The sequence below is a fragment of the Delphinus delphis genome, chromosome 1, assembly GCF_949987515.2.
Source record: "Delphinus delphis chromosome 1, mDelDel1.2, whole genome shotgun sequence".
In the NCBI taxonomy this organism is placed as follows: Eukaryota; Metazoa; Chordata; class Mammalia; order Artiodactyla; family Delphinidae; genus Delphinus; species Delphinus delphis.
The window spans coordinates 102754979-102883204 of record NC_082683.1 but is presented as its reverse complement, the minus strand read 5'-3'; the positions used below and the strand labels follow the sequence as shown (position 1 = coordinate 102883204).

The 128226-nt window shown below is 42.3% G+C and overlaps 1 protein-coding gene and 3 long non-coding RNA genes across 4 annotated transcripts; 2 read left to right on the top strand and 2 right to left on the bottom strand.

Annotated features, from left to right (window-relative positions):
• The first annotated feature begins 39168 nt into the window (after window positions 1-39168).
• On the top strand, window positions 39169-100545 carry LOC132422274 (uncharacterized). The gene is made up of 3 exons (XR_009518840.1): window positions 39169-39245; window positions 97430-97494; window positions 100343-100545. It is a non-coding gene; the product is annotated as an uncharacterized lncRNA (long non-coding RNA).
• LOC132422266 (uncharacterized) lies at window positions 55575-56801 on the bottom strand. Its single transcript, XR_009518839.1, has 3 exons — window positions 56687-56801; window positions 55867-56043; window positions 55575-55722 (listed from the first exon to the last, which is right to left on the bottom strand). It is a non-coding gene; the product is annotated as an uncharacterized lncRNA (long non-coding RNA).
• Window positions 95199-106461, bottom strand: LOC132422260 (uncharacterized). The gene is made up of 4 exons (XR_009518838.1): window positions 105241-106461; window positions 96898-97007; window positions 96551-96601; window positions 95199-95484 (listed from the first exon to the last, which is right to left on the bottom strand). It is a non-coding gene; the product is annotated as an uncharacterized lncRNA (long non-coding RNA).
• A 399-nt stretch (window positions 106462-106860) lies between these two features.
• On the top strand, window positions 106861-122052 carry VTCN1 (V-set domain containing T cell activation inhibitor 1). Its single transcript, XM_060009302.2, is given in 8 exon segments — window positions 106861-106945; window positions 108238-108347; window positions 108349-108545; window positions 108547-108581; window positions 111451-111644; window positions 111646-111730; window positions 116765-116931; window positions 121929-122052. Coding segments are annotated over 7 exon segments (828 nt in total). The 3' UTR covers window positions 116887-116931; window positions 121929-122052.
• Window positions 122053-128226: the final 6174 nt, after the last annotated feature.

Below are 128226 nucleotides of genomic sequence, written 5' to 3'. Positions count from 1 at the left end.
CATCTGGTACATAGCTCTGTGCCTTTTCATCTTTCTATTTCTCTGTGAATGTGGTTTTTCTTCCACAGGCTGCAGGATTGTAGTTCTGTTTGCTTCTGCTGTCTGCCCTCTGGTGGATGAGGCTATCTAAGAGGCTTGTGCAAGTTTCCTGACGGGAGGGACTGGTGGTGGGTAGAGCTGGGTGTTGCTCTGTTGGGCAGAGTTCAGTAAAGCTTTAATCCTCTTGTCTGCTGATGGGTGGGGCTGGGTTCCCTCCCTGTTGGTTGTTTGTCCTGAGGCGACCCAACACTGGAGCCTACCCAGCTCTTTGGTGGGGCTAATGGCAGACTCTGGGGGAGCTCACGCCAAGGAGTACTTCCCAGAGCTTCTGCTGCCAGTGTCCTTGTCCTCATGGTGAGACACAGCCACCCCTGCCTCTGCAGGAGACCCTCCAACACTAGCAGGTAGGTTTGGTTCAGTCTCCTTTGGGGTCACTGCTCCTTCCCCTGTGTCCTGATGCGCACACTACTTTGTGTGTGCCCTCCAAGAGTGGAGTCTCTGTTTTCCGCAGTCCTGTCAAAGTCCTGCAATCAAATCCCACTAGCCTTCAGTCTGATTCTCTAGGAATTCCTTCTACCATTGCCGGACCCCCAGGTTGGGAACCTTCACTCCAGTGGGTGGACTTCTGTGGTATAAGTGTCCTCCAGTTTGTGAGTTACCTACCCAGCAGTTATGGGATTTGATTTTATTGTGATTGTGCCCCTCCTACCATCTCATTGTGGCTTCTCCTTTGTCTTTGGATGTGGGGTATCTTTTTTGGTGAGTTCCAATATCTTCCTGTCAATGATTGTTCAGCAGTTAGTTGTGATTCTGGTGCTCTCACAAGAGGGAGTGAGTGCATGTCCTTCTACTCTGCCATCTTGAACCAATCTCTAAATGTAAAATTTTAAACGTAGCTTTAATAAATGTATCATTGCACATGATATCATTTAAAACTGAAAAATAAATATCCAATAATATGGACGCAGTTAAGTAAATTATTGTTTACCTTCTCAATAGAATACTAAATATTATTCCCAAATGAAAATTTAATGTTGTTTGAGTGCCAGAAAAATATTTCTGATGTTATGTAACAAAAAAAGATGTGCATATATGTTATGATTAATTTAGAATAATTATTTATATACATAGCAAAAATGTGAAAAAATTTTAAAAGGCCTAGAATGATGAAATTAGAGGTTAAATTTCAAAATTACCTTTAATACTTTTATGATATTACTTCAGTGAGAATTAAAAATAGAGATTTTCAAATTTGTTGGACATGTAGGGGCAAGGAAGCAGAGATGTGAAAATGAGATACTAACCCACCTGGGGATAAAAATGCATTAATCTTGTAGGTCATTATAAAGATTAAAAGTAGTACAAGCCCAATAACTTTTGGAAACTGCCCTCCTTCTGGCACTGAGAGAGTGTGAGGACAGTAGGAATGTGATGTAGGAAGAGTCCATGGACAAAAAATCATGGGGAAGATGTGGGAGCATGATCATGATAGGAACTTATGCCTTCCCAGTGAAAACCAAACCAACCACCCAAAAAACCTCCTCCTCCCCGCTCCTGGAGGATACAAAACGGCAGCATCACAAGGGTGTGGAAGGTGATGGTGCAAGGCAGAAATGATTGCGGTTCCTGCTGGTGCAGCTTTTGCTGCTGGGAAGCCAGTCAGTTGCTTAGGGACCAGTAAAGAAGTGGCATGCCAGGAGTAGAGGGTGTCCCAGCAGCAGAGGCTCTGATGACTGGCACTCTCCATCCATCATTTGAGTTCCCCTCCACCAACTGTAAATTTATGGAGCTGCACATCCACTCTGAGATGGGGATTCTGGGAGGCTGTTAGCCTTGATGATTTGTAACCTATAGGTTTAATGTTTGCTGTATATTTTCTCTATAACTAAATCTCTTTCTATAAGTTATACCAGTAGAATATGTTATGTGGTTGGGCAAGACATCATTTGCCCCATTTAGCTGCAAGTTGCATCAGTGCTTGCTCTAGGATAGTGATCATCCTTAAACTGGTGACCTTCAGCCCCCTCTTAGAGAGCTGTGACTTTGAACTTGAACAGTGCTATTCTTTATGCTGCTGTATTAATTTCTATCTCTGTTCAGTATGTCTGCAGTATATTTACTCGTGCGTGTAATTGTAATATAACAAACATACAGAACAGTTTTAAAAATAAAAATATGATTTAACAGTTTGTAAAACAAATCCCTGTGTAACCTGTATCAAGATATAGAATATTGCTAACACCCCCAAAACCTTTCCTAATTATAACCCCTTTCTCCCCCTAGAAGTAAATACTTTCTTGATTTTCACAGCGTTTACTTCCTTACATTTTTTTAATAATTTGTCCTAAAATTTATTTAATCTTTTTTTTTTTTTTTTGGCTGCGTTGGGTCTTTGTTGCTGCGCGGGGGCTTTTCTCTAGTTGCAGTGAGCAGGGGCTACTCTTCGTTGCGGTGCATGGGCTTCTCATTGCGCTGACTTCTCTTGTTGCAGAGAACAGGCTCTAGGAACATGGCTTCAGTAGTTGTGGCACTCAGGCTCAGTAGTTGTGGCTCATGGCTCTAGAGCACAGGCTCAATAACTGTGGCGCACAGGCTTAGTTGCTCCACAGCATGTGGGATCTTCCCACACCCGAGCTCAAACCCGTGTCCCCTGCATTGACAGGTGGATTCTTAACCACTGCACCACCAGGGAAGTCCCTAAAATTTATTTAATCTTGCTTTACAAATTTTTAATATAAATTATATCATACAGTATGTGCCCTGTACTGTTGGGCTGTCTTCATTCGATATCATGTCCTTAAGATTCATCTTCTATGCACCATATTGTTGTATTCCCCAACCCAGTTTCTCACTCTATAGCATTTCATAATATGAATATACCATAATTTTTATTTATTCCACTCTCGATAGACATTTAGGTGGTTTCAACTTGGAGCTATTATTCAGTACTGTTATGAACATTCTTAAATATGTATACTAGTGCACATAAGCATATGTTTTATGGGAACATACACCTCAGAGGGGAATTGCTGGGTCATAAATTATGCATATCTTCTGTTTTACTAGATGATGTCAATCTTTTCCATGGTAATATGCCAATTTACAGTTCCACCAGCAGCGTATCAGAGTTCTTTACATTCAATATCTTTGCAACACTTGGCGATGGCTCTTTAGTGAGTGTATATCAGTGTGGTTTTAGTGTGCATTTCCCTGCCAGCTAATGAAGTTGAGCATCTTTCTTGCGCATGTGGTTGATTTGATTTCTCTTTTGTGGAGAGCCTGTTCAAATCTTCTGCTCATTTTTCATTGTGTTGTTTATTTTTGTTTTCTTTTTGATTTATAGATTTGTAGGAATTCTTTATATATTCTGGATATGAACCCCTTGTTGGTTAGACTCATTGCAAAATGTTGTTCCCACTTTAAGGCTTGTCTTTTCCCTCTTTCAGTGGGATGCTTTAATGAACAGATGTTCTTAATTTTAATGTAGTCACCTTTTTCAACTTTCTTTTTTTTTTCCACTGGCGAGTGCTTTGGTGCCTTGTTTAGGAAATTTTTCCTGACACAGAATTCATAAAGATATTCTCCTATATTATCTATTAGAAGCTTTATTGTTTTGCTTTTCCCATTCGATCTGTGATCTACCTGGAAATGATTTCTTTATACAGTGTGATGTAAGGGTTTATTCACTGATTTTAAAGGATTAGGCTCTCTTTTGGTGACATTGAGCATCTGCACGCTTGGTTCTACGTACCCTAAATATAAGGTTAATCAAGGTGGCAAGCCCTCAAGAGTAGTGATCTACCAGGTCTTTAAAACACCCAAAAGAAAGTATATATATAATAGGATTTATACATGCAGTACACCCATACATTCAAGAAATAAGAGTGATAATTATCTATCAAGAATAGGAAGATGTACTCTTTACAAGGAGATGGAAAGATATGATGGTGAAGGTGACAATGTTTGGAGAAGGCAGAAGGACTGGTTATTGACAGAGAAGTTAGGAGTCTTAACAATTGGTAGGTGTGGTGGACACCTATTGTTTTTCCTGGCCAGAGTAACAGGCCTCTTCTGAAGACCTAGCTAGAATGTTTGCCTCATGAGGCCAGGCCTTGAGCGTCTTGAGCTCCACATCTGGCACAGTACCTAGCACAGCAGAAGCAGCCCAGCAAATACTTGTTGAATGAATGGCTGAAATACTCCTAATATCATGGTTCAAATGAGAGCTCTCATCTTTTCATAGACCACCTACACAGCCTTCATGATAACACTAATGATAACTTCTGCTGCATGCTTACTCTGTGCTAGGCCAGATGCCAAACGATCGACATTTATCATCCCATTTATTCCTTGAAACCACCTTACAAGGTAGGAACCATTATTCTCCCTCTTTTTATAGATGAAGAAACCAAAGGCACAAAGTAGTTGAATAACTTGCATAAAGTATAGCTGGTAAGTGGGGGAGTTGGGATTTGAAGCCAAATCATCAGACCACAGAGTTTGCGCTTTTAATCTCTTCATTAAATTGCCACAGTGAGTAATTTAAGCATGGCTTCCTAACCCTGCCAGCTAAACCAGTAATGATAATAGCTAATCATTATCGATTACTTACCCTGTGGCAAGTACTACATAATATTCTTTACTACATGTTTCATCTCCTTTAATCATCACATGAAACTTAATAAAGTAGACACTATTATTAAAACCATTTTACAGATAAGGAAACTGAGGTAAAAGAGCTTAAAGAACTCTCCCAAGATTATATAGCTAGCGGGAAGAGGAGTCAGTATTTGGACCTCTTACCCACCATGCCATCTGCCTCTCCTAAGACCCTATATCCCTTGTCTCAGAAAGAAACACCTCAACAAGTGAAGCCCATCAGAGCCCTTCTCTGTTTTGAAGGACTTTTGAACTTGAGTCCATTCCTTTCTGGTGGGGGACCTGTGAGGCTCTGAGCCAATGACAGCCATAACCCCCACGGGGTGGCTGATTCCATCTACAGAGGAAGTGAGTGACGCTGACTGACAGAGAGAAGCATGTAAGAGAGAAAGAATGAGAATCCCGGTGGCTCTTTCACTCACATCCAGCTCTTCCTTTTGGAATGAGAGCTTTCCAGTAAGTTATTCCCTTCACTCCTTCTTAGTCTGAGTAAGTTAGTTCAATCTGGTTCTTGTCACTAGCAACCAGCATAGTCTTAGCTAATACAGAAGGCTGTGATGCTCTCCCAAATGTATTAACGTTTACGAAAAAGCATCAAAGCACTTTACAGTTTAACATATACAGTTTAACACACACAGTTTAACACACACTATATTTCCTGACTTTCCATTTGATGTATGAATGAGGATGATGACTTTTATAAAAGTGCCCTCTGTGGGTTTATAAATGAATAATAAGTCTGGTCTTGTTTTGCCAAATGCTGCAACATCTTGTGTTCATCTTTCCAGTGAAGGGGATGGCCTGATTTACACTCTTTCGAACTAAGCATTTTTTTTCTACCTGCTGGTCTAGGATTTCAAAACGTGTACTCTTTGCAATGGATAACTCCTCTGGGGAAAATGGTCATGAGTACTGGACTCCCACAGAGACATATTGTGGTTATATTTCTTCATTGGGTTTTGAGACTATAGTTTCTTTACAGCTCTCTGAGTCTGCAGCCTTATTTACAAAATAAAGGTATTAGACTGCAAGAGACATTTAGGACCTTAGGGTCCGTCCCAACTCTGAGCTTGGTGGTTGAAACTGAGCCTAATGTTAACTAGTGAGGTGTTGGTGGCCATTTGTATTATTGGTCCTGGTATTGGCTTGGGTGAGATAATACCTGTCATTTTATAATGTGGAGGGAGATCTCTCTTTCTTAGTACATTTCTTCAATGTCTAGTGTTGCAATGTTAGAGTCATCTGCACGATGGGACACTAGCCCTTGGAGTGGTCCTCAATGAAGGATTCATTATTCAAAAACTGTATGTGTCATCTCCCTTAGGGATTCACAATTTCTAATTTAAAGGCCCTGAGAAATTTTTTAGTACAGAAACCTGTGTAACTTTCTTTACCCTAAGATTTTCCAAACTTATTTGGTCACAGATCATTTCTCTTTTTGAAAAAATGCACATTGCACATCACATTTGGGAACTGCTGATCTCACATCTTCCCTCTAGGTCTACTCAATAGAGTAGATGTCATGACTGCCTAACATGACCGTATTTGAACTGCAATCATGTTGTCTTTAACTATCCCAATTCTTGGGTGTAGCTTTTTGTGAGTTGAAAGTCCAAAGTTTATTAGGAGATTATGATTTGGTTTTATTACTAGTTACCAACAGATTAATCTATTCCCTGAACTATAAATGGCTATTAAGAGTCCTTCCAATTGACCAGAAGAGGGAAGCAGAGGACCTGCGACTTGGGAACAAACCTAAGACAAGGCAGCAACAATCCAGGAGTCCGTCCTCGAGGATCATCTCCTAAACAGAGTGATCCATTCCCATTTCAGCCACGTCATTGGCAGAACATGTGTCCCGCTGTTGGAGGCCATCACCTTGCACCTTGATGCATTTCTCAGAGTTTCCATAGGGAATAGGTTTCCTTAAAGTTGGGGAGCACCAGGAGATCCATCAGGAAGAGACTGATTGAGACAGCAGAAAACAGGGAGGCACCGCCAGGGAAAGAGCAGACCAGGAGGTCACAGCAACGATTCTCGGGCCCTAGGTCCTCCTCACAGCTGTGTGTTTTCTCCCTCTGATCCCTATGAGCAGCCACTGCTCAGCTGGGCTCAGATCAGAGGAGTCACCTGCCAAGGCATCAGCCACGTGGTCTTTCTTGGAATGGCACATCTATCACCACCTGTGCTGCTTGCTTTGGATGACATGGTACGCTTTTGGGGTAGTGCTGGGCTTGGGCCCATGGTTCTGAAAACCAAATCCCTTCTTGCCAGAGCCATGCCCTTTTCCATGGGATCCACAAGGAAGATATCATGCTCAGAGGACAGGGCCAGGCAAGTGCATGCATTTTATTAGGGTATTTAGGCCTCAAACACTACTCTAGGCCATTGAGAAGCCAGGAGTAACCACCAAAAGATTCTTCTTGCCTAATTTAAAGGCAAAATTCAATATTAAAAGTAGGCCAAGTGATCTCCTTGGCACATTTTTCCCCTCAGTTTATACTTCTTTGGTTTATACCTCTTTTTGAGCTTCTATATTTTAACTTTTTTTTTTAACAAGGTCATCCTTTAAGGTCTGAATTCATGTTCACCACAAGGTATTGTACATGGTTATCTGTTGAAACAGATTTCTTTTTAACAGATCTTAGTTTAAAAAACTCATATATACCGTGAGTTCTGTATAAACTGGTGGACAGTAAGTTAGTTCCTTTGTTTTGACTTATAAGTCTCAACTTCACTGCAGAATAAAGAATGTAGGCCGAAGAAAGCATAATTGGTCACTCGTATAGAACAGTACTGTTTCTATATATTTTAGCTTTCTGATGGCAAGAAAAGATGAATCCAAGGAAAAGCATGTCAAGGAAAGGAGATCAAAACAAGTTTCTCCTAAAGTTCTGAAACAGAGATAGCATAAGCCACTTACTACAAGCCTTCCTAGCACAACAGGGGTACCAAAGAAAAATTCCTAAGACGTGTACACTCGAGAGAAGGATGGGGCCAATAAAATACCTATGAACTTGACTCATCCTCATTACCCTTTTTATCACTCTCTTCCTTGGATGTGTGGGTGGGAATTAATGGGGGGGGGGAGTGAGGTAAGGAGAATGGAGTGGGGAACATAAAGGAAACTATTTTCTTACTCCCCCTTCTTTCTCCTCCCACCTGCTTCCTCCTCACCTTCTGTCTACCCTATTCCCAGCTGTCAGAGCCCCTAATTACAAACTTGAGTGTCCTGTGTTGAATGTCAGCACCCATGCTCTGTTCTCTCTTGCACTTTCTGCTTCCTGCCTCTTAGTGGTTCTGTAAGAATGAGAGAGGGGTTTTGGTGTTACTTGATGGTGTTACCTCTCTTCTCCCCCGACCCAGGGAACCCAGGAATACCTGAGCTCTGCCCTTTCAGAGTTCCTTCTTGCCATTAGATTCCCAAGGGAGTTCTCTGCAAAGCAAGGAACAGCAGCAAATGAGAATCAATAGCTGAGCCAGCACCTGATAATTCTCGATGCAGAGTTTTCTGGTAAAAGATGAGCTTGAGTTCGTGGCTTAAGCCTCAAAGTCTATGTGGGGTCTTTTACTTTTCTTCAAATCAAAATCTTAGGCATATTTGTAGATAGAGAGCTCCAGGCCCAGAGAGGAGTGCTAAATTCACTTATCTTCCTAGCACCATGTTGAGGAAGAGGTAAGAGATCTCATGGCTGCATATTAAAGACAGATAGGAAGTAGAAAGTACAAAAGAACAGGGTGTGGGTACTGACGGGTCAAAATAGTGACCCTCCCCCATCAAAACCTTGGATGGAAAATCAGTTTACAGATATTCTTGCCTTGAGTTGGAGGAACTGGGGAGAGCTACAGAGGGTGTGAACAGAGGCAGAATTTTCCTCATGCATAGAGAGGAAATTTCCTGTACAGATTTTAACATCTGAAAAGAAGTCATTGTAGGTTTTTGACTCCTAGGAAAAAGGCCAACATTTACTGAATATCTGTTATGCCCTACCTTGTGCTAGGCAGTTTTCCTCAGGCTATCTGTTGGGCTTCTTTAGTTGCAAGTAACAAAAACAATTCTGATCTATTTTTTGAAGCTGAAGCGGAAATCATTAAGAATTTTTCTGTAATTTTTTTTGTCCTTAGAGTATATACTATGAGAGATACACAGTCAAATTACTGTCTTAAGGCCACACTGGATGATTCATAAAATTGCTAGTCAGAATGGGCAATCAGGCTTAGATATTCTGTAGTCAAAATCAATTTCTAAATCAAATTATCCCATCTTAGTCTAGGAGAAGACTACTCAAGTCAGTTCCTGAGGCCTTTGAAATAACTTTAATAACTTCTCTGCTACCTGGATGACAAGATATTCTATGCCCAGCTTGTACATTTCCCTTCTCAAGCCCGGAATCACACGTTCTCTAAGGAGCTCTGGTTCATTTTAATGGGAAATGGTATTTATAGGCTATAATCTGGGGTACTAGTGGTCTCATTGTTAGTGGATTGGTCTTTGTTTCTATGTCTTTTCAACGGATAGATGTAGTATACATATTTATGTAATATATGTTCTATTGTATATAGTATATATTATATAATTATATTTATATTAATATCAATTATAAATAATTATTCATTAAAATAAATTATGGGCTGATACTGAGAGTTTCATTTGAATTCAGGACTACAGAGTTTTTATTTAGCCTTATTCATCTTACATCCATATTCCCTTTCTCCCATATCAGAAATTTCAGTTCTCAAGGATACCTATTATGGACTGAATTGTGTCCCTCCCAAATTGATATGTTGAAGCCTTAACCCCAATGAGACTGTATTTGGAGATAGGGCCCTTAGGGAGGTAATTAAGGTTAAATGAGGTCATAAGAGTGACACCTGTAAGAAGAGTAAGAGATACAGAGAGCTCTTTCTCTGCCTGTGCTCAGAGGAAAAACCATGGACACAGCAAGATGACAGCTGTCTACAAGTCAGAAAGAGAGACCTCGCCAGAACCCACCCTAAATGGCACCTTGATTTTGGACTACTAGCCTCTAGAACCTTGAGAAAATAACTTTCCGTTAAGCCACCCAGTCGGTGGTATTTGTTATGGCCGTCTTAGGAAACTAATGCAGTACCGTAATTACTCATTTGCTTTATCCCAAAATGCACACACAATAACACCATTGCTGCCGCTAATAATATGATTACTGTAAATAGTTTAAAATTTTTTATGTAATGTTTTGTTCTTAGATTATATATTACTAGAGATAAACAGTTAAATTCCTATGTCTTAAAGTCACTTCGACTAGTTTCTTTCCATGTGGTTATGCCACCATTTAGATACAAGTTAGGATTGTTTCCTTTCACTTTTCATTTTTAGAGATAGCTTTTTAATTTTTTTTTTTTTTTTTGCGGTATGTGGGCCTCTCACTGTTGTGGCCTCTCCTGTTGTGGAGCACAGGCTCCGGACGCACAGGCTTAGCGGCCATGGCTCACAGGCCCAGCCGCTCCGCGGCATGTGGGATCTTCCCGGACTGGGGCATGAACCCATGTCCCCTGCATCGGCAGGCGGACTCTCAACCACTGCGCCACCAGGGAAGTCCCTTTCTTTGACTTATTTAATGCTTTTGGACAGGAATCCTTTTTGTCTGAAATAAGTCACCCCTGCTTTCTTTCTGTTTGTCTGAAGAGAGAATCTGGGAACCTCTGATGGCTCCAGGACCCCCTTTCCTGATGTACAAAAAGAGGTAAGAACAACACCCTGTGGACCAGCTGAATTCCAAGGGAAATTAATGCACTGTATGTTTCAAATGCTTATTGTGCAGGAAAAAAAGAGGATATATTGGTGACTCCTCCAGGAATGCTGAAATTGCAATTTTTCTAGGGCCAGAAATTGCATATCTGTCAGCCAACTTAGAAATCTCCTACAATGTCCAAACATCAAGACTGTTCCCCAAGTGGGTGCACTTGGGATTCACCCTGGACTGTGTAAGTGACCCTCTTGGGAAGCTGTCCCTGGTGCCGACTGTGATATGAGATAACTGGACGGGTTCCTAACATAGCCGAGGGAGCAGGGTGAGGGGTAAGGTGTAGGAAGGCCTGGCTCCTGGGTGTCCAGGCAAGAAGTTCTGTTTCCCTCAGGCCCACTTGCTTCATTTGATTGGCAGAGATTTGTGACATCCTCATCCATTCCCACTTAATCCTAGTCCTGGAACTGAGGTATGGGAGTGCAAGATGCTTGAGACAGGTCATGATGCTCTTAAAATGGGGCAGAGCCTTGAGAAGTCATCATTCCCATGAAACAAAACCCAAAACAACATTCAGGTTTGGCTTCACAGCACCCGGACATGGTGGCAAAATAAGAAGCAAGCAATAATGCAGTAGCAGAACCCTGGCTGAATGGCAGGAGCCCTGTGTGTGATGCCCTGTCAGTGTTACTGGCTTGCCATGTTCACTTTTCTTCATGTGAAAACTGGGCATGGGCAAGGCGGGCAGCCCCTCACTTCTCAAGAGCTTTCTGCAAATGGGTGAGAAAAACGTGCTAGTCTGTGAAGTGCTGAGAGCTCTTTGGAAGAAAAATGTAGTTTTTTTTATAAAAGACAGAAACAGTACAGCTGAGCTGTAGTGGAAACTGGGATTTGCCACCAGGTGCCCCTTCCATTTCAATGCTGTTGGCTGGTGACCTTCAGCTGCTCCCCTGCAGAGAGCCTCCCCACCCAGGTTAGCCCCTGTGTCCAGGTGGCCCACATCCAGTGACTGATCAGTAGTGAGTATAAAGCTCTTGTCACTTGGCTCCAACTCAGGAAACCCTGAAGGTCAGTCTGGGTCTGAAACTCCCGGGGAGTCTTCTGAGGCCTTCCCTGTGATGACTCAGCCAGACGGCTTTTAGGTGAAGCCCACCTACAACATGAGCTATTTAGAGCAGTGGGAATGATTTACTTCTTCTGTGTTCTCTCTCCAGAAATTGAAGCACATCCTCAATACAGGCATACCTCACTTGAAGGAAAAACCATTTTTTAAGATGTGGATTTTTTTTTTTTAAAGAGTTAACTTGGAGGGAAATTTTAACAATAGCTACCATTAATTTAGCACTTAATATGCATCAGATCCTTCTAAGTGCTTTACATCCATTAGCTCATTTGATTTTCGGAACAGTCTTCTGAGGTAGAGACCACTATTAGCTTCATTTTATAGCTGTGGGAAACTAAGCTTGGAAAGTTTCAGTAATTTGCCCAAGTCCACATCTAGGAAGTGGCTGGGTAAGATCTGAAACTCAATTCTGACTGACTCCAAAAAACTGGCAAATGAACAACCACACAATACCACATCTTGGAGCTACGCTACAGCATGCTTCCCTGTAATTCCTGTGAACAATGAATTCTTTTGTAGCACTGAGAGAAGAATTGGATTTGGAAAAAAAGGAGGGTGAATATATTTTCTAGAAAAAAAAAGGGATACTAGGTACTGCATAAATATTAAACCCTTCCTCTTGGTCTATTTTCTTCCATGTCCATGAAAAGAACTGGAAATAGAATAAGAAGCATTTTCCCAATATTCAAATACATCAGGAATTTATAAAATATTCAAGACGGTAGCGTCCACAGAACAGTGCATCTTGAAAATAGACCTTATCTGTTGTCCAAGAGGTAGGGAGCTATTTACAATTTCCGTGACCTCTGTGGTTTCCGCAGACAGTGTTAAGCAAAATAACTTTTAGCTCATTTTTTTAACTTCTTCAAAAGAGAGTTTATCCTATCAAGGCTGTCTTCAGTGTTTCCATCCCTCCTGCCTGAGCCCGGCACGTGTTCCTTCATCCTAAACGTGCCCACCTTGGACTGTGCCCTCGGAAGCCCTGCTTGCTTCAGCAGCTGTTTTATCCCCTGAAGAGATCCAGCTCCCAGCCTTCAGCGAGCAGAGGTGAATTTGCCTGCATTTCCACAAGGGCACTAAGACCCCCCCACTCCCTGATCCCACCCCCACCCACGGCCCCCCATACCAAGCACCACGGGATCAAGTTAGCACCTCGCTCTTTCTTTTTTTCCTTTTTCTTTTTGGTCACACAACGCAGCTTGTGGGATCGACCAGGGATCGAACCCCTCGGCAGTGAAAGTGCGGAATCCTAACCACTGGGCCGCCAGGGAATTCCCAGCATCTCTCTTTATTAATTCCTTTCCATCCTCTCTGGGAATTTAAGTAACACCCAAAGCACTAGTTGGGCAGCATTCCAAAGAGTTTTCAACCACTTTTAAGCCCTCATGCGCCCTGTCAGACACCGCAGGCCAGATCCCGGTCTCAGGCACACATCATTCGCGTCTGCCTGAACAGCACCAAACTCGCTCAGGCCGGAGGCCTCATTCTTAGATCACCCAAGCTGGTCCTGGACCCGAGTTCATCTCCTCGTCCAACACCGCGAGCCCTGTGCCTGAGCCATGCTTTCCTCTGCATAGGCTCACAGCCCCTGGCCACGCCCTGGCGCCCTCCAGGTGCTGCCCGAGTGGTTTGAGCAGCCTGCTTTGTCTGACCTTTCTATTTGTCCAGCCCCGCCGGGAACGACGTGCTGGCTGCTGTGTTATGCTAACAAAGGATGCTCAGCAGGGGTCACGGGGCCACAGGAGACACTGAGCCAGGAACTGGCTGCGGGGGATGATGAGCGCTGGCTTAGCTTTAGAGAGCTTTCTGGGTGAAGCTGTTGACTGGAGACCTTCAGGTCGTCGTGATTCAGTGTTATAACAGTGGCAGTGCTCACTTATGTCAAGGATTGATTGTGTGCCTGGAAGCCTCCTGAGTGTTTCACCTACATGACGGCACTTAATCTTCCCAAGAATACTGTGAAATAGGACCAATAATATCCTAGTTTTATGGATGAGGAAACAAGTCTAGAGAGGTATCTTGCCCAAGGTCACAGAGAGGGGCTGAGCCAGGATTCACACTGGTCTGTCTGGCCGTAGTGTCCATCCTGGACCCACGGCTGTGCTGCGGATGCTGTGTTGGTGGCCCATGGGCTGGGTTGTGTTTAGCCTGCCAGCATTTTGAAAGACATTTAAAATGTGAGCCGATATTTTAAATGCAAGAGATTTCACTTATAAACACATTCAAAATTCTACCATCTTTTTAAAAATGGGTCTGTCTGGCAACATTGGGCCCTCAGTCCAAAGGCTCCCATCTACTGGAGGTGAGTATTAGCTGCCCAGTTAGATGGGGCCTGTGCTCCCAGTTTCCACAGAACCTAGTCCAGCAGGCCAGTTCTGTTCACCTACCTGTGCGACTCCCATGTGCTCCTGAATTGCCCAGTCCTGTTACACAGCCCCTTAGTCCATGGTTTGGGGGCGGTAGGTTTATCCCTGACGCTGTACTGCCTTGGAAACAGAATTTGGGGCTAACACTCCTGTCCTCGATGAGGAGCAGAGAACACAGAGGGAGGCTGGGGGTGGTTCGGAGCAACATGGCGGGTTATTCGTTTAGGGTTAGTTTCAGTCCGTTCATCTCCAAGGCAGGTGGCAGGATGAAGGGGTGGCGTGGAAAATGCTGGAAAGTGACTGTGGACCTGAAATTTACTCCAGGTTGTCCCACAGGCTAGTTGTGTGAGCCAGGTTGAGTCACTTTTCTCTGCACCTATAAAAAGAAGAGATTGAAGTTGATAAGTTGTAAGACAGGTGTCAGCTCTGAAACTCTTCTCTGCTACTGCTTGTAAGTCAGATTTTCACATGAGAGGACAGACTTCGGGAGCATCTGTTTATTTATTTATGGCTGCGTTGGGTCTTCGTTGCCGTGCGCGGGCTTTCTCTAGCTGTGGCGAGTGGGGGCTACTCTTGGTTGCGGTGCGCGGGCTTCTCATCGCAGAGGCTTCTCCTTGTTGTGGAGCATGGGCTCTAGGACCGCGGGCTCAGTAGTTGTGGCTCATGGGCTTAGTTGCTGCGCGGCATGTGGGATCTTCCCAGACCGGGGCTCGAACCCATATCCCTTGCATTGGCAGGCGGATTCTTAACCACTGCGCCACCAGGGAAGCCCCGGGAGCATCTCTTAAGGAGGTGGACACGTCTTTGTAAACTGCCTTCAGTGGGTGCAGATGAACAGGTAAGCAGCAAACGACTCTGGCTGGCTTAGCTTCAGAGCCGCGGAGAGGCCACAGACCCGGCCCAGTGAAAAAAGGTGTGGCCTGAGTCACTGGAACCTTTTGGATATCAGAGCTTTCCTTTATGTTAGTTCAGGGGTCAGGTTGGGGCTTGGTTCTTTATTTAGAACACCATGATAATAATCACTGAAAACAGTCCTTGCCAGAACAAATATCTCACCCCAAACAATATCACTGGGAACTATATTAGATGGAATTGCACAATCTTTCAGTGCATTCAGAGGAACTCACAGGAGCTGTATCGTTTTCTACTCTCTCTCTCTTTGAAAGCACACACCATATCACAACAAAGTAAACCTATTTCTCCAATTAGAGTAGCCATGAAAATAAATAGTTATGTAACAGATTGCACTAAAAGAAAGAAAGATACGTCAAGAGATCAGGCATGGTCCAAGAAAAACCCTCATAATACATTTTTTTTACGTGCTTTTTTGCCCTTCTGGGGTCTTGTAATTCCCTCTGGCCTGTCAGCATCTCTCAGTATGTTTCACTGGCTTCTCAGAGTTAACCCTATTTTCTCTCTGGCAAAGGTGGTATGTACAACCTGAAATTCAGTTGCTTGTCTGAAAACTTGATCTCAGGTATGACTTCCCAGTGTCCCCCAAGCTTCGGCAGGTTTGAGGGTAGACATGGGGGTGGGCGCCTATAAGAAATAAGTGCCCTCTTCTGCGAGCCAGATACCAATTAAGGCTCTGTGAGGCCTCTATGAAGAGGTGAACTTGACTGAGACTGCACCTACTGGCTTGACTTTATAGAAGCTTGCCTCTATATCCAGGGCCCGCTGACTTTCAAGCTTGTGCTAGGGCACATCACTTATTAGAATGGAATTTTAATTCCATAAGTCTAAGGTATGGATGGAGAGAGAGTCTGTGTTTCTAACAGCTTCCCACGTGATGCTGATGCTACTGGTCAATGGACTGCATTTTGAGTCGCAGGGTCCTACACTAGTGGTTCTCAGAGTGTGCTACCAGGGCCAGCAGCATCAGCATCACGTGGGAACTTGTTAGAAATGCACATTGTTAGGCCCCACCCCAGATCTCCTGAATCAGGGACTCTGGATATGTGACCCAGCAATCTGTATTTTAACAAATCCTCTAGGTTATTCTGATGCATGCTAGAGTTTGAAAAACCACTGTCTATACCACTGTTATGGGTTGAATTATATACCAAAGATATATTGAAGTCCTAATCTGTAGTACCTGTGAAGGTGACCTTATTCAGAAATAGGGTCTTGGTAGATTCAATCAAGTTAAGATGAAGTCATTAGCATGAGCCCTGATTCAACATGATAGGTGTCCTAGTAAGAAGATGACCATATGAAGACACAGATGCGCAAGGAGAAGATGGCCACGTGATGAGGGTGGCAGAGATTGGAGTGATGCATCTATAATTCAGAGAATGCCGAGGATGGCCAGAAAAAAACAGAAGCTATAAGAGGCAAAGAAGTATTCTTGCCTACATGTTTTAGAGGGAGCATGGCACTGCCAACACCTTGATCTTGAACTTCTATCCTTCCCAACTGTGAGACAATAAATGTCTGTTATTTTAAGCCACCCAGTTTGCAGTACCTTTTTATGGCAGCCCAAGGAAACTCAAACAACCATGAAAAGCTTTCCCTGCTCTGATAGAATGTCCCTGTGTTGACAGGGCCCAGATGCAAGATTTTGACTGACGGGTAGCAGGATACAGGGAAAGAAGTGGAAGAAGGTAAAAAGGAAACAGGAAGCAGTGATAATGTGTGGTCTGAGGTATGTATGAGTTTAATGGTTTTTTTAAAATACTTGTAAGTTAATTTAACAAACATTATTGAGTCCTTACTAAGTGCCAAGATCAGTTTGAGGCCCTGGGGATACGACAGTGCTCAAGACAAGATCCTTTTCCTCAAGAAGCTTCATTAGAAAACAGGCACTACCCATTCAAGGGTAGTTGCTACTCTGGGGAGAAGTACAGAGGACTATGGGAGTGGGGCAGCCATAGACAGTTTTGCAGGTTGTATACTATGCAACACGTCTCTGACGTCAGTGGTCTTCCTTAGGGTCCTGTGGTGCACAATTGCTCAACTGAACGTGGTTACACCATTGGGAAGATATAAGAAGAACATTTACTTCATTCTTGAGGGGGAAGAAAAGCTTTCCAAGGGAAGTAGGACCTAAACTGAGACCTGAGGAGTGAGCGGAAATTAGTCAGGTGAAGGAGGCTGAGAATGGGGAATTAGAAAGGAAAGTGTTTGGTGAAGGAGGCTGAGAATGGGGAATTAGAAAGGAAAGTGTTTAGAAAAAGAAAAGAGCCTATGCCAGACTGAAGGATGTCCAGAGCCTCTATGAGGTGTGCATCCAGTCAAAGACTCTGTAGAAAAGAAGTTAACTATTAATTAAGAGGATCATCCTTTCATTAGAGCCTAGAGTCCTCCAGTTAAGTTCCATTTTGTAGCAAGACTTTCTTTCTTTGGTTACTCAACTATCCCCCAGAGTAATTAAGGCTTGTAAGTCCTAGTCATAAAACTGATGCAATTTGCTTCAGTGGTGGCGTCTATTGGGATAAAATAGTGTAGGATAGGATAGGATAAGATAGACTAGAATAGGTGTCAGTGCTGTGTTTAAAGTGTTTTTGTGTGATAGACTAAAAAACTGTAATCTCAACTTTCTTCTCTGGCCAGGGGTCCTCTCCTTTTCCTCCCTAATGTGGGTCAGGAACTTGGGAGACCATATTAAAGCTGGCTTGTGTTTTTAATGTATTCTCTTGGAAACCTGAGACTGTGCAAAGTCCATTCACATAGAGAGAAAGAACTTGCTCAAGTTCTACCCTTAGAACTAGAAAACTAGTCTTCCCTTTGGTGCTAAGTGTGAACTTCTAACTGCGTGGCCCAAGCTGAGGGCTTGACACAAGCTTGGACGAGGCAGCCACAGCTCGATGGGGGTGGCCATGAGCCCATGGCCAGCTGGCCAGGCTGCTCCTAGTGACACAGGTTCTCCAGAGTGTGCTCAGTGCTTTTGCAGCAGCACACAATAGTGTTCAGGTGAGAGCAGGCTACACTGAGCATTGGGGCTGCAGACTGGGCATAGGGGTGAAGGGGAGGGTGGGGTACCAGGGGAGGCCCAGAGGTCAGCATACAGGTAGAGAGCAAAGGAGTAGGTCACAGTCCCAGACCTCACCTAGAGGGGTAAGCTAAGTGTTGTTTGCTTATTTCTAAGCTTCAGATTCTTTTAGGACCAACTGATGACATTCCCCCCTAACATCAGAAATGCCAGGGGTGGAAGAAACCTAAGGGTCGTCATGTGCAAGAACCCTCAACTCCTGCCCTCCACCTCCTCCAGAGCTTTCCTGCCCTGAGGCCCACCAACACCTAGGCACATGGGACACAGTTACCCCTTGACTCAACAACACAGCTCTGTCAGCTAGAGCTTTCCCTTTGAACTGAGTGAAAACTGATCTTTCTGTAGCTTTCTTCCATCTGTTGTCCTTTCCTTGAAGAATGTTGGCTTTTGTTTTTTCTTTGCTCCACCACAACCTTGCTAGGTGACCTTGAGCAACTCACCTTGTCTTTCTGGGCCCGTACATTCTCTGCCTGTCTGATGGGATTTCTGGCAAGATCAAATAAAATGATTATATGAAAGCACTTTGAACAAGTAGATTATCCCTAGAACATAACAAGTCCTGGTGGTTATTGGTGTGTTTGGCATTACCATGTTTTGGCTCTCTTTGACCGTGACCTCTCTGGGATCTACCAGCTGACTCTGAGAAGAACAGCTTACATTCAGTGCCCAGCAGTCCCTGAGTGAGTCCCTCATTGGTCTGAGCTCTCCAAAATGAAGGAAATGAAAACAACTTGAGGAATCTGAAGCATTTTGGACCATATCCCAAAACATAGCACTAACAAATAATGTACATCCAAGTTTTCTCAAAGGATGGGATCTTGTCCAGGTATCCCATCAAGCACTATGCCCTGGTGTATCCAAGAGCTCTTTAACAGTGGTGTTTACACATCCCAAACCAGCCATTGAAGCCACTTGAACTTCAGGTGGTACCTGCTTCATTGCGGCAATAGCATCTTCTGAACCATTGGTACTTGTGTCATTTCCCACTCATTGTCCCTGGGCCAATGATGCTGAGACAATGGAATCCATAAGAAAGTCCCACTGGTCCCAGTTAAGAATCCCCTTCCCTCTAACCAAAGGATCAGGGCCCACAACTACCTGCCAAGTTTCTACCCATCTGTAAAGAAATGACTGTAAAGGCAGTAAGTATTTTAATGAGTACAGATTCCTCGGTCTGGAAGTGTGTGATGCCTAGCCATGGACTGACTTCCATCATTCAATATTTGTTGAATGCCTTCTGCACTCCAGGCCCTGTGTGACATGCTAGGAAACAAGGATACATAAGCACAGCCCCTGCCCTCAGGAAGCTTTCACTGGGGAGCGTCTCTGACATCTGAACCATAAGTGCTCTGAAGGGCTGTGGGTGCTGTGACAGACTGAAGTGTAGGATACAATGGGGGACATAGGGAGGAAGGGATCTGTGCTGTCTGAACAGGGTAGTGTGGGGTAGGGTGAATCAGAGAAATTGTTATATAAAAGTGATATTCAAAGTTGACTCTTGAAAGAATGGGTACTCAGTGTGTGGTTAGGGGCCTGAGGCAGTTAACCATTTATCTGAGGCATAATCTCTAGTCACACATCAAGGCTGGCAGTCCCATTGGATGCAATCTGATTTCTCCATTGCTTGGTTGAGGAGTAGAACCAAGACCTCAGCTCTGTGATGTTCAGTGTCAGCTGCCACCTTCTCAGTTGGAGGTTATTTTCTTTGTGCTCTCATGTCACTTTCTGAATTCCACTCTTACAGGACTTGCCCAGTGTAGTAACTGCATATGTGTCTGTATCCCCACTTCTCCAATTAGGCTGTGACTGTCTTGAGAGAAGAGTCTAGGTTTCTCTTGACTTTGTTTCCCCTTCATTAAACAAACATTTATTGGGTCCTACTAGTACCAAGCCCTATGATAGTACTGAAGATACAGTATCGAATAAGACAGACATGGTTTCTGTCCTCATGGAATTCCCATTCTAGCAGGGAAGATGGTCATTGGACAAATAATCAATTACAAGTGTGATCAGAGCTTTGAAAGGAGAAGCCCAGAGTGGTGTCACAGGGTAAAACAAAGGTCCTGATCTAGTCTAGGGATCCCAGGAAGGTGCCCCCAAAGGATGTTTAAGCGGGAAGACACTTGTCATCAACTCTTGCCTGACTGGTTTTACCCCTTGCTGCCATGCTCTCGTGCTACCTGCTAGTTCCAAATTCTACAAAACCCCCATATTTATCTTTCCCTTGTCTGCCTGTCCCCTCCTCCTTCCCCTCCCCTTTCTTCTTCTTCTTCTTCTTCTTTTTATCCTCTTCCTCCTCCTTCTTCCTCTTCTTCTTCTTCATAAAACAGCAAGATTTGTCTGAGCAAATTGTCATCCAGGAAGCAACCACATTTCCCAGCCTCCTTTGCAGCTAGGAGGGACATATAACTACATTCTTGCTACTGGAATGTGAGTGGAAGTGATGTGAACAATGTCAGTACAACATTCTTTATAGAGAAAAGGGCTTGTACTCCACTCTCCATTTCCCACTGTGTGGGGAAGGACAGCCACTGCAATGGCCACCTTAAACCAAAGATGGGAGCCACTGCTGAGGATGGAAGAGCTGCCTCCATGCCTGTATCCCTGGATGACCTTAGGGAACAGTGCTATGTATCTGCTCTAAAACTCTCGCCTATCTGTGGACTTCCCAACAGGGAGAATTAAACTTCTGTCTTGATTAAGCCACTGTATTTTGGGTCTCTTTGCAGGGAACTTAAACCTGTAACCTAACTCACATATCCAGGGTGATGTCTTTAGCTTAGCTCAGGACCACAAAGGCATTTACCCAACTTGTCATTATCTGTGAATAGTTATAGCATGAGGTTTCTCTTGAACGATTTTCCAGTTTAAACATATCATGATCCCCATCTGGATGTCATTTCTTTTAGCTCTTCCTCCCTCTTTGCTCACTTGCTCCTTCTTTCATCGATCAGGTGCTCTAAATATTTGAAGGAGAATGGAAATCATACAGTCATAGGTTTTTGTGCCAGGTCACAATGCCTTGGGGAGAATGGACTAGGAGAGAAAAGGGATGTGAATGAGGTTCTGAGATGAAGATGAAAGCCTTAATTACTTGCAACTTGGCTATTCACAGCTCTCCATTAATGAGAATGTTTCTACCACATCTTCAGGAAGAAGAGAACTGCAACCAAATAAGCTGTTATGAGAGATTCATTCAAAAAATGAATTTCCTAGGCTTTTGCTAGACTTTCAACCCAATCGGCTATTCTCCCACAGTGGCAGCCACAGCCCAGTGGGAGATGGGATGGGCATTTGTCATAATGGCTCTGAGGCTGTCCTTTCAACCCTGCTTTATTCCTGCTTTGTCAAAGTGGACACTTTCATATTATGGGGAAAACGGCTATAACATCCATTTTAAGGAACTTATGCTTAAGAAATAGTCTACAAATATACAAAGCTACATGCATAAGGATGTTCACTTTGGTGTTGTTTTCATTAGTGAAACATTGAAAACAATCTAATGTGCATCAATAGGAAGAAACTTAAATTTAAGAGTATGGTTTATCTTATAAAGAAAACAAAGGCAGCTACTTCAAAGGAGATAGGTCTGTATGGGCTGACCTGCAAAAATGTGCATGATATATTGTTAGCAAAATGATTTTTTTAAATAAAAACAAACAATGTTTATGTATATATTTTCATATGCCTAGAAAAATAGTCTGGAAGGACACACATAAAATTATTAATGATGGTTACCTCTGGGGAGTAGAATCAGGGGAGATGGGGGTAGATTTTCATATTTTACTCTGTATGATTCTATAGTGTTTCAATGTTTTTATAATAGTAGAAATTCACTGTGAGGCAGGGATCAAACTTATCTTGCTTATTGCCCTTTCGTGGACAGAGTATGGAGTGGTCAACAATGACAACAATATTATTATTATGTAGGTTACGTAGCACTTACAATATAGTAGGCACCATCCTTTGAACTTTATATATTTTAATATATCTAATTTTCATAATTATGCTATGAGATAAGTACTGTTATCATCTCCGTTTTACAGATAAGGAGACAGAAGCACAGAGAGGTAAGCAAGCTGTCCAAGGTAACCAAGTGACGGAGCTGGGATTGAATCCAGGCAGCCCGGCTCCAGAGATTGCTCTTAACCACTCTATGTTATGTTGATTAGTTGATGGAATGAATGCGTGAATGTTAAATTTTTTTTTAATGTATTTTGGCTAAGTCTCCAATAAGTAGAAGAATCAATGAACTGGTAAAGTTCATTCCCAGAGCATTATGCTTAATCAAGGTTCTACCATTTATCTTTCATTGCAAGGTAATGGGCTGTTTATACTCAGAGCCTTCCAAAGGCTGAGAAGACACTGATGTTAACAGTGGTTGATGAGTGACCGGGAAAGGCTGAACATTTTGATTTAAAGTAAGTAACAGAATTAATCGCTAGCAAATTAAAGGGCTTCATCTGTCATTTCTCTGCTCCTCAGTCTTCTGCCTTCCACCCAGAACAATAACAAGGGCATTGCGAGCACAAGCACGACTGGCCGGCTTTTCCTTTCTAAGCTACCTGGGTTTGCAGCTTGTGCTTACATCTGGGGACCTGGAAATATAGGAGAGAATTCTGTACTCCAGAAGCATCTCTATGTCCTTAAGGGACCAATAGGACCCCCACCCCCACTCAGGGAAAAAGGCTAAAGCATAGATTGTGAGTTCTTGGGGTGGAGGAACTAGATTTCATCACATTTGTGTCCTCAGCATCTGAGGGCCTGGCACATGGTACGTGCTTTACGCAGGACAGGTTATTGACACTGTTTGGTCAGGAGAAATTTTGATGGTACAGAGGAAGTTCTACGAAAAATAATAAACACTCTTTGATTGAAATAGCGTTTTCTAAATCTGAAAATAACGTTCATTCAGCAAACAGGTACTGAGCACGTAATCTGTGCAAAGCATGTTGGTAGATATAGGTGGATACAAAAGAGTCCCAGTCAAGGAAAGACAGTCTCTCTCTCTCTCTCTCTCTCTCTCTCTCTCTCTCTCTCTCTCTCTCTGCCCCTCTCTCTCTCATCTTAAAGATTACTCAGAAGTAATGTTGTGGACTTATGAAATGTGTAAACAGAATATTTGTAGTACGTGCAGAACAATTAAAATTAGTTCTTCAGGACAGTTGAATGTCGTTTCCTGTCAGAGTGGAGGTTGGTTTATCTGTGCACAGTTGAGTTGAAGGTTTGTTTGCAGATAAGCACTCTTCCATGGAGAGTCAGAAGAAAATCCAACAGAAAGACGTGTCAACCTGTCTGATGGGACTAATGACCTATTAGAGGGAGGGGGGAAGGAAAGGAGAGCTTAAATTAACAATTGTGCCAACTATTGATCTTTAATGGCCTTATAGAAAGGGCATAGAGCCCTATGTAACTGAGACACAGAACTGCGATGGAGTTAGGTACTGGGACAAAATGTGTGCCCCTCCCACTTCTGTCTTCCTCAGAACGGATCTGCGCAAGCGCTGAAATTCTGAGCTGCCGCAAAACAGGACATCACAATTCTCAGATTGTTTCCAGTCAGAATATTAACACCTGATTGACTATTTTTCATGAATCTTTTAATCTTTGGGAAGACAGCATAGTGTAGGGGAGGCCTTGCTGTCAGACTGCCAGTGTTCAAAATTCATCAGCTGTGTAACCCTGGACCAGGAAACCTTATGTAGACAGTAATATATTCAAAGGGCATTACTAAGATTAAATGAGATGATATATGTAAAATATGTGGCACACCATGAATCCTCAATAACTGCTAGCTGTTATCATGTTCCATAGAAACAATAACAAGTAATGTGTGCAGAACCTTAGTTTACAAAGTGTTTCACATAAACGTTCCGGGATGAAGCACTGTCCTTAAACCTCTGGGCTCATACAGATCTGAGTTCAAATTCTGGCTCCCTTCTCACCAACCCTGCAAACATGAGCAAGTCGGTTAACCTCTAAGCCTTACTTTCTCTATCTGTAAAATGGGATAATAACAGTACATCAGATGCGTAAGGTAGTCGTGAAGATTAAATTGACTAATTATGTAAGTTGTTTAGTGCATACTAAGTGCTAGATAAATGTCAGCAATTATTTATCATCCCATTTCTCCTCCTAATAGCTCTGTTATGAGGGACCTATGACCCTGTACGTCAGAGTTTTTCATGTAAGCTGGAAGCACCCAGAGCAGGACTGAGGTCACACTCCGTGCAAGCCCAGCACCTGGCTGAAAACATTGTCCAGTGGTGATGTAACGGAGGTGCTGCAGAAAATGAGTTGGAAGCTTTAAGGAGACACATCTGTACCTGAGGCATGAATGAAGATTCTAGCCCCAGAGGCCTTAAAGCCAGCAAGCGAGGTCTGGAGGGAGGACTCCATTTGAATCTGGAAGGGTGACACAGTAATCCCTTCACCTCCCTAACTGGGGACATTAAAGTAGACCTTCCCTTTCAGTCTTCTCTTTGTTTATCAGGAATAAAGTGTGGGGAGATCAGGATAGGCTCCACATGTGTCCAGAGGACTCTTAGCCATCCTCAGAGCTCCGCTGAGTGTGCCTTAAATTAAAGAGGGTACAGGACGTGAACTCATAGGGGTGGGGTCATCCAGGGCCTCTTGGATAAACCCCTGAGTTGTCACCAGAAGGCTGTGACTCAGCTCTGAGATCTGCTGAATCAGAGACGATTGTCTCCTTGCAGGCACCTGTAGCAATTGCAACAAGAGACAGGAAGGGACTGAATTCTATTTCTGTTGATCCCATCCTTCATGTCCCACCACCCCATCCGCTCGCCCACAATTCACTTTCTCTTTCCCCTTCGAGTTACCTCCCAAATCGTTCTTCCTCCACCTTGTCTTCTCTCTCCCTAGAGATGCCTACTTGCTTAACTCTGTTTTGGAGTTCTGTGTATGCTTCATCCTCCGCTTAGATCTTATGCTGATCTAGAGGAGTGTCCAAGAATGTCTATGCTTAGTGTGTACCTCAGTGTGTGTGTGAATATGTGTATTTGTGTGATTTAGATAAGTAGGTAACCGGGACTTAAACCAAAATCATGACACTAAACATAAACATGCTGCTTTGCTAAACTAAGGCAAACCTGAAAGTTAAACTTTCCTTGAACCAAAATGTTTAGAAAAAAATGGCTTGGTTCAACTTAAGACAAGGCAATAGAATTTTTCAAAAATCACTTAATCTTTTAAGAAGATAATATATTTATAAGATTCAAAATTAAATAAATACGTATCCATAAATATGTATTTTCTATCCCTGTCTTCCATGTGTCCAATTCCTCTTCACCTTCCCAAACTGGTAACCATGTTAACATTTCCTGTGGATTCCTCCAGAGATTTTAAGTACTATACAAGTAAATACAAATTTACAATGCAATCTTTTCCTTTCTATACAAATGAGAGCATGCTATGCATTTTACACTGCATCTAACTTTTTTTTCCCCACTTTATAATCCATCTTGGAAATCTTTTAATTCATAAGAAGGGCCCTCGTTCTCTTTTTACAACTACAGAGTATTCTGTTGAATGGATGTATTATCATAATGGGCTTAACCAACCTCTTACTGGTAGACATTTATTTTTATTTATTTATTTACTTATTTTAGTTCATAGATTTTCTTTCTTTTTTTTAAATTTTTTGGCTGCGTTGGGTCTTCGTTGCTGCGTGCGGGCTTTCTCTACTTGCAGTGAGCGGGGGCTGCTCTTCATTGTGGTGCGCGGGCTTCTCACCGCAGTGGTTTCTCTTGTTGTAGAGCACGAGCTCTAGGCATGCGGGCTTCAGTAGTTGTGGTGTGCAGGCTCAGTAGTTGCAGTGCGTGGGCTCTAGGGCACGTGGGCTTCAGTAGTTGTGGCTCGCGGGCTGTAGAGCACAGGCTCAGTAGTTGTGGTGCACGGGCTTAGTTGATCCACAGCATGTGGATCTTCCCGGACCAACCGTGTCCCGGCTCGAACCCGGGTCCCCTGTATTGGCAGGCAGATTCCCAACCACTGTGCCACCAGGGAAGTCCTGGTAGACATTTAACTTGTTGCCAATTTCTTGCAGTAGCAAACAGCATTCCAATGAATTATGAATTTTTTTTAAATATATTTTATTTTATTTATTTGGTTGTGCCCTGTCAGTTGTGGCAGACGGGCTCCTTAGTTGTGGCATGCATGTGGGATCTAGCTCCCTGACCAGGGATTGAACCCAGGTCCCCTGCATTGAGAGCATGGAGTCTTAACCACTGCGCCACCAGGGAAGTCCCTTTTTTTTTTACATTTTAAAGCACTATTCATTTTATACTTCAAGGTACCATGTCGGTTATTTATTTATTTATTTATTTATTTTTGGAGTAAACTTGCTTTACGATGTTGTGTTAGTTTCTGCTGTACAATGAAGTGAATCAGCTATGTGTATACCTATATCCCCTCCCTCTCGGACCTCCCTCCCACCAATTCTGATGGTTATTACTAAATTGCCCACCTGCAGGTGGCACAGACTGACACTTGCAACAGCAGTGTAGGAGAATGTCCATTTCCCCCTCCCCTGCCAACACCGTACATTAATACATCATAATTTTAATACCTAGGGTGGTTTTTTCCTAGCAACAAAGCTTGGTGTTTGTTTCATGTTGGCTTGTGGGAAGGGATAGGGTGGCCTGGCTCTGGGCTTGACCAGTGGGGGAGGGGAGGATAGCTGGCACTGTCCCCAGGGAGAGAGCCAGGAGCCTTGGTTGGAGACAAAGGCACCTCAAGAATCTCACCTGGTTCTTTGCTTTCTCCCTGGCAAGCCTTGCCAGGGAGACTTTTTTTCTTACTAATTTAATAGTGAAAATGGTATTTCATTGTATTTTGAATTTATGTTGCTCTTAATATAAGAGGTTGCTATTCATGTATTTAAAAGTTGCTTGTATCTCCTTTATCTGTGAACTGTTTCTTAACATTTTTGCCCAGTTTTTTTTCTGGGTAATTGGGTTTTTTCTTATTGACCTATAGGAGCTCTTAAAATATTAAAGACATTAAACTTTGTCTGTGAAATGAATTACAAACAACTTGTTCCCAGTTTGCCATTTGCCTTTTTACTTTGCTCATTGCCAAGCAACGATTTTTATTTTTATGGAATTTAAGTGTTAAATCTTTTACTTTATGCCATCTAGATTTTATATCACAGTTAGAAGGTCTTTTCTACTCTGAATTTATATAGGAGCTTTCTTTATAGGTTTAATTTTTTACCTTTCTTATCTAATTCATTTGGAATGGATCCTAGTGTAAAGCATTTTACAATTTCAGTGAGACTCTGGAAGGTAGGGTAAGGAGGAAGGTCAGAAGGATGTTCCCACGTGGGCTGAAGGCTGGAATCAAACACATTCAGAAGATTCTCATAGCTTTGCCGTGTTCTTCATGTGTCCCTGCCCCTCCAACCACAGTCCTTTGGCTCAGAGGTGAGCATCCGACCCAAGATAGACCAATCAGAGCCCTTCTCCGAAATTTCTGAACTTGGGCCAGAAGAGACTCAATCAAGCAGCCGTAAAAGGTAAACCTTGGGAGTTCCACAGGCCAGACTTCCTTCTACATAAGATAGCCAGGCAGCAGAGAAGGAATAAAACCAACACAGAGAAGAAGGCAGAGACGATGGAATACTACTCAAGAGTACAAAGGAATGAACTACAGATACACACAACAACATGAATCAGCCTGAGTGAAAGAAGCCAGACAAAAATAAGCACCTACCATATGATTCCATTTATACAAAACCCTTGAAAGTGCAAATGAATCTAGAGTGTCGGAAATCAGATCAGTCATGGCTGGGAAGAGGAGGGTGAGGAGAGGTAGAGTGGGGTGGGAGAGAGGAATTACAAAGAGGTGTAGGGAAAATTGGAGGTGATAGATATGGTCCCTGTCTTGAATGTGGGGATGATTCCATAGGTGGGTACATATTCCAAAACTTTTCAAATTGTACATTTTAGATATGTACAGTTCATTTTATGTCAATGATACCTCAACTAAGCTGTTTTAAAATAAAGCAGAGATGAGGTGACAAATTAACCTAGAAATTAGTATAAATGAGGAATGTATGTATAGGAGGGAGGGAAAACAAGAGAAAGAACGAATTTAGATGGTATCTACTTCTGTCATTCTAGATGCCTGGCTGCACCTCCAGTTTGGTGTCTTAACCCAAACGTGGGTTGTCAGGGTAATATATTTATCACTTTGCCCAAGCTGAGTGTCTATTCTTTGCAGACAGAATGATAGAAACATATTAGCCCTATGATTCCATGTTTTTCCCTTTTCTTCCTTACCTTTCATACCCAGTTATCACTAAATACAACCAATGCCACCTGTAAGTGCTTGTTCTTTCCCATCCAGACCTGCTGAGAGTCCAGGCTCTCATCATCCTCCAATTAGACTCTTTTCAGGCCTAGCAACTGGGTTTCCTCCATCTTCTACCCTCCATATTGCTTCCAAAGTTGCATATTTAAGGCATAGATCTGATCTTTTCATGCCTCGTCTTAAAACAATACTGTCAACATCTCGTGGCAACACGTCTCTCACTGCATCTAGCCACAGCATCCCTCTCCGGAGCATTCCCAGCATCCTCCACTACCCTGGCAGGCATCTAACTCCCACTGCACACCAGGCACTCTTGCCCTTGAGTTCTCCTATCCTCTTTGTCCACCTGACAAATTTCTAACATATTCAAAGACCAATTCAAACGTTATCTTTTTATAGCTTTTTTGACTCTCTCGGGCTGAATTAATTGCTCCTTCATTTGTGTACCCATAGCTCTTATCATCTCTGTTGTGATTGATGAGTCTGTCTTTCCCACAATATGATAAACTTCTGAAGAGCAGGAAGTGTGTCTTATTCATCTTTATAAACCCAGAAACCAGCATAATTCACAAAATGTAGCAGATGCTTACTAATGTCTTTTAATTGATGTAAATTGAGGGAGTCAAAATAGACCAATGGTTTTCTCGTCTTTTTGAACACCCCTTAATACCACTCTTTTTAAAAACAAAATGTTGCACAGAATCTCAATACATGTACAGAATTGAGATAAAGGTGGAACTGACATGGCTGAAGGAGGGATTCGTGAGTTTGAACCAGAGGCTATTTTCTCATTCTGGTTTTCAGTAGTTTTCTATCTGCATCCATTTATAATATATTTGCTTTTCTGCCACCTTCCTCTATTTCCTCATCTTCTTCACCACCTAAAGAATACTCCACTCACCCTCTCTGGGAGCACCCATAACTCTCCTGTATCACCAGAGACCCCAGAAGACGACTCCCCTGTATTACCAGGTGCCCCTGCTCATAGCTTTCCAGTGCCGTAAGAAATTCCCAGTTGTCAGGGGGAAAAAAAGAAGGTTTTGGACAAAGAGATCTCCAACCACAAAGACAGATCTTATAAAGAGGCCTCTGGTTATTTGATTAAATTGCTAAGCTAGTTTCCAAAAAGTTAGATGAAAGAATCAGCATATCTCCAAAGTGCCGAGGAGTCTGGCAGTTAAGCCACTGCTGTTGGGTTCTTCTCCTATTAATCCTTCCTGCATGCAGAGTCTTAATTTAAAATTTTGAGTCTGTGGTCTTTTATTTCCAGAATTCCACTTTACAGAACTGATTCTGGTATTATTTTCTGTCTTGTATTATCCAAAGAATCACCATGTATTAATTTTCCCTGCAGTTTTATACAACCCAGTAGGTTATGTTTGGAACCCATAGGAAGCATTCAGAACAGTGTGGCATATAGAATTTATGATAAAGATAAAACAGAAGCAATTTCATTGTGTTTGTAGGCCAAATGAGGGCATTGGACGAGATGATCTCCAAGGCTTCCTCCAACCTTGTGAGTTTATGATTTCTGGGCAGACGAGCACAACAGCATAGGTTTCAGGTGAACTGTGTGAGAAATAAATTGTTCTTTGCACAAATGAATAGAGTATAAGCGCAATAAATCTCAGAAAGAATATTTCAGCAGAAAGAATATTTCAAAAATTATCTTCAGTGTCTCATTGTACGTACAGTTTCATTTTTGTATTTTTTTCTTACTTTCTTAGTAATGCCACTTGCGTGGGGTTTCAAGTGTCATTCAGCAAATGGCATGTCTACTTGTGATATCTTCCATACCTCCAGGACAGAGGTCATTGGTCATTGACCTTAGGTCATGGACCTAAGGACGTTTGGCAAGGTCAACAGGACTAAGTGAGGAAAGGAGAGGACTTTTTCCAGCTGCTAAAAATGCAGAAAGGGGATGTTTCAAAAGTTGGTCTGTTGATAGGAATTCAACATGTATATTAAAGTTTTATGGTTAGGTTACCAGGCTAGATCCCAAGAGCCATTTAACCCAAACTATGAGAGGATCATTAAAAGCTTTATTCTGAAATTTTGCCTCATATATAGCATCATTCTCTTGGAAAAAAATCCATTCTGGGGTCTCTGCTTCTATGCTGTGGACACATCTCCCTAAGCCTAGCAGTAGAACAGACCTGCAGTGGTGGGGACTATTGTGGGCAGTTGGTCTCAGTTACCCACAGTTCATCCAAGTTTTTCATCTGCCTAAGAGAAGGCAAACTTATTCCAAACTGGGGAACAAGGAAAAGTTACCTTGAAGGGTGGAGTTCTGAATGTTGACTCTCCCCATTCTTATGTTTAAATTATTCTACAAATCGAATATTCACAACAGACTGACTGTCTTTGCATTAATTTAGAATTCTGTTTTATGACCATGATTGAGAACTCAGGGTTTTTTTGTTCTTTGTTACAAATAGTAAGTGGTGTTATGTTCCTTGATTATAATAAATTTGTTTTTGAATTTCATTATCATATCTAAATTGATTATTATCCCAAATGGCTGTGAGTACCTGGCTATCAGTGTTTTTCTTGTAGCAGAAAGGAATGATCCAAATTTTTTTTTATTACTATCTTGTGGGTTTCTTTTTTAACAGCTGGAAGAGAAAAAAAGCACAGAATGACAAAGTGTATTTTGAACTAAACAGGAGTTCAGTCATTCATTCAACAAACATTTATTGAGTAGCAACTCTTGGGCTGAGTCCTCTGGAGTAAACAAAGATGAATAATTCACATTTCCTGCACTCATGGAACTTATGAATTATAGGAAATAAAACAGATAACTAAGTAACTCTACTAAAGGTAAAATGAGTAAGTACCGTAAGAAATGACAGAGTTCTTCGGGCAACAAAGAATGAGGAGAAACATTCAGCTGAGAGAAGAGAAGTTTCCTGGAGAAACTGGTGCATAAACCAGTACTTTGTGGAGAAAAAGTATCTAAAAAGTGATGGGAAGGGGGTGAGTAGTAAAAGCTGAGGGCAAAGGAGCAAGCAACAGCCAGGTCACAGAAGAAGACCTTGTAGGATTTTAGAGTTAATTCTAAGGTATGTGGAGAACTCATTGGAGGCTTTGAATAGGAGAGTGTTGTGATCTGACTTGCTTTTTGGAAGGGTCACATTGCCTGCTTCAAACTCTGGAGAACAAGTGTGGCCATGGAAGGACCAGCTGGAGGTACTGAGATGGTCCTAGGAAGAGGTTATGGCGGCTGGGACATGGATAGTAAGAGTAGAGATGGTGAGATCTCCTGACCTGTGTTTTAAAGGTAGAAATGACATAACTTGCTGATGGATTAGCTGTGGGGTATAAGGGAGATTTCTAGTTTGGGGAGTTTTTTGTTTGTCTTTTGGTAGAAGGAATAATTGGACACATGAGATGAAGCTGATATCATATGATGGAAGCTAAAGGAAAGGGGGCTGCAGGGTCTCATGTGTCTCAGTATTGCTAATGCCTCGAACCATGATGGCACGTAGAAAGCTCTTAACAAATATTTCTTCACTGAATTATTGAAAGACTCAAAGCTACAGAATAGCTAAGGACTGGGAAAAGAAAACCTTGGTGGGGTTGGAAGTGTGTAGGGGCACTTTTGGTTGTCACGATGGCTGGGAGATGCTATTGGCACCTGTCACATCAAATCTCTTGAAGTCGCCACCAGGCAATTTTGGAGCCACTTGTATTTGGGCATGCTGTTCCCTCTTCCTGCAATGTTCTTCCCATCCCTGTGTCAATTGTGTGTGTTTTAATTATTATTATTATTGCAGCAGCATGTATATAACAAAATTTACCATTTTAACCATCTTAAAGTATACAATTCAGTGACATTTTGTACATTCACAGTGTTGTGCAACCATTATCACTATCTATTTCCAGAATAGTTTCATCATCCCTAAGGAAACCCTGTACCCATGAAGCAGTTACTTCCCATTTCCACCTGCCCCCTCCCCATCCTCTGGCAACCACTAATCTGCTTTCGGTCTCTATGGATTTGCTTATTCTAGACATTTCGTATACACTGAATCATGCGGTCTGTAGCCTTTGTGCCCGGCTTCATTCACGTAGCATAATGTTTTCCAGGCTCATCCATGTTGTAGCATGTATCAGCACATCATTTCATTTCGTGGACGAATAATATTCCATCGTATGGATATACCATATTTTGTTTATCCATTCAGCCACTGACGGATATTTGGGTTGTTTCCATCTTTCAGCTGTTGTGAACAGTGCTGCTATAAATATTTGTGTACAAGATTTTGTTTGTAGCTGTTTTCAGTTTGGGAGGATAAATACCCAGGAATGGAATTGCTGAGTTATATGGTAATTTTATATTTAACTTATTGAGGAAATGTCAATCAACTGAACATCTTTTAAGACAGACTTTCTGAAGTCTTTCTTGACCTGTCCTTTCCCCTTCCACCTGAGCTATCTCTCCTTCTGTGTATTACGACCGTTTCTGATGTACACATGTCTCCTGGCACCTGAACTTGAATTTAGTTACCTTATATTACCCGTCTCCTGTTAGTGGATTGTAAACTCCTTGAGGGAAGAACCCAAGCCTTATTTTTCTTTGTATTGTTTACTGCAACCCCATTTACCTTTGGTGAATTATAAGCTCTCAGTAAATCTTTGCTGGGAAAATGACAGTTCTCAATGCAGAAAAGAGTTTCAAACAGGGTGACTTTTCATCTGGGGAATGAAGAACTTTGGGTGCTACAAAGTGGTAATTGCTGTTTTTAACTGTAATTGCTGGGGCTGTGCTGGCACACTCAGATTGCTCTTATATTTATTTAGGCATATAAAGAGAGGACGTATGTATGTATATGTGTGGGGAAGAGGAGGCTGTATTATTTATGTTGCAGCTTTTTGACAGTCAGCTACATTTGCAAAATCTCTCTACCAGCCAAGTGACCTCAACCAATGTGGGAGAAACTTCTCAGAACTTCATCTTCAAATAAGCCTGAGTTGCTGGGCTTCTCCACTGCTATGCTATATCTGAAAATGCTGCATTTTATAAGCCATAGTTCTGCCTGGAGAGACTGAATTTTTGGCAGTCTTGCAAAATCCCAGGGTTTTAATTAAATTGCTTTCAAAGTGGCTTTACTTAATGGGTCATAGGATAAAATGTTGAATTGACACAAAGCATTTCCTAATGGAGTGAAAACAAATGGGAGGTGACTTCTCACGTGAGCTTCCTGTAACTGGAACCACCAATCAGAGGTGTTGCATGAGGACTCCCTGATGGAATGCTTTTTGTGTCTGAGTCAGCACACAAAATTAAATGCTGAAAAAGTGTTGACTTTCCAAGTGCAAAAGCGTTGAGGATCAGACAGAGAAGGATAAGGCATGGCTTCTGCTCACTAAGAGCCTGTCGCCTAGCTGGGGAGGTGAAAACTAGACACATAAATGATAAATATCACTTTCAGACATGTAAGAGCTGAAGGGGTAATATAAACAATTGGTAGCATTAGGTGGGGCAGGGGTCGGGGTTGGGGGGTAAGGAGAGAGGCTACTTGAGAGTGTGGAGAAGTACATTAAGATAGGTGGGGAGGTTGTATGTTTCAAGTGAAGAGCATGAGGCATGTCAGGAGCATGCAATGGTTAAGGGCCATGGAGTAAATTAGTCTAAATAGAACAGGATATTCAGGTAAGGGAATATGGGGATACTCGAATGACGAGGGTATTTTGGGAATCAGATTGAAAAGAGCGTGGAAAATAAAAATAAGTTTAGACTTTATCCTGTGGGGAATGAGAAGCCATTTGGGCTTCTGAGAGGGAGAGTGACACATTGACGGTTATGGTTTTACAGACTGGCTTAAAGGGAGAAAATAATGGAAAAGAGAAATAAGTTAAGATGCTATTGAAATAGTCCAGCCGAGCACTGAGAGCTTAAACTTGAGCGGTGGCAATGGGGATATAAAGAAGAGTGGAAGTAGGAGGTGGATTTGTAAATAAAGCTGGGTTTTCTATAGTTTTAGACAGATATTAAAAAGTGTTAGTTTTTATGTTTAATTTTTCTATTTCTACTTCATATTTTCCAGACACTGCTCTGTTGGACATCAGGACTTCCTTAGCTGATGAAGGGGATCAGAATATGCCACCCCAAAATATGCCACTTTGGCTTAAGGATTATTTTGAACTGAAAGCAATTAAGAAATAGCAGACACAAGGGACACTCTCTGCCCTCCCCCTTACTGCCTGAGTGCAGGGCATAAATTTCCCTTTGTAAAGGTAGCATAAATTTCCATTTATAAACTTTTCTCCCTCTCTAGCACCAGAAAGAGAGCAATTTTAATCACCAGAGATGACCCTTATCACTGGAGATAGCACTGACTTGTGTCTGCATAACAAACCTTAATAAATAACCTTTATCTACCATACGTTTCCTAGTCACCTTCCCACAATTTACCATCCTAGAAGCCCAAACCACCCCCCTTTCCTTTGTCTAGTCACTTCTCCACAATTTATCACCCTTTGTTAAAGTGGTATATAAGTCCTTGGGTCTAACTTCCTCCTAGGGTTTTCACTTCTTTTCTGTGAAGCCCCCATGTACATGCAAAAGAAACCTTCCTCCTGTTACTCTGTCTTTTGTCAGTTTAATTTGCAGGCTTCAGGTAGTGAACCTGAGAGGATAGAGGACAAGTTTTTCTGCCTCTACACTGAACATTCAACGAAGCCCTCAAACAACTGATCAGTACTAAATCATGTGACCACTTTCATTTATAGCCTTGATTCTAAACCTAAGGTGGGTCCTAAGTGCTGCCTGGCAACCAGAATACATTTCTCTAGGAAATTCACTGGAGTGTGAGCTCTACTTGGGCAGGGATCTCTGTTCTGTTCACTGGTATATCCCAAGAACCTAGAATAGGGCCTGGCACATAGCATGTGTAGTGAATGTTATGGACAGGTGTTTTACACTTTTTCTTCTTTCCTCAGACCTCAAACCCTCAAATTCTCAGATCTCAGTACTCAGCTATTGGCCTGGCTACTTACTTCACTGAGAAAATGGAATTAGTCTGAGAATAATAGCTATGTACTCCCACAACAAAGTCAACCACCTCCCTTGCAACCTTACCCATATTTGCTCCTTCCCACTTATCACAAAGGACAGCTTGTCCCAGCTCCTATCTAAGTCTGACTATCCCAATTGTGCACTGCATCCCACTCTCTTCTGCCTACTCAAGATTTTGGTCCTGCAGTTGACTCCTCTCTCCTGCATCATCAGTTTTTCCTCTCAACTGGATAATTCCCATCAGGATACAGATTGGTCTAGGAGAAGGCCCTGAGGCAGAAAGTCAAGGGGTTCTCTGGTGTGTGCTTGGGTGCTGGCTACCTACATAGAACTGTCAAACAGAACTGCCTTTAGGTGGCCTTGGGCACCCAAATCATCTGCTGATGGAGTTGACTACAGTTTTCCCAATGCATAATTTTGTGTCTGACAGTAGGTGCTCAATAAATATTCACTGAAGAATGAATAATATTCCTCATCTTATACTGTCCCTCTCTTGACTATGCATCCTTCCAACTACCATGCCATGGTATGGTACCCTTATTCTGCACCCTTTTATAGAAAAATTCACAAGAGCATCGTTTATACGCTTGCTGTTTTCACTTTCTAGCTTCTTAGTCTCTCTTGACCTCACTCCAATTGTGCTTTCATCTCTAGGACTCTACTGAAACTTTGAGATCACCGATGACCTCCATTTTGCCAAATCCAATTCTTAGACCTCATTTACTTGACCATTCAAGCAATCATTTGACCTAGAGCATCACCCCTCCTTTTTTCCTCACTGGCTTCTCTTCCTCAGTCACATTTGCTGGTTCCTACTCAGCCCTCCAACATCTTAATGTTGGAATATTCCAGCTTCTGCCCTTAGACATCTCTTTTCTATCCCATTTATTCCCATATTTTACTTCCTAACCGTATGCTAATGACTCTAAAATTTATATCCAGGTTCTGAATTTAAGACGCATGTATCCAACATCTCCTCTTGGATTTTGAATAAACATCTCTCTCTCTCTCTTTCTTCCGTTAAATTTCAGGTGCATAGAAATGAATTAATTATAACCTTTTGTTGATGTCACACTCATTTCTTGTTTGTTTGTTTTTTGGTTAATGATTGGCCTTCTCAATTTATTTATTTATTGTTTTATTATTTTAAACACTATAATAAATATCTATGAACATACCACCCAATACGGAAAATAGATAATAATGTAAGTTATCCTCTGTGATCTTCCTCAACCCCATCCCTGTACCACTCCCCACCCAGTTAACACCCTCTTACCATCTCCATTACCATAACTGCCCAAACCACTATTGGGCTCTCTCCTGGACTGATGCAATAGTCTTCTAACTGGTTTCCCTGCTTCTTTTTTTTTTTTTTTAGGTACGCGGGCCTCTCACTGTTGTGGCCTCTCCCGTTGCGGAGCACAGGCTTCCAGACGCACAGGCTCAGCGGCCATGGCTCACGGGCCCAGCCGCTCCGCGGCATGTGGGATCTTCCCGGACCGGGGCACGAACCCGTGTCCCCTGCATCGGCAGGCGGACTGTCGACCACTGCGCCACCAGGGAAGCCCCCCCATTCTTTTTTTGCATCACCTCCCCAACCTCTCTCTCTCCCCCCGCCCCTGCCCCAAGCCAATCTATTCTTTTTTTTTTTTGCGGTACGCGGGCCTCTCACTGTTGTGGCCTCTCCCGTTGCGGAGCACAGGCTCCAAACGCGCAGGCTCAGCGGCCATGGCTCACGGGCCCAGCTGCTCCGCGGCATGTGGGATCTTCCCGGACTAGGGCACGAACCCGTGTCCCCTGCATCGGCAGACGGACTGTCAAACACTGCGCCACCAGGGAAGCCCGCCAATCTATTCTTTTCATTGCATCCAGAGTGATTCTTTAAGGTAAGCTCATGTAAATTCTATGTAACTCTATTCATAATTTTCAATGGCTTCTCATCTCATGCAGGATAAAATCCAAAATCCTTATAATGGATTACAAAGCCCTATGTGATCTCACTCTCTGGGTCCTCATCTGCTAGCATCCTTCTCTCTATTGCTTTGACCTAATGTCTTTGAAGTTGCTATTCCAACTGCCTACAATACTCTTTCCCAAAATATCTCCCCGTCACTCTTCCTTATTTTATTCAGGTTGTTACTCATCAGTGAAGCCTTCTCAGCTAATCTCTTCCTTAAGAATAGCATTCCTCCTGCAATTCCTGAGTCAGTTACCAACTCCCTTATTCTGTCCACTTGAACTTATTCCATGTATATTTGTTTATTTTCTGTCTCCTCCCAGTAGAAGGAATGTTCCATGGGGCAGGGACTTGTTCACCACTCTAACCCCTGTTGAGAATAATGTCTGCTGCTGGGCAGGTACCTGTTGAAGGTTAGGTTCCCTGGGAAGCAGACAGGGTTAGTGTGCGTGATTTCCATTAAGGAGGGCTCTTCAGATCAATAGGTATAAAAGGGAAGGGAAGGAAACAGAATTGGGCAGAGGAAGAAGTTGAGTGATGATACAGTCTTAATGAAGGCTTCAGCCAATCCTACAGGAAGTTCTGAAGCTGGGATGGCCCTTCAGAGCTGGGCTGGGCTTTTATAACCCATTAAGGTCAGTTATTCATGGGGATTGCCCTAGGAAGGGGGCATGGCTTTGCAGGAAGGGCTCTCTTTAGCTAGGCAGTTGTGTAGTGGGCTGACAGGTGAGCACTTACTGCCAACAGCACTTAATGCCAAGTGCATTCCCAGGACCTGGGGAAATAATTCCTTCATTTCCAGAGAGATCTAGGTGGCCTGCACAGCGCCCACCACAGTGCTCAGTAAAGTGGCTCAGCAGATGAACTTTTTGAGATCCAAGAACAGAGCAGATGGGGTGAGCGTTCATGACATGCAAAAGAGAAAGGAAAGGGGAACGAGGACAGTGAATCCTCATGCCCAAAGTCCTCCATTTGCCTGCTGTGGGCAGGACCCTGCGTGGGTGCTCTGTGATGGGATACAACGATACAAACAATGTGACCCTGCCCTGGAGAAAGAGAATGAAACCTAGGCACAAACATCCATGGTTCGAAGCAGTGTATTATAGCAAAGATGTGCTTAGGGAGAGAAAAGAGGAGAGGGCTCCTTCCAGCTAGGGGAGTGAGGGGAAGGATTGGGGCAGGCAACATGGGGGAAGCTTTTGAAGACTGGAGAGATGGATAAGGTTTGCTGGGCACAGCAAGAGGGAAGGCAGCCAGCAGGCTAAGAGGTAGTAGACCAAGGACTCAGATGCAGGAAGTTCAAGCGATGGCATCAACAGGCCTCTCTCCTCTCTCTCCTCTGATACTTGGATTCTTGATCGCCCAGGAATCCCTCTAATGCCAACACAACATGTGCATTCAAGTTAAATCCTGAAAGAGGAAAGTGCTGCCTCTTTGCTACCAATTCTATCAGCCTCAGGGAGATAATCTGTAGAATTTTATGTGACTTGTTCTATTTTTAAAACTGTAATGAGTCAGTAAATCCAATCATCTGAACTATAGAACTGTCCATTGTATTTAGGAAATAGACTGTAATATCTACAGAAAAGACCATGTCTTTCTGAAGAGAAGCCGATGCAGTGGTAACTGAATACCAGGTTTAAAAGGTTTAGAATCAAACCAATAGGTGTAAAGATCATCACTAGTGTAAACTTACAGGTGAAGAAATTGATCACAGAAAGGTGATGGGGCTTCATCAAGGTCACACCACAGATGGGTGTCAGGTGAAACCCAACAATAAGCACATGCCCCCAGGCCCCTTAAAGGGCCGCCTAGATCTTTGGCCAGGGCTCCTTAAAGGATGCCTGCCTTTCCCCTTTAAGGAATAGCCGCAGAAGCCCGCTGGCCGACCCAGCTGCCGGGTCACGTGGCCGCTCCCACCTAATTGTACCAGTGCGAAGAGGAACGACAGCAGTGAGTCAGCTCGGAGCCTGGTTTCCTGTAGCTCACGAACGGCAAGCTGAGAAATTAACTACGGGCTTTATTATTGGGGTAAGAGAATGATGTACAAGGCCCTGGCAGAGGTCATTAGCCTTGGCTCTGATGGAAAAAAGAAAATCCTCTAAGGGTGTGATTTCAGAGAGTGAAAAATAGTCACGTGAAACCATGGTTTCAGCTTGAGGTTCCAGCTTGGCTTTGTGTTTTCCCGCCAGTGAACTGATTTCTGTTCACCTAAGCGAATCACCCTGAAGAGCGCCTTGCTGATCTGCTTCTAAAACAGCCCCCCACTCCCCCTCCTTCCACTATAAATGGATCCACTATTTCTTAAGGAACTAGATCCTTTTGATTGTTCAGTGGCAGCCTCTGGCTTTAGCTTGGAATGTGTGGGATATCTCGTGACCAAAACAGGGGGCAAGATGAAGATTGGACGCCAACAGTGGTCACTGCAGTGTTTGACTACCTGGAATCAGAAACTTGATAGGAAATGACATGGTTAGAAATAAGGCCTGAAAGATACAACAAGCCCATATACGAAATGACACAAAGTCTGATCTCAGGCCTCAAGAAACTTAGAAGCAAGTAGAGGAAATAAGAGAGGGAAGCCCCAAAACTCTAAAAGTAAATTATTATTTATTCCCATGTCGTGGCTTTAACTAGTGGAGGGGCTTCGTTTTGCTCAGTAGTGAGCCAGGTGACCACAAATCCCTGGGTGTGGGCCATGTGAATCTTTTATTCGTAATTATGGGGATTCAAATGGTCCATGCTTGGCCTACAAGTTACAGCAGGGACCAAGTTCACGTACTTTGTTGGTCTTTATTATCCTATTTGTCAGGATCCTCCATAATGTCCTATTTCAAGAAGAAATTTTGGTAGAATGATACTTTCTAGAATTACATTCAGTTTCAAGTGTTATTATTAATGGATAAAAGCCAGCTAGTGCTAATCCAGGAAGAAACAGTTACACACCTGTTGTAGTTGTGGGGTGGAGCTTATTAGACACTAGTGGCCTACTGGCTCAAGTGTTAATTAGTCAAAATGTTTTTGCTCATCTAAACATCTTAGATCAGCCACGTCCTATGGGTCATATTTTGGAAACTCGAGTTTAAGATGTCAATCATCCATCCCTCGAGTTTCTATCCTCCCCTCTTATTCACTTTTTTATACCCAACTTTTGTTCAAAGGTGGGTTAACCTTTTGTTCTGTTTGTTTAAACGTGGATTAACCAGGCCAATAACTAGTTTCTCATGTCCTAGGTATCTATTCCTATCACTCTCCTTATGGCTGTAAATGTACTCAATTCAATCATTTCCTAATATTCAGACTTAACAAAGACGTGTCATGGTGGTGGTGATGGTGATAGTATGTGTGTCTTTGTAGGTTAGTCACTACCTAATGGATGCCAAGTTTTCTCAGGTGTAAATTGGGGACGATTATTCTGAACTCAAGGCTTGATGGGACAATTAAATTAATAGATACCATGTGTGAGAATCTTTGACACACAGTACGTTACCTTCAATATGCTTGTGAATCTGAATTCATGGGGGTCTTTCCACACTCGGCCACACCTGCCATCAGTTATTTGGGTTGAGTCAATGCGGCCTCAGGCATCTGTGCCTAAGGGTGCCCTTTGGAAGGTGGGTACATGGCTTGTTATGGAAGGCCATGTGTTAGAGTGGGGAACCTGATTTTCTGGTCAGGTCCCGAGCTCTGGAATTGATCACACTGGGCCAGCACTTCTGAATCCATCTCATGCCAGCCTTTTCCTGGACATTTGCCTTCTCACAGTAAGTTTTTCCTCTTTCGTGTGTCTCCTAGTCCCTCAAGGCAGCTACGCTTTCAACCAGCAATCATTTATTGAGTAGGTTCCAGGCAAAAGTATTGTGTCAGATGTTGTGAGGGAGACCCAGAGAATCACTCTTGTTGAGTACTTGCTATGCACCAGGCTCTAAGCTAGGTCTTGTACATACTTTATCTCTTTTACAAAGATGAATAAGACAGTCTCCAACCTTAAGAATGAAAAGTCATTAAAGGAAAATAAGACTTATACACTTGAAAAGATAACTATTCCAAGTGTATAAAACTGAAAATCAAGACGTTAAGAGCAATGACAATTTAGAGAAAGCAGAGTTCAGTGATAAGAGATGGGACCATGAAGGTCTTCAAAAGGGAGGATAGGTTTGATACGGGCCTTGAAGGATGGGCAACTGGGCAGGGAGAGAGGAGAAAACAAGGCTACCCACTTGGGGAACTGCACGAGCACATCTATTGGAAAATGGGAATGAATCCCAGCTGTGCCCATCAGATGGTGAGGAGCCCATTTCTGAGGATGGGGTAGGATGATCCCCACCAAACACACACACACACACACACACACACACACAATAATTGAGAGGCAACCACTTCAGTGTCAAACAGACTTGGACTCAAATCCCACTGTGTCACATGCTAGCTAAATTAATAAATCTGAGTCTCATATCCTCATCTCTGAAATGGGAATAAAATACTTCACCTCTAGACTTGTAATGAAGACTAGGTGAAATGATAATATATGTAAACTACACAGCCCTTTGTGCTGGCAATAGTGAGACCAGAAAAAAAGGTTGTACCTCATCTAGCATGTGGAAATCCATTGAGCATCTGTGGTTAGAGCTCTCCATGGTCTGCAAAGCACTCTCACTATAGCCTCACGATAGTCCTGTGTGTAGGCAGGGCTGGTGTTACTAGGATTCCCATTTTACATTTGGGAAAACGGAAGTTTAGAGAAGCCTTTCTCAAGTTCCTAACTTCAGAGTCAAATAGACCTGTGCTCAGACGCTGGCTCTGCCACCTGCCAGCTGGGGCACCTTTGGACACTTAACGTCTCTGAGCTTCAGCTTCTTTACATTCTGTGGTCCACTTTACACATCCATAGCTACGTCCTTTCCTAAATATTAAATTTGATTATTTAAATTTTTGAATAGATAAAAATTAAATAATAAAAAAATATTGTAAGTTTCAAAACTTAAAAACTACAAAAAGCTATGTGATGAAAAGTCTCCTTCTCACCCCTGTCCACTGTCCATCCCGTTCCAGCACATCCCGTAAGTAACCTGCGCATCCTTCAACAGATTGCTGTGTATCTTTTTCTGAGTCTCTACGCATATAGAAGCAAATCCAAACGCGTATATATGTGTTTCTGCAACTTGCTTTACTTTTTAACAACACATCTTGGATTATTTTCACATCAGTACGTATCAGCTTCCTTATTCTTTTTCGCAGTTGGTATTCCATTACATGGATGTGCCGTAATTCATCAACTAGTCTCCTACTGACGGACATTTAGGTTGTTGCCAGTTCTTTGCTGTTACCAACAATACTGCAGTAAATAACCTTGTGCATATGCCATTTTGCATGTGAATACATTCGTACAATAAATTCCTAGAAGTACGTTACTGGATCAAACATTGTGCAACATCATCTTCATAGCTATTGTTAATTTGCCCTCCAACAGGTTATACCCCCACTTGCAATGTTTGAGTGCCAGTGCAGTGTGTTGCCAACGCTTGTACTGTCGCCAATCCGATAGGTGAAAATAGCATCTCAATGTAGTTTTAATTTGAATTTATCTTATTATGAATGAGATTGAGCATGTTTCATATTTTTAAAAAGCTATTTATATTTCCCTTACTGCGAACTGTATGTTATATCCTTTGCTCATTTTTCCATTGGGTTGTTGGTCTTCTGTATTTTTTTTTTTTTTTTAAACATCTTTATTGGAGTATAATTGCTTTACAATGGTATGTTAGTTTCAGCTTCACAACAAAATGAATCAGTTATATATACACATATGTTCCCATATCTCTTCCCGCTTGCGTCTCCCTCCCTCCCACCCTCCCTATCCCACCCCTCCAGGCGGTCACAAAGCACCGAGCTGATCTCCCTGTGCTATGCGGCTGCTTCCCACTAGCTATCTACCTTACGTTTAGTACTGTATATATGTCCATGCCTCTTTATCGCTTTGTCACCGTTTACCCTTCCCCCTCCCCATAGCCTCAAGTCCATTCTCTAGTAAGTCTGTGTCTTTATTCCTGTTTCACCCCTAGGTTTTTCATGACATTTTTTTTTTCTTAAATTCCATATATATGTGTTAGCATACGGTATTTGTCTCTCTCTTTCTGACTTACTTCACTCTGTATGACAGACTCTAGGTCTATCCACCTCATTACAAATAGCTCAATTTCATCTCTTTTTATGGCTGAGTAATATTCCATTGTATATATGTGCCACATCTTCTTTATCCATTCATCCGATGATGGACACTTAGGTTGTTTCCATCTCTGGGCTATTGTAAATAGAGCTGCAATGAACATTTTGGTACATGACTCTTTTTGAATTTTGGTTTTCTCAGGGTATATGCCCAGTAGTGGGATTGCTGGGTCATATGGTAGTTCTATTTGTAGCTTTTTAAGGAACCTCCATACTGTTCTCCACAGTGGCTGTATCAATTTACATTCCCACCAACAGTGTAAGAGGGTTCCCTTTTCTCCACACCCTCTCCAGCATTTGTTGGTTCTAGATTTTTTGATGATGGCCATTCTGACTGGTGTGAGATGATATCTCATTGTCGTTTTGATTTGCATTTCTCTAATGTTTAGTGATGTTGAGCATTCTTTCATGTGTTTGTTGGCACTCTGTATATCTTCTTTGGAGAAATGTCTATTTAGGTCTTCTGCCCATTTTTGGATTGGGTTGTTTGTTTTTTTGTTATTAAGCTGCATGAGCTGCTTGTAAATTTTGGAGATTAATCCTTTGTCAGTTGCTTCATTTGCAAATATTTTCTCCCATTCTGAGGGTTGTCTTTTTGTCTTCTTTATGGTTTCCTTTGCTGTGCAAAAGCTTTTAAGTTTCATTAGGTCCCATTTGTTTACTTTTGTTTTTATTTCCATTTCTCTAGGAGGTGGGTCAAGAAGGACCTTGCTGTGATTTATGTCATAGAGTGTTCTGCCTATGTTTTCCTCTAAGAGTTTGATAGTTTCTGGCCTTACATTTAGGTCTTTAATCCATTTTGAGCTTATTTTTGTGTATGGTGTTAGGGAGTGATCTAATCTCATACTTTTACATGTAGCTGTCCAGTTTTCCCAGCACCACTTATTGAATAGGCTGTCCTTTCTCCACTGTACATTTCTGCCTCCTTTGTCAAAGATAAGGTGACCATATGTGCGTGGGTTTATCTCTGGGCTTTCTATCCTGTTCCATTGATCTATATTTCTGTTTTTGTGCCAGTACCATACTGTCTTGATTACTGTAGCTTTGTAGTATAGTCTGAAGTCAGGAAGCCTGATTCCTCCAGCTCCATTTTTCGTTCTCAAGATTGCTTTGGCTATTCGGGGTCTTTTGTGTTTCCATACAAATTGTGAAATTTTTTGTTCTAGTTCTGTGAAAAATGCCAGTGGTAGTTTCATAGGGATTGCATTGAATCTGTAGATTGCTTTGGGTAGTAGAGTCATTTTCACAATGTTGATTCTTCCAATCCAAGAACATGGTATATCTCTCCATCTATTTGTATCATCCTTAATTTCTTTCATCAGTGTCTTATAATTTTCTGCATACAGGTCTTTTGTCTCCTTAGGTAGGTTTATTCCTAAGTATTTTATTCTTTCTGTTGCAATAGTAAATGGGAGTGTTTTCTTGATTTCACTTTCAGATTTTTCATCATTAGTATATAGGAATGCCAGAGATTTCTGTGCATTAATTTTGTATCCTGCCACTTTACCAAATTCATTGATTAGCTCTAGTAGTTTTCTGGTAGCATCTTTAGGGTTCTCTATGTATAGGATCATGTCATCTGCAAACAGTGACAGCTTTACTTCTTCTTTTCCGATTTGGATTCCTTTTATTTCCTTTTCTTCTCTGATTGCTGTGGCTAAAACTTCCAAAACTATGTTGAATAAGAGTGGTGAGAGTGGGCAACCTTGTCTTGTTCCTGATCTTAGTGGAAATGCTTTCAGTTTTTCACCATTGAGTATGATGTTTGCTGTGGGCTTGTCATATATGGCCTTTATTATGTTGAGGAAAGTTCCCTCTATGCCTACTTTCTGGAGGGTTTTTATCATAAATGGGTGTTGAATTTTGTCAAAAGCTTTCTCTGCATCTATTGAGATGATCATATGGTTTTTCTCCTTCAATTTGTTAATATGGTGTATCATGTTGATTGATTTGCGTATATTGAAGAATCCTTGCATTCCTGGAATAAACCCCACTTGATCATGGTGTATGATCCGTTTAATGTGCTGTTGGATTCTGTTTGCTAGTATTTTGTTGAGGATCTTTGCATCTATGTTCATCAGTGATATTGGCCTGTAGTTTTCTTTCTTTGTGACATCCTTGTCTGGTTTTGGTATCAGGGTGATGGTGGCCTCGTAGAATGAGTTGGGGAGTGTTCCTCCCTCTGCTATATTTTGGAAGAGTCTGAGAAGGATAGGTGATAGCTCTTCTCTAAATGTTTGATAGAATTCTCCTGTGAAGCCATCTGGTCCTGGGCTTTTGCTTGTTGGAAGATTTTTAATCACAGTTTCAATTTCAGTGCTTGTGATTGGTCTGTTCATATTTTCTATTTCTTCCTGATTCAGTCTTGGCAGGTTGTGCCTTTCTAAGAATTTGTCCATTTCTTCCAGGTTGTCCATTTTATTGGCATAGAGTTGCTTGTAGTAATCTCTCATGATCTTTTGTATTTCTGCAGTGTCAGTTGTTACTTCTCCTTTTTCATTTCTAATTCTATTGATTTGAGTCTTCTCCCTTTTTTTCTTGATGAGTCTAGCTAATGGTTTATCAATTTTGTTTATCCTTTCAAAGAACCAGCTTTTAGTTTTATTGATCTTTGCTATCGTTTCCTTCATTTCCTTTTCATTTATTTCTGATCTGATTTTTATGATTTCTTTCCTCCTGCTAACTTTGGGGTTTTTTTGTTCTTCTTTCTCTAATTGCTTGAGGTGCAAGGTTAGGTTGTTTATTCGAGATGTTTCCTGCTTCTTAAGGTGGGCTTGTATTGCTATAAACTTCCCCCTTAGAACTGCTTTTGCTGCATCCCACAGGTTTTGGGTCGTTGTGTCACCATTGTCATTTGTTTCTAGGTATTTTTTGATTTCCTCTTTGATTTCTTCAGTGATCACTTCATTATTAAGTAGTGTATTGTTTAGCCTCCATGTGTTTGTATTTTTTACAGATCTTTTCCTGTAATTGATATCTAGTCTCATGGCGTTGTGGTCAGAAAAGATACTTGATACAATTTCAATTTTCTTAAATTTACCAAGGCTTGATTTGTGACCTAAGATATGATCTATCCTGGAGAATGTTCCATGGGCACTTGAGAAAAATGTGTATTCTGTTGTTTTTGGATGGAGTGTCCTATAAATATCAATTAAGTCCATCTTGTTTAATGTATCATTTAAAGCTTGTGTTTCCTTATTTATTTTCATTTTGGATGATCTGTCCATGGGTGAAAGTGGGGTGTTTAAGTCCCCTACTATGAATGTGTTACTGTCGATTTCCCCTTTTATGGCTGTTAGTATTTGCCTTATGTATTGAGGTGCTCCTATGTTGGGTGCATAAATATTTACAATTGTTATATCTTCTTCTTGGATCGATCCCTTGATCATTATGTACTTCTGTATTTTATAATAAGGAACTTTATACAAGAAAAATTTACTCTTAGAAATGTAAGCCCTTTGTGACATGAGTTGCAAATAACTTTCTTCTTTGGTTGTTTGCCTTTTGATTTGGCTTATTGCATCAGTTATTTGTGTGTGTGTGTGTGTGTGTGTGTGTGTGTGTAAGAAACCATCCCCAAACTTATCAGCTCATCACAACCACCATTGATTTGCCCATGGTGCTATAGTCTGGGTTTAGCTGATAGTTCATCTCTGTTCCACAAGGTGTCAGCTGGGCTCACTTATGCTTTAAAGTCAGCTGGTGGTTGATGGCCTCACTCATGGGTCTGTTGGTTGATTGGCTGTCAGTAGAGGTAAGGAGGGTCACTAGCCATCCAGCAGGCTAGTCTGGTCTTCTTCTCATGATGGTCACAGGTTCCAAAAACAGCCAGAGAACAAGTACCAAAGCCCAAGTGTTTTTAAGCTTCTGCTTGTGTCACATTTGTTATTGCCCAGAGGCCAAATCAAGTAACAGGGTTAAGGCTGAATTCAGGGTAGGAAGGGAATACCTAAGGGCGTGAACAAAGGGAAGAAATTTGCGGCCATATCTGCAAACAATCTACCACACTTATGGGATTTGTTTGGGATTTTAGTTCTTTTTCTTCACGTTACTGTTGTTAGTTTGGTTTCCTATGAAGTTTTTTATTTTTATGTACTACAATTTGTCAATGTCTTCTTTCACAGATTCTAGATTTCGAGTCGTAAGTAGAAAGACCTTCGCCCACTCTGAGGTTATAAAGATAATTCCTCTTTTCTTCTAGTACTTTTATGGCTTCATTGATTACATTTAAGCTTTGATCCATTTGGAATTTATCCTTGTGTTCACTCCGCATTTATATTCTTAACCAAAACATAGTTGTCCTCTGTTGGGGAAGGTTGTTGTATCAGTCAGGATAGGCAGTTATACCCAGTAACAAACAACTCCTAAATCTTAGTGGCTTTTTACAAGAAAGATTTATTTCATGCTCATGCTGCATGTCCATCATGGTCTGGAGTAAGCTCTGCCCCCCATCAACTTTACTTGAGGACCCAGGCTGATGACCCACCCTCCATCTAGGACACTGACCATCTTGTACAGAAGAGAGACCAAGACCACATACACAGTGCCTCTTATAGCTTCCTTTCAGAAATAACACTTGCTTTTCATGGGCTAAAGGGAGTCACACAACCAATCCTGATGCCAGTGGGATAGGGAAGTATAACCCTCCCCTGAGGAGGGACAAACAAGAAGCACATTTCAGTCTTTCACTATTGTCCTTTCTGTAAACGTGCAGCTCTTGGAAAGGACACACACGGAGCCTGAAGCTGGCTGGGGACCACATCCTACCAACTTTGTCAGGAACATCATCGCTGGCCTGAGGTTATGCATGCCAGAGGCAAATAAGCCTCACACCCGACCTTTCTCCCCCAGATCATGGACCCTGCTCAGAGCAGGGGCATGCATGTCATACAGAGCAGCAGAGTATAGAAAGGGAGGAGCATTGGGCCACGTCTAGGGGACTGTTATAAGTGGAATTGTGCCACCTTAAAAAGATATATACTGCATTATGAACCCCACCCCAGTACCTCAGAATGTTACCTTTTTTGGAGATAGGGTCTTTACAGAGGTAATCAAGTTAAAACGAGGTTATTAGGATGAGTCCTAATCCAATATGACTGATATCCTTACAAAAAGGGGAAACTGGGATACAGACATGTGCAGAGGGAAGATGATATGAATCCAAATGAAAAAGATAGCCACCCACAGCAAAGGAGAGAGATCTGGAACAGATCCTTCCCTCATGGGCCTCAGAAGGAACCAACTCTGTCATCACCTTGATGTCAGACTTCCAGCCTCCAGAACTGTGAGAAAATAAATGTCTGCTGCTTAGCCACCCAGTTTACGGTAATTTTTTATGGCAACCCTAGCAAAGGAATATAAGGAACATCTCCAGTAGCTTGGTGAGGGTTGCCTGGATGCTATTTTGAAGGGTTTCCGGTGCCACATTAGGCTAGCAGGAAGGAAACCCATGATCCACTAGCAATATCTTCTATGGATGTGGGGTGGAAGGCGGCACTGAGTTTGGAGTCAGCTGGCCAGGGAATGTACCCAGGCTCCAGCATATTATGACTCTGTGATGACAGCAGGGGTCACACAAACTTGTAAACTGGTGAACGGCCTGAGGGCTTTGCTGAGGATAAGGGAAGGGGGCGATGGAGAACAAACCTGGAATCTGCCTGGGTGTGGGTCCCCAGCCTGCCTGGTGATGGAGCAGCCAGCCCTTCTCTGATGAGAGAGGATCAGCAACCAGCAAGAGACAGTCAGAGTCTCCAATGAAATGAAAGCTCTGTAATATTTTACTAGACATCAGCATTCCTTTCAATTAGCCTTTCTGAAGTTTGCTATATTAAGACCACAAGGTTTGCTCTTCCCAGGTCTGAAGAGTATCGTGAGATCTCTCCCTCTAGCAGAGTATCGTAAGATTCCATAGCCCTGCAAAACACAAAGTATTTCTCAGAGCAGCTTTTAGAGTGTACTGGTGTATATGAGAAAGCCTGAAATATTGATAAAAAGGTCCAGAGGTGTGGGTGTTGTGGTTGCTTTCGGCAGGTGTTTCCTTCCTGAAGGCAGATACAACACCCAAAACAAAAAGCCACAAAAAAACTTTTCAAAAAATTTAAACTCTGAGTTTAAATTTTAAACTTTTTTAAATTTTAAAGTTTTAAAGCTTTAATTTTAAAGATTAATTTTAAACTTTTTAAAAATTTTAAACATGCACACACACATGTGTGTGTGTGCATGTGTGTGTGTGTTCATAACATGTCATAGCTTGCTCGGTGCTCCATGGAACACCACTGTAATTTGGGGGCCAGACAGCACTTTGGCTATAGATATTAAGGTTGACTTAGCAGGCCCCTGCAGTAGTGATAATGGTGAGATGTCTTCAGAAGTGACCTCAGAGGCAGTGACCATCAGAGAGAGACATGGAGCAGAATAAGATGAAAGAACGGTGTATTTATTGCTTATATAACAAACCACCCCAGAAATAATGGCTTAAAACAGCAACTGTTTTATTTGTTGGTGATTATGTGGGTCAGCAATTTGGGCTGGGCTCAGCTGGGCGATTCTTCTATTCAATGGTGGTCATTCACAGGCTGCGGCCAGCAGGTTGGCTGGAGGCTGATTGATGTAGGGCTCTCAGCTGGGATGGCTCATCTGTGCCAGAAGCTTTATCACAAGGTGGGGGAAGAGCCTTCAGCAGTCAGAGAGGGCAAGTCTGAATGCACACGCACCTTTCATGCCTCCGCCTGCATCACACTTGCTAACGTCCCAGTGTCAAGCCCAGCGTCAGTGCGGGAGGGGACTGCACAGAGGCTTGGATACACGAAGGCATGATTCCTTGGGGCCTTCAGTGTAAGACTCTTTCACAGTTTGCCTTTCTGAGAACCTCTGTAACATGTCCTGAGACTCACAGAGGTAAAACTTGCAGACTGCCAGAGATTAGATGGTAAAGTTCAGAAGGTAGTGAAAGCTTTGTTATATACGTCTCTGTGATCCCTTCTATACACACAGGCAAGAAGGCCTGGGAAAACTCAAATTATTGACCTTGAACAAATCCCTTAATCTCTGAGACTCGGTTTCCCATTGGTAAAACTCACCCCACAGGGTTACGGTCAGGATCGCGTGAGCTCACGGCCTTTTGTGAAGAGTGCAAAGTCCCACACATAAGTGGGTGCTCTTCCTTCAGCCAGGATAGGTGAGGAAGGAAACTTCAAGCTGGTGCACAGGGAAATGTAGAGATACTCAATGAGAAAACAGAGCCCCAGGTGAATGGACTGCTTAAAGAATGTTTTTTTTTTACTGGGGTATAGTTGTTTTACAATGCTGTGCTAGTTTCTGCTGTACAAAGAAGTAAATCAGCTATATGTATACATACATCCCCTCCCTCCTGGACCTCCCCCTGACCCCCACTAGCCACTCACCTAGGTTACTGCAGAGCACGTGCTGAGCTCCCTGCGCTATACAGCAGGTTCCCACTAACTTAAAAAAAAATTCACAAGAAGACCTTTCGGTTCTAGATACATTGTTAGTCTTTTTTTTTTTTTTGCGGTACGCGGGCCTCTCACTGTTGTGGCCTCTCCCGTTGCGGAGCACAGGCTCCGGACGCGCAGGCTCAGCAGCCATGGCTCACGGGTCCAGCCGCTCCGCGGCATGTGGGATCTTCCCGAACCGGGGCACGAACCCATGTCCCTTGCATTGGCAGGTGGACTCTCAACCACTGTGCCACCAGGGAAGCCCCATTGTTAGTCTTGACCTTTGTCTTTCCAAGATCGACAAGGAGAAAACAGACCTTGTATTGGTATCACACATCTGCTTTACCCTTTGTCCTAATTTTAAACTGTTCTTCTAGCTCAAAGGCAACTTGTTCTCTCCCACTTCTAACAGTGTCGACCCCGCTCACAAGACATCTGCTCTAGAATGGGTTTGATGGATCACACCCCGATTTGATCCCTGCTCACCCATCCATCAAATGTTACCAGTCCTTCTTATGTGTCTGCCATGGTGTTAGAACTTGTGACACAAAGATGAATGAGGCCTCGTTTTAATCCCCTAGTTGCTCACAGACTAGCGATGAGATAGATGCATAAACAGGAAATAGTACTATCATTGTGTGCTGTGAGAGAAAAACATGCATTTGTTCAACAAACATGTAACACCCCTTACTCTGTGCGTGCCTTATGCTGCTGTGAAATATAAAAGTAAACAAGACGCCTTTTTGTAGTTGAAGGAGTGTCTAGTGAAGAAGTCAGAGAAGTCCGCAGTCATAACTTAGGAACTCAGAAGTAGGCATGAGGTTCTCATGGGAGCCCAGAGCATGGCACCTGCCAGGTGGAAGTAGTTGGGGAAAGTTTCCCATAGAATTGATCACAAATAAGGAAAGGGCAGGGGGTGGATTCAGGCAGACAGAGCAGCACGTACAAAGACAGCTTGGAGCAGCTTGGGAGAGTGTGGTATCTGGGGGGAACCCAGAGGAGCTCAGCATGCCTGGTACATGCAGTGAGGAGAAGGAATGTGAGAGCAGAATCTGGAAAGGTTGGTAGACGCCAGACCACAGGCACTGGGTGTAAGGAACTGCACCAAGAAACGGAGGAGAGCTTAAACAAGCTTTATTAGGGAGCGCTCCCGGGCAAGGTTCACTGGTCCAAGAGAAAGTGGCCAGAGAAGTCACGCCCGGGCGAGGGTTTGGGCAGAATTTATAGGGGAAGAAGGGAAAGGGGTGTGGTGAATCCGGGAGGGCGCAGGTTATTCCTTATTTGGTGGTCTCTTCGGGTATTGTGGCAATATCCGGTGCCGGTTGCATCAGTCTTGGGACCATTAGTCCCGCCCCTCGAAAGGCGGGAAGGCTGGGCCGGGTGGAAAGTCCCCAGGTCAGTTCCTGGAACTGGGTGGTCCGGAAAGTCTCCAGGTCAGTTTCTGGAACCGGGTGGTCCGGAAAGTTTCGGTCTGATGCAACCTGTGAGTCTGATTGCACTCCCCTGCCTCGGGCCAGTTGGCCTTCCACTGGGGAACCATGGATCATTTTAACTCAGGAAGTACTCTGATCAGATTTGCATTTTAGAAAAATCACTCCAGCAGAAATAGAAATAGAAGACTGCTTAATAATTCACTTCAAACGGGGATCGAATTTAAGAGGTACTAATAGGGATAGAGAGAAGGGGGTGGACTTTGGAAGCATAAAGGAGTATTATGGGCTGAAATGTGTCCTCCCCTGAAAAATTTCATATGTCGAAGTCCTAACCCCCAGTACCTCAGATTGTGACTGTATTTGGAGATAGGGGTCTTTAAAGCGGTGATTAAGTTAACAGTCAGTAGGGTCGGCTTAATCCTATATGGCTGCTGTACTTATAAGATGGAAGAACAATTTAGGATTCGGACAAAAGGTAGAGCAGATGTGTGAAACAAACACAAAATCTGTTTTCTCCTTGTCGATCTTGGGGAGAGACACATAGACATACGGAAGGAAGACCATGTGAGGACACAGGGAAAAGACAACCATCTTCAGGCCAAGGAGAGAAGCCTCAGAAGAAGCCAACCCGGCTGATACCATGATCTTGGATTTCGGCCTCCAGAGCTGTGGGGAAATGCATTTCCGTATCCAGTCTGTGGTACTTTGTTATGTCGACGGGGGCAAACTAATGCAAGCAGGAAGAATCATGAGACTTGGGGAGCACAGAGGTGTAAAGAGCAAGGGGAAGAGAGAGTAGAGGCTGACTTCCTGGTTTTTGGTGTGTTTTTTTTTTTTGTGGTACACGGGCCTCTCACTGCTGTGGCCTCTCCCATTGCGGAGCACAGGCTCCGGACGCGCAGGCTCAGCGGCCATGGCTCAGAGGCCCAGCGGCTCCGCGGCATGTGGGATCTTCCCAGACCGGGGCACGAACCTGTGTCCCCTGCATCAGCAGGCGGACTCTCATCCACTGCGCCACCAGGGAAGCCCTGACTTCCAAGTTTTGGGCTTGAGCAATCTGGCATGGGATGCTGCCATTTCCAAGAGGTGTAACCCAGGAGGAGCAGTGGGGTTAGAGATGGACAAGGGTACATTCCAGCTTGGACACGTGTGGTTTTGTGGTTCCTGCAGGACAGCAAGTGGAGCAGCAGGACATGTGGTCCCGGAGGCCTGTCAGGAACCATGGGCTGGGGGTACAGATGTCCCGGTCTGCAGAAGGGGGCAGTTGAAGCAGAGGTGTGGACACGGTCGCCCAGGGGACATGGGCCCTGTGGGAAGAGAGGGCAGAGGACAGAATCACAAAGAACCCCATCACTTATGGGACAGGTGAAGGAAAACGGCCTGGAGATAGGACAGAGCAGGAGGCTTTAGGCGTTTCTCAGAGAAGAAAGTGTCTAGAGAGGCTCTCAAATCCTGGAGAGATGAAGGTTTCAAAGCCTCTCTCTCTACACACACACACACACACACACACACACACACACACACACACGCACACAATCTTATGTTATTCTAACATTTTGCGATATTGGTCTGTTGCTTTGCAATGATTTTTTTGTTATTTTACGTGCATCGCTCTTCAGGTTTTGGAGACAGAACCAGATGATGTTTGTTTGCTTCTGCAGAGGCTTTTAGTTCTGTGTCGCTGCCTGACGGTGCTTGCCCTCGTGGCGGGTGGGCTCCTCAAGCTTTCCTCCTCACAGAAGCTGCTTGTCGGTCACTTTATCTGTCAGTGGGCTGTCTTGGTTTTTTCCTCCAGACCTTCCTTAGCCCATCCTGTAGTGATGATGGATGGTTGGAGGAGACATACTGGGTGACCCTGCTCCGGGCTGTTTGAGGGGGGCCTGTCCTTTTTGAGGCTTGTTGAGGACTGGGCAGAAACCTTGTGCCTTTGGGGTGGGTCAGATGTATAGGATTTTTTTTTTAACATCTTTATTGGAGTATAATTGCTTTACAATGGTGTGTTAGTTTCTGCTGTATAACAAAGTGAACCAGCTATACATATACATATATCCCCATATCCCCTCCCTCTTGTGTCTCCCTCCCTCCCACCCTCCCTATCCTACCCCTCTAGGTGGTCACAAAGCACCGAGCTGATCTCCCTGTGCGATGTGGCTGCTTCCCGCTAGCTATATTTTACATTTAGTTGTGTATATATGTCCATGCCACTCTTTCACTTCATCCCAGCTTACCCTTCCCCCTCCCCGTGTCCTCAAGTCCATTCTCTACATCTGCGTCTTTATTCCTGTCCTGCCCCTAGGTTCTTCAGAACCTTTTTTTTTTAAGATTCCATATATATGTGTTAGCATACAGTATTTGTTTTTCTCTTTCTGACTTACTTCACTCTGTATGACAGACTCTAGGTCTATCCAGCTCACTACAAATAACTCAATTTTGTTTCTTTTTATGGCTGAGTAATATTCCATTGTATATATGTGCCACATCTTCTTTAACCATTCATCTGTCGATGGACACTTTATAGTAATTACTGAAATCACTGCTCCCACTTCCTTCAGCCTCCCCAGACCCAGAAAGGATCCAGTTAGCACAGGCACCTCATAAGTCCCAGGTGTCACCCCTTTACTTACTCTGGAGAAGGGGAAAGCAGGTGGAGCCCCTCAGGTACTCTGCACCCCAGCCCAGTAAGAGATGCCTTGAAGGATGGTAAAGGGATTTCCCCAAAGTCACGTGATTAAGAACCCAGGATTTGGACCTGGCTCTGGTTGACGCTAAAGATCTTCCAACAACCCTCCTACACTGTTTTCGGGAATGTAAATTGGTGCAGCCACTATGGAAAACAGGATGGAAATTCCTTAAAAAACTAAAAATAGAGTTGCCGTATGATCCAGCAATCCCACACCTGGGCATATATCCGGAGAAAACCCTAATTCGAAAAGATACATGTACCCCAATGTTCATAGCAGCACTATTTACAATAGCCAAGACATGGAAGCCACCTAAATGTCCATCGACAGAGGAATGTAGAAAGAAGATGTTGTACGCGTATACAATGGAATACTACTCAGACATAAAGAGAATGAAATATTGCCATTTGCAGCAACACGGATGGGCCTAGAGATTGTCATACTGAGTGAAGTAAGTCAGACAGAGAAAGACGAAGAGCATATGATATCACTTATATGTGGAATCTTTTTTTAAAAATGATACAAATGACCTTATTTACAAAATAGAAACAGACTCACAGGCACAGAAAACAAATTTATGGTTACCAAAGGGAAAGGGGGGAGGGATAAATTAGGAGTTTGGGATTAACAGATACACACTACTATACATAAAATAGATAATCAACACGGACCCACTGAATAGCACAGGGAACTACATTCAATATCTTGTAATTACCTATAATGAAAAAGAATATATATGTGTAACTTAATCACTTTGCTGTACACCAGAAATTAACAGCATTGTAAATCAACTATACTTGAATTTTTTAAAAAAGCCTAGAGAGAAAAAATATTTAAAGAAATAAAAACAAAGACCGACCTTCCCACTATTAAATTACCCTCTCCTCTTCTGTCTTCTCCCCACCACCTGGTTCTCTCTTCCTTTTCCAGCTGTGCTCCATACTTATTCCAGCAGCTGGTGCACCAACACTGGAGTCATTCAGCTGAAGTCCTGGGGCATCTTTACCCTGAAATAAACACAGTAGCCAGCTAGTAGCTGGTGAATCATCCAGTCAGTGTATGTTTCCCATCCAGGGTGCGCCTTCGGGGGATGGAGGAGACAATACAGAGAGAGAGAGGGCTTTATGCCTTAGACTTCCTGTCTTGTTGGAAATCTGAGTGCTGGATGAAATGTCAGAGACCAGTTTTTCTAACCCACTCACCCAACAGCAATAGCTTCTATGTAGTGCACATTCTGTGTCATTTTGGGGTCTCAAACTAGTTGTGAGGTGGGCAGGGCAGGACCTCTCACCCTTTAACTGAAATGAAACCAGTGGAGATCTGCCCACCCAGCCGAGCAGCCTCAGGGGCCCGAGGTGAGCTCAGTCTTGAGTGACAGACTCAGTACTCTCGTCATCTTGGCTCACAGCCTTCTGAGGTCCCTCAGCACGAGTGTCCTCCACAAGAGATCCCACCAGGGATGACCCAGCCTCTGTCTGAGCACCAGCCACCACAGGAAGGACTCCCAGCCTCCCGACTTCCTGGCACAGACCCGCCACTTTGAGCTGTTCCAGTCCTTGCTTAGGTGGAGATGAACTCTCCCTCCCTAGCTCTCCCTTCCGCAGTCAGGAGAATTGACGTGTGTGAATATGAGCCCTGAAGCAGGGGGCCTGGGAAGCTTTTCTTTCCCACCCTCTCACCGGGTCAAGGCTTGGCAAGGCGGCTCCGCGTGCCTGGCCTCCCTGGCTGGGACAGGCAGCCTCTGTGCCTGCAGGGACTTCAGCAGCAGGACTTCTGAGCCATCCACGGCTGCACCGACCACTCCCGTCTGAGCCCAGTATTTAAGGCCGGCGCACCCTGGCCAGCTGTGAGTCACGGCAACGGGAAGGCAGCGGCAGCTCCACTCACGCCAGCATCTAGCGCCCTGTGGGAAGGGCCTGTTCCCCCCGCCATGGCTTCCCGGGGGCAGGTCATCTTCTGGAGCTAGCGCTCTCTTCTCTATGCTTACAGGTGGAGGAAACTGGGGTGAGGGATTTGGGGGTTGCTGAGGACTGCTGGGCTGTCCCATAGGTCCCCACCTGTACCCTTATCTGATCCAGCATTGGGCTGGCGGGAATCTGGCCAGACAAGAGCCTAAATGGACTCAGTTTAACATCACACCCCAGCCTCTCAAGACCCCCGTTCAGGGTCAGGTTGGTTTTCTGCCACGGAGGGCTGTCACATGCCAGTGTGTGTGCCAGGCTGGGATGTCAAGGCTCTTGTGGGGGCACTGAGCAGGGTGGCATAGGGCTATTTGGGAGGGTGGAAGGGAATCTATGACTGATGATGGGTGGAATGCAGGTGGACCCTCTGTAGCCCCCAGGATGAAGGAGGTGAGCATGGCTGAACCTTTGTGCAAAGAGGCCACTGGGAAGAGGGCCGATGGGCAAGCTGGGTGGGAAGCAGGGGGGCTGGAGGGCTGTTCCAGGGAAGCGGGTGGAGCCCATCTGGGTGAAGCTGATGTCCACTCTCCACCCTAACAAGGCCATAATTTTCCTTAATATACTCGTACATTTTATGAATATATTAAGTTCATGAGGTGATCATGGCCATTGGTGATGTGGGAGAGTTCATGAGAGGATCTCCCCATCCTCTGCGGACCCAGTGGATTATTTTCTTAAATAATTACCAGAGAGCTTACTATCTTCAAATCTCACACTCAGAATGTATGCCACTTGGAGATGGGATGCTGGTGTGTATGTTCTACCAGGCCTGCCTGCATGGTACGTTTAGGAGCTTTGTGGTCAGAACCGTCTTCCCCTTTTTCCTTCATGGCCATCAATGGAAGCAGCCTTCACCCATGGAACATTTTTTTTCTTTTTTTTTTTTAATTGAAGTATAGTTGCTGTACAATGTTACAGGTGCACAATATAGTGATCCACAAGTTTTAAAGGTTATACTCCATTTATAGTTATTATAAAATATTGGCTGTATTCCCTGTGTGGTACAGTATATCCTTGTAGCTTATTTATTTTATACATAACAATTTGTACCTCTTAATATCCTACCCCTCTGTTGCCTCTCCCCCATACCCTCTTCCCATTTATAACCACTAGTTTGTTCTCTAGGTTTGTGAGTCTGATTCTTGTTTGCTTTATTCACTAGTTTGTTGTATTTTTTAGATCCCACATGTAATTGAGATCATACAGTAGTTGTCTTTCTCTGTCTGACTTATTTCACTTAGTATAATGTCATCCAAGTCTGCCCATGTTGCTGCAAATGGCAAAATTTCATTCTTTTTTATGGCTGAGTAGTATTCCATTTTATATATATATATATATATATATATATATATATATATATATATATACCACAGCTTCTTTACCCATTCATCTGCTGATGGACACTTAGGTTGTTTCCATATACTGGCAGTTGTAAATAATGCTGCTATGAACATTGGGGTGAATGTATCTTTTAGACTTAGTGGTTTTGTTTTTTTCAGATATATACCCAGGATTGGAATTCCTGGATCATATGGTAACTCTGTTTTTAGTTTTTTAAGAAACCTCCATACTGTTTTCCACAGTGGCTGCACCCATTTACATTCCTACTAACAGTGTACAAGGGTTCCCTTTTCTCCACACCCTCGCCAACATTTGTTATTTGTGTTCTTTTTGATGATAGCCATTCTGACAGGTGTGAGGTGGTATCTCATTATGATTTTGACTTGCATTTCCCTGATGATTAGCAATGTTGAGCATCTTTTCACATGCCTGTTGGCCATCTGTATTTCCTCTTTGGAAAAATGTTTATTCAGTTCTTCTCATTTTTTAATCAGGTTGTGGAGGGTTTTTTTGTTTTATTGAAGTATAGTTGACTCACAATGTTGTGTTTTTTGTTTTGTTTTGAAGTCAAGTTTTTTATTAACTTTAAACAGCCAAATGTGACCTTAACTGACATGAGACTGTCTAGTTTTTATTTTATTTTTTTTACTTTTTATTTTATATTGGAGTACAGTTGATTAACAATGTTGTATTAGTTTCAGGTGTACAGCAAAGTGATTCAGTTATACACATACATACACAGTTTTTCATATTCTTTTCCATTGTGCTTTATCATAGGGTACTGAATATAGTTCCCTGTGCTATACAGTAGGACCTTGTTGTTTATCCATCCTATATATAATAGTTGGCATCTGCTAACCCCAAACTCCCACTCCATCCCTCATCCACCCCCCACTCCTTGGCAACCACAAGTCTGTTCTCTATGTCTGTGAGTCTGTTTCTGTTTCATAAAAGTTCATCAGTGTCATACTTTAGATTCCACATATAAGTGATATGGCATTTGTCTTTGTCTGACTTACTTCACTTAGTATGATAATCTCTAGTTCCATCCATGTTGCTGCAAGTGGCATTATCTCATTCTTTTTATGGCTGAGTAGTATTCCACTGTATATACGTACCACATCTTCTTTATCCATTCCTCTGCCGATAGACATTTAGGTTGTTTCCATGTCTTGGCTATTGTAAATAATGCTGCTACGAACATAGGGGTGCACGTGTCTTTTTAAATTATAGTTTTGTCCAGGTATATGCCCAGCAGTGGGATTGCTGGATCATACGACAACTCTATTTTTAGTTTTTTGAAGAACCTCCATACTGTTTTCCATAGTGGCTGCACCAACTTACATTTCCAACAACAGTGCAGGAAGGTTCCTTTTTCTCCACATCCTCTCCATCATTTGTTATGTGTAGACTTATTAATGATTGCCATTCTGACCAGTGTGAAGTGGTACCCCATTGTAGTTTTGATTTTCATTTCTCTAGTAATTAGCAATGTTGGTCACCTGTTCGTGTGCTTGTTGGCATCTGTATGTCTTCTTTGGAGAAATGTCTGTTTGGTTCTTCTGCCCATTTTTCAATTGGGTTGTTTGTTTTTTTGATGTTGAGTTGTATGAGCTGTTTATATATGTTGGGTACTAACCCCTTATCAGTCTTATCATTTGCAAATATTATTTTCTCCCATTCAATAGGTTGTCTTTTCATTTTGTCGATGGATTCCTTTGCTATGCAAAAGCTTTTAAGTTTAATTAGGTTCCATTTGTTTATTTTTGCTTTTATTTCCTTTGCTTTAGGAGACTGATTCAAAAAAATATTGCCTCAATTTATATCAAAGAGTGTTCTGTCTGTGTTTTCCTCTAGGATATTTATATTATTTGGTCTTACATTTAGGTCTTTAATCCATTTTGAGTTTATTTTTGTGTATGGTGTTAGAGAATGTTCTAATTTCATTCTTTTACATGTAGTTGTCCAATTTTCCCAGCACCACTTATTGAAGAGGCTGTCTTTTCTCCATTGTATATTCTTCCTCCTTTGTTGTAGATTAATTGACCATAACTGTGACCCGTGGAACATTTGAGTGCCTGCTAGGAGTCTGTGGGTGGAAAAGTCATGATCCCTGATCTGAAGGGGTTACATTCTGATCAACAGCATTAATGGAGCACCTACTACGTGCTGGGCACTGCACCAGGCACTAGTGCACTAGTGCGAAGGCAACTAAAACACTGACAGGATTTTAGGCTAATGGGAAGGAAAGACTCCCAAACAGACAATTCCAACCTGCTGTTCATAAGCCATGAGACAATAGGGCAGAATGCAACAGGAGCACTTCCCTAACCTGAGGCTTTGGGGAAGGTTTCCTGAACCAGGTGATGGCTGGGCTAAGTCTTGAGGATGAAGTAGCATAGTCCAGGTGAAGAAGGATGGGAAGGACCCTCTAGACAGAGGGGATAGGACAGGACAGGACAGGATGGGATAGGATAATAGAATAAAGCTCACGAAGCAGCATGGGGTGTTGGAGAGTTACAAGCTACTCCATATCATTACCCGAGCATGAAGTTTGAGGCAGGGGGTGCTGAGATGAGGCTGGAGAGGCAGAGCCAGGTCATGCTGGGCCTTTAGCAAGCAGACTCAGAGCTAGGAATTTGGTGTGGGTGATGAAGAGCCATTGAAGTCTCAAGCAAGGGAATCTTGGTGGTTTTCATCTTAGGCAGGTTATTCCAGAGGCAGCATAGAGAATGGATAGGAGGGCAGAGAAACTGCAGGGAAACAGTTACATAAGGAATGCTCAGGACCTGAAGTTGAGAATGATAGCAGGGGTCCAGAGAGGGGAAAACTATTCAAGAAATGTTTAGGACTTAAAATTGGTGATAAGGTAGATAGCTAGTGGGAAGCAGCTGCAGAGCACAGGGAGATCAGCTCGGTGCTTTGTGACCGCCTGGAGGGGTGGGATAGGGAGGGTGGGAGGGAGGGAGATGCAAGAGGGAAGAGATATGGGGACATATGTATATGTATAACTGATTCACTTTGCTATAAAGCAGAAACTAACACACCATTGTAAAGCAATTATACTCCAGTAAAGATGTAAAAAAATGGTGATATTTGGTAAATGAATGGAGGGGCAGGTAGGGTGGTACAGAATAGGAATGGATGAGGCAAAGGGTGGAGCCTGGAATGAACCCCATGTTCCTGGATTAGATACAGTGAGTTGGGAAAGAGGGAGAAGAGATGAGAGTTAACTTCGGCATGTGTAGAATTTGAGGTTCTCCTGGGGCCTCTAGGCGGAGATGCTCAGTGGACAGCATCCACTGAGAGAAACTGGGAGAGGTCAGGCCTGGAGGTGTCAGTTTGAGAGTCAGAAGCAGGAGGCAGGGAATAGTCAGCTGGGATGTCTTGTAAGGAGAGCACATAGCAGGAGAGGAGCAAGGGACCGGGGATGGGAAGCTGACGCACACCAGCGTTTAAGGGTGGGCAGAGGAAGGTGAGTCAAAGAAAGAACTGGGAGCAAGCGGTGGGAGAGGTAGGATAAAACCAGGATAGAAGGGTCTCATGGATGTCAACAGAGAAGTTTCATGGAGCACCCTGGACTGGTAGGGGTATCAGGCCTGGTGCTGGTCGGGAGATCCAATCCGAACAATAATATGGCCTATGCAGCATTTAAGCAGAACTCATGTGGCTTTGCCCAGAAAGTGAGGAAGATATGATGCCAAGTAGCTCCTGAACCCAGATGAGGCCAGGAAGAGGCAAGGATCCTGAGTCTAGGTTCATGGGTGTGTTGACCATGCACTGGCAACAGAGAATACCAGATAGCTGTAGCATCTTGTAGCTCTCCTCCCAGAAAGCAGAGACACAGCGAAAGCAGAAGTGAGACCCAGTGGCATGGATTTAACATAGTTACTCTGCTCTCCTTTCTCCCTGGCCTCCCCATCCCTTCTTTCTCTTCTCCCTTCCCTCCTTCTTTCCTTCCTTCTTTCATTTGTTCCTTCTTTCTTTCCTTTCTTCCTTCTTTCCTTCCCTTTTTCCTTCTTCCTTCCTTTCTTCTTTCTTTCCTTCCCTTTTTCCTTCCTCCCTCCTTCCCTTTCTCCCTTCCCTCCTCCCTTCCTCCCTCCCTTCCTTCCTTCTCCCAGGATTCTTCATCTGTCTCATTCTGGCTCTTGTATCTGAAGAGAGCTCTTCGGAGCACTTAAGACCGGGGGAAATCACCAACCACAATGGGATTAATGAAGACATGTCAAAGGAAGGAAGCCACTGCATAGAAAAGGAGCAGAAGTCTACCAGAGGAAGGTGGATGAAACAGAGAATGAGGGAGGCTAGAACAAGGGAGGCACAGGGAACTTTGTTCCAAAATCTTGGTTTCCCATTGCCCCCAAGATTTCGAGCTGGTGGCTGGCTCATACATACCAGACTTCGATGGCCAAAGTGGTGCTTGGCAACATAACAAAAGTTTGCCTAGTGAGCAAATCTCTCCAAAGGCCTGGCCTGGGGAGGATCTCAGCACAGGCCATGCTGATACTTGAAACCCCATCGAGGTATGAAAAGATGGGTCCAACTTTCAGACCCTCTGAGCCTATAAAACCTGAGACTTTGGGACCTTGAGTGCCCATCCTCATGAGCAGAACAGAGAGTTGGAAAATGAGATAAATTGCACATTGGAAGAAAGACTAAACAGGAGGCGCCTGTGTTCCTGCCCACACCAGGGGCAGGTTACCTCCTGAGCATGTTGCTCTAGCCCCATCTCCACCTGCTGCAATGTTACTCATTTCTTTCGGCGTTCAGCTCGCGTGCCGCTTCCACTTTGAGGTCTTGCTGGATCTTTCTAGTTGCAGTTAATTGCTCCTTTTATGTTCGTGGTCAGCCATGTTGATGAATACCTGTTCTTGTGCTCGTCTGTTTCCCTCAGTGGGGTTGGCTCGTCAAGGGCCTGGCCTTTGTCTTGTCCCTTGTCATAGGGAGGCAGTGTAGCTCCATGGCTACCCATCTTGGCTCTGGAATCACACTACCTGGGTTCAAATCCTTGTGCCACCTTGAACTGTGTGGGCCTCAATTTACCTACCTATGAAATGGGCCGATAATAGAACTTAACTCCTAGAGTTCTTTGAATGGCATGTGATAATTATGTGCCTGGCACATCCTAAGAGTTATTGCTAGAGTCTTCATCTGCAAATCTCTCTACAATGCCAGATACATGGCTGTGAACTACGCGTTCTAGTATACTTTGGATAAATTGCTACCGGGGTCTCTTAATGACAGGTCACTCTAACAACACTCTGGAGAATATTCAGAGTTTTTCAGCTTCTTATTTTGAAAAAAAAAAAGTCCACCCCACCTTTTGTTGTCTATGAGTCTGAGACCATTCTTCTGTCAACCTGAGGATGACTAGGGTTTAGAATATATGTATGGTTCTGCCAGTACCAAGCATTAAGGTGGATGGGGTGAATCTGGGAGGTCCTTGAGTGTACAAGCTCAGCATGTAAATCTTCCGATGAGGCACTGCTGTTGTCAAGAGCCATAGCCTTCAGGGGGCCGATGGAGCCATGGAGCTATGACCAAGCACTGGGTAATGGTTAATTAGCTAAACGGCACCACACTCCTAATTATCTCCATTTCATAGATGCAAATGTTGAGGCAAGATGACCCGCTCCATGTGCCCCGGGTCAGCAGAAACCAACAAGCTCCTACCTAGACCTCTATACTGACTTTTATTAGAAAAGTATCTTTCTAATCAGCTCTGCCTCATCTCCTGCCACTTAAAGCAGACCCCAGCTCAACACTGGCAAAACTCCTCAGGGACCAGACGGCCGGGGTGGAAGAGTTCTCAGCTGGCCGAGGAGGGCGCTGTCCCCAGAACAAGCCGGAGCCTGTGGCGTATCAACCCTGGGTCTGTGTTGTTTCAGGCAGCTGCTCTAGATGAGTGAGTACAGGAGTGAGAAGCGATTGAAACTCAGTGGAAATTACATCCTTTCAAAGCTTGAAAATTCAGAAAGTCAGTACACCCCCTCATTTTATCTATGAGATAATAAAAAGAAATTGTGCAACTTGCCAAAGGGTCATGCGGTTCAAAATGGGTAGAATAATGCTCTTTCAATGATTCCATATTGCCCAGTGACCCTAGCTAAAAACCGTACTGGACCCCATCTGACCACGATTTACCAAAACATCAAAGATCCCTAAATCTGAGAGACCAAAGCTTCATCCATATTTACCTTTGACATAAAAAGAAGTGGAAATAATGTCGGTGCTGGGGTTAGTCTCATATTCCTGCTCTCCTGGCTGGGTGGCCCCAAGTAAGTTGCTTAACCTCTCTGTGTTTTCATTTCCTCAGAAAATTGGAGTTACTAATTGTACCAGCCTCTCATTTGTTGTGAAGACTAAATGAGTTAATCCATGTAAAGAGCTCAGAGCAGCACCTTGCACGTAGTTACCAATGTATATGTTAGATACTTATTCAGTCATGCCCTCCCGTTGTTTTTACAAAATAACAAAGTGACTCAAAGGGAAGGTGAGGAATAACCAGTCCAAAAGTAGCAGCTGGGCTTAAGGGACCTCTGTGTCTGAATTCTTCTGGGATTTCAGTGGAGATACCTTCTTCTCTAGTCCTTGTTCTACTGAGATTCAGGAAAGTGCTCGCTGCCTGGGGTAGTAACACTCGCTCCACGGTCTGGGCCTCCGAGAAATGCAGATTTGCACTGCCCCCTCCAGACCTACCGAATCCCAAACTAGGGGCAGGGCCCAGCAATCTGTGTTTTTTGGTTTTTTTTTACATCTTTATTGGAGTATAATTGCTTTACAATGGTGTGTTAGTTTCTGCTTTATAACAAAGTGAATCAGCTATACATATACATATGCCCCCATATCTCTTCCCTCTTGCATCTCCCTCCCTCCCACCCTCCCTATCCCACCCCTCCAGGCGGTCACAAAGCACCGAGCTGATATCCCTGTGATATGGCCTACTTCCTACTAGCTATCTACCTTACGTTTGGTAGTGAAATGGAGCTATTTGTAGTGAGGTGGATAGACCTAGAGTCTGTCATACAGAGTGAAGTAAGTCAGAAAGAGAAAGACAAATACCGCATGCTAACACATATATATGGAATTTAAGCAATCTGTGTTTTAACAAGCCCTTCAGGTGATGCTGTTTTAGCCTTCTCTCTGGGCTCTGTGATTCCTCAGGGAGAGCACGAGGATTGACTCCTGATAGAGATAAATTTCACCCGTGATCATGTATCATTCCGCATTTCTCCTTAAGAAGTGTTCTGAAGAGGGGCAGATGGGCCTTGATGAAAACCAAGGAAAAAAACGTGAAGCTTTCCACAATCCCAAACCCTCTGCCTGGGATGTTTCAGCTCTACTATCACATCTCTTCCAAATGTATTCCTACCGCTCCAGCACAGCAGTAATGAGAGAAAGGGAAGACAGTTTCCCCTCTTTCTTTCCCTGCAGATTTTGAATGAAAAATTTCATAGAATAAAAAGCACGAAAGATTTGAGAAACAGAGCATCCTTAAAGTGTCAGGGTATTGAATTGTCTCTCTTTGCTCCCTGTCTTGGCTTTTCACTGCGTTCTCCTCCCTCCTCACCCCAAAAAGGCCATTTCACACCTCTTCTCTCTCCAGGCCTCCTGCAAGCCTCTTATCTCTCTGTATCCTTCACTGAGAAAATAGGAGCCCGGCAGATTCTGGCTCCCTCAACTTTTCTCTTCCACGGCCCCCTCCACACTCATCTGCACCCTTCCTCTCTGCATCCATCCTGGTACCAGAGGACGAGCCCAGCTCCGAGAGAAGGGCAACCCCTCTGCGCCCGGGATCCGTCTCCTCTCCCCTCCTCCAGTATCCCTGTCAGCATGCCACCTGAATGTCAGTGTTTTCTAGTTTAAAAGAAAAGCCCTCTCTCAGCTCCACAACCTCTCCTGCCCCCTCTCTTTTTCCCTTCTTAGCAAACTTGTTGAAAGCTGCCCAGAGTCAGTGAACTATGACTTGCTGGTGTTGTAGAGGGAGTTTGAGGGGTGGCTCAAGCTCGGGGCAGACTGGACCTGGCAGCGGGTTGCAACCCAGGCTCCGCCACTTTCCAGCCCTGTGGCCTTGGGCAAGTTATTTATCGTCTCTGGGCCTGGCTTCCTCATCTGTAAAATGGGCATGATATTAGAATCTGCACCGTAAGATTGTGAGAAATATGTGAATGAATGCATGTAAAGCGTTTAGCAGACACTTACTGTAAACTGCAAATTCTATTATTATGCTCTCCTTAAGTTACTCCAGTGGGGTTTTGTCCTCACTGCACCAAGGTATCTATCACTACTGTCAATGTTTCTAGCGACCTCCATGTTGCCAAATCTAATGTCAGCTTCTCTGATCTGATCTTACTTGTCTTCACAACAGCATTCAACACAAAATGTCCCACGACTGCCTCCTTGAAACACTTTCTTCCATGGTCTCCAAGACGCTACACTCTCCTGAATCCCGCCCTCACCCCTACCCCATGACACTGGTCCCATCTCCTGGGGCTGTCCTCTGCCACTCTACACCTGGTCGGGTGGTAGCCGCCCTCCTCTGCTGCCCCATGCAGCTCAAAACCACCAGGCTCCACCTCCAGGGAACCTGCCTCTGGTATGAGGAAGTAGCCTTTCACTCATTTCGCATATTCGATGATTGACTGTACCCTTTGCTAAAAGGCCTCAGGGTCCAGGAACAGAATATAACAGTATGGGGACAACTGCCCCTTAAAAGTGGCTGGTGGAGGAGATATGGGGATATATGTATACATATAGCTGATTCACTTTGTTATACAGCAGAAACTAACAAACCCTTGTAAAGCAATTATACTCTAATAAAGATGTTAAAAAAAAAAAAGTGGCTGGTGTAAGCTTCAGGGTCAGGATAAGTCTTACGAGGCGAGGGAGGGCCAGTTGCGTACTAGCAAGGGCTGTGTGAGAGGGAGCTTCTTCCAGACCCCAAAGGAGCCCTGGCAGAAGCCTTGAAGCCTGGGGTTAAGTTTCCAGACAGGTCCGGGTGGGAAGCCTGCCGATGTAGGGGACACGGGTTTGAGCCCTGGTCCGGGAAGATCCCACATGCCGCGGAGCAACTAAGCCCGTGTGCCACAACTACTGAGCCCACGTGCCACAACTACTGAAGCCTGTGCGCCTAGAGCCTGTGCTCCACAGCAAGAGAAGCCACCACAATGAGAAGCCTGCACACCGCAACAAAGAGTAGACCCTGCTCGCCGCAATTAGAGAAAGCCCACGCACAGCAACAAAGACCCAACACAGCCAAAAATAAATAAAATTTTAAAAAATAAATTATTTTTTAAAAAATTAAATATTTTAAAGCACTTTTACAGTTAAAAAAAATCCTTACACCTTAATATAGCAGCAGTTGTAACTCTATACAGTAATGTGCATTTCTGCACTTTTACTGGGTTGGAAAATGCCATATTGGGCCACCCTTCCTGGAAACACAAGGCCTGGCGGGATTCCCCCATCCGCCTGCTGCCCATTCTGCTCAATGTATTATCCTGTTACATGTGAGCCTCTTGGGGTCCAAGCAACGTGCCCCAGTCAAGCACCTAACAGTCTCTGTATTTAAGTATTTACTTAACACAGTGGTTCCCAAAGTGAGTTCTGAGGACACTGATACGGCAACATTTTTCCCAGAAGAGTTCTGTGGTCAAGCAAGATTGGAAGTGCTGAATACTATTAGGTTGGACTACATGAAATTGCCAATGTTCAATTGTGTTTGACCTCCGAAAGAGGGATTTCAAATGGTTCAACCTAGTACATACTCCGCTGGGACATTCACTGTGCATATTAGCGTATTAAGAGCTTTTGAAAGGTCCTAAAGAAATCTATTTGATTGTGATTGACTCAGTGTAATCCTTTTAAAAATAATACTTATTAATATACATCAGGACACACTTTGGAAAACTCGGGCCTGGAGTAATTACAAAAGAACAGAAGTCATGGATAGAAAAACGAACATGAATGTAGGAGCCCAGGGCAGCATGAAGGCTGAGCAAAGGCTCAGGAGGGAGGGGGCAGGTGGATATTTTCCTTGCCGGACTGCCTGCCCAGCTTTGATGTCCAAAGTCATGATATTTTTCAGCCCTTCCCCTGCTGCAGTGATTCTTCCTGACCGACCTCTGCTTTTTTTCTCCCTCATAAACATGTAGGGAGGATTCATGAACTGACAGCAATGGCTCACCCCATATTCCTCAAATGACAGATACTAAATAAACATGGGTATTATTTTGACTGCTCTCTCATTATAATTATTAGTTCATCTTTTCAGGATGTTATTATCCAGTTCATAAGTGTTCATCTAATTTGCTTACAACTAGGAGGTGAGTTAAGCTAATCTGGGGGCAGGCAGGAGGCTCACCCTGGCTGGGGTGCCCCGGGGAGCACCTCCCACGTGCTGTGTAAAGAACGTGGGCACATGGCCAGCTTTGAATATGTTGTTCTCCAGGGACCAGAGCCAGATGTCTAAGACAGAGACTGGAATTGTCGGACAGGGTAGGTTGAAGTAGCAGACAGTGAGACAGAGGCTTGGCCAGGACTAAATCCTCCGTGCTTCTACTCCCTACCCACCCCCACCCCCCCACTGTCCCACTGTCTGGAATTCTTCCCACCAGAGAGCCTTTAACAGGGTTGTCCGTCATTCACATGCTACCTGGTGGACATCAGCGTGACGGACTCTCAGTGGAGCCACTAGGCATTTTGACATCACCTGGCCCCTCTGGTCATCTAGCAGGTGTTAGGTGTGGGTAGGAATTATCTGATATTCCCGGGAAGTGGAAGATGAGAATCGAAAGGTAGGGTGATGCCTGCCTGTGAGAGCACAGAGTTTATTTAAAGTTGTTACTTGTAGTGTGGTGGGATTTAAATGACATTAAATGGGACCCTGACAGTTTTGTGCCCTGCAGTGGAAGGCACTGCCCAGAGTGAGCATGCTCACAGAAGAAATCCGTGGCCTCTCAGGGACATTGCTGCAAACGTATAATTACCAGGAAAGGAGAGAACAAGGTTGTTTGATTTCTCATGATGTGAGTGAAAACAAAGACTTCGACTGCGGCTCCTTTCTGCGTGTGATCCTATGCCAGTCACTTAATTTTTCTTGTTAAGTAAGGGCAATAAATGGACCTCCCAGAACCGCCTTGAGGATCAAAAGTGACAAGGTACAAGAGGAGGTCATGATAGTGACACTGACGGCAACACATAGCTCTCTTGCAATACCTGACATGTCTACATCTTTCATTGAGAAGCTGCCTTGCCCATTGGAGAAATATAACTTTTAAAAAGAGCCAAGACCCATACACCCATTAAAATAGGCAGAAATATTAAAAAGCAATGGTCCTTTATGTCCAATTGTTCATTTCCCTTCAGGTTCAGCTTCCAGAGAGTCTGTCTGTATTAGGGATGTAGCCCGACATTTGGATCTCTTGGCCAACAATTTATGTCAGTTCTGGGGCTGGCCTTCTTATGGGATCACCTCACAGTCCCACAGCCTCATAATCATGGCCTCCAATGTTGGGTTCCTCCCGTGTGCCAGTACACTTCTGCAAGCTCTGCGTACATTATTGATTAATTAAACAAATTTTTACTGATCATCTACTTTGTACCTGGCACCATAGATCCTAGGATTACAGTCAGGTACAAGGTATAGGGCCCACCATCATTTAGAGTACAGACGAGAAGGGGAGACGGATAGATAAACACACAGTTACAATACTGTATGCTCAGTGCCACCACAGGCCAGTTGCAGAATGCTTTGGAATCAACGTCTAACCCAGTCGTGGTGGTGGTGATTTGTGGTGGGTCATTCCAGAGATTTCCTGGAGGAGGTGGTTTCTGAGTGGGAGTTAGCCAAGCAAGGAGAAGTGAGGAGAATATCCAGGCAAAGGGCAAGACCTATGGGGGGGGGGGCGGGGATGGGAAGAGGAAAGCAGAGTGGTAGCTGCAGAGATGAGCATGAGCTGGATTTAATCTCCTCAACAACTGAATAAGGTGGGTTTTATCTTCCCACTTTGCAGCTGAGCAAATCAAGGCATAGAGTGACATGAGAAAGTGAATGGGGATGTTTGGGAGAATGATTAGAAGATGGCAAAACCAGCAGATGAAATCAAATCCTTTTTCTTAATTGGGGTATAATTGTTTTACAATGTTGTGTCAGTTTATACTGTACAGCGAAGTGAATCAGCTCGCTCTCTCTCTCTCTCTCTATATATATATATCCTCTCTTTTTTGGATTTCCTTCCCATTTAGGTCACCACTCAAATCATTTTTGAGAATGATTTTCAAATGGCAGGAAGAGATGGTGAGGTCAGGATCCACTGCTTAATGGTCAGACTCTGCTGGGCCCATGGTGCCCCTTACTGATACTTTTCTCCCAGGGATTGTCAATCTCACTGCTTATCCATTATCACAACTGTTTAGTACAATGTAAGCAAAGGGAATAAAAAATAGAGTCTAGATCTATCTGCCTCCAAAGTCTATGCCCTTTTCTAGTCTAGAAAAAAGTTATTTTATTTTTGATACTATGATTAAGTGTGTGGAGCAGCTGGGGAAGTCAGGTGGCTAGGCTGGTGCAAGGTGAATCTTACAAGGCAACTTCCCCTTACGGCCAAGGTCTTGGTAGCTGCACTTTATCAAGAGCCCAGGAGCCCAGCTTCCCAGGAGTCCCAGTGACAAAACCCCAAATGCCAGTTTCCACTGCCTTTCTTTGAAAACCTTTAGAAGTAAAACTCTGAAGTGTTAGCAGAGAGGACTATTGGTATGAGAAAGAAGTGTTTTGATATTACAAAGCTATCAAGATCTTGGTTCTTTTGGAACGCTAGAAGAATTTTTTTCCCCTTAAAGAGATCCCCCCAAAACTTCTGTGCTTAAACTGTAGGAGAAGACTAAAACCTTGAAAGCTTTTGAACATGACCAAAACTTTGAAAAAAAGATAAATCTGGTTGTTTTCTCATATTCTAGGTTGACATTTCTCATAGGCAAAGTACTATGAAATGCTTGACTTTTGCAGATCCAGCAAATAAGTAATTATACTTTCACTAATAATGACCCCAACTTATTCCATTTACTCTAATAAGTGTGTTATCTGAATGTAAGTGCTAATGTTCTGAGGCAGAAAGTGTGGGACCCACAAGAGAATCTGTTTAATACGTGTAGAGGATCCTGCTAGCTTCCCAGTTTTCTACCCTTAAGGCAAAATTGTAAAGAAGCAAGGCACAGGATGGTGGCTTTCATCAGCATCCCCAAAAGGTGTTGAATGGTGAAGGAAGTGCTCAGTTTATCTGGGGCTCCTGGTGCTGTTCACCTGGGTCCCCCACACTGAGGCTGTTCTCCAATCATCACCTCGGGCCCCTTGTGAACAGCCTATGGAGTTATGAAGAACACGTCTGCTAACTTAAAGGAAGAAAAACAGGTTATGGGTAACTTCTAGCACACACTCACTGGGTCCTGGCTCTTCCCATGGGAGTTCTACAGAAAGTACAAACCATTGGCCTAGGAAATCGTTGTAAGTTAACAACTTTGTGGGAGCATCTAACTGAAATATGCCTGTTCACCCACCTTCTCAAAGAGAGTCAGGTCAAACCTAGAAAAACTGGAGCAATGCTTTCTTTTTAAAAATATGTTCTCCTTATTTGTTTTACAGAAGTAATGTGGGGTTAGTGGGGAGAATTTGGAAAATACAGAAAAGCACAAAAGAAAAAATGTCTAAATCTGTATCATCCTGAACCTGGAGATAACCACCTTCAATGTATCCTTCCAGTCTTTTTTCTCTGTATTTAGATATAATAAACGGTAGCATACGGTACATATTATTTTAGAAACTACTTTCTACTTACCCATTTTGTGAACATTTCTCATATAAGTAAACATTCTCTTATGATGTGATTCTTTACACCTGCGTAGTATTGCCTCTCATGATGAACCTTAATTTACTCACTCAGTTCCCGATTCTTGGACATGTAGGTGCTTCCAGTTATTTGCTCACAACTATTATCTTAATTTCAATCAATGCTATAGTTAACATCCTTGGAAATACATCCTGTTGGTTCTTTCCAATGAACTCCTAGAAGTAGAATCACTGGATCAAGGCTCACTATGCACCTTGAAACCTGCTGATACATGTGGCCAAATTGTCCTCCTATCGCCACCCTAAAGTTTGCTCCAACTCACACCCCTACCAGCCAGCTAGAATCCCCAAAATAATAATTCCTACATAAGCCTTCCTCCAGGACCAGAACTAACCCTGCCAACATTTTGAAAAAGAAAATGGCAAATTTTGTATCCAATGTTCCCACTTTTCCCCATTATTGAGATTTTCTTTCTTATGTCTTAGCTTCCTCTCCCTTAATTTACCATCCAACCCTGCTCTCAGTAAAGAAACTAAGACATTCATTTACACCCAGGTATCAGTGACTAATGAGATAAAATATTACACTATACATCTTAATCACAAACAAAACCAAAGAAATACATTTCTTATAAGGTTTCACTTCATTATCAAGCTAAAGATGAGTTATTGTGAGGTGGAGAAAGCCCCAGAGGTAGTAAAACAGAGGCCAGGTGTTTGGGGGTTTTGTTCTTGTTTGTTTTGGTGTATTGAAGTATAGTTGATTTACAATGTGTTAGCTTCTAGTATACAGCAAAGTGATTCAGTCATATACGTATTTCAGATTCATTTCCATTATAGTTTATTACTGTATTCTTACTCCTAAAGCTGTTCTTTGGCAAGTCTCCCTTTTATGGAGAGGAAAATGAAGTTCACAGCCTCTTCTTTCTCTGCCCAACTCCTCAGGAAAATCTTGGTGTTTTCTGCTAAGTCTCCTCACCCTCCCACTCATAAGTATGAATTCAATGGAGTAAGCCAGGTAGAGAGCACTTCCCTGGTGGCACAGTAGTTAAGAATCTGCCTGTCAATGCAGGGGACACGGGTTTGAGCCCTGGTTGGGGAAGATCCCACATGCCGCGGAGCAGCTAAGCCCGTGTGCCACAACTACTGAGCCTGCGCTCTAGGGCCCGTGAGCCACAACTACTGAAGCCCGCGCGCCTAGAGCCTGTGCTCCACAACAAGACAAGCCACTGCAGTGAAAAGTCCGCGTGCCGCAACGAAGAGTAGCCCCCACTCGCTGCAACTAGAGAAGGCCCGTGCGCAGCAACAAAGGCCCAATGCAGCCAAAAATAAATTAATTAATTAATTTAAAAAAAACATGCTGAGAAGTCTGAAAAGGGTATAAGAGAAAGGGAAGAGGATAATGCTGAGAATAGATTTGAGGCCAGGAGGGAGAAGAGACAGGGAATGAATTTCAGAGGGAGTTTGGGGAAATTTTTGAGAAGGGAATTTTCTGTTCTAATAACAGAAGTTGGGAAAGAGGATTTTTTTTTTTTTTTTTTTTTTTTTAGTTTTTCTGTGCATTATCCATGTAATACCTTCGGATGCTTTCCTAGATGTCCATCGGTTTCAGTCAAACTTTTCTATTGGATTGATATTTCTTTGACCGTAACATTGTCAAAAACCAAACCATGAGATGTTTGGGCTTTGTATAGGTTACGATAGGAGCGTGTCTCTGGAGCTTGACAATATTTATGTATAATAATTAAGAGCTTATTTCTAAATGTATATTTAGTAGCTAATTTTAAGTGTTTCCTTAAAATCTTCCCTGAAGTGTAATTTAAGTAGACACAACCCTGAAATAAAAATATGGGCTGCCATTCATTTGGGCTGCCTCGTGGACATATTTTGATTCATAGAAGAGTATGTGCTAAAAGCAGTTAGCTCCGTTCGGCATTTATCAAATGCCCAGGATGAGTCAGGCACTATGTCTGACACTTAGGGAAATATATGTGACTTGATATATTGATCCAACATGACTAGTAGGTTATAATCAAAGCACAGTTTAATTTTTATCTCCCTCTGACCTTTTAAAGTGCATTCAGTAGGGAAATACATGCTGAAACTTCTGAAGCCTCTGATGAAAACTTGTCCTCTCCATCAGCTGCCTGATGTCTCCTCAGCACCTGGTTCCCCAGAGGTCCACTTCACACATGACTCTCAATGCTCAGGTCCCCTCTCCCAGGTATTCCTATTGGTGGGAACTTATCACAGCTCTAGGATATCTGGCCTGTTGGACAAACTCACCTAGTCCTTGCCTTGTAAAAGAGTACTGACCTCCAAATGCATATTCTCCCATTCTCTTTCTCTCTCTCTCTCTCTCTCTCTCTCTCTCTCTCTCTCTCTCTCTCTCTCATTGACCTGTTCTAGACCACATGAAATTTCACAAGTATGACTTTGGCTGTACTCCATGGTGTACCCACCACACCCCAACTTTGTGCTTTGTATTTGTGTGTCGAGGAGGGAGAGGAGTATGTCCTCATAGCAGAGAAAAAAATTTTTTTCTCCTAAGAAATAGCATCACAAATCTCTCTCTACTTTGATTCCTTTTTATAGCCCTTCATCTGATTGAGGTGGCTAAGAATCATGGGACTGCTTGTCAAAGATTCCCTTTTTAAACTCTACAGAGTGACGTGGTGTCTCACTTTTGTGTGCAGCGTCTATTGTATCTCAAATCTCCGCTGAAACTTTAAATTTAACATCCTATTATTACACAAAAACATAAAGGTACAGTTCCTGTTCTTGAGAAATTGAGAGGAGATTAAAGAAGACACAAATGTATAAACAGATCATTTCAATACAATGTGACAAGCTGTCGGACAGAGAAATGTGCAGGGGACCGTGAGGGCAAGGAGACAGCTTCTGAGACACATCGCCACTATTTTCCCTCAAACATTACCTGGAGGAAGGCCACACACAAAAGAATAAGGAGTCTGTGTAGCTTGCAAGTGAGCTGAAAGAATGTGGTATCTTCTTGGGAACTTCATGCTTCAGAACAAATGCTATTGATTTATCCCCAGTTACTCAGTGCCTGGAGGAATGATTAAATTATGGGTTTGGGATAATACTGTATAATTGGCTAAAGTGGATAGAAAAAGGACCCTTTTTTAAGGGTTTGAAAGGAAGCCCAGAAATCTTGGCAGACAAATGTGAAAATAGTCATGCTCTCTGAATCTTACTTACGATGCTGTAGAAACAGGGCTAGTTCTGGGGCCTGGACCACTCACATGTGTCTCACTCCTGTGCTTTTGGTTCCGCACATCAGTGACCATACAGAGGACATCTGGACAAGCATTTCCCCAGACATTAGAAGTGGAGAGGGGGCGTGAGGGACCCATCCACTATACCTACCTTTTCTCTCTCTTCATTCTCTCTCCTACCAATTCTTTCTTTTCCTTTGGAATGAATAGTTCATTGCACTTTCCCAGCCCCCAGTCGCAACATAAAATATAGCATTATAAAATTGCTTGGAAAATAGCAGAAAAATCTATCAATGAGCTGCTCCTCTAATGCTGTTAAGGCAGGGAAGAAGGGAGCTGTATTCTGTTCGGTCCTCAAATGGAGTTTATGCCACTGAGCCGCAGAACCCTAGAGATGTCCCATCTGGCTGTCCAAACAGATACAAACCGCTTTACACACTGAGAGGATCAAACCAAGGCTGTGTGTCTCAGGATCAACAGGACTGTTGTAATTTCCGTTGTTTTGCCTAGTGTCCCTCCGAGCCATTGAATTATCCCAGAAATTCAAATAACTATGAATCCAAACTATGTCTTTCAGACCTCTCTCACCTGGAAGTAACACACACAACCATTGTCAAACCACAGTTCCCATTTTTTGGAAAGATTGCTCCCATAACCAGACACCATTTCAGAGCAAGAAGCAGCATTTCGTCCAAGAAATGCCCCTTTCGATTGACATGCACACACTGCTATATTTAAAATAGATAACCAACAAGGGCCTACTGTATGGCACAGGGAACTCTGCTCAATACTCTGTAATAACGTAAATGGGAAAAGAATTTGAAAAAGAATAGATTCATATATATATATATATATATATATACACATACATATATATATATACATATATATAAACTGAATCATTTGCTGTACACCTGAAACTAACACAACATTGTTAATCAACTATACTCCAATATAAAATAAAAAAGTTTTTTAAATGCCCCTTTGGCACTGACCAGGGTACTCCCAACCCAGCTAGGTTCTGACTCTCAGGGCAGCCCTCTGGGAGAATGTGGTTGCTTTTTCTGGGTAGGAGGAAATTTGCCCGAATGGAAAAAGGCCAGTATTCCAGGTCATTCCAGCGTCTCTTCTTCAGGCCTCTGCCTGTGCTGCCGTGTCCCCGGCTCCTTCATGGGATTCTCAGCTCCATGGCCACCGGAACTGTTGTATTTGACTGAAATGTGAAAAATTGTTTCTGTCCTTGTTTTGAGTAAGATATGCCTAGAAAGGGGGAGGAAACTAAGAAACATTGTAAATATGACACGAACAAAGCTAGTTTCTTATCCTAACTTCTGAAATCTAAGTATGACACGAACAAAGCTAGTTTCTTATCCTAACTTCTGAAATCTAAGTATGACACGAACAAAGCTAGTTTCTTATCCTAACTTCTGAAATCTAAGTCAACATGTAACATGACTGGATAATGTGGCAACTTTGAGGGCACCAGCATTGGTTTCTTTTCTCATCTCTGTCTGGGTTAGCAAGAGGCAAAGCTAATTAGTTTCTAGACCAAAGGAAAACTGGGGAGGCATTCCTCCCAGGCCTAGCAGGACCCTCAGTCCCTAACAGAATCTGCCCCAAGTGTTTCTGGTCTTCCTTCCCTAAGACCACCCTCCACCCCTCTGGTCTTGAAATACATACTTTGTACCACCGTCACCCTGGTTCTTGACGTGGGCCTTAACCTCTCGAGAGCAGGAAGGGAAACTAACGTTTCTAGTGCATTTGCTACGTGACAGGCAGTATCCTATAGACATTATATACATCATGGAGAAAGGCACCAATCGAAAAAGGTAGTTCCCTCCCTAGCCCTCAAATATTTCTTACCTCGAGCTCAGAAATAATGCCCTAAGCATTAAAAAAATTGTTAGAGGTGCCCACCTATGCCCTCACCAACCAGCATGTAATTCAAAGTGTAAAGGGCACTAAACTATAAAACCAGAAAATGCACACACAAGTTAAAAAACACTTCCATCTAGTTTTCCTGATTGTAAATTTCTAGTTGAGTTCGTTGAAACTTAACTCTGATCTCTGGCCCCCATTTGTGAGTGTGTTGGTCAGCAGTGGGAGATGCCATAGGACAAGCTTATCAGCCCTGTGAATAGCCCGCTGCTGCCTGGGCTTCTAGTTACCCTATGCTGACCCAGTACAGCTTTCTTTGGTTCATCTCCTGAAGTTCTTGATAGCTTTGATCCCTGGAAAGCAAAGCTTTGTCTGTGACTCGTTTCTCCAAGTTGCTCAATATGCTTGAAACAAATTCTCTGGATGACCATTAATGCTGATTTTACCCCTATGGTGAAGGTATAAATCTTCCTTTTATGTGTTTATAGCATAATCTAGTAGTCTCTCTATTGGGCATGAAGCCTTAATCATGGGTACCACATGCTCTCCATATCATATCAGTATCCATAATACCTAATGGGTACTAAAGATATACTTCATATCTCAAATTTCCTTTTCTCTTCGTACTTTGAAAATATAATTCCATCATTTTTCTGGCTTCTTTTGTTACTTTGGAATATAAGCTATTTGTCTAATTTTCATTCCTTTTTAGGTAATCTGTCTTTTCACTCTTACTGCCTATAAGACCTTTTGGGTCTTTGTTCTTTTACAGTTTCACTATGAAATGTCTGGTAGCTTTCTTTTTATTTACATTACTTGAGATGCATTGAGCTTCCTGAATCTGAAGATTGGGATCTTTCATGAATACTAAAAAAAATACTTTTTCTCTTCAGGTATTGCCTCTCTCTCATTCTCTATTCTCTCTTTCTGGACCTCTGGTATGATATATATTAAAATTTTGTTTTTCATTTGTCTTATCCTCTCTTATATATATATATTTTAAATTTTTATTGAGGTATAATTGACATACAATATTATATTAGTTTCAGGTATACAACATAAAGATCTGATATTTGTATGTATTGAGAAATTATTTCCACAAGTCTAATTAACATCCATCACAATACATAGTTATAGAATTATTGTTCTTGTGGTGAAAACTATTTTTTTTCATTAAAGTATAGTTGATTTACCATGTTGTGTTAGTTCCTGGTGTACAGCAAAGTGATTCAGTTATATATATATATTTTTTCAGATTATTTTCCATTATAAGTGAAAGATATGGAATACAGTTCCCCGTGCTATACAGTAAATCCTTGTTGCTTTTGTATCTTATGTATAGTACTTTCTATCTATTAATCCCAAACTCCTAATTTATCTCTTCCCCTTCCATTTCCCCTTTGGTAACCACAAGTTTGTTTCCTATGTCTGTGACTCTATTTCTGTTTTGTATATAGTTCATTTGTATTACTTTTTAGATTCCAGATATAAGTGATATCATATAATATTTGTCTGATTTACTTCACTAAGTATAATATTCTCTAGGTCCATCGATTTTGCTGCAAATGGCACTATTTCATTCTTTTTTATGGCTGAATAATATTCTATTGTATACCACATCTTTTTAAGCTGACCATCTGTTGATGAGCACTTGTGTTGTGTTGTTTCCATATCTTGGTAATTGTAAATAGTGCTGCTATGAACAATGGGATGTATGTATCTTTTCCAATTAGAGTTTTCATCTTTTCTGGATATATACCCAGGAGTGGGATTACTGGCTCCTACGGTAGCTCTATTTTTAGTTTTTTAAGGAATCTCCATACTGTTTGCCATAGTGGCTCCACCAATTTACATTCCCACCAACAGTGTAGGAGGGTTCCCTTTTCTCCACGCCCTCTCTAGCATTTATTACTTGTAGACTTCTTGATGATAGCCATTTTGACCAGTCTGAGGTGATACTTCATTGTGGTTTTGATTTACATTTCTCTAATAATTAGCAATGTTGAGCATCTTTTCATGTGCCTGTTAGCCATCTGTATGCTTTCTTTGGAGAAATGTCTATTTAGGTCTTCTGCCCTTTTTATGATTGGGTTGTTTCTTTTTTCGATATTGAGTTGTATGGGCTGTTTGTATATTTTGGACATTAACCCCTTGTTGGTTGCATCATTTGCAAATATTTTCTCCTAGGTTGTCTTCATTTTGTTTACGGTTTCCTTTGCTGTGTAAAAGCTCTTGATTAGGGCACACTTGTTAATTTTTGCTTTTATTTCTTTTGTCTTGGGAGACTGATCTAAGAAAATATTTCTATGATTTATGTCTGAAAATGTCTTGCCTACATTGTTTTCTAGGACTTTTATGGTGTCGTATCTTATATTTAGGTCTTTAAGCCATTTTGCGCTTATTTTTGTAGATGGTGTGAGGAAGTGTTCTAATTTCATTGATTTACATGTAGCTGTCCAGGTTTCCCTATACCACTTGGTGAAGAGACTGTCTTTTCTCCATTGTATATTCTTGCCTCTTGTGTCATAGTTTAATTATCCATAGGTGTGTGGGTTTATTTCTGGGCTCTCTATTCTGTTCCATTGATCTATATGCCATTTTTTGTGGTAATACCACATTGTTTCAATTACTGTAGCTTTGTAGTATTGTCTGAAGTCTGGGATGGTTATGCCTCCAGCTTTGTTCTTTTTCCTCAGGATTGCTTTGGCAATTCTGGATCTTTTACGGTTCCATATAAATTTTAGGATTATTTGTTCTAGGTCTGTGAAAAATCTCATGGGTATTTTGGTAGGGATTGCATTAAGTCTGTAGATTGCTTTGGATATTATAACCATTTTAACAATATTAATTCTTCCAATCCAACAGCGTGGGATACCTTTCCATTTCTTTGACTCATCTTCAATTTCCTTTATGAATGTTTTATAGTTTTCAGCATACAAGTCTTTCACCTCCTTGGTTAAGTTTATTCCTAGGGTTTTTTTTGGATATCATTTTACACAGGATTGTTCTTAACTTTCTCTTTATGATATTTCATTATTAGTGTAAAAAATGCAACAGATTTCTGTATGTTAATCTTCTATCCTGCTACTTTGCTGAATTCGTTTATTAGTTCTAATAGTTTTTGTGTGGATACTTTAGGGTTCTCTATATAGAGTATCATGACATCTGCAACTAGTGACAGGTTTACCTCTTCCCTTCCAATTTGGATGACATTTATTTCTTTTCTTGTCTGATTGCTGTGCCTAGGACTTCCAGTACTATGTTGAATAGAAGTGGTGAGAGTGGGCACCCTTGTCTTATTCCAGATTTTAGCAGGAAAGTTGTCAGTTTTTCACTGTTGAGTATTATGTTGGCTGTGGGTTTGTAGTAAATGACTTTTTTTTTTAATTGGGGTATAGTTGTTTTACAATGTTGTGATAGTTTCTACTGTAGAGCGAAGTGGAGTTCCCTGTGCTATACAGCAGTTTCTCATTAGTTACCTATTTTATACGTATTAGTTAGTGTATATATGTCAATCCCAGTCTCCCAATTCATCCCACCCTCCCTTCCCCCCTTGGTGTCCATACGTTTGTTCTCTACGTCTGTGTCTCTATTTCTGCCTTGCAGACTGGTTCATCTGTACCATTTTTCTAGATTCCACATATATGCATTAATGTACGATATTTGTTTTTCTCTTTCTAACTAACTTACTTCACTCTGTATGACAGTCTCTAGGTCCATCCACATCTCTACAAATGACCCAATTTCATTCCTTTTTATGACTGAGTAATATTCCATTGTATATATGTACCACATCTTCTTTATCCATTCGTCTGTCCATGGGCATGTAGATTGCTTCCATGACCTGGCTATGGTAAATAGTGCTGCAATGAACATTAGGGTCATGTGTTTTTTGAGTTATGGTTTTCTCTGCATAGATGCCCAGTAGGGGGATTGCTGGCTCATATGATAATTCTATTTTTATTTTTTTAAGGAACCTCCATACTGTTCTCCATAGTGGCTGTATTAATTTACATTCCCACCAACAGTGTAAGAGGGTTCCCTTTTCTACACACCCTCTCCAGCATTTACTGTTTGTAGATTTTTTGATGATGGCCATTCTGACCAGTGTGAGGTGATACCTCATTGTAGTTTTGATTTGCATTTCTCTAATAATTAGTGATGTTGAGCATTTTTTCATGTGTTTGTTGACCATCTGTATGTCTTCTTTGGAGAAATGTCTATTTAGGTCTTCTGCCCATTTTTTGATTGGGTTGTTTGTTTTCTTGATATTGAGCTGCATGAGCTGTTTGTATATTCTGGAGGTTAGTTCTTTGTCCATTGATTCGTTTACAATAATTTTCTCCCATTCTTAGGGTTGTCTTTTCGTCTAGTTTATAGTTTCCTTTGCTGTGCAGAAGCTTTTAAGTTTCATTAGGTCCCATTTGTTTATTTTTGTTTTTATTTCCATTACTCAAAAGGTGAGTCAAAAAAGATCTTGCTGTGATTTATGTCAAAGAGTGTTTTTCCTATGTTTTCCTCTAAGAGTTTTACAGTGTCCAGTCTTATATTTAGGTCTTTAATCCATTTCGAGTTTATTTTTGTGTATGGTGTTAGGGAGTGTTCTAATTTCATTCTTTTACATGTAGTTGTCCTGTTAGTTCTGGAAGTCCTAGCCACAGCAGTCAGAGAAGAGAAAGAAATAAAAGGAATATAAATTGGAAAAGAAGAAGTAAAACTGTCACTGTTTGCAGATGACATGATATTATACATAGAAAATCCTAAAGATGCCACCAGAAAACTACTAGAGCCAGTGAATGAATTTGGTACAGTTGCAAGATATAAAATTAATGCACAGAAATCTCTTGCACTCTTATACACTGACAATGAAAAATCAGAAAGAGAAATTAAGGAAACTATCTCATTCACCGTTGCAACAAAATAAATAAAATACCTAGGAATAAGCCTACCTAAGGAGGTAAAAGACCTGTACTCAGAAAAGTATAAAACACAGATGAAAGAAATCAAAGATGACACAAACAGATGTAAATGGCTTTTATTATGTTGAGATATGTTCTCTCTGTACCCACTTTGGTGAGAGTTTTTATCTTGAATGAATGTTAAATTTTGTCAGATGCTTTTTCTGCATCTATTCAGATGATCATATGGTTTTGGTCTTTCCTTTTGTTAATGTGGTATATCACATTGATTGATTTCCATAGTTGAACCATCCTTGTGACCCTGGGATAAATCCAGCTTGATCATGGTGTATGATTCTATTTATGTCTTGTTGGATTCAGTCTGCTAATATTTTGCTGAGAATTTTTGCATCTGTATTCATCAAAGATATTGGCCTGTAATTTTATTTTATTTATTTATTTTTTGTAGTGTCTTTATCTGATTTTGGTATCAGGGTGATGGTGGCTTCATAGAATGAACTTGGGAGTGTTCCCTCCTCTTCAGTATTTTGGAAGAGTTTGAGAAGAATAAATATAAGTTCTTCTTTGTATGTTTGGTAGAATTCCTCAGTGAAGCCATCCAGTCCTGCACTTTTTTTTGTACGGAGTTTTTCTTTTTCCTTTTTTTTTTTTAAAATACAGATTCTATTTCACTTCTAGTGATCAACCTGTTCAAATTATCTGTTTCTTCTTGCCTCAGTTTCGGCAGGCTGTATGTTTCTAGAAACTTGTCCATTTCTTCTAAGTTGTCTAATTTGTTTGCATACAACTGTTCATAATATTCTCTTATGATTTTTTATATTTCTGCAGTATCAGTTTTTATTTCTTGTCTTTCATTTATTATTTTGTTTATTTGGGTCTTCTCTCTTTTCTTCTTGGTGAGCCTGGCTAGAGATTTGTTGATTTTGTTTATCTTAAAAAAATCTCTTGGTTTTATTGATCTTTTCTATTGTTTTTTTAATCTCTATTTTATTTATTTCCTCTCTGATCATTATTTCCTTCCTCCTGATAACTTTGGATTTTGATTGTTCTTCTTTTTCTAATTTTTTTAGGTAGTAGGTTAGATTGTTTGAGATTTTTCTTGTTTCTTGAGGGAGGCTTGTATATCACTATGAACTTCCTTCTTAGAACTGCTTTTGCTGCATCCCATATGCTTTGTTACATGGTGTTTTCATTGTCCTTTGTCTTGTGTTATTTTCTGACTTCTTTGATTGCATCATTGAGCCACTGTTTTTTTTTAATTTTTAAAAAATTTTTGGCTGTGTTGGGTCTTCGTTGCTGCACACGGGCTTTCTCTAGTTGCGGCAAGTGGGGGCTACCCTTCGTTGTGGTGAACGGGCTTCTCATTGCAGTGGCTTCTCTTGTTGCAGAGCATGGGCTCTAGGCATGTAGCCTCAGTAGTTGTGGTGCATGGGCCCAGCTCTAGGCATGCAGGCTCAGTAGTTGTGGCGCATGGGCCCAGTTGCCCCACGGCATGTAGGATCCTCCCCAACCAGGGATCAAACCCATGTCCCCTGCACTGGCAGACAGATTCTTATCCAGTGTGCCACCTGGGAAGCCCTAACCACTGGCTTTTTAGTAGCATGTTGTTCAGTCTCCAAGTATTCATTCTTTTCCTGTTTTTCTTTTTCCTGTGGTTAATATCTAATTTCAGATCAGAAAAGTTGCTTGAAATAATTTCTATCCTCTTAAATTTGTTGAGCCTTGTTTTGTGACCTAGAATGTGGTCTATCCTAGAGAATGTTCCGTGTGCACTTGAAAAGAATGTGTATTCTGGGTTTTGTTTTTGGATGTAATGTCCTGTAGTTATCAATTAAGTTGAACTGGTTTGTTTGTCATTTAGAAACTCTGTGCCTTATTGATTTTCTGTCTGGATTATCTGTCCATTGATGTCAGTGAGGTGTTAAAATCTCCTACAATTATTGTATTCCTGTCAATATCTCCCTTTATGTCTGTTAGTATTTGTTTTATGGGTTTAGGTGCTCCTCTCTTGGGTGCATATATCTTAATAAATGTAATATCCTCTTCTTGTATTGATCTCTTAACATTATATAATGTCCATCATTGTCTTTCTTTATGAACTTCATTTTAAAGTCTATTTTGCCTTTTTTTTCCTCCTGTCCTATCTAGTTACATGAGGATCTTATGTGCAGCTTTGGTTGTATAGGAAATCTGCCAGTTTCCAGCTGGTTTTCTGTGAGAATTTATCCACATGTAGAGTGTTTTTGACATGTTTGTGGGGGCAGGTGAGCTTCTCCTACTTTGCCATCTTGATCCCCCTCTTCCCCCTCTTTTATATTTTTAACCTGTTTCTCTATACTATACCATGTGTAATTCTTCAACTCTTATTTCTGATTGACTAATTCTCTCTTCCCATTGTACCCAATCTATTACTTAACCTGTCCAGCGAGTTTTAAAAATCAATTATTTATTTTTCATTTCTAGATATTCTGTCTAGTTCTTTTTCAAATTTTTCTGATCAGTTTTTTTAGTCTCTTCTTCCTTACTCAGGCTTTCCATTCCCTCTTTCATTTATTTTAACAAATTTGAAAATCTTAGCTTATGCTCTGTATCTAGTGGTTTCAATATTGAAAGTCTTTTCATGCCAAATCTGCTTGTTTGGGCTTCCCTGGTGGCGCAGTGGTTGAGAGTCCACCTGCCGATGCAGGGGACACGGGTTCGTGCCCCGGTCTGGAAAGATCCCACGTGCCGCAGAGCGGCTAGGCCCGTGAGCCATGGCCGCTGAGCCTGTGCGTCCGGAGCCTGTGCTCCACAACAGGAGAGGCCACAACAGTGAGAGGCCCACATACTGCAAAAAAAAAAAAATAATAATCTGCTTGTTTCTATAAGCTTTTATGCATGGTAGTTGTTTCTCTGTGTACTTAGTGGGGTTTTTTTTGTATTATCATGAGCTTGTATTTTGGGGAATTTCATTTGCTGAAATTTATTGAGCCCTGGGTTGAGAGTACTTTTTTTTCTTTTTTTTTTTTTTGAGGTGGGAAAATCATTTTTATTTTCTATGTTCTAAAATTTTTATTGAAATATAGTTGATTTACAATGTTGTGTTAGCTTCGGGTGTACAGCAACGTTATTCAGTTGTATATATAAAACTATGTATACACACACACACACATATATATAGATGTTCTTTTTTAGATTCTTTTCCATTATAGGTTATTGCAGGATATTATGTAGAGTTCCCTGTGCTATATGGTAGGTCGTTGTTGGTTATCTACTCCATATATGGTAGTGTGTATATTTTAATCCCAAACTCCTAATTTATCCCTCCCCCTGCTTTCCCCTCTGGTAACCATAAGTTTGTTTTCTATGTCTGAGTCTATTTCTGTTTTGTAAATAAGTTCATTCTTATTTTTTAGATTCCGCATATAAGCGACATCATATGATATTTGTCTTTCCCTTACTGACTTACTTCACTTAGTATGATAATCTCTACATCCATCCATGTTGCTGCAAGTGGCATTATTTCATTCTTACTTATGGTCATTATTTCATTCTTATTTTATTGGGTATATACACCACATCTTCTTTATCCATTCATCTGGTGGAGAGTACATTTCTTCAGAGAATATTTCCTTTTGCTTCTATTAAGCATTGGGACTTTGCCAACTAGGAATGCTTTAAACTTAATTCTTGGTTTAGGATTCTTTGGGGCTGGATGTGTTGTGAATTCGGGCCTCAAACCTGCATGATGACTGGCTGGTATATACACACTCGCAGGAGAATATTTTCTTCTCTTCACTCAGAACCAAGACCAAGTGAGGTTATTGTCCTTTGGGGAAGTAGGGATCCTAGCTTATGTGAGTCTCCAATTAGAGCCCCTAGCTTATGTGGCCCCTTAGCTTTGTCTCTGTGTTCTGCATGGCTCTTAAGACAGAAGCTTTTGGTCACTGGGAAGCATAGATAGCCACTGCTCAGCACTCTCTTGTCTGGATTCATGTGTCTCCTTCATTTTTAGCCTCTGCACATTTCTCTCCTTTTTCTTGCCAGCAAAACCAAGTGTTCAAAAATATGTGTCTGGTTTTGCTTTGTTTTGTTTTATTCAGCATTTATAAAGTTAGATTTTTTTAAAGATATTTATATTCACTATTGCTGGAAATTTAAATTTTCATTCCCTGTAAAGTTTTCTTTTAGAGGTACGCCTCTATTTTGTAAGTCATATGTGGAGAGGAATGACTGAAAGGACACAAGTTTAACAAGTAATCAAGCATAGCTTTTATCAATTAATTCATTTTCCAGGTTCCCTTCGTGACCCCAGCCAACCAGGTCTTCTCCTATGTCCAACTCTCCAAGGCATTTTGTTATAACTCATAGCACTGGCAAGATTTCACATACTACAATTTTTAAAAGATTATTTTCCTCTATTTTTTTAAATTTTTTAAATCTTTGTGTCAATAGTTATACTTTTCTTGTTACTTTTACTCTTTACTCTTTTACTCTTTTTTAAAAACTTTTATTTTATATTGGAGTATAGCTGATTAACAATGTTGTGTTAGTTTCAGGTGATTCAGTTATACGTATACTGGGATCTATTCTTCTTCAAATTCTTTTCCCATTTAGGTTATTATAGAATATTGAGCAGAGTTCCCTTGCTATACAGTAGGTTTTTGTTGGTTATCTATTTTAAATATAGCAGTGTGTACATGTCACTCCAAAACTCCCAATATTTCCCTTTAGAGAAGAAGATAAATGATAATTTCTCCCATAATTGGCTGCTCAAAAATTAAGAATGTGTTAGTTTCCCTTAGTAACACAGTATTGATATTTAATTTAATCATTACTTCAAGTTTTAAGTACTATGTGCTAGACACTCTGAGGGGAAGCATTCTCTAAAGTGGAGAATTTATTCAACAAACATTAAGTTCCTACCATGTTCCAAGAACTGGAAAAACAACATGAACAAAGCATAGAGACAAGAAACAGCCTGGCCTATTTAGGGGCCCAAGATAGTTTAGAACAAATGGAACATGGAAGTAGGGGGCCAGAAGTGGGGCAAGAAATGGGATAAATTATCCACAAATTTATGTAAACTCTCCTTGAGGTTTTATTTGTGTTCAAACTTTTTAACCTTTCAGAATTCATATGCTTTCTTCATTTTTTAATGCTCAAATCAATACTTGAGATTTAAATCTTAAGCTGTTACTAGAATATGGTATCTGAATATGTAGAAGTCTTAATCAGAAGGTAAAAAGAAACCTTGTGTTTCATTGTAGCCCTGTAACCAGTCTCTGGGTCAATGCCTGGCCCTGGGCCACGGTGGGTTAGGGTGGCCCACAAGGGTCTGGGACGGGAGTCGGGGGTTGGTACAGGAGAACACAGTAGGACCTTATTGCATGTAATAGTATCAGGGGAATGCAGGAACCATGAATCTACAGGAGAAAGCTGAGACCAGGGTCCCAGAATTCAGGCTGGACCAGAGGGGGAAAGACAGAGAGCAGAATCTGAAATCATTACCAGAAGGCCTGGGTTCAAGCCCAGCTCCAGGGCAGAGGCAGGGCGCAGATTCCAGGAAGGCCAGGGAAACTTTGCGTCTGTAATAGGTCCACAAAGGAGTTCAACTTGAGAACAGCTGGAGATCCTAGGACAGGGAGTGTTTCCCCTGCCCTGGGTTTCAGAACTGTCCTTGGTGTGGGAAACCAAGGCTTGTCATGACACACAGGGCAGCCCCAGGGCAGCTGATGAGTGCAGCTCAGACAGGCCAGGCCCTCAAAGAATGGGCCCGGCAGCCTGATTGCCACACCTCTGTCCTCAAAAACTTTCCATGGCCACACCTGCAGAACTGTGCCCATGGCTAAAACACGAGAATGTGAGTCCAAGCAGGTGAGGATTTGCAGTAGAATTCCTGGTAGGGCTTTTGGAAGACTACACACCGTATCCCTACTGATTTCCAGGATACAGTGGTCTGCTTTTCTCTGGGGATATTTTTTAGTGTTACTGAAATAAAGAGCATGAGTGATAGAAGCCTTGGAGTGTACAAGTATGTCCTTGGGTCCCATTTCAGGACGCCGAGGCCTCAGACTGCCTAAGACAGGTACGTGTGCTTGGGTAGAGAAGTGCTCGGCGGGTGCCCAATATACTTGTTTCCAGCTTTATTAATGAATAAACAGTAAACTGATGGCAGGGCTAGGCATTCTGGGAAGGGACAGCCCAGGCAGTGCTCTGAATCTCTTCAGTGACAGCACGTGATCCTGAAGGCAGGTCAAGGAATAAAAAGCCAGACAGTCAAATGTGGCTTTAGGGAGCTGCGCAGGTGGCCCAGTCCTTAGATCTTTCACGCTCTGCGGGCCCTCCGTCTGCCCAAGGCCCGGACCATGGTGACCGAGGGGAGGAAGGGTTAGCGGAGGGAGCCTGCGCGGTGCTTCCCCATCAGACCGCCTCAGATCCAGCCCCTGCCTCCGCCTCCCATCCTGACGCCAGTGCCTGGCCCTCCTCCTCTCTCACAGGTTCTGGGGTTCACCTTCCTGCCCCACTCTCTAAACTCTGTTAAGGAAAGAGAAAGGAGAGCATGCTCTGGGCTGTGCCTTCAGGAGAGACGCCAGAGGACAGACAGAGCTGAGCTGGGCTTTGAACGGGACCCGCTCTTGATAACCAGAAAGGAGGTGGAAGGATGTGCTAGGCGGGGAGATCAGCCCGATGGAACACAGGGCTCCAGATGGGGAGAAGGGTTAGACAGACAGCATGGCCTTTCAGGATGGTCTTAAATTCTAGGCTCGGTTTGAACTTTACAGCAATGAGAAGTCGTTTAAATTAGGGGCTACTAAGAAGGGGTAAAAAATTCAAATTAACCTTTATAATTTTAATATAATAGCTAATATTTATACGTTACAAAGCATGGTTTGTTTCTTTGGGCCCTTACAAGAATCCTGTGGAGGTGGAAGTGTTTAATTTGGACACTGGTATAGGATGAATGGCAGCATTCTCAGTGATTCAAGCTCCCTGCTGCCATGGAGGTTCATAAAAGGGCTGAAGTGTGTTTGTTATTAAACACAATGGGATCGCTTATGCTGCTGAAGGAATCTTCTGGAAATGTTTTTTTTTCTCTGAGGTGAGAATAAGGAGGAACGGAAAATACAGGTATGATTAGGAAAAGGACTAGTAATCAACCTTGTATTGACTTTTGTCTCGCTCTGCTTGTGCACCCGCCTGATGAAATGCTAATGTGGGCTTCGTGGGCAATCAGGGGGACGGTTATAAATAGAGCCAGCTTAAGAATAAGATAGAATGGCTTCGCTGCAAACTCCAACATTGTTTAGGGAAAGATGTCTAGTTATGAACATTCTGTATTTTTCCACCTGACATCCCCCCTTCCTGTTTTCCTTTCAGAGTTTCAGACAAAAGATAGCTCCTGGGCGAGAGGGACTCCTTCAATCTATGTAAACCTGGCCACGTTGTCCTTCCATAGGTTACAACTGTACAAAACATGAGCCTGGACACAGATTTGACCCCTGGGATTTTCAAAACTTTGGATTTGTATAAAATAGAGTATAATAATGAAGGCCATGGACAGTGGAGTCTAATTCCCCAGGGATGAGCCCTTGGATGAGTTCCTTAATACTAGGCCTCGGTTTCCCCACCTGTAAAACAAAGATAATAGGACCTACCTCATAGGGCTGTTGTGGGGATTAAATGAGATAAATGAGGTCAGGCACTCAGTAAGTATGAGCTCTCATTGTTAACAGAGGTTTTAGGAGGCGTATATAGAATACGCAACTGTGGCAACGGCAAGGCCAGAGCAAATCCCAGGGAATATCAAATTACAGAATCATTTAACTATAATACTGTATTTGAAAGGGACTTTCAGAATTGCTCCAACCCTTGTTTGGTACCAGAAACTCTTCCCTTCCCACTTCTCTCCCTAAGTGGCTACTCAGCCCCTGCTTGTACGCCACACACAGTGATGGGAAACTGCAGTCTCAGGCCAGCGCCAGAAAGCTCTGTTGGAAAGTTTCTCTGTATGGCGAATCTAAAGCTAACCTCCTAGAACTTTCACCTACTGGCTTCGTTGCTTCCAGAGTGGTGGAGAATAGGCCCGTATAGCACCTTTCAAGTTTTGGAATGTTCATCACTACAGTTAGTCCTGTCTACATTAAACTACCCTGGTTTCCCTAACTATTCTTCAAAAGACTTGTCTTCTAATCACATCACCACCGTGGTCCTGTTACTCCTAGATCAACAATTCTCAACTGGGGTAGCACATCTGGAGACATTTTAGGTTGTCACCAGTGGGGCAGGGGTGCTACTGGTATCCTAACTAGACGCCAGGGTTGCTGTCAGCATCCTATAATGCACAGGACAGCCCGACAACCAAGAATTATCTGGCCCAAGTAGTCGATAGGGCTGAGCTTGAGAAACACTGTCCTAAATATACATGTTCATCAGTGTTCTTCTTAAAGCCTAGGGCCCAAAATGTACACGGAGGAGTGTCAGCTAACACTGCCATTGGACTGTTCGCTGACATTGGAGTGTCAGCTAACACTGCCCTACTTTGCCATTAAATTAGCCTGAGACTCAGGTAGTTCGTAGTGATCGGTCAGTTAAAACCCCCTTTCATGTGTTGCTGTTAACCCAGGGATAGGGCTCACTTGGAAATGCTCACTTAGAAATCTCTCATCAGTGGTGGCCCTCTCTCTTGCTGAGCCCCGAGGCAGCCTTGCAATCTTTTCCAACACAATATCCTAGGCCACCACCAAGAATCATTCAAAAGAAGTTGGTGTACGAGATGAAATCTATTTGCTGGTCATGTCTCCCTGGTTTTGTGGCATTGGGGCCTACGTATGATGTAATCCTGGGGCCTGTGCTTTGGAGGACCCCACAACCCTGTGTCACGACCCCTGGTGGCAGCTTGAAAGAAGAAAGGATGCCTCAACCTGACCCTTGAGAGCACCCAAGTCTCTCATACGCAGTTTCCTAAAATCCCTTTCCCGAACACAAAGCCATGCTGACCGCTGCAGTGTGGACAGAGCAGGCCTGCCCAGAAAGGAGGCGCCCTCTTCCACACACGCTTCTCAAGCTGCAAGGAATAGCGCCTCCTCTTTGCCAATTTCTTCCTCACTCTTGATGCTCACGGTCTGGGTTCCCTGGATCCAAGCTCGCCTTGCTTTTCCCAATATAAAGAGATGAAGGAGAGGCACTTAGAGTTAGGGAAACATACTCTACATCCTGGATTCTTCAGGGAAAAAAAGAACTTGAGTACATGGCAATCTAAACTTCTCAGAAACCTAAAACCTGTACTAATCAATATCTAGAAAACAGTTACATAATTTTACCTTGAAGCCCAGTGCTTCATATAGTATTTAAAATAATTCCTTTTCTCCTTTTATGGGGAAAAAAAGAGAGAAAGAGAAACTTTTTGGATAGGCTGAAATAAATGTCTTCAATTTCAGCATTCCTTTATAAACCTAGTTACTTTATTCATTTATGAACAAAGTAATATGTTTGATTGATTCAAACATTTACCTGATTTACTCAAATATTCTGCTTGTAATATTTAAGAGTAGAATTTATTCAGATTAATCCCACGTTTGCTAACTTAATCTAATTTTCAGAGCGTTCATCATTTACCAGTTACACAAGTGGAGGTAAGCTGATGATCTAGAAGGAATGTGGTATCTCTCAGCTTCTAAGTATTTGAGAAGGAGGCTGAAACTGGACAACAGAGAAACCATTAATGTTTGAATAAAACAAAGAGCAGCTGACGTCTTCTGGGATGAGTGCTCTACACAATGGCGTAGTGGATCAAGGAAGGCCTTGTTTTCAGAAATGGAGCGAGAGAAGATATGCAGGGGTGAGGCCAAGGGAGCCTTCCAACCTTGTAGCCTCCTGCCATATGGCACTTTTTTCTAGAAGTGTGGCTCTTAGGAGCACAGGCTCACAAGTTGGACTCCCTGGGTTTAAGACCCGGCTCTCCCATTTTCTAGCTGCGAGAGCTTGGTCATTTACTTAAGCTAAGCCTCAGTCTCCCCACATGTCAAAAGGTAAAGATAGTGGTACTTGCCTCGTAGCATTGTTGTAAGGAATGAACGAGACTCTGTATGCATAGCGCTGGCACACAGAACATGACCAATAAGAATTAGCTATTGTTTTATCACCCTCATGGTCCTCTGATACAATGAGAATTGTCCTTAAGAGGTAGGTATCTCTATCCCAGTTTATTTCTTGGTAATTCGTTAATACAGTCTGTCTGCTGCTATATAGATTTCTAGAGCACTAATTAGCTCATATGTGGTTGGAAAATAGGGGAACAATAATGGCTTACCATGGAAATAGTATTGGTTCACATGCAACTTTTTCCAAGGCAAGGGGAGCTGAAATAGCAGAGAAGAATGACAACTTCAGTGGGAAGGGCTCAGTGTGGCTTTCCATTCTTTTTTTCTTTTAATTTTAAATGAACACCTGCCCTTGGGGCTCCTGCCCCAGAGACACACATCTCAGGTTCCTTGCACCTCCCAGGTTCCACTTCCCCCCATCATACTCACCTTCACAGCAGTCTCACTGGCTCACGGCACCATAAGTCAGAGTTCCGACTCAATTGTTTCTGTGCATTTTCAATTTTCCCCAAAGCAGCTTCTGGGCCTACTGGGTGGGCTGCCTGCTTTGGCCGTCCAATTTACCTCCCCAGGTACCGATTACTGCATCTCTTAGAGACCAATTACAAAGTCACATAGACTTTGAATAATCTGCTCTTAACCCTATTTTTTCCCATCAGCCCTGTTACCTTCATTGTGTGATTTTGTAGAATGTGAGGTTTTTCAGGAACACAACATGTCTTAATAGAAATGCCTCATTTCTTTCAAGTGCCGCAGAGAGCGGCCGCAGCTGAAGCAAAGACATGTGAAGGAACTGAGCAAGGCCATCCTTGGGTAGGATGGATGTGTTTGCAGACTCCCAGGCTGCAAGGCTGGTCCCTCCCCTGAAAGGCAGAGCTCTACAGCCACTGAAATCACCTTCTCCTGGCCCAGAGCACTAAAGTGTGATGCTTGGGTCCTGACCCCATGCGGTGTAGCAGAAACAACCACTTTTCTTTTTGGTTCTGCCCTGGAGAGAGACTGTATTGCAGCATGGATTAGCTAAATATATTTCTGAACAAAGCCTTTCTCTTTACTTTCTTTGAAATTTGGTCACGAAACTGCACTTTGATTCTCCCTATTTCTCTCAGATTTAAATACTTCCTACCTCCCCAAAATCCCTGTGAGAACTTGTTCCTCTCTTTACGGAAGCCCTCACCACATTATGTCTTATTACAGTCGTGTGTTATGTGTGTCTGTGTGTGCATCTGTATGTTTGTGTATGTTTTATTTGTGTGTGTGTGTGTGTTTTACCTCAGTTACACTGTAAGTCCCTTGAGGGCAGGCACTTTGTTTACGTCATCTCTATACTTTCTCCCTATTGCCCAGAACAATGTCTTTCACATAGTAACTACTTAATAAATGTTTATTAAGTGAGCAAATCCTCCAAAGGCATCGACTTTCATCTGGGCTCTTTTGTCAGGAGGGTCTAACAGATGTGCACTGTGAATTCCAGTGCAGTGGTTAGAAGACACAGATTTGCATTAAAAATTTCCTGGAGAGCAGTTATTGGAAATTATTCTGGGGAGGTAAAAACCACAAAGCAATGTAAGAACACCTTATGTGAAATATTTTATTCATCTTTTTAAAAAATTAATAAGCAGCAGACAAGAATTATTTCATCTGGCTGCTCTGATAGTTCCTGCCTCTCTTTCCAAGGCTCTGGAGGTTGAGTGGTTTCCCAAGGGAATACCAGCTCAGAACAAACCTCAAGGTGATTTCTGCTTAGATAAGGAACTTGCTGCCAGACGGCAGGGTTCCGCTTCCACAGCCAGCGAAGCATGTGGGCCTGGGGGTAAGGAAGATGGGCTCAGCTGCTTTGACTGAAACCTAAAACCTCCACTGTCCCCTTCCTGTTGGTGAGTATCCAAGTGTCTGTTCAGTGTCTCTGCTGTCCAAACCCCCTCCTTAGAGAGGGTAGGTCTGCGGCAGGGAGACCTGTGATGGTTCAGTGTGACTGGAGTGCAGGACCCCAGGGGCAGTGTGGGGAGAGGCAAGGCTGGAGAGAGAGGGCAAGGCCCCCTTTGGAAGGCCATGCTGGCTACATCAAAAAGTGGATTTTTATCATGAGGGAAATAGAAAGGCACTAGAAGTTTTAAGCAGAGGAGTATAATGATTAGTTTTGTGATCATTCTTACCAATAGCTCGGTAGCTAACCAAAGGGTAACAGTTGGTCCTCACAACCATTTCCATCAGCACCACCAAGAAAATATATACTTCATTAGAAACATGTGCTTGTTATATAACCATAGCAGAAAAACAAGAATGACAATAGCTAATATCATTAAAGCTTCCTATGCGCCAGACACCGTTCTAGGTGGTCTTTTAAAATGTGTTTAACTCAATCTTCACAAGAAGGAATGGAAATTTGAGGTCACACAATTAGTAAGTAGTGGTGCTGGGACTTGAACCTATTCAGGCTGGATCCAGAAGCCATGCTTGTGATTACAGTATTATACTGCCTCAGTGATCACCCTCGGCCTTGCTTTCAACTAGGTTATCTCCCCTAAGCCACGCTCACACAGAAATTCTGAGGTCACCACTGATTCTGGCAGTGTGAAGAATGGATTGGAGAGGTCTAGACCAGAAGCAGGGCTGTCAGGAGAGTGTTGCAGTGATGCTGGTGAGACATGATGGTGACCAGGAACAGTGGAAATAGAAATGGAGGAATATGAGAGAAATTAAGGAGAACAGGATCTCGTAATTCAAGCAAATGACAAAATACACATTGAATGCTTAGCACCAAGCCCAGTACGTGCTTTTTTTGATATATCAAACTACTATGATATTTTCATTATCACCAGTAGGGTTATTCTCCAGACTTAAGTCCTAGCTTTTGATAATAAGCTTGCAGCAAAAAGCCACAAGTAAATTTTGTATAGTAAAAAGTAACATATGAATAGTCCTTTATGGAATATGCAACAATCATTGTCAGTTTTGTTCTTAAAACAACTCATTTGTATTGGTTTGCTAGGGCTGCTGTGACAAAGTACCACAAACTGGGTAACAACAGAAAAACATATCGTCTCACTATTTTGGAGACTAGCAGTCCAGGTGTCAGCAAGGTTAGTTCCTTCTGAGGGCTGTGAGGGAGAATCTGTTCCAGGCCTCTCCCCTAGCTTCTAGTAGTTTGCTGGCAAACGTTGGTGTTCCTTGGCTTATAGATCTCTGCTTTCATCTTCACGTGGTGTTTTCCCTGCGAGCACAAATTTCCCCTTTTTATAAGGGCACCAGTCACGTTGAATTAGGGGCCCACCCTACCCCAGCATGACTTCATCTTAACTAATCACATCTACAATGACTATTTCCAAATAAAGTCACATTCTGAGGTTCTGGGGCTTAGGACTTCAAAATACAAATTTGGAGGGGGACACACATCAACCTGTAACACAGAAGGTAGAGCAGGAATTACTCTTATTCCCATTCTAAGGATAAACGGAGTCTCAGAGAGATGAAGTAATTCACCCAAAAGGTGAGTGAGTTCCTGGGTCACAAAAGCAAGTCTGCTGTCAGCTCGGTAGTCAAAGAGAGCCAGATAGTATAATACCTCTTGCTATGAGTTTGTCCACCTGTTCTCACACACTTGGACCAGTAAGATCTGAGGCCACACCTGGGTGTGTAAAGAGAGGGGAAGTGGTCAAATGTGGCCTCTTCTTGGAATCAACTGCAGATACCCTATTATTAAAAGCTTCGTTTTGCTTATTCAATTGCTGCCCCTATGGCTGTACCTCATGAGGGTTTATCCTCCAGGGTAACTGTTTACTCAGATTGTTTCTTGTAAGTCTGTTGTTTCTCTCTGGTGGGCCCATCCCTGAGCTGAGGAGAGCTGGGTACAATGAGCCTATTCAGGACAGCAAGTCAAATGCCCCGTGCTTCCCTTTTCTCTCTATAGCATCATTCTTTGCCTCTCTGTGCCTTTCTTTTGTCGTGCCTATTGTGTAACATCAGCGTGGGTGTGGGGAGGGTATGAGTTGCCAGCAATGAACGTGTGGCCGAGGACACCTGCCTGATGACTTATGCACCAGAGCAGGCAGCACTGGGCGAGCTTCCCAGGAACTGTTTTGCCCCCATGCCAGCTCTGACCTGCACCTTCTGTTCTGCCTGAGTCACTCTCACCAGCTAAAGCCGGTATCCCCTCATGGGCCCCTCTGGGCAGAGAGGAGGGACAGACCACTTGTGAGCCCTCACCCCTGGGAGGCAGCGTAGGAAGTAGGCAGGTGCAGATTCTGGAGACAGATTCTAATCCCAGCCCTACCACTTACCAACCGTGTGAATGTACGGAAGATGCTTGACCTCCCTGTGTCATTCCTCCTCTGTAAAATGGACATAATACATTTGTTTACCTCATAAGATTATCACATGGATAAATGACATAATCCATAAATGGTGCCTAAAACAACATGTCTGCTATGTAATTCTAGCACTCAGTAAATGTAAGCAATACTTCCTTATTTGTTTATTTCCCAAATGTCATTTGTTAATCTGCTCATTGAAAACTGGCGAGATACACATCAAGAAGTCAGTGGTTGTTATGTCTGGATGGTGGAGTTACAGGTGACTTTATTGTCTTATTTTTGCTTGTTTGTACTTTCTAAACTTTCTGTCTTACTTTTTTAATAAGAGGAAACAAACTCCTGTCGAGGATCTGCAGGGTGAAGTGGACTAGAGATGAGTGGGTACAAAATGAAGACATGACCGCTGTCCTTAGGAGTTTAAAGTCTATGGAAGGAGACAAAACAGATAGGTTAATGATGTAAGAGGGATGGGCAGTAATGCTCAGGGTGGGCTGGGGATGGAACCAGTCCCCCCTCAAGTGGCACCTGGCATTACAGAAATGCCATCGGGTTTTCCCCAGCAGTCTTTGGGTATGGTCTTCACTGACCTGGAAATAGGAACGATGACACACATAGCCTGATAAAAGAGCCACTCCTTCAATCTATCCCAGCACCCCAGGGGGACAGGGATGAGATCGCTGAGATTCTTTTCTAAGGTACCTATTTCTAGGAAAGAGCTTATGTTGAAGAAAACGTTGAGACTCTTTATGTAACACCTCTTACAAATGACAGGTATGAGCCCAGGTTGCGAAGCAGCACGTCAAGTGGAATGAAGAAGTAATTTCCTGTTTTTCTGTCTCTCCACAGCATTATTAGCACCACCATTATTCTGGCTGGAGCAATTGCACTTATCATCGGTTTTGGTATTTCAGGTATGTGATTTATTGCATTATCATTGATCCATTCACCCCTGGTCCCTAAGTCCCTAATCATTCAGTGTGGTAGAATGGCAAGAGCACAGATCTTGGACCAAGAAAACTTCAGAGTAGAGAACTGGTTCTTCTACTCATTGACTGTGTTCTCTGCACTTTATTCATTTAACTCCCTGGACCTCAGTTTTCTCATGTATGGTGTGGAGGAAATAATGTCTACCTCACCAGGTAGTTGAGAGAATCAAATGGAATGTCTATCAGAGTGTTCTGTCTACCAGATAGTGCTGAAGATATCACTCTGGGATCATAGGTAACGTGCTGTGGCTGAGCCATTCTCTCAATGGCTGGCCTGAGTACATGATTCCTTTGCAATGAAGCTTCAGCTGAAGTGTTAAAGAACATCAAGTCTTTGTACACAGGATTCTTAATGAGAATCCTTATCCTGGTCATAACTGCCATTCCATGTAGGAAACAGAAGCCATTGCGGCATGGATGGCGAGTTTCTGAATGCAGCTAACTGACGTCAACTGCAGGAATCGTCTTCTCTTCTGTGGACACCATGTCTCAGAAGCATCTATTATGGATGCCAGATTAATTAAGACATTGAAGGAGTTAGACCAGCAGCTGTCCTCTCTGAAGCAAGTCGTTTGCTTCATTTCCCTTAAAGTGCCTGACTCAGGACGACACATTTATTTTAACTTAGTCTGTGGCCAAAGCTGTTACTTCATAACTTTAGTTTTTATAGTTCCAGCTGTCTTTTCTCTGTGTCACTCTCCTCCAGTGTGTGTGCTGCCACTAAATAGTAATCACAAGGCCTAAATGAAGAAAACTCGTTGTATATATGTTTGCCTAGAAAAGACATAAGCATCCTTCTCCATTTTCTTTTATCAACAAAAATGTATATTTTGTCTTTCATCCATCTTTCTATTGGGTTATCTTTTTCTTTTTGATATGTGGGAACTCTTTATATATTCTGGGTGCAATTTGGTTATGTGTATTGCAAAATCTCCTCTACTCTGTGGCTTGCTTTTTCACCTTCTTAATGATGGCTTTCAATGAGCAAAGTTCCTAATTTTAACATAGCCCAATTTATCAATCTCTTCCTTTATACCAGGAGTTTTTTGTAACCAGTTTGTTTAAGAAGTCTGCCTATCCCAAGGTCATAAACATTTTCTTCTAGGTTATCTTGTAGAAGCTTTAATGTTTAACCTCTCACATTTATATCTACAACTATCTAGAATAATTTTGTGCATGGGCAAAGATAGTGGCAAGATTGGTCAAAATACTATCCTTCCCCCACTTCTCACTAGTGCCATTTTTGTCATAAATCAAGTATCCAAATGCGAATGGATCTGTTTCTGAGCTCACTAGCCTGTTTCATTCTAATATTCTTTTATAATTTGTTTTTTCTTTATTTCATCTCTTCCTATTCCTAATCTTGGGCGCTCTCTCTCTCTCATATCTTTTTTTTTTTCTCTCTTATCTTAAAATAGGTTTACAGGTGTTAATTAGCTTTATAGTAGTTTGAAAACCAGGTTTTGGTTTTCTTTTTCTGATTTTCTTATTTAATTAATTTTGGCTTTTATCTTTATTAATGTCCCTCTTTCCATTTTGTTTTGCTGTCTTTTCTTTCTTTTTTAAAAATATTTATTTATTTATTTAGGCTGCGCCGGGTCTTAGCTGCGGCACTCGGGATCCTTGTTGCAGTATGCGGACTTCTTAGTTGCGGCATGCGTATGGGATCTAGTTCCCTGACCAGGGATCGAACCTGGGTCCCCTGCATTGGGAACACGGAATCTTACCCACTGGATCACCAGCGAAGTCCCTTAATTTTTTTTTTTTAAGTGATGATCCATTTAAATTCTTTTTTATTTAAAAAAATTTTTTATTGAAGTATAGTTGATTTACAATGTTGTACTAATTTCTGCTGTATAGCAAAGTGACTCTGTTATACACATATATACCTTCTTTTTTTTTTAATATTTTTTTCCATTATGGCTTAAACCAGGAGACTGGACAGAGTTCCCTGTGCTGTACAGTAGGACCTAGTTGTTGCTGTCTTTTAATTCTTTTTCTAATATCTTAAAATAAGCACTTCACAAAACAGTACGTCCAGAAAGCCAATAAACAGCCCTTAGTAGGTACCGCCATTTAGTTTTCCAAAGTGATTTACCAAGTCCCTCTTCACAGGAAGTGTATAAGGGACCCAGTGCTCCACGCCCTCACCGGCACTGGATCTCGTGGGACACTGTTGTGATTTTAACTTCTAAATATTTCCTGGTGACTGACAGACTGGGTGCGTTTTCATATGAGAAGCATAATGCTGAGCGACAGAGCCAGACACAAGACAGTACATTCTGTATAAAAACCAGGCAAATGAACCTCTGCTATTAGAAGGCAGAATAATGATTATTCTCCTGGGAAGAGTGAGAGAGCAGCCCTTAGGAGGGGGCACGAGGGGACTTCTGGGGGATAGTAAAGTTCTAGTTCTCAGTGTGGGTGCTGGGTACATGGGGAGAAGTTGCGATAATTCTTCAAACTGCACAATTATGTGTACACTTTATGTATGTATGTTATACTTCTATATCTTCTACAATATATATATAGAAATAAAATATTGACTAGTAAAGCAAATATTTTGGACTTTTAAATCTATCAGTACATACATTTTGGTAGCTTCCTCACTAATCCTTAACTCCTCTTCTTTAGTTATAACTTCAGCTTCCCTGTGACAGTCAACATTTTGCTACGTATACCTTTTCCTGTGGCATAGCTCAGTACCTCAGGTACTGAGCTCAGTTCCTTGAATACAGAGGGTACTCCTTAAGTGCTTTTTTTTTTTTTGCAGTACGCGGGCCTCTCACTGTTGTGGCCTCTCCCGTTGCGGAGCACAGGCTCTGGACGCGCAGGCTCAGTGGCCATGGCTCACGGGCCCAGCCGCTCTGTGGCATGTGGGATCTTCCCGGACCGGGGCACGAACCTGTGTCCCCTGCATCGGCAGGCGGACTCTCAACCACTGCGCCACCAGGGAAGCCCCTTAAGTGCTTTTTGAATAGACAAGTGGACGGAGGCATGGAGGGGTGAATACATAGATAAAAGTTACAGTTCACTCAGTTCAGCAGTGTACCACCAATAATATTAAAACCCTACCACCAATGAAAGATTTTCTGCCTTCTATTTCATAAGGTAAAAGCTGGCTATTCTGGATTAAGTGGGCTGTTTATTACTTTAACACTGTTTAGTTGGATTTTTCTAAATTGCTCTATTAAAAGGACCATAACCCTTACCTGAGAGCATTATATTATCACACTTGAAGTAAATTAGATAAAATGTTAGCTGGATTAATACACAAGACAGTGAAATTAAGCAAATAGCATTAGGTAGATCATGACGACGGTGATGGTGATATCTTTTGAATCCTTTTTGTGTTCACCTCACTGTGCTAAATAAGTTTGCATATATTATCTGATTTACCACTCACAACAAATAGGAGATAAATATTACTATGTCCTGATTAGAAAATTGCCTAAAGTTGCACACAGCAAGCAAGCAGGCGCAGTTGTGTTTCAAGCCCTGGAAATTTGCTTCCAGAACCCACACTCTTTCCCATCACTCCATACCAGTGATAACAGTCATGCAGAGATGTGGCAGAGAAGGGTGTTTTCTGGTATGCCTTGCAGGCAGTATTCCTGAGAACACAGATTTTAAAGATGTAAAGATATTCCTAAACACAGAAAAGAATCTATTTCTTTGTAACTCTCCTGAGGCTGTGTATGTCACCTTCTCATAGCCATTCCACTCCTTACAAGCTCTAAATGTGGACCCCATAAAACATAAAATGCTTTTGAGGTAGGTTGTTTGGAAGAGAGGCTGAACAGCTCCCATTAGGCTGGCTTTAGGGCAGCCTTCGTGGATGACCCTTTGAGAAGGAGGGAGATGCAGTGGAAAGGTCCCTGACTATAATTTGCCAGTCCCTGTGCTATCACTCACCCACTGGGTGACTTTGAACAGCTCTGTATAGTAGAAACATGTAGGGATCAGAGTTGTTCTAATCTCAGGTCTAACGTTAACTGTGTGTCCCTTGGGATATGACTTAACTTCCCAGAACTTCACTGGTAAAATAAAGTCGTTGTGGGAATTACACGAGAAAGTGTTTATAAAGTGCCAGACACATACGTGTGTAATAAATGGCTGCTGTTATTGTTTTCATTGATACCATCAGTGCCATTAATAATAATTTGCTATTATTAATGCATTCACATAGCACCTCCTAAAACTTGTACTATTTCCTGGCCACACCCAGAAGCTCCTCTGAAGTTAGGGAAGCCAGGGCAGGAAGCCACAGGACACTGCCTCCTAATTATGCTCCATCTTTGGTCACTGGATAAAACAATCAGGCATGTGCTTATGGCGCCGAAACAGGAGCACTGAAGTTGTTTGGAAAGAAACTGATACGCATTTTGTCACTGTAGTCATCTGAGAAAATAGACAGATGTTGGCCTTTCTTACACTTGTTTTATGGTTTTTCATTGTTTTTTATTTTTACATAAGGTGGGGATACTGTTTTAGTGGATAGGCTCTCTCTATATCTCAGTCTGGCCCTGGATATCAGCAAAATGTGGTGGAAGGAGTATAGGCTTAGGACAGACTCAGACAAGACTGAGTTTGATATTGGCTCCACTACTTGCTAGATACGGGGCTTTAGGCAAACCATTGAATCCCCCACAGCCTCTTTGTCCTATTCATAAAATGGGTAGAACAGTAATTCCTACCTCTCAAGGTTGTTATCTGACTTAAAATGAGTCACTATAAGCATTTAGTAAAGTGTTTATTTCCTCCCTGTGCTCTGATCTGCAATCTTTCCAAATGATTCTAATTAATAATGGTTATCAATATCATTGATTTAAGGTTTAACATGTGGCAAGTCAGATACTATGTTAAGCTCTTTACCTGTATTGTATCACTTAGTCCTTTCAGGGGCCTTCTGAGGAAGCTACTATTATTAGCATCCCCATTTTACAGATGAAAAAAATTATGGAATAGAGAAGTTAGAAAACTTGCCCAAGGTCCCATATCCAGTGAGTGGCAGAGCTGGGACTTGAACACAGACAGCCTGATACCTGTTCTCAAACGCCAGTGCTCTGCTGCAGCTTCCCTACTTCATTCCTTTATCTAGCCTGGCCCAGTATCCTTTCTGCTGTCTTCTCACAAGAGCAACTGTTATCCCCAACCCTGCCCTCTTCTCTGGCAAGAGTGGCACCCACAGGTGCCACCACAGGTTCCACTGGTGCAGGCTTAAGCCTATGTGTTTCCACGTTTAAACCATGTGCTATGGTGCCCATCTGGACAGCTGGGTTGCAGCAGAAGCTGAGGATGCTGTCTGTGCTACTGAAATCTACAGAACTTGTCTTACTGAGTCATTTCAAAGGAAAGTTCATTTCCCAGGTTTCATCCAGTGGTGTTGGGCAACCCAGAATCGTAATTTCTATAAAGAATCCTTGCCTTGTGTTACCTATAACCCCACCTCCCAAGAGATTCCTGCTCCTACTGCAGAGGGCAATTGAATAGTGCCCACTGGTGTGAAAACAAAATGGTTCCAATTTCAGCTTGCTCCTGCCCTTTGACAGCTCCTCTTTTCCCACGCAGACCAGAGCTGTGATAGTAATCGGCCCTCATGAGCACAGAATTCATTTTCAGTAAGTGGCTGGGACTTCTAACTTTAAAGAGATTTGATGGAATCTTAGAGACCAATGGAATTCTTGAAACCCGTGCCTGTTTAACAAAATTCTCTATCAGTAGATAGCTCCTTCTAACCATCTCTTAAAGCCCTTTTACCCTCAACAAACCACACAAGAGCCCCTGGTGGTTAGGAGGTCTGGAGAGTCATATTAGGCCAAACTGTGGTTCCTAGAACATAGCTCCTTGAGCCAATATTTGTTTGCAAAATTGAAAACAGATTTCTTTTTGAGAGAAGCAATATTTATATACTGTTGCTTGCAAAGTAAATCTCATTTTATCACTTGTAACCATCATTTATTCACCTAACAAATAAGTATTTATTGATTGCTTTCTGGGTGCAAAGCAATGGTCAGGTCCTCATGGTTTCTTAAATTCTCACTGGCTTTTATTCCTCCTGATTTGCTACAAGGAGGGGGGATTTAATCAGCATTACACACATTCCATCTGCCACATCTTTAATGCAACCTTAAATGAGCTAGAGCCTGCGGTGGGTCCCTGGGGCACTCCACAGCTGCCTACTTTTAATCATTAAGTTTTCTAAGAGATATTTCAACAAATCCTCCACCTGTGGGCTCAAGGCCAACACATTAAAATTAATTCAGTAACATAATTACTCAACTAAGATATGTCATTACCATTTCATTCTCTCCATAAACTGTGCTAATCATATATTTTTTCTAAAAAGTAATTTTTCAATTCAACTTTAATGGAACTTTATAAACTACAATCAGATTTACCCTTGCTCTAACATAGTTATGCTTGCTCTATGATTTTATTGAGAATCATGGTGTATTTTCATTGCTTTCTTTTTTCACTGACTCACATTTCCCCCAAATTTAGATGGGATAATCTAGCCAAATGTTCCTTACTCCTACAATCATTTTGGATAGAATCATCTCAAACAGTGCTTTGATTTCTACTGATTTTCATTCTTTCATTCATTCATTTATTCATTCACTCAACAAATATTATTTTTCTCTGTAGAAACATAGCACTAGGCACTTGTCTTAGTTTGCTTAGGCTGCCATAACAAAATACCATACACTGGGTAGCTTAAACAATAGAAATTTATTTTCTCACAATTCTAGCAGTTGAGAAGTCCCACTGCCACCCCCCACCCCAGGCTCCAGATGGCCCCATCTCTAAGGCTTCCATTAGAGGCCCTCCAGCCTGTTGAAATAGAGGCCCTTGGCCTGCTGAAGCATAGAGCTGAATAGATCCATGGTCTGGTTCTGTTAAATCTACGAAGTCTGATAGCTTTCTTTCATTTTGTCTCATTTTTCTATTCCCTTTAGTTTTTCTGTACCAAGCTGGCAGTATATAATCCTATCTCTATTCCTGGCTTCTGTTGAGGTGGCTGTTAAAATCCTCATGAGTCATACCTATGATCTCCTTATTAAATGGTTGTTCACCCACACCCTGAGCGCTATCTTCAGAACAGTCTTCTCATTTTTTGCAATATGGATAGGCTGAGAACTTTCCAAATCTTCAAGTTATGGTTCCTTTTTGCTTAACAATTCCTTCTCCAATTCATCTCTCTCCTTTCTCATATTTTAGTATAAGCAGTCAGGAGTAACCAAGCCTCTCTTTCAACACTTTGCTTAGAAATCTCCTCAGCTAAATATCCAATTTTATCACTCACAAGTTTTACCTTTCACAAAACACTAGAACACAATTCAGCCAAGTTCTTATGCCATTTTCTAACAAGGATTGTTTCCTTCCAGTTTCCAATAACACGTTCCTTATTTCCCATCTGAGATCTCACCAGAATCGCCCTTAACATCCACATTTCTAGCACGCACCTCAAAACTCTTCCAGCCTCTACCCATTACCCAGTTCCAAAACTTCCTCCACATGCTTAGGTACTTATTGCAGCAGTACCCCACTTCTTGGTACCAGAATTTATATGTCAGGTTCTCCAGAGAAACAGAACCAATAGGGTGGAGGTATAGGGGGAAAGGGAGTGAGAGGCAGAGAGAGAGGAAGATTTAGAAAGAATTGACTCACATGATTATGGACTCTGAGAAGTCCTAAGGTCTGCAGGCAGCAAGCTGGAGACCCAGACAGTTTAGTTCCAGTCTGAGTCCAAAGGCTTGAGAACCAGGAGAGCCAATGGCTAGTTCCAGCCCCAAAGCTGGCAGGCTCAAGATCCAAAGAGAGACAGTGTTTCAGTTCAAGTCTGAAGGCAGGGAGAGACTTGTGCCCCAGCTCAAAGGCAGCACCAGTTCCCTCTCGCTCAGCCTTTTTGTTCTGTTTAGGTCTTTAATTGACTGGATGAGGCCCACCCACATTAAGGAGGGTGATCTGCTTTACTGATGCAAATATTAATCTCCTTCAGAGACACACCCAGAACGTCTGACCAAATATCCGGGCACTCTGGGGCCCAGTCAAGCTGACGCATAAAATTAACCATCAGAGCGTTACAGGACTTACAGATATGATTAAGACTTTTTTTTCCCTTGAAAAGCTTACAGATTAGTGCCAGAGACAGACTAGAGACAAGGTAGAGGGAGACAGATGCTATAATAAAGGCAAAGAAACGTGTTGAGGAAGAGGAGAGAGACGATCTTTTAATTTTGGTTTGGCACATCAAAAGGGGGTTTCATGCGAGTCCTGCCATCTGAAGAGCCTTGAATATAAGTAGAAGTTGGATAACTGGTGATAAAGGAGAGGAGGGAACTATAAATTGTAGGTGCACAATGCAGTGTGTGGAGATGCATAGTATAATTATAACCAGTACTAGCCTGCAATGTCTTGGATATCAATCTGTCAAGTGAAAACAATTAAAAAGCAAAGTAAATCTTTAAAGCAGTGTTCAATAAAATGCCAAGGCAGGGGATGGGGTGTGTTGCATTCATATTACACAGCAAAACTTCATACTACCTTCTTTCATAATTTGTCTCCCAGATCTCCCACATGAATGACCATGCATGGCAGCTACTCCAAAGCCTCTCTTCTCCTACACTCTAAAACCTCCAAAACATCCTCCCAACCCAGCCTAGGCACAGGTTTTTGTTTCCTCTGCCTCGTTTTTACTGGTACTTTTTCTTCCATCAGTAACTCTCTGTTCTTTATAATATAAATTCATTTAGTTTGCTTCTCCAGTTCTGTCCCTAATCCATTACCTTCATCTACTTTATAAAAGCATAGGAGCTAATAAGATAATTCCAACCCCTTAAGGGCTGGAAGACAGAAGATGCCAAAGATATCCCCTATGTTCATAATGTTTACCTCTTACATTTGAAAAATAGCAAGTGTGCTTTGCTTATGTATTTTTTTCATTGAAAGCAGCAAATCAGTAAATCACTTGATAGGCAAAGACTACAATATAGACTTGGAAAGGATGTAGTGGGAAGTCTGGCTGGAAAGGGCTAATATCTATGGGCATTTCCTATGTGGCATGCAATATTTAACTTTGAAGGCCATGCTGTTAGTCTGAAGTTTATTCCACAGCCCTTGGGGGCAGTGGAAGATTAGCGATTAGGAAACTGACATGTTCGGATTGTACTTTAAGGTCTACCTGTAAGATTAATGCATGTAAAATGGGGTAGATGGAGGCAGAGATGAGAGGCAGGAACACCAATAAGGAAGCTGAGAAGTCCAGTTGAGAAGTGCCCAGCATCCATCATGTTGGACTTTCTTGGCTATAAGAAAGAGAGGTTTGTGCAGACCATTATAAAGATAAGGTGTTTGTTTAAAGGATACCCAGACAGTGGGACAGGAACTAGACCGGAAAACCCTCAGGATCTAAGGCAACTCTGGTGATGGGGGACTCTCTTCACCTTTCCCTCTCATGGTCTCTCCCCGACACTTCCTTGGGTCTGTTCCACTCTCTTCTTGGGCTCAAAGACCCATCCTCTCCTTACCTTCACATCCAAGCCACAGAAGGAGGCTCTCAAGAATATTCAGTTAATTAAAGCACCCCTGTAGGCATCCGCAGTCAGCAGCCTCCAGTACAGAGAGAAGAGCTGGTCAGTCCTTTACAGACTGAGTGGGCTGTCAGCTAGGCAAGCGGGGAAGAGGCAGTGGATGTGGCTGTCGCCATAATTAATACTTGTACTTGTTATATGTTTGGAGAGAAGGGTGTGACTTCTATCTTAGGCCAAAAATCAATTTAATTAAGTATCATTCTTCATTATGCCATAGCTAGCACTCTGACCTTGACCAGATCACTTCTATTCTCTATGCCTTCGTTTCTTCATCATTCAAGTGGAGATAAAAGTAACAACACTTAGAATTTAGCATTCTTCAGAATTATTAGCCATATTTAGTTAACGTGAGGTTTCACGTCTGTGCCACTTCTGGTTAACTGAGAATAACAATACCTTATATGTGTAATTACAGTTTGCAAATCAAGTTCACATCCATTTGATTTGATCCTCACAAGAGCACTTTACGGTAGGTAAGACAGATATCATTACCTCCATTTTTCTGAGATCCAGAGATGTAGTCAAGGTCACGTAGCTCTTAAGTGACAAAACCAGGATCTGAATTCCCATCTTCAAAACCCAAGTCCAATACGTTCTCCTCTTATTTGGTCTCAAGATTTCAGTTGCTTGGTCTCAAAAAGTGTAGCTTTGGGGCTTCCCTGGTGGCGCAGTGGTTGAGAGTCCGCCTGCCGATGCAGGGGACACGGGTTCGTGCCCCGGTCCGGGAGGATCCCACATGCCGCAGAGTGGCTGGGCCCGTGAGCCATGGCCTCTGAGCCTGCGCGTCCGGAGCCTGTGCTCCGCAGCGGGAGAGGCCACAGCAGTGAGAGGCCCGTGTACCGCAAAAAAAAAAAAGTGTAGCTTTTTTATCTGCTGTTGGCAGATCTGCTGTAGGTATCAAAACTATCGTCGTAATACTCTTTCTATTCTTATGTCTTCTTTTTTCATGCCTCTCCTGTTTTGTATATTTCTAATTTATTACAGAAGTCCCTGTTTGGCTTTTTAGTAATGAAGGATTTGGTTGTAGATGTTCCAAAGCTTCCCTTGGCATTGACCCTTGTTTCCTGAATTGTAGGAAGACACTCCGTCACAGTCACTACTCTCACCTCAGCTGGGAACACTGGGGAGGATGGAATCCTGAGCTGCACTTTTGAACCCGACATCAAACTTTCTGATATCATGATAACAGTGGCTGAAGGAAGGTGTAATGGGCTTGGCCCATGAGTTCCAAGAAGGCAAAGATGACCTGTCGGACCAGCATGAAACGTTCAGAGGTCAGACAGCAGTGTTTGCTGATCAAGTAATAGTTGGCAATGCCTCTCTGATGCTGAAAACTGTGCAACTCACAGATGCTAGTACCTATAAGTGTTACATCATCACTTCTAAAGGGGAATGCTAACCTCGAGTATAAAACTGGAGGTAAGTTACTTTTGAAGAGAGGGAAAGAAGGTGCCAGAAGATATTTGAGACTAGAGAGTGTGAATTGCTGATGAAATGTCATATTATGCTCACGAGTGACTAATATCAAAGACCATCCGAATTCTGCTAGCAGCCATCCTTGCTGTCCAAGACCCACACCAGCTCCGGAAGTAACCCACTATAATATTAGGTCTTAAAATCTTTTGCTCAGGACTCTAGCCTCTTCTGAATTTTCTCATATATTCCCTGAAATATTTTGCCAGAATATGTTTTCTCCATCTCTCTGTTCTTTCCCTTTGGTCTTGCTAGTGAGAGAAGACTATGATCTGGTCTGAGACTTTTCTGTGCTAAGTAGGCCCTAGCCCAAGTCTGAAATCAGTATCTCCAGGGACTCACGACAGTGGAACCCATTATAGGAGAAGTTCAAAGGTAACTGACCAAAACAATATTGGCCTATAAACTCACTAATCCTCCTCCAATGAAATCCATGCTTTCTTACCAACTAAATTTAACATATTTTCTGTATTTATGTACAAGGGACTGAGATATTGGAAGGAGTAAGAAGATGATTAAGAAAACAAAGATAATTGTCCTTCCTTCTGTAGAGCTGAGAGTGTAGAGCTTATAGAGTTGAGGGTCGGGGCAGAGATGAGAAACATATGTAAATAAGAAAAATATGTAGATAAGAAACATATCTACAATAATTAGTAAAGTGTATTAAATGCTTTAAGAGAAAATATAAATAGAGTGATTTGGGGATTCAGAGGAAGAAAGAGATCATATCCAAATGCATAGGGAGGAAAGGGACAGGAAGGCCCCCATAGAGAGAATTTGACATTTGGGAGGAGCCTTGAAGGATAGGCAGAAAGTATCCTGAGGCATCCCAGGCTAAGCTAGCCTGCACAGATCTCTCTTGGACCTTTCATAATATGTGTATGTAGTGGTTTGAAGCATAGATCTAGTCAGACCTAGGCACATTCAGTGGCCTGGGCAAGGCAACCTCACTGAGCCTCAGCTTCTTTATCTTAAAATAGGGGTTAATAAAGTCAGGTCAAAGGGACACTGGGGCCAACTGAAAGGGCTTCCAATGGCAAAGCTGGAACCATCTGAGCAACAAAAGAAGCAATATAGTATTAAATTATAACTAAGCATAAAATAAATACACGAGTCCATACTTATATGAGGGAGATGAAACAAATCTTCTTTATAGATGAATTCCAAATAATGTATGTAGATCTCTCCCCCTGCAGGAAGCGGAGCTTAGAACTTCCCCCTCCCCGACCACCGCACTTAGGGTGTGTTAGACTTAGTGAAGTCCAGCTTCCAAAGAAACCTGGCAAACATAGACTCAGCCAGGTGATCAAAGTTAACATCCCCGTGATAAATCATGTTAACAGCATGCACTCTCTGATGTGACATGATGAGAAGGGCACTTTTACTTCTATAGTTTTCCTCTCCAAAACCCATAACCTCAGTCTAATCTTGAGAAAAACATCAAATTACAATAGAGGGGCATTCTACAAAATACCTGGCCAGTACTCCTCAAAACTGTCAAGATCATGCAAAACATGGGAAGACTGAAAAACTGTCACAGACCAGAGGAATCTAAAAAGACATGACAAATAAGTGCAATGTGGTATTCTGGATGGGATCCTGGGATATAAAATGGACATTAGTGGGAAAACTGGTAAAATCCAAATAAAGGCTGGTTTAGTTAATAGTAATATACGAATGATAGTTTCTCAGTTTTGACAAATGCATCATGGTTATCTAAGATGTTAATGTTAGGGGAAACTGGGTGAGAAGTATACAAGAACTCTCTGTACTAATCTTTGCAACCTTTCTGTAAATCTAAAGTTATTCTAAAATTAAAAGCTTATTTTGTTAAATGGGCACAATAATAGATATCCCTAGGACTGTTGTGAGGAACCAAAAAAATGTCTGGAATTTGGTCCCTAGCACAGAGCACACCCTCAATAAACGGTGGTTCATTGTCATGTGCACTCAGGTTCCCACATCATTTCCCAGGAGCTTGTGCCCTGCCTGCTCCAAGTATGTGCTCCAAGTACGTCTCTCCTGCTAGGCAGCAGGCTCTTGAAGGGCATGGCAAGGGCTTTCCTTCCACCTCTCAGTCCACGCTAGCACAGTCCTGGGCAGAGGAAGATGCTAAATAAATTAATAATTTGTATCTTGCCCTTTTGGCATAATAAACATTTTACAGGCCAAAGTCCAGGCCTTAACATTTTCTATAAGTGTCTCTCTGCCTAGATAGAGGAGGAAGTTTGTCTTAAATTCAAAATGTACTTGCCTCTCCAGTGAGGAGAATTATCTTAAAAGAAAACAAATGCCTGTCTTTATTCATGGATACCAGGGCTGGGCAGTCTCTACCCAAGCAAACTTCAGATCCCCATGATGACAAGGCCTGTGTATGGAATTTCTGTGGGTAGGTGAATGCTGTTTGTTTCTTCCTTCTCCCTCCCCACGCTTTTACCCTCCAGGCAGAAAAATTACATAAAATTCAGGAGGCTTCATAGGTGCCTAGGAAAATAAATACCCAGTTTCCCTAATTGATAATTTTTTTGTGTGATCACTGGAACTCCTCTTACTTGGAGAAATTTATGTGTTGTAACAAGTATACCTAGAACTTAGGTCCTTGGAGTTTGTGATATTGTCCAAAGTGTTGTGATGTATAGCAATACTATGAGCAAATCATTTTTTGCATCTACAATACAATGGGTCATACATAGACAGCCCACTGGGAAAGTACTGAGTCACTTCAATGTGTTTTTAAGACCTAGCACTTCAAAGGCTATATTGTCTTATCCGTCTGACCTTGACCCCTGCCCCTTTTTGACCTTCAACCCTGCAGCCTTCAGCATCCCAGAAGTGAACATGGACTGTAACGCCACCTCAGAGAGCTTACGATGTGAGGCTCCCCGATGGTTTCCCCAGCCAACAGTGGTCTGGGCATCCCAAGTTGACTGGGGAGCCAACTTCTCAGAAGTCTCCGACACCAGCTTTGAGCTGAACTCTAAGAATGTGACCATAAAGGTTGTATCTGTTACTCTACAATGTCACGATCAACAACACATACTCCTGTATGATTGAAAACAACATTGCCAAAGCCACAGGGGATATCAAAGTGACAGGTGGGTTCCTTTACACGTTTGGTATGGGTTTATTGGGGTTATAATCTAGTGTAAACTAAAATCTAATTTCTTTAACAGATATATTATGTACCAGGGCATAGAAAGTTTCACAGAGATCTCGATCACAATTCCAGTTGGGATTGCATTATGTAAGAAGAAAACTAATACAAAACAATATTTATGGCATACAGGTCAAAGGTGGCAATGAGTTTTCATCTTGTATACCTTCTTACTGTCTGGAGGGCAGTGTTTAGGATTCTGAGGCCCTAACTCAGAAGGATTGGTTTGGTAAAGCAGTGGAGAAGTGATGATGATTTGAAATCTTTGATATATTCAGCTGGTGATCTACATCCCGAGTCCCCCCAGATTGGTTTGGGTCTATCCTGCCTTTGAGAAGACTTCTGATTTGAAGACTAAAGGTCTTAGAGTCTGCCTCAGTCTTTCTTATTCAGTCCTTCCAGGACTTGCTCAAGGTCCCACTAATATTGGCACAAGATTAATCTGAAAGCTCCAGATTAAGCTGGCCTCCCAGGCTGAGAAGACCAGGAGCCAGGGAGGCTCAACACCCTAGTCTCCCTGCAGTGCTTTAGTATATTACAAAACCTAGCGTTGAGCTAGTGTCAAGGAAATGCATAGACTGAATTATGAATTTTAAAACCATCCCTGCTGGGGTTAAATTGAATTCAAGCTATAGGGGAAGGAGTATATCAGGAGAACCACTGTCTTATATCAAGCCTAGTACCAAACAGAATACCTTGCACATTTTAAGTGCCCTTTAAATGTTTGCTGAATTTAACTGAATAAACCATATTTTCATCAGCTATTTTAAAAATAATTTTATTTATTTATTTATTTGGCTGCATTGGGTCTTCATTGCTGGGCGCTGGCTTTTCTCTCTAGTTGTGGTGAGCAGGGGCTACTCTTCGTTGTGGCGCACAGGCTTCTCATTGTGGTGGTTTCTCTTGTTGCACAGCATGGGCTCTAGGCACACAGGCTTCAGGAGTTGTGGCACGTGGGCTCAGTACTTGTGATTCGCAGGCTCTAGAGTGCAGGCTCAGTAGTTGTGGCTCACAGGCTTAGTTGCTCTGCAGCATGTGGGATCTTCCTGGGCCAGGGATCGAACCCGTGTCCCCTGCACTGGCAGGTGGATTCTTAACCACTGCGCCACCAGGGAAGTTCCTCATCAGCTATTTTTTAATTAAAATTTATATATACAAAAAGGCAACCTATGGAATGGGAGAAAATATTTTTAAATCATATGTTTGATAAGGGATTAGTATCCAGAATACATAAAGAACTTCTATAATTAAACAATGAAAAAGTCAAATAACTTGGTTAAAAAATGGGCAAAGGACTCGAACAGACATTTCTCCAAAGAAGATATACAAAATGGCCAACAAGTATATGAAAAGATGTTCAACATCCCTAATCATCAGAGAAATGTAAACGGAAACCACAATATCACCTCATACTAATTAGAATGGCTACTAACAACAACAACAACAGAAAACAACAAGTGTTGGTGAGGATGAGAAGAAATTGGAATACTTGTGTATGATGGTGAGACTGTAAAATGGTGCAACCACTATAGAAAACAGTATGGGAGGTTCCTCAAAAAACTTAAAATAGAACTTCCAAATGATCTAGCAGTTCCATTTCTGTGTATTATGTACAAAAAAACTGAAAGCAGTGTCTCAAAGATATATTTGCACACCCATGTTGACAGCAGCATTATTCACGATAACCAAGAGGAGGAAGCAGCCCCAATGTCCACCAGCAGACGAATGGATAAACAAAATGTGGTATACATACAATGCAACATTATTCAGCCTTAAAAAGGAAGGAAATCCTTTTGCATGCTACAACATGGATGAATTTTCAGGATATTATGCTATAAGTGAAGCCCGTCACAGAAAGATAAATATTATTTGATTCTACCATTTGATTCCACTTATAAAGTATCTGAAGTAATCAAATTCATAGAAACAAAGTACAATGATGGTTACCAGGAGCTGGGGCCAAGGGGAAAGGATACGGAGTTGTTGTTTAATGGGTATAGTTTCAGATTTGCAAAATGAAAAAGTTTTGGAGATTTTTTTCACAAGAATGTGAATATACTTAACATTACTGAACTGTACACTTAAAATGGTTAAGATAGTAAGTTTCATATTACGTTTTTTACCACAATAAAAAAGTATCTAATAAAAAATCATATATATGAGAAAGAGAGAGCTCTTCCACTATCCTGTGAAACAAACTGGTGACTGTACCAATTAGAACACTTTTAGTTGCCTATAACAGAAAACAAAACCAACTGAAGCCTAAGCTAAAAGAAGGAATTTATTAGAAGGGTATTAGGATGTCTCATGAAACCAAGGACAGAAAGTGCAGTGTGGCTTCAATAACAGCTGGATCCAAGAACTTAAATTCCATTCTTTGTCTCTCATTTCTACTTTATTCTCTTTGCTCTCTAATTTACTCTCTCTTGTTTTAGTCTATAGGGCAGAATATGGTTGCCAAGAGCTCCTACCTTTAAAAGTCTCTTTCACTCAAGAGAGTAACTAGACTGAAGCTCAATCCCTCAGTCTGATTCTATTGAATATATTCCCAGAACAGCTCCACTTGGGTCAGCTGCCCATACTTAGACCAATGAGGCAGTACCTGGATGGAAGGCCTTCCCAGAAGAGAAGGGGGAAATAAGCATTAGGCATTTAAAACAATGAGTGTTAACAACAGTATTTCAGTTTAGATCTCAATTAAAAGCTCCAACTATATAACTAATGTCTTCTAATAGAAATGGCAATAACCAAACAAACCACAGAAATTGGGCACAGCTTTTGTTCAGTGAGCAGGTTCTTTTTCCATACATGCTTATAGGATACATCAGAACAAGTGTTCCATATACCAGTACTAGGACTATATCCAACTTTTAGAAGCATGACATAGCTCAAAATTAAGATAAAATAACATAATTCCTTCTTACCATGCACAAGGTAAGTTTTTAAACAACTGAATGAAGCCATGAGGTTTATATCCTGTGTTCTCTAACTATACTGCTCATCTGGGTCATTCGTTCAACAAGTATCTATTTAGTGCCAAATATATACAAAGTAATTTGTAAGTCCCATGAAACACTGAGATGAATAGCACAGTTGTCATAAGAGAAGTTAATCAGTGTGGATATGGTACCCACAGGAAAGAGTAGTTAATTATGACTGTAGTGGCTCAATAGATGAGGAAGAGTTCAAGCTGGGTTTTGAAGAAAAAGTATGGTTTTGATAGACTAGGAAGGCATGAAGTCAGAAGCCTATGTCAATGTCCAGGGGAGAAATTATGAGGGCCTTAACTGGGGCAGCGACAATGGGAAGGAAAGGTGGGAGAATCAAAAGTTAATGAAGAAAATAACCTACAGGCCTTGGTGACACAAATGTGAAGGACAAGAGAAGGAACAAGTCAAAAGGGGTCTGATATTGCTATATCCAGGTTGCTTAGGAGGTTAGTAATGCTACCAACAACAAAAATGAAAATGTAGGAAAAGCAACATGTCTGGTAAAAAGATGAAGATTTTAGAGCTGTTGAGTTGAAAGTGCCCACTACGTACAAAGGTAGAGATGTCCAATGCTTAGCACATTACCCAGCATACACCAAGTCTGGGAGAGACTGCTTCATCCCTCCTCCACATGTTTCCTTCCATGGGAAGAGATCCCCACCAACGTAACCCTTCTAGTCTCTCTTCTCTCCTCTTTCACTCTTCCCCAGAGGAAGAGAAATTAACTTTCCCAATTAGTGAGTTTATTAGGAGAAGCTGGGTATAAATAGCCCAGCTCCTCATTTTTCCTTTTCTCTCTAGCTAACCAGAAGTATACATTCTACTCTTCTCCTCTAAGCCAACAGTTTGCAGGGGTAGAATCTGCCCTTGTGGGAGGAAGCCTGCCCCAGTCTTGTGCTGCCCGTCACTGGGGAAGTCTGGGCTGCAGCCCACTTCCCTGCAGACAATGCTTAATCCTTTATTATCAGATTTATCAGGAATAAAGGTGATTTTAGTCTTCCAGTTGCCTCACTTTGTCTTGCTCTTTAATTGGTCCAGAACTCAGCTGGGGAGAGGGTGTTATTGGACTCCTTTGAACTCAAACAACAGGTGCTCAAAAATATTTGCTGAATAATTGTACTTTTAACTGACATATAGTAGCAACTGTAAATACAGATGTGGAATTTAGGACAGAATTCGTGCTAAGGAGGTGGATTGGGAAAATGATCAGCTTAATGGAAGTAATGTTTATTAGGCTTGAGTGGGGTTACTGTTATTGTCTTGACAGCTAATACTTACTGAATGCTTACTATGGTGCCAGGTTCTAAGTGCTTTACTTGTATTAACTCATTAATCCTCACAAGAATCCTATGAAGTTGATTATTATTATTTTGGCCCTATTTTATAGATGAAGAAACTGTAGCACATATAGAGTAACTTGCCTAAACTTGCCTGAAGTCACACAGCTAGTAAGTATCAGAGCTGAAATGAGCTAAATGACACTGGACTGTCGAGGGAGAAAATAGAGTAAAGAGTAATTTAATTTCTTCATTTCTGCCTTTCTCTACTTCAAAATGAGAACAATACTTTCTCATTACTCTGTAGTGGTGTGAGGAAAGCAAATGACACAGAACCTGTAAAGGTCACTGCCTAGAGGAAGAAAAATCTGTCTGACACCCAGGACTGGCCATGGCTGTTGGTTTAACCTACTCTTTATTTGGTAACCAACAGCAGTGTGTTTATTGGAATCGTTTTTCATTTGGCTGAGGGCTCACTGGAGTGGACGAGAGAATGGAACTTCTTTGCAGAAAGGGAAAGCTCTGCTTTTAAGCTAGTTACAGAAAGGTAGAGAATGGGGTACAAAACTGCCCTCAAATTAGGGCACAAGTTATATTAGGAACAATCTGTTCTGTTTTTGGGGGGTATTTTTCTTTGCTAACCAGCCATGTGAAGGAGACATCCAGCTTTTCCTCTATGACCCTAAACTTTTTTCTCTCCCTTTACAGACTCTGAGATTAAAAGGCAAAGTCACCTCCAGCTGCTGAACTCAAAGGCTTCCCTGTGTGTCTCTTCTGTTGCCATCACCTGGGTACTCCTGCCTCTCTGCCCTTACCTGATGCTAAAATAATGCACCCTGGCTACACAGAAACATGCAGAGTCACTGGTACGACAGGTGAGATGAATCACGAATGGTGTCGGGGAGCCACTATGTGTGTTTGTGTCCCTAACAGGAATCAAGCAGCTCCCAGCACCAGCCCCAGAGAGAAACATTTAATAACGTCAGGGCAGTAGGCACTATTTCCACTGCTATTGTGAAAGGTAAGCATTTGTTAACAAAGAGTAGAGACCTCATTGACAGACGTACAGGAAAAACAACTCTATGCAATTCAAATATTTGTGTAAATTCAAACACCTTTTCATTTATTCAGTCATCCTTGAAGGCAAACATATCTTATTGAAGAGAAAGAGATATTTGGCCCTGACTCATTACTCTGGATTTCACAATGAAACATCATGACATGAGCATAATCGCTCACATAAGTGGCCTCCTCCCAGCCCCCCTCAACAAAGCCCCTGTTGACTGGAGACTTGACGAAGCACTCACCAACTAGCCCTCTTGCTAAGACTTCGCACTCTCACTTCACTCCTCTGGCTCTAATTACTAGTAGGACATCTCTTTCTGAATATTCTTCTGCATGTGGAATTTGTATACAACTGAGCTTGTGAAGTTACAGTCAACACTACCACATTACTCAGTGGCACTGCCACCATGCACCAGGCTCACAACCTTAGAGCTATTTTTGTCCCCTCTGTCCTTCAGGTCAATTTGTTACCAAGCTCTACAGTATTTGCCCATGTTGTCTTTCAGATTGACCCTAATCATCTCATGCCCCGACTAGTTCTAAAACCTTGTACTTGCTCCTCCCTCTGTTTCAGGTGATAGGAAACAAGGTGCCAGAATAAAAGTTTTCAAATGCTATTTTCATCACAGCAGTCCTTTACTCTGCAACCTGAAGTGACTCTCTGGGCACTAGTATATCAAAGTTAAAGTCCTCAGCTATGCAGTCACAGCTCTCTAAGTTTCTCTCCCTAAGGTTCCTCCTTCTCTCAGCTGCCTACTACTGCTCTCTGGCCTTGCTCCCTCTCTCTCTGCCCCTTCCTGGAAATCTCCTCTACTCTATGCTAATTCAGGTCCACACTTCCTTCACCCATTTCCTGCTGGTCCTTTTATCTCACATCCCCTTGGTGAGCATGTATAATTTATAATATCTTACACTCTCTGAGGCACATATATTCCTTGCCTAGATTGTTAAGTCCTCAAGGGCAGACAAAAATCTGTTGATCTGCTTTGCTTTTTTGAGTGTGGTAAAAAAATTTTTACATTTATTTTAAAAAATAGTGATTGAGATGACCTAGAGGGGTGGGATAGGGAGGATGGGAGGGAGGCTCAAGAGGGAGGGGATATGGGGACATGTGTATGTATATGGCTGATTCATTTTGTTGTGCAACAGAAACTAACATGGTATTGTGAAGCAATTATACTCCAATAAAGATGTATTAAAAAAAGTGGTTGAAATACAAATATAAAGTTGTATACTTAGATAAAAGGTAGTACATGGATATTATAAAAATTGCGAAGGTGGTATGCAAACAACAAAATCAGAGGAAACCCTTTCTTATGGGGCTGCTGCACTTTCTGGACTTGGATGTCTATTTCCTTTCCCAGGGTAGTGAAGTTTTCAGCTATTATATCTTCAGATATGTTTTCAGTTCCTTTCTCTCTCTCTTTGCCTTGTGGGACCCCTATAATGTGAATATTAGTACACTTGATGTTGTCCCAGAGGTTTGTGTCCTCTTTTCATTCCTTTTTCTTGTGTTCAGCATCAGTGATTTCCACTACTGTCTTCCAGTTCACTGATCCATCATTTAGTCTACTGTTGATTCCTTCTAGTATATTTTTCATTTCAGTTATTGTATTCTTCATCTCTGTTTGGTTGTTCTATCAATATGTATTTTCTAACTCTTTGTTAAAAACTTTTAACTTCTCACTCTTTGGATCCATTCTTCTCCCTAGTTCTCTGATCATGTTTACAATCACTACCCTGAAATCCTTCTCAGGTAGATTGCCTATCTCCACTTAGTTGTTCTTCTGGGGTTTTATCTTGTTCCTTCGTCTGGAACACGTTCCTCTGTCACCTCATTTTGCTACCTTGCTGTTTGTATTTTTATGTATCTGGTAGGTTGGTTACATTTTACGACCCTGGAGCAGTGATATTTTGTGGGAGACCTCCGATGCGTACCAACAGCACACTCCTCTCTCATCACTCAAGCTGTACGCCCTAGAGTTCTTCATATGAGGATTGCATGGGTCCTCCTGTTGTCGCAGGCTGACTATGTGGGAGGTCTAGTAAGCTTGGTTAGCCCTTGGTCCAACGTTGCCAGGCCCTGTCTCATGTGGAGGCTGCTGGCTGCAGAGGCAGCTGACTGTGGAACCCCACGGGGGCCCAGGGATAGTGCTGGGTCATGAGTGGATGGAGTCAGGGTCCAGAAAACTCTGGTAATATTGTCCACTGACTGATGGGTGAAGCAAGGGTGTTAGTGCTGGTCTACTGGTGGGCAAAGCCATGTCCTAGAGTCCAAATGCAGGGCCCAGGGGTCCCAGGGCTGGTCTTGGATTGCTGTGGGTGGGTGCGGTTCCTGACACAGTTGGGTCTGGGGTGTCTCAAAGTTTGCGTTGGCCTGCTAGTGGTTAGGGCTGGGGCCCAGCTGCTCCCCAGGACAGGGTCTGGCCTACTGGTGGCAGGCTAGGTCTTCAGGCTCTGGGATTGTGGTTTTCTTGCATCTAGTGTCTGCCCCCTTGTGGATGAAGCTGGCCCAGAGGCTAGAATAGGCTTCCTGGAGGGCAGCATCAGGGTCCAGGGGATTCTGGGGCTGGTACCTGCCCACTGGTGGGTGGAGCTGGGTCCTGGGCCATGTCCAGAGGCAGCTATGGGCTCAGGTGGTCTTAAGGTAGCCAGTCTGCTGGTGGGTGGGGCTGTGTCCCTGCCCAGTTAGCTGCTTGGCCTGAGGCATCCCAGCACTGTTGACTATAGGCTGTTGGGTGGGGCCAGGTGTTGGTGCTGATGAGCTAGAAGGAGAGTTTCACAATGGCATTTGCCAGTACCAGCGTCCACATGGTAGGAGCTCCCCAAAATGGCTGCCATCAGTGCTTGTGTTTCTAGGGTGATATGCAGTTGCCTCCTGCCTCTCTGGGAGACGTTCCAGGATCAGCAGGTATGTCTGACCCAGGCTCCTATCAGATTACTGCTTCTGCCCTGGGTTCCAGAGCATGTGAGATTTCATGTGCACCCTTTAAGAGTGAAGTCTCTCTTCCTCCCGCCCTTTGGCTCTCCTAAAAGTAAGCCCCACTGGCCTTCAAAGCCAAATGTTCTGGGGGCTTGTCTTCCTGGTGCAGGACTCCTGGGCTGGGGAGCCTGATATGGGGCTCAGATCTCTCACTCCTTTGGGAGAACCTCTGCAATGTAATTATCCTCCAGTTTGTGGGTCACCCATCTGGGAGTATGAGACTTGACTCTATCGTTGAGTCTGCCTCTTCCACCTGTCTCACTGTAGTTCCTTCTTTATGTCTTTAGTTGTAGAAGATCTTTTCTGGTAGGCTCCGGTCTTTTTCATCGATGGTTTTTCTGCAAATGGTTGTGATTTTGGTGTGCTTGTGAAAGGTTAGCTCAGGGTATTTCTACTCCACCATCTTGGCCGGGGGTCTCTTCATCTGCTTTTCATTCTTTCTCCTGTTCTCCAAACACTATGGTGAAGTGCACAAAACAGATTCTTTGTAAGGAAATCTGCCAGTTTCCATCATTTCCGACCTCCATGGTTATCACTGGAGGGAGATTTCCCTAAGGAAACTATCCTTTGAGTATCTCTTTAGTAGGAGCCCTTTCTTCTTTCCTTGATTCCCACAAGGAAATGAGTTTTTAATATACTGTGACTAGATAATCTGACCTATAAATTATAGCTTATTCATCTTTATCTTGTATTCCCTTAGAGCAGTAAAATTTGCAGTCTTCTTTTTTTTTTTTTTTAAATAAACCAAGACATACATGTTCACATGCAGTACACAAAGGGTTATATACTGTTACCTGGTTAGCTGCAGCTCCATCTCTTTCTCTCTAGAATTGCAGAGGGATAACCTTAAATCAATTTAAAAAAAATAAATGAAGAGATCATTACTTGAGATACATATTATAACTGATCATGACACTTTAGGTCACACACATTGCCTGGTTGAGAACTCAGATAGAAGCCACCTTTCCACTCCTATCTAGGAGCCTGCCCATAGTTCCTCTCTCAGTTCCTGTTTGCTCTGAGGATGATCCCTTTCCTTAAGGGAATACAGAAAAACAAGTGGAAGGGAGACTTTCAGTTCGTGAAAAATGTTTGTTGAATGGCTGTAATGGTATCCTATTGCTGTTATTTTCAGAATTCCAGGAATCTGCAGAACTATTTCACCACAAGATATGACCTAGTTTTATAGTTCTGGGGAGAAATGAATTTATGTCTAGAACTCAGGAGTGAACAAATAACATCAAGAAGAAGAAGCCAAAAGCAACCCACAGAAGACTTCAATATAAAGAAGATAAATTTATCTTCAAAGACATATATGAAAAGTTGGGAAACAATTCATCTGAACTAGAGAAGTGTATTAGACTCTTGAAGTAAAGTGAATGTAGAGACAAGTATATCCCCATATCTCAGGGACCTCCCCATCCCCATCCAGGGAGTGAGAGAATGGGATACTGCATCTCATTTGTCTCAGAATCTTTAGCTATACTGCTGTAATGTTGCTCTGAGGAAGTTTCTAGAAAGTTTTGATTGCAATATATCCACATTTTATAATCCACAAATTAAACTAGTGGATTCAGTAAGAAGCTGCTAATCAGCTGCCACTTCATAATTCAGAGGTAGCTGTATTTTAGTGATGGGTCAAATGATTCACTTTTCATTTACAGAGCGAAAGTGCCCTGGCATCTCCTCCCACCTGACACATGCTTAAGATATGTGGAAAATCATCATAATTTTAACATAAAAAATGTAGTTGGGCAACACTGATTTTCTAAACTATGTGAACACCTGATTTTTAAAACAAACTAATGCTATTTTACTTCTCAGATGATGTTCATCCTTGAATGGTCCAGGAAAAGAAGACCTCTCATCTTCACTCTGTGTGATATCCTGCCATCACAGGGTTTGAGGCTTCTACTTCATATCCTGCATGGACAGTGACGACCTCAACTTTCACCAGCATCTACAGCGGTGGGACACAACCAGGTGACTTTGCACCACCTCAGGGGACACTTGGAAATTCTGGAGACAATTTTGTTGTCACAACTTGGAGGTGCTACTGGCATTTGGTGGATAGAACCCAGGGATGCTGCTCAACATCCTACAACATACAGGCCAGCCACCCACAACAAAGAATTATCCAGCCCCAAATGTCAATCGTGCTGAGATTAAGAAACCCTCATGTAGAGTAGAAAAGGATCTAGAAAACAGGGGAGCAAACAAACCTGTTTGCTTCCTAAAATTAGGCATTAGTTTCTCTCTCTTTGGCTGCTGCCTCAGCACAGAGAGACAGAACTCAGTTTCAGGCAACCAGGAATTCCTGATGGATTATCTTCAGCTGGTTGAGCTTCTACGTTCCTTTCCTTTCTTTCTACTCTACAAATCAAGTCCTGTGAGAGAGCTGCCTGAGTTCCATCACAAGTTCTCTCAGGCTGAATTTAGATCTCAGCACTCTGCCTAGTCAAAATTCAAATTAAGGCAGCAAAAACATGTAACTTCCTTGAAACAGAGATTTCTGAAAGCAGGGGCAATGAACCTTTGAAGTGAGGCCCTGAGGAATGAAACTTTGATGGAAAAGAATGTTTTCTTGCCAGGCCCCTTCCCACACTTTTTGCATGTTGACCACTGCCTCCCTGGCACTTTGGACCTTCTGTGCCTGTATTACATTTTGTTATAGAAAACTTGATTTTAGAGTTCTGACCATTCAAAAGAATGATTGAATATACATTTCCTATGCTGTTGTCTGCCTAGTTTGCCAAAGAATGCGAGTATAAGGGAAAATGGATAAAAAGCCATACATCAGGTTTTAAAGATTAGTACATAGCACATAATGGGCCTTCAATAAATGTTTGTTGAATGAACGGATGAATGAATGGATAAATGAATGGGAGGGAACGACAGGAGCCTGTGAGTATGGGCAAGGTGGCTGGGTCTAGTTTCTTAAGGGAACTACATTAGGCTTTACCAGCCTGCCAAGTCTCCATCTGGGAAAATAAGTGGTGACAGTAGACTTGAGGCAGATGAATGTGGGAGAATACACACGGGTGGACAAACCCATTGCTCTAGTATCAAAACAATCTGATTCTTACTAGTCAGGAATTATCAAATTCTCAAAATCTTAGAGGTGGAAGGACCTCAAAATCCTCTTTCCTAGTCCTTTCACTTTTCAGGTGAAGACCCAGAGGCCCAGGGTGAAGTGTGGGTAACTGGCTATCCTCAGGCTATATAACTTGCTCAAAATCACACTGGTAGTTGGAATAAAGTCTAAAGGTAATTTAATTGCTAAAGAGCAAATTCCCAGGGGACTTCTGAAATAACTGCTGCATTCCCAGCTTGTTCCCAAACGGCCTTTTGCAAGAGAATAATGCTGAACCAAACTGAGAAAGTAAACTGTGAAAGCATAACGACTCCCAACCCAGGTTAATTCTTTGGCCTTGTCCATGACCACACAGTGATACGTGCAGAGGCATTAGACACCAGATGCTATTAACTGAAGTAAAAAACGAGAATATGATGGACACCACAAACATCTAGGGAAGCTCAAATCCAGATGCCAAAAGCTAAAACATTTCAGAAGTATTAACAATTTGAGGGAATAAGTCAAACTTCAAGGAGAAGTACTGGCTACCAGCTATACCCAGATTTGTTGGAAGTGTACAGTGACCGCAATCTGTGCATTGTCAATTGGGGGATGGGGCGTGCAGGGGGTCATTACTGCAATAATAAGGCTTCTGCCTGATGGCATCTGTGATGTGCTTTGGTTCTATTAATGAAATTTGTAATTCCTAATCTCCCTCCAGCTGGTAAAGTCTCCATACATCCAACCAGCTGCTCTAATTCAGACTGTCTTACTATACGCCTGAGCACCTTGCTCCTTCTAACACTGGCTTATTTCCTCTTTCACATCAATCATCTCCAGGAGTTTCAGTATGGGAGCCATGAGTAAAAATTAACAGTCACAAAAACAGAACCTTAGAGATGCTCTCTTGTCTTTCTTTAAATTCTATCTCTCTCGAGCATAAATTCTTCTTTCCCATGAAGCTGTCTTTGAGTGGTCCTGTGCACTATGATTTTACTCTTCTCTAGTCTATACATGCAATTTAACACAAAATCGCACGTTGTTTTTGTCTACTGCTCCTCATTGCTGAGCACTTGGACAGTTTGAAGATGACGACAAAATAAGGATGGGGGCCTAGGCAGTCTCTGGAAACTTGCTCTTAAGAGGATCAAGCAGACATTCCCAGGAAGCTTTGTTTACTGATAGCATCTTCTGGGCCAAAGCAGTTAAGTCACAACTTAGAAGGGGGGTGTCTGTAGTTACCACTATGGGAGCCTCTGTGTCTAATGAACGGCAAGGCTCCCCCAGATAATGATATGCCTCTCTCTTCTCAAAGTCATAATTTCACCTGCAGCATTATCTTATCTCTTCAGTTCAAATCTAATTGCCTGGCCTAAGAAGTATCCTTAGCATTTTCAATTATAAAGTCCCTTACCCAAAACTCTAAAGGATACTTCGAATAAGAACTTTATGGATAGCTTAGTCCTATATCCCTTCTTTATAATAAGCCAAAAGTGATGCTCAGTTAATCTAGCCTGTAAGCAGTTCATAGCAAACTGAAACCATTTCCTTTCTCTCTTTGCCTTCCATATTTGCAGTTCCCAAAATTTATTTGTAACCATTATGTATCATTATAAGGAGAACTATTAGGCTTTGACGGATAAAATTCCAGGACCTTATGGTACTTAATATGACTTTGATGAGTCAGATAACCGTATACGACCCAAGTGGTAGGTCCAGGTCTCATACCTAGGGTAGGTGAGACTGGAAATGTGACAAGTTTACAGCATAAAGACAGCAGTTCCTATTTAGAGGCAGTAGGTACCCCAGAAGAAGCCAAGTCACAGACTGCTAAATGAGGATCTATGAGAAAAATGACAATTGTCTTCAGTTCCTCTCACCTTCCCTTTTATCCATTTTCTCCCATATAGCCCAATCAACGGTCCTCTAGACCCTGACTGAGTATTCTGTCTTTCCACCATTCTTTCCATCACAACTTCCCCACAGGCACCCCCTCACCCCAAGAAAACAATGCTCCCTGGCATCTAGGCACACATGAGAAGGTAATTTCTCGACTACCTTTTTCATTAGCTTAATGTACTGTCTTCCCACAGAGGTAAATAATCCTCACTTCACTGAAGTAAAGCAGGAGTAAAAATATCCAACTAGTGAGAGATCCTTGGGGTGTCAAGTGTAGACCAAGGACTCTCACTGAGGGTGCGGGGGTGCTCTTTAACAATACAGGCATCACCACTTCCACCCCAATTGCGGGAGTTAAGAATCACTGTGTAACGTGAGACATATTTGAATATGTTACCTTCATAAACATATAACTACTGTGGAAATGTGAGGTCTACTGACGCAAATAACCATCTTTAGAGAAAGGAAATCAAGTGCCTCCTAGGTCTCAAACATCATACTAGGTATTTGTCTCATTCAGTCCTTATCTTATAAGGTGGGTATCACCTTGACCCTAGCACCATCACCATCACCATCACCATTTTACAGAGGGGAAAACAGGTCCTGAGAGGTTAAGTAACTTATTTACCAAAGATCATATAAGCCAACAGGTTGAAAAAGCATTCAAACTCAAATCTCTCATGACAACCCATACTATTTCTGAAAAAGTATGGTCATGTGTAAAAGTGCTATAAATATCTGTAACGTTATATAAATATTGGCTATTGTGTTATTATATATATTAAACTATAAGGACTCATTGGGAGCTTTCAGCTTCATTGCTCATGAAGATCTGAAGCCATCTGTAAGGAAGACGGCCCTTCTCCCTGGAGGAGACTGCAGTGATTCCTAAATTACACTTGCGCATTTCCACCAAATCCCTTCCCTAACTCACAAAGGGGCTGGCAGTGAAATTGTAAGCCTCCTCCTAACTCACTCTAACGTCACCTTCATGTGTTCCCAAAAGTTCCTTGGGGACTGTCTCCAAGACTTCAGAAGATGGTTGTAATCTGCTATTACTGTCTTTACCAGATGATCCAAAATGTCTCTTGAGACCAGTTTATATGTTCCATGTTGTTTGGCCTCAAATATACCTGGAAAGAACATGTTTAATTATTATAAGTTCTTCCTTGAATTCACAAATGTTGAGCACTGGACCACAAATGGTCCTGTCCACTCTGCCAGGACCAACCACACTTTTTATGCAATCAAATCTATCAATTTTTTCCATTTTTAAAAGGTTCTTCTTTTAGTACTTATGTTTACATATGTTTAAACATGGCTTCTGTACCCTGGATTACATTAAAATATTAATCTTTATATTTTAGTATTTCCATGTTTCTTTTTCAACATTTAAATCTTTATTCCATCTGAAGTTAATTTTTTGTATAATCTGTGAGGTAAGGGAGTTAAATGTTGTTTTTTCAAGTGATTCTCCAATACTATTTCTTAATTAACTCATCCTTACCCCTACTGACTTTTTAAATATTTTACTATATTGCATGTTCTTATATGTATACTTATATCTGTTTTTGAACTTTTGATAACCTGTGAGACCTACAATTTTAACCAGTATATATAGGAAAGGAAAAAGAATAGTTACTTGCAAATATATTCACCCAGCTATTCCCTGGAGATGGCGGTGGGTGGCTCAGACAACAGAAATTTATTTTCTCATAGTTCTAGGTGCTAGAAATCCAAGATCAAAGTGTCAGCAGGTTTGGTTCCTCCTAAGGCCTCTTTTCTTGGCCTGCAGATGGCCACCTTTTCAATGTGTCCTTACATGGTCTCTTCTCTGTGTACATGCATCCTTGGCGTCTGTTCCTCTTCTTATAAGGACACCTGTAATATCAGATTAAGGGCCACCCATATTACTCCATTTAACCTTAATCACCTCTTTAAAGGCCCTATCTCCAAATACAGTCACATTCTGAGGTACTGGGGGTAGGACTTCAACATATGAATGTGGGGGAACACAGTTCAGTCCGTAACACTGGCACAGAAGAAGTAACTAATAAAATTAGCTATTATTAAGTATTAAATATGGGTTGGGAAGGGCAACTGAATATCAAGGCAACCATAATAGGAAAGATGTGACCAACTTATTTTTTTTCTCCCTATTTGACCAAGAATAGATGTTTAATATTTGAACAGTTGGGACACAAGATAAAGCCTTGTCCAAAGAGCTACTGCTTCAAACCAGGTCAGAGGACACTTGAAGACTAGAGCACAATGGCTCAGCAGGTGGATGCTGTTAAGGGAACTGAATTGGCTAATGGCCTCCGCAAACCACAGGTTACTATTTTAAATGTCACAAAAGACCACAGAGCGTGAAAAGATGAAAAATAAAACCAGTGTGGGTCCAATCTTCAAACAAGTAGAATTGAGTGACAGGGCAGTTTGGCTCCATGTGACTAAACTAAATTGCTGAGAACTAAGGCTGTCTTTGGGCTAGATGTAGACTACAATCTTTTCTGTCCTGGGGCTCTGAGGATAGAAAACAGCTTTTTTCTTTTTTCTATCCTTCTCACTAAAATCCTTTTCGCAGTCCTTGTAGAGTGAAACATCTCTGTGTTGGTCAAAGTCATGCAAAAGGGACACAAACAAAACAAAGTCATGCAAAAGGGACACTAACTCTAGCGCTACAGAATGTAAATATAAGAGGGCTTATTTGACACCACATACAAAAATAAACTCAGAATGGATTAAAGACCTAAATGTACTACCAAATATTATAAAGCTCCTAGAGGGAAACAGAGGCAGAACACTCTTTGACATAAATCACAGCAATATCATTTTGGATCCATTTCCTAATGTAAACGAAACAAAAGCAAAAATAAACAAATGGAACCTAATTAAACTAAAAAGTTTTTTTTTTTTTTCCTTTTTTTGTGGTACACGGGCCTCTCACTGTTGTGGCCTCTCCCGTTGCAGAGCACAGGCTCCGGACGCACAGGCTCAGTGGCCGTGGCCCACGGGCCCAGCCGCTCCGCGGCATGTGGGATCTTCCTGGACCGGGGCACGAACCTGTGTCCCCTGCATTGGCAGGCGGACTCTCAACCACTGCGCCACCAGGGAACTTTTTGCACATCAAAGGAAACCATCAAC